General features: G+C 46.0%; 1 protein-coding gene across 1 annotated transcript; it reads right to left on the reverse strand.

The window, feature by feature from the left end:
* Positions 1 to 63,713: 63,713 nt before the first annotated feature.
* Positions 63,714 to 121,637, reverse strand: WNT9A (Wnt family member 9A). Its single transcript, XM_068934074.1, has 4 exons — positions 121,480 to 121,637; positions 84,217 to 84,476; positions 79,971 to 80,233; positions 63,714 to 67,218 (listed from the first exon to the last, which is right to left on the reverse strand). Exons 1-4 carry the CDS (start codon positions 121,572 to 121,574, stop codon positions 66,745 to 66,747), a joined length of 1,092 nt encoding a protein of 363 aa, XP_068790175.1. The 5' UTR covers positions 121,575 to 121,637; the 3' UTR covers positions 63,714 to 66,744.
* Positions 121,638 to 130,860: the final 9,223 nt, after the last annotated feature.

Here is a 130,860-nt window from a genome sequence, read left to right on the forward strand (position 1 = left end):
TGACACTGTAAACTTTTCCCCATAAAAAAATACCATTCTTGTGGCAAAGGAAAAAAAAAAAAAAGTCCATATTCTGGAAACTTTCCTTGGGTATGTGCTACAGCATTTCAACATACTTCACTGAGCGCACAGTGAGAGTGAAGCCATGTCTTCAGGCCTCTGTAAAACTAATGATACCGGACAAAGCAATGGCGTATCTAAAGCCCATGTCAGAACCAAGAAGACAAGGCAGGGCTCCTGAATCTGACTCTGCTGATGCCTGATGCCTGGCTAAAGCACCTCTGGAGCAGACCTCCGGACATCACGGTCACGGTTTGCGAGAGTGCGTGCAAATACGCAAGAGGAACCTACGGCCGCAATGACCTAGTTGCACGTTCAGCTTCTCGATCCGCCCTTTGTGCTGACTGACAAAAAGGATGAGCTGGGCGGTAAGCGGATACCCTCGTTTGATTTCTCTTAAGCCGATAACTTATTCCACTTACGCTCCAGCATCAAGGTTTAAAAAAGAGATGACCCAGCTGACCTCCAGTGACATCCACCCAGCCCCTCTCCCTGTTGGCTCTCGTCAAAGTCCTGCCCATCAAGCGCTTGCAGACTTTCAGCCTCTGCAGTCTCAGTATCACGGGCAGCAGGAGTTTGTATACAAAGCTGTCACCACCCTGGTGAGTGGGTGGATTTTCCAGCTCATCTGTAACCGGAGTGGCACTTCAGTCCTGGAATCTTTCTTCCTAGTGTCAACAGCATGCAGCACGGGGCTATCCCCTTACACATTATCTTCGATCAAGTTGATGGGCAGGAGGGAACAGAGCCAGGAGTAATTGTGACAGGCTGGGTGTTTTTACAGGCACAATGGTTAATGGGCTGGTTAATGTAAAGGATTAGCCCCTTCATCCCCAGGACACATGAGAGGGGAGGAAGGGGGTGGTGCTACTCTGTAAGCCCCAGTAGGAAACTCTGCGATCAGCTTGTAATCAGAGAGACCCGAATCAGAAAAATCCTATATAATATCTTGTTGTCGGCAAAGGGCTGGCGTTTCGGGGCCCTGATGTATCCACTGCGGATACATGGCACCTGACACAAAAATCTTAATCTGAGTCATGTTTGGGGGGAGCCAGGAAGGGATGAGAAGGTTAAACAGATGAGCCCTGTCCTCTACCAGGGAAGACGAGGGGGAGGCCGGGGGGAAGGTCTCAGCTGTGCTGCAAGGAAGGCAGGAGTCCTCTCCCAGAAACTCCTCCAGGCAGGCATTGCAGGGCTTCATGTCCCTCTGTCAAGGGGTTCATTAAGCAGTTGCCCAGAGGTATTGCTGCATTCTGGAGCTGTCTGTGCGCACAGTGGACATTTGCCACATTGCCTGAGACAGCAAAGCCCGCAGAGCTGACCCTGAGGCTCCAGTCCCTCCCTGCTGCATCCACCTTGCATTACAGCAGCATTATGCAGAGGAGTCTGTCAAGTGCTATTGTATCACCACTAAGTGCCTGAGCTTATAGGATTTATGGCCATATGCTCACATGGCTTATGCACCGAAAAGTTTAGAAACCCTTCCTCCAAATTCTTCATGCAGGCTAAAACCTCCGGCCTGACTGCTAGATCAGCTTACAGCACAGATAGTCCTACCAAGACCCAGAAAAGCTACTAAGCACCAGAAGAGAAAGGACCATGGTCAGCAGGAACCTGGGAGGAGTTAGAGCTGGCTCAGTACCATCCCAATGAGGAAGGTAAATCACAAGGAGGCAGAAGTCTGGGATGGTAGATGAGACTATTTTCCCCTGTGTCATTAACTCAGGGAGATATAAATTTGTCTATGGCCACATAGTTTCCAGGTCTGCTTTAGCTTATAAACATTTGGGTTTTGCCTCAGGCTACTGGGATTTTGGCCATGTCCACAAGCCAAATCTCTATCCTCTGCATAGCAAAGTGATATTTAGCATCCTCCTCACCGCAGTAACCTTGAGCTGTACCACAAGGTCGCAACTACTCCCAAAAAGATTTAATCTGAGTTGATGAAAAATCTTAGGAAAAATTCTCCCCTTTGTTCCCATCACCCCAAAATGACATCCTGACATCAGCAGCAACAACCATTGGAAGCAAAAATATAGTTTCTGTTTAGTTGCTTTTCTTTCCGTGTCCTGATCCGTTTTATTTAACACTGTCGTTCTTTGTATGAGTATTTGCAGTTAGGATTAAGGTATATCCTAAGACACGCAAAGATTTGCAGAGCACGGTGTCACAGAGGAGGACTACAAGAACGCTGGACTTCTCTTACTAACAGACATGGAAAGAGTTTGGCTACTATAGCAGACTCAAAAGAGAGGAGGTACAACTGCTTTCTGTAAATATATCAGGGGAATAAACAGCAGGAAGGTTAAAAAAGCTACTTATTCCAAAGGATAGCACTGGCACACAAGAAAAAATGTGCTAAATTTGCTAGGAATAAACACCAGCTGAATATTAGAAGGTTTCTAACCATCAGAGGGTGAGGTTCAGGGATAGCCTCCTCCCAGGAGCAGCAAAGGTGAGAAATGCAAGGGGTCTGGAGACAAGATCTGGAGACAGAGCTTAGACAAGGGTATGAAGGGTTATATTTGCCACAGTCGCCCATAGTAGCAGACCCTTCTAGGGCTTTGTGCTCACGAGTTTCACCCAGATATCATACATTTTCTTAGTGACCAAGGACATGGCAGCCAACAGCCTCAGGGCTCAGTGACTGGTTTGGAAGGATTGATGGGAAGGGAATCAATAAAGGGAAAGTGAAAGAATAGATAAGGGAGATAGGGCAAGGAAAGGTGTTTGGGTGCAGAGTGAAGCTGAGTGCAGAGGCCATGAGAAGTGGGAACAGAGGCCACCAGCATGGGGTGGAAAAAGCTTAAGACAAACTGGTTTTCCTCACAGTGGAAGGACGTTTCTGGCAGGATCAGCAGCAGATCTGGACGATTGCTACTGCAGGCTGATTCCTCTTCTGAGGTGACCAGGGAAAAGAGGGCAACTGCTCTTGCATTGCACTGAGCTGTTCCCACTGTCCTCGCTGAACATGGAAGGCACCACACAGCTCACAAGACATCAGGTCCTCTCCAAGCCACCCACCCTCTTCATCGCTGGCTGCACAAAGCCATCAGCACTGTCATGCCATTGAGAAAATATGGCTGCCCATGCGTCACATAGTTGTTCTCCACCTACCTCCTCCTCCACTGACACTTCTCTCCTGTTTTAGTATGTTTTTCCAGCAGCCTGGCTCGTGTGAAAATCACTTATGTGGTCTCACATGCTGCTCCGACAAGTGAAAGACAGATGGTCCTGAAACAAGGCACCTCATCTGAATGTCCTCAGGATTTGATGGCAGCAGGGAACTGGACCCGGACAACGTAGCTGAAGTCTGGAGCATGATTTGGCTGCTCTTAAAGGAGGTTTCTAAAATAAGCTGTCCTTGAAGGGCTTATTTCTGTTCCTTGAGTCTACAGGGGCTGAGAGAGAATAGCTCAGCCACAACAGTCCACTCTATAGATCTGCGAAGTGAGGAGAGGTTAATCCCACCCTGTTAGTCTAATTTCCAAAAGAGAGGAGTGTAGAACCCTTTTTTTATTTTGTTTCGTTTATTATGTTCACTATTATTTTGTCGTACTGACCTGTAGAGTTACAACCCTCCAAGAACCAGGCCTGCAGTTTCTCCTTTGGGCATCCCTTCTTCCTCTTTCCCAAACACACAAGTATATTCTGTAAAAAAGTCAAGCGTGGTTTCTGCTTCTGGTTCATGTGCACAAAAAGATCCAAGTTAACAGGCTTAAATTTTCTACCAGGGATTGCTCTTGCTTTGGAAACTTCCCATATGTCCACACATGCAAAAAGGTTGAAAGCCACTACTTTGCTTCTGTGAAATATGAGTGCCATAGAAAAGCCAAGAAGGAAGGTGATTGTTCTGTTTTCAGATCAAGACTTGAACAGCTTTCAGAAAATTAGCCTGGGGCAACAACCCAAACTGTGTCAATAAAATAGACTATTGAATAGCCATTTTCTGAGAGGGACCCATTTACTTTTGGACACTGAATGAGACAAGAGTTGTTTTGGCCTTACCTAACAGGCAAGTGCATGGTTTGGCAATGTCAGTTCTAGTTTAGACATAAGTTGTGGTTCGAGCAAATAATCAATGTTATAGTAACGCCACCAAAAAACAAGATCCTCACTCAGCAAGGTCCTCCCAACAGTGATGGAGCTGGAAACCACCCTGCCTCAAAGAGCTTCCTATTGACCTAGACCAAGGAGACAAGGCAAGTTTTATTATTGTCATCACAGATCAAGGCACCAAGAGATAAAAGGCTTGATTCTTATGTACACAAATGTCTCTTTGCACTATTTTGGCATTGTAAAGGGGCTCTAAAGCAACACTCCGTTACAGATAGTTATTATGCACTACATACTAGATCTGTTACGTAGACTATCCAGTGCCAAGAGATGAGCATTTTTTAAATTTTCGCCCATTCACTAATAAGGCAGTGAGGTTACATAACTTGCCCAAATCACAGAGGAAATTTGTGGCAAAATCATTAATGAAGCCCAAACAACCACGTTCTGATGGAAGGCCTTCCTCATGAAACTGCTTTTCGGGGGGAGGGGGTCTTAATTATTTTTTCTGTAGAAGTCACTTAAACAAATATATATTTTATCCAAGAGCAGAGCTGTTTCAGCTGGAGGTGGATTTTTTAAATGGCCTTTCTACAGGGAAAATAATGGCCCAGCTCTCAGCATAAGTGGGGAAAAGAAAAAAAATATCTTCAGGAAATAGTTACAGCAAACTCTCCAGTGATAAAGCAGTCAGTAGTTCAGCTTAGAGATACCTCATTTATAGATCTGTGTTGATTTCACCAGCAAAGGCAAGAAACAAAAGAGGAAAACAAAAATCACACTGAGATCACACACTGCTTTCAGCAACCTTTGCAATACCTTGCTTTGCCAAGCAAAACCCACTTCAGGTCTGTGTCAGACCAAAAGCAAAGCCATACTGCATTAATCAAAATAATGTTTTCATTTATCAGAGCAGGAGGGGGAAGAAGGAACAAAAAAGAAGAAGGAGAACAGTTAAGACATACAGTTAATTAGTGTAAGAATTTGACCGGATCAATCCGCACGTTCGTTTCAAGCCATTAAGCTTCGGGCTTCTGCACCTGGAACATTCAGGTTGCCTTCCACGCTAACAAAACAGTAAACCGGGTTCAACATAAACAGTGTTCCATACCACAGACAAATGACGTCAATTTAGGATTTATTTATACAAGGCAGGCTTAGATTAGAAGTTGCAGATGAGAAAAAGAAAGATAAAGGATGAGGGGGAAGGAAAAAAAAAAAAGAGGTCAAAGCCTTCATTCAGCAAAGAACCTGAAAGTGTGCTTAGTTTTAAGCATGTTCTTAAGTCCTTTTGAAAAATATGTGTTAGATTCCAGTGTGATCCCTAATCACAGATAAGAAAATTTTGTGTTGATTGGAAAAGAACTGAAATGATGGTTGCTCTTCATTAAGAAAACAATTAGACTTCTTTTCTTGTCATTTTAAATCAACTTCCACCTAGTCCAGAGGTGTTTAAACATCCAGGGAAAATGATGTACACTTGTGTGGTGTTAACACGTGATGCATCAGAAAAAAGAAATAGGAACATAACTAAGGACCACCCATTCCTGCTCAGTTTAAATTCCTATTTCCCCTACCACCCTGCCTCCTACAGTGGCCTATGGCTATAAAGCTTGAGCACAGGGCAAGCATAGAACGATAAGTCTCAAAAACACTCTCCTGCTATCCAGTGGTCGGCATCTCCAAGGCTTCGGGAGCTCTGAGATTCTCTGCAAGGACGCCTGAACTAATGGCAATTTCCACTGAGAAAGCAGAAGACCTGATCAGTTCCACAGAGATACCAGCCTGAACCTCTTACAGAGCTGCAGGATACTGGTGTTCTCCTCTGCTCTCACCTTGCAACCACATTATTGCTGTAGCTTTTGGTCTTCACTATTAGGTCTTATGCATACTACTGCACAGTGGGAGGTGTCTTCCAGCTAGGCAGTGTAAAGGCAGTCTGAAGGGACCAGGCTAGTTGAAGGCGTTTTACACAGCTAAGATTAGGAGACACAAATCCAAACCAAGGTCATTAAACAGTCAGTTTCAGACCTTAGTCAGTACTTCCCAAGCATGGCGTAAGATTTGGTTTCTACCCAGATATGTTACTAACCCCTCATTAAATCAACAATGAGTATCAAATAGATTCTCCAGTGCACTCCATCGCACACTTCCAATAAGCTCAGATTCATGCCAACGAGACAACAATCTCTTGTTGGCTAAGCAGGACAAACCTCATGTCCTGAATTTCCCCCTTCCTCCATGTATGGAAAGTGGTGATATCACCGTGTTGATGGGAGCTCTGCATGAGTCAAGACAGCAGAATGCCAGACCAAGTACTGTATTTATATATACCACCTTTCATGCCAAGGGATTCCAGCGTCCCTTATGAAGTCATTTAAGGAGGATGTGAAGACAGCATGCAAATACCACCAAGGGGAAACTGAATTTAAGATGAGATGAATCCAGAGCACTAGCATTAATATAATGCATTAAAAAAGCGCGTCTTACAGCCTGCGTCTACATCAGCCAGTAAATAGAGCAATAGGAGCTGTTTCCTGGAGCCACGCAGGTGTTTAGCGGTGAGAGGTTAGCTGCCTGTCAATAAACGATAAGGGAATACTACCAAATGTGTAACGAGCATGTAGGCTGACTGGGACATCTTCTGTAATCCTATCTCAAGGGATGGGTGAATTTATGGGTCAGAAGGAAGAAAACATCTTTCAAATGAACCCTTCTAGTTCAAAAGCATATGGGTGTTTATTCACAGGCCCAGAAAGATATAGGAGTGGAAGAAAGTTCAGAGGGTCATGTCATCCACCTCCAGCCACAGCTCCAAGACTACTTATTGAACACATCCTTATCAGTTCCAGGAACTTCTTCTTAGGACTTTTACCTTCTTTTATTTCTAAAGTCTTTTAGCAATCTTCTCACATTTTTCTCTGTTCACCTAACGATGTGTAATGGGGCCAGATCACAAAGCAGGCAAATTCAACACAATAACATATAGGAACATAGAAATTACCTTATACAGGTAAAAGCAGCAGACCATGTAGTGTCTTCCTCTCTAGCAGTATGTTCCAGGGCAAAGCATGGGTACGCATGCGCATATTTGTATGCAGATATCCAGATATAGCCATATATTCACACATCTTACAAAGACATATGTCACAGCTGAGAAGGTGTGAGGTAGAAGGACCAATATCCAAGCAGCATGGAATTAGGTGTCGCCCACCTCTTCAACACCTGTGGTTAATAAAGATATCTTTGTACCTCTCTGCACAGGAAAGTGGCTGTGGGTTCTCTGGCCTGGTGCTAAGCCCACCGCTGCCAGCAGTTTCCTTCCCAGCAAAACTCGTAACTAGACAGATGAGATCGTTGTGAAACGCTTTCTCTTTGAAAGCTCAAATGGAGTGAGGTCCTACCAGGTACCGCTCTGATCTGCATCTTGTGGTGGAGAATCAGGGTGTGTCCTGAAGGCGATGCTGTGTATTTATGAAATAACTCTTTGACTCCTTGGAATAAAATGAAATTCCATGGTTAAATATTCTAAAAGAAAACAAAATAAAGGAAAGGCTATTAGGTGGTTAATTCCCAGTCTTTTGCCAAGAATCACCTGCAAACCCACTTCTTTCTGGCTATCCCACATGGTTGTCTAGACAACCAACACCTGCTCTTAATTAATGACTAATATCCTAAACCGGAAACAGTGCTCCCTTATAACACAGACGTGACCTCTGATTATCTCCTTCTACCAGCAAATGTTCAAAACAGCTGAAGACGGCCAAGCCCAGTTAACATTGCCCACCTGCTGCTGCAGCTACTGGCGCCTGGACTGCTCTGCTGTGCTGAGTTCCTTAGGGGTTTTGTTTTGTTTTTTCTGCTGTGCTGTGTGCAGTGACCTGAATTGGCACAAATCCGGCGTGCACACGCACTCACAGGGTTGGAAGGAAAGAGAAAAAAATATCCAGGGTGTTTGCTGCATGTTTTCTCTCTGGGGAAAGGCATGTCTCCTGCATTGCAGTAGCACAGCTGACAGCGAGCTTGTTTTCTAACCCCCTTGGACGGATGGGAGCTCTTAATATGCAATGGTCTACAACGGAGAAATCAAGGTCTCCCTTCCAGGAGCAATCTTCAAGAAACCAGTGCAATGTTTATTTTAAAGTTGACCAGAGTGCACCACCAGCCCAACCACCCAGGGCAATCCTGATAGCTAAGCTCTTGGTGAATCTAGCTATCAGACTGGGAGAGAGATAACCTGCAGCTTTTTGCCGGATGGCTCTGCTAGGCTTCGTTGTCCTATTCTGCTAAACAAAAAAAGCAAGTCACGTTTTGTATGGGACCAATGCACAGAGGGTAGCAAAGGGTGACCTTCCTTCTTCAAAAAATGGGCCAAAAGTAAGAAGCTAATGTGCGAGAGCTCTACTTGATATTTTAAACTGCTAAACTCTCCGCTTTTTTCAGTCTAAATCCTTACATCCAAATCTGTTTAATTAACCCTGAATTTTAACAATCCACAATTTTAACTAAGGCATCTACCATTCAGACAAAGCTTTACCTTTGCTTGCTGGTATCTCAGACTACACCTATCAAAAAAAAAAAAAAGAAAATAAAACAAAAGCAGAAGAGTAAGGACTTTTCTGGATACTCGGAAGCGATTGTCCATGCTGCTGTTCTGTTAACACTGTCCATGGGACAGTATTAGCCCAGACTAACTATAGCGAACTTGCAAGTAAATCTGGGGGGCAGTTTAGGAGTTAGCATGGAAAGGGAACATTTCCAGCAGGTTATTTCTATGTAGCCAAGCAGCTTCAAAGGGTAAGAGCATTTACCAGTATATTCAAAGTTTGTTCCACCACAGCTGGTCTCTATGATAAGAGTACAAACATAGGTGCAACCTGACGGTCATAAAAAGCATATACTGGCTTCATCTAAGACAGACTTTGTTGCATACTGTGATGGATCCAAGTTCAAGAGAGCAATGATTCAGATTTATAGTCCAGCATGTCCAGTCTCCGGCTACTCATGCTGCTCCCCTGGGGCAACTAGTATATGGCTGGAATATTCACTAGCTTCTCTCCTCCAAATTGTTCATCTCCTTTTTGACACTAGTCACCTAGACCTATTCAAAACAGACCACAGTACGCCTCCTCTGGTGATAGGAGGAGGGAAATGACATAGAATTATCTGAATAAATGAGAGCTGGCACATCATCAGCTCATACGGACCTATGTAACTGCTGATTTCACACCAGGTGGGGATCTGGCCCATAATTCAATCTAGTGCCTGTCAACAGCAGCACTCTGTTTCTAATTGGAAAAAATACATAGCTGAAGGAGGAGATCTGGGGTGGAGGTTGAAATACAGAACTAAATGAACTAAAAGCTTGCAGATCTCTCCCATTCCCAGGCAGATTTCCCAGGCTCCCCACCTCTTCTGCAAGAAGATACAAATCTTGTTGTGAAAGCAATGTTTTCATACACGCACACACACACACGAATGCATTTACACACATGTGCGCGCTCACACACCAGCTCGTTTTCAGCTGTGTGCTGTGAACAAGGCTTAAGATTATCAGCCTGGCTAGCTGCCTGGGGAAACGCCATTGTTTTTACCTTTGCTGTTTGGCTCAGATCGGAGGGCGAGGAGGAAGGGCGCAGGGCAGAAGAAGAGACATGAGATGGGAAGGCAAACGAAGAAGAGGAGAGCAGAGGAATTTGCGGGATTTGTCCAAGTTCATCCACATATTAGTAAAGGGCAAATGAGGAGTGACAGGGAGATAACACTGAGCAGGCCTCCACCATTTCGCAAACCATCGCCTATAATTTCAGGGAGTAGGAACTGCAGCTGACAGATTTTTGGATCCGACTGCAGTGCTGTCATGGGGGTGGGGAAAGGAAGAAGAGGGGGGTGACTGGGAGGGGGCAGATCTTGCAGAGAGGAGAGAGAAGTGAGCAACACTGAGGTCACCAGCGAGGTGTCGGTGGCAGCTCATGTTCCACGGTCTCTGAGCCCAGCAGTCAAAGGCACAGCGAACGCCGCTGTTCACTTTGGATGCACTCGGAAAAGGAGCACTTCATAAACTCTGGGCTGAACCACAGCCGAGCTGGGAAAGGCCTGTCGGCTGGTCTCTTCCAGGGTGGCTGCTTACACGGCGTTACCTGGCGTTTTCCCTGACCCCTTTTTACGTTATTCAAGTGCCAGAGGTTGCATTAAGAAGGTGTGAACATCATGAGTCTGGATACGAGCCAAAACCCATGAAGGTCAAGAGAGGATTATTCCCATCACCTTCAGCTGGGCATTTTAATCAGTTCCACTTTCAGCCTGAGACTTTCCCTGCATGTACCCCAGGAAATAAGGTGATGATATACAACAGCATTACATGCCATCAGAGTGAGTGGGACCACACTGGAGTGGGGAGGCTGAGGCCCAGATGCACTTGCTTGGAGCTGCTCTCTCCTGGCAAGTTTGCCAAGCTCATCTGGGAACATTCCTATTAGGAGCACACGGTAAATGGATGTCCTAGCAGGGTTTTGCCAGTATCTCAGGAGTAAAAAGACACCAAGAGAGTCTCGCTGCCAGGAGGAGCATTCAAAGCGTGGAGACAACAGGCAGAACTAGGGCCTGAAAGACGATGCGGTGGTTAGCAAAACCTGGGATCAGCTCCTTGATTTCTCCAGTGTTTTGGGGACACTGCTAACTACTAAAGCCAGACTGCTCAGACAGCAGGGCAACCAAACCTCTCTGAGCTGCTGCTACTTCATGTAAGAATAGAGGACCAGAGAATTTTCCTAACCTCACAAGAGGCACAGCGAGGACAAAGGCATTGAAGAGAGTGAGGCAATTCAATGTCGTGATTGAGAAGGAGTTGCTCCATTCTCTTGGTAGGTCCTCATCTGGTTTAACCGCCTTTGCAGATCTCGCCTAACGTGCTGAAATGCATCGTCAACCCTGCCATCAACTCTCAAATAAATTACCATGGAGAGGTGTTTAGAGACCTCATAGCAAGCAATATGTTTTGAGAAAAGCACTAAAGAATGATGAAGAGTTGGTGAAATTTTACGTTACAAATATTTTTACAGCTTTAGCCCTATTTTTAGTTAACAAATCATCTATGGACCAATTATAATTTCCTTCACACATATTAAGTACACATATGCATTTGCCAAGTACACTGGTGCTAACCCCAAACATTCAAAAAACATGAGTCAGCCCTCTCTCTGCCTCCCCCCCTCCCATTCCAGCTATGTTATCGACTTAAAATTCATCAGACTTTTACAAAAATAAATGCAGGCTCTTTTCATTTGTCTTCCAGAACGGGATTTTTTATTTTTGACCTTTCAAACTTTCTTCTGCATTTCTTAGGATTATTACTTTCTTTTCTCTTTTTCTAAACAAAAATTACATTTCCTCAGAATTACTTGTCTCTAGGAGTGAGGGATACATTAAAAAAAAACTCCAGATAAGATGAAGACTGGGACCAAAGCATATACGGTGCTTGAATTTCCATCTTCTGTTTGTATCCATTTGGCCTCTGCTCTTTTTTATTCATTATTTGAAATATGCAAGCAAGCGTACACTGTGAAACGGTTTCCTCTTCCCAGTTGGGATGGCAGTCAAGTAGAGGGCATGGTCAGACCCTCAGAAACATTGTGATGGAGACATTTGAAAGCTCACAGCCCACTCAAATATTTCCCTCACCCCCTCCAAGCTAGCCATGGTGATTAAGGGCCTCTATTCATTAGCCTAAACATAGGCACCGAATGCCATCTGAGATGCCCAAGGGTATCCTAACGGGTCTCCAGCGCTCCAGAGGAGCATCAGTCTCCTGTAAGGGCTGTCTGGTATCTGCAGCCCAGTGTGGGTGTCTCAGACTCCCAAGAGTTGCAAAAGGCGCTAGACAGCAGGTTTAGGCAAATGAATCAAGCTGTCCCTATGCTCTTTCTCCAGTGCCATAGGGCCCACGTAAACCAGCTCTGAAGATGGTTTGAGCAAATCAGTGCTTTGCATTACAAGCGACTTGCGGTCAAGTTACCACAGTTCAGCCAACAGCATGACAGCTTATTAAACCATTCGTAATCCTCTGCCCACAGTCCCCAGGAAAATGTGGTTGCTGGAGTGGTGTTTTGGCCAAATAATTATCTCTACTTAAATCTGTGAAACTTGTGAGCAAGGAAGGCTGCCACACAACCTTCTCCCCTTCCCCCAGCTAACAAAACAAAGGGGATGTATCTCTTTTATCTGTGAAGACACTTCCAAATCCTTTCCAAGAGATTTGGGAGCTCTCCTCTGCTGTTGCCGATGTAGCTTGTATCAGAAAATGAGTCAAACCATAAGTTTCTTGGCAGAGGGACTACAGCTGCATATGGTCACGTTCTCTTCATTACAGGCCTCAAGCTATGCTGCTTGTTGGTTTCCTCAGCCCCTGGCCCATACAGCCTTTTTTTTCTTCTAGGTTAGAATATTTTCTGGACTGTTCAAACTAATGTCTACCCAGAAGCTATAGTTTGCCAGAGATTTCCCATCCATTAACCATTTTGAAAGCCAGGCTCCATCACCTGGTAAGCTGGACCACCCCTTTTTGATGACAAGAATGTATCCCAACTTTTGTTCCTAGAGATCTTTGGAGTAGATTATACCTTTAGCTCACTGTCAGACTTGTGCAAGAAGACTGCAGATGTATCAGTTAGTCTTAACCCATTTAGTAGGCATGCGTGTATTAAATAGTGCAAAATGTTATTGAAAATCATGAAAGAAAGCAATCTAAGCAGATAGACCTACATGCTTAGATTGGCTTTACTGATGCTAGTACAAAATATTAGATAAAATAATTAAATAAAATAAATTAGATAAAATTTATATTAAATAAATGAAATAGCTGATCAGAAAAGATATCACTGCTGAAAATATGAAGTGAGTGTTGCCCTGGCAGAGACCAGAAAGCCATCTTCTTCAAAGCAGCGTAGAATTATTTTTTGTCTTATATCAAATGAGAGAATTTTACATTAGCAGTAGATACACATGCTTATCTTACACAAATTAGATAGGTTAGTAATAGTATTATCCAAACTTTTTTACTGGTGATAAGATAGTGAGAGAAAGTCACTCTTCCGCCGTAGTGTTCCTATGGCCTTGAATCTGTGCTCCGGCTCAAGTTTCATCTACAGGCTTCCCAAAGGCTTCCTTGTACCTTTCTACTGAACAGAAATTGAGTCAGATTTTGTATCCCTAAAACACTGACCAACTCTTATGTTTCCTTAAAGCAACCTTTAAGTTTGAACATCAACATTTACTTCATTATTCGTGATCAGCTTATTTATAAATATCTAATAGCCACACCTCAGTTCTCATGTTCCTATTTGCTCATCTGCGTTGCCTCAATTCTTACTTTCTCCTTGCCTTTTGAGTGTGGGGTGGATGGTAAAATACTTTTTATCTCTTAAGCTGAGAAAGCGTGGCTTCTCTGAGAGAACGTGGTTTCTCTGAGGTAAAATCCTTGGATTCTCAGAGTTTCCGTTCTTGCTGATGGGGCCAAGAAGGAACCGAAGCTCCAAGACAACCTTGTCCTCTTTGCTTGTCCCTGCTCAGGAGGAGAACAGGTTATAGCTGGCCTGTGCCAGAGGAAGAGTCACAGTCTCAACAGCCAGCACTAAGGGATGTGGAACAAGAGCTTTGCCCATTTCTCACCCACCAGGTTCCCCACTCTCTTTACTGGTATGCTTGAAAGCTTTGACAAAGGAGCCAAGAGCAGGAAAGTGGATAAGTGTTGCTGGATAACGAGCAGCAGGACCGTGCATCCCTGGGTAACTTCCAGGCACATTGCAGGGAGAAAAGAGCCTGGGAGGCAACGGGGAACAGGGTGGGTTTCCTACTACCTCCAAATCAAGCAGGGCTGTCCTTGTCCCACTGACTAACTTCATAAGCGATGTGTACAAGCTTGATGACAACTTTAAGGTCGTAACTTAAAGATATGCATAACAATCAGTATAAAAGCAGTTATGCATACATCTGCAGTCTAGCTTTCCGTACGGCTGATGCTTTACAAAAGCATGTTTGGTGCTCTTTGCACTTTGGGACTTTCTCATCTAATTGAACAGGGCCACAGAACTGCTCAGCACATTTAACAGCATCGGCAAATAGCTTCTTTTTGGACCAGTATTCATTACCATGCGCTGTGGCAGACACTGAAATCCCTCTTGGCTTCTGTGGTTTTGTGTGAATCCAGGAAAAAAAAAAAAAATTAAAAAAGCAAAATGCACCAGATCAGCTTTCTAAGCAGTGACTTTCCTTGCACTTTCCTAGAAACCCTGCTCTGCTTTTCCCATCTCCTGCCAAGCTGTATAGAATTGGATGAGCATAATTTTTCTTTTTCTCCTTCTATGCAAGCTAACACTAGTGGAAGTGAGTTTATTATTGTAACTTAACCCTCTCTTGTAAAGTGCATTTAAAGCACCTGGCTTTACTTTTTGAAAGAAACCGGAACTGACCCTACTTTGCTGAAAACTTAGCTGCTCTTTACTTAACTTATAGAGGTTGCAAGTCAGCTGCAATGGGTTGGAGTTAAGAATTTATCTCCTGAGGAAAATATACAAGAGGAGAGAGCAGTTGGAGGTAAAATGGCCTTACAATATCCTGGAGATGCTCAGAGATAGTACTGTCTGGGAGTCTTCGAATTCTACCTGTCCTGGTGCAAAGGAGGCTTCATTTATGTGGATTTTTCGCTTGTTTGTTTTGTTGCCCCCCCGCCCCTTTTTTTTTTCTTTTTTTTTTTTTTTAGGGGAGTGATAGAGGCATTTGGAGGAAATTGATCCTGGAGGCCAAGGAGTGAATAGGTATCTGGAAGCTCACTTCACTATAAAGGCAGAATTGAGTGACTAGCATAGACTTAAATAATTTTCAGATATCTGATATTAAGATGGGGAAAATCCCACCCCTACATCTACTGGCTGGGAACTACGCCCTGCAGACACTTCTAGTGGCTAGTGTGGCTCCATGCACCCTAACCTTCCAGGAATGCTTCTTGCTCGGATGTTTATTGGTTTTTCTGAATCAAAGCAGAAGCAGAGGGAAGGGAAAAAAAGGGCAGGGGGGCTAGATAAGACGGAAAACAGCTGATAGTCTAGCTTTAGAGAAACCCTTGGAGGAGTCATCTGCAAAGTCATCCTGAAGATATGGCAACTTTGCCGATCTGGTACAGCCATGTCAGGACATCAAGTTGAGTTAAGGAAGTTAGAAAAATCACTGGGCAGGAGTCACTGTGGACACAGGCCACACTAAAGCTCGTATACAGTTTTGTGATCTGAACTGCCCCAGCAAAAAACTTTTAATCAAGAGCAGTGAAAAAAAAAAAAATTGCAGGCGTCCAAGTTTTTCATTGCAAAATGGGACTCTCTCAGAATCTGAAGTGTCCAGGAGTGCATTGTTTCTTTGATGCTGAAATGGCAACTCAGACTAAAATAGGTCCTTCAAATCAGAAGTAATGTATTTAAACAAAATATTTAGCTCACTTTGCCTCAACACTCCTCCACCAAATTTTTAAACCACCAGAATGGTCCTCTCTGACAAAATCTAATAGTGATACACCCCATCCTAAGAGAGGTTTCTGTGAAAAGTCAGATGACTGGCTGTCTAAATACGCATATCTAGCTTCAGCTACTCCGGAAAGAGGAGAAATGACGAATTTAGACAGGACACCTAATCTGAGATTGCTAATGCTGAATAAAATAAATCCTACTGTTCCCCTTTCTATCAACTCCAGTTCCCACTTACAAAATGAAGATCCTGGAACGGTCACCCTTCACGTGGTGTACTGAAAGGGGACAAGGCATAAAAAGTAATGCAGGACAGTGGACACCTTGAAAATACTTTTTATAGTAGCCAGGTTTGAACTGCAATGATAACTCTTTGCTCTTTAACGCTGATTTAGCTCTAGATCTTCCATTCGGCTTCCAGCAGTCAACTTTTTATTTCATTCTCTGTGAATGTAAAATGATACCCAATTCAGGTTAGTCCCTGATATCAGAGAAATAAGGGCTGTTCTTTACAAAGTAGGGTCATTTTGAAACTAGCGGTTTTTCTCATGATCGGAAGAGTCTGCTGGCCGGAAAAGGGATACTGTCAGATCGACATCATCCTTTGTCGTAAAGCTGAGGATGAGGAGTAAAATGTCATCTCCCTTGATTCATGAAAGGCCATCCTTCACATCTTCTGTTAAAGAGGGTTCATTGCCCTTTTAAAAGTATAAAGCTCAAGGCAAGAGCTCATTTCATCCAACCTGTCATTAGCAGTGAGTTGTTCTCATTGCTGACCTTGCTTTGAGCAGGACATTGGACAAGATCATCTGCAGTCCCCTCCAGCCCGAATTTCCCTATGTCCTTATCCTTCCTAAGACCCAGTATGGCTTGGCAGCAAAAGTTTTCTTGGAAGTGAGAAGGAAAAGGAAGAAGGAGGATAGCACATTTTCGCCACCACAGGAGACAAGTCCCACACACGTAGTGGTTTAGCAGGAAGCCTGGCAAACCAGGGAAGCTCCCACAGACAACCGAGCAGAGTTCGGCTTGGTTAGACCGAACGCCAAGGGGACATACCTCGCCCCGATTGCAGTGAGGAACAGCTGTGCAGAGATGAATCACTCCACTCTCTGCACTGGAGTCGTGCTGCTGCGGCCGTCTGATCCTATCGCTAACTGTCACAACCTTAGTCCAGCCTCAGAACTTTCCACTTGTGTCTGCACCACGACTGCTGACCTTTGGCTGGTGTGCCAGATTTTTCTCCTACTCCATCACACCATATCTGATATGCAAACCCCAACCACAGCATGCTCCCCTGCTTAAAATTTATCAAAAAAACATATGGCAGACTCGCTTTTTTTTTTTTTTTAATTTGGCCATCAGCATAACCTCAAAATTATACCACAAGCTAACACGAGACACATTCATTTTCCAAAGACACCTTTCCTGTCTTTATTTATAGAGAACTACATTTCACCAGTGGTTTTTTGCTTTCTTGGTCAGTACTTGAGTAATCATGGCACTTATGACTTCAGGCTCGTAAGACAAGCAGTACCCCACTGGCATTTTCCTGGCTTCGAAACTTTATTTGCACATTGTTAATCAGAGGTGCTTCATCTGTTTACAATGCTGAAGATGCTGTGAAGAGTGTTGGCAAGTCTTAATTATTCACCGACCCTTAAAAACACTAGTCACTTCAGAAAGCTAGAACTGTCCTTTTTTCTCTCTGTTCACTTATCAAGATTTAGAAAAAAAGGAAGAAAGAAGGAGTGGGAGAAGAGGAAAGCATTTGTGACTCTTTTGCTAGGAATAGCTCAGCAGAAGAAAAGGCAAAGTTCATTCTTTTTAGAATTTAAATTTGCCTATTTAAAACAATAAAAATGCAAAGCAGTCCCTATCTAGAAGAGAAATAAGCAGGTTTCTATGACAGTAGACTGAACAAACTCACAAAGATGACCCCATGGCATAATTTATTAAAGTAAACTAGGAAATCTAAAAAACTAGCCCAGCAGCTTCTGACAGAGGGGATAGGTCTTGGTGTGCTGAACTCTGAGAAGGAAAGGGAGATTTAGGTGACCCTGCTTGAACAGGGAGGTTGGACTAGATGATCTCCAGAGGTCCCATCCAACCTAAACGATTCTGTGATTCTGTGATTCTGTGATTTCTGCATCCCAAGGATAACTTGTTTAGAGGAGAGATGGAGAACAGTGGCAGAGAAAGGGTTTAGAAGACACAGACAAAAAGGACCCTGCAGCACAATCCTCGGCCAGGAGACTGCTGCAAAGGAGCAAACATACGGACACCCTCAAAGGCAAAAGGAAGAGACTTTTCCTAGGAGGAGGCGACGTGGAGGTGATTGCAAACTAAAGACCTTCTAGAAATTGTTGGACTGAGAACAAACCAGAGGAGATGACTATCGCTACAAGAACACAGTGGGAAGGAGACCTCTGTATGAACCACTAACAGGAAATGTAGAAAAAAATCTCTTGCAGTAGATCTGAAAGTCTCCATTCCAGAGGCTTATTTTTCCAGTTTAAAGCCTAATAAGCTCCGGAGTTCCAAACGTGCCTAAAGGTTTGTGGGATCCTCACTGCAAGGAAAAGGCAAAGCTTCCGCCGGCCAGCTCTAGGCCCTGCCGTAACTACTCCCTGTCTCTTCTGAGACTCAGTTCTGCTGTTCACCACCTCACAAGGGCCTCAGTAGTGTTCTAGCTCTTTAGAGAGGAGACAGAAGGAAAAAATGCCTTCTTAAAACAGTGCTTCTTACTGAATATTCTCTCTACACTCCTACTTTACTTTGTCCAATCCTATTTTAGTTTACCTCATCCATGAAGGCTTCACTTAAGACAACTATTCTCCTTTGTCCCCACTGTATTCCCTGGCATTTTTGCACCCATTTATCAATGAGATGGGAATGATAGCATTTATTTCATTTTTAAATGTCACCTTATTTTAAAAAAAAAAAAGCCTTAAATAGTCATGCAACTCACCTACAAAATGTGGTGTGGTCCCTGTAGACAGTTTCTCTTCTTTATCATTAAGGAATTGTTCTCTGTGTTCACCATTACGGGTGAGCAGTGACACGGGTGAGCTTGCTACACTTTGTAAGGGTCTAAACCACAGGACGAGTAGACTGACAGACAGACAGATGGCTAGTTAGACAGATGTGTTGTTCAAGAAAGGACCACAGCAATACAAATCTTCGTCCGGAATTCAGTGAGGCCAGCGCGTTTCATGCATTGCTGAGCAAAAACCTACAGAAGGAGAAGTAAAAATGATGACAAATACATCTGGGTTTTAGATTCTAGATGAGTTGGCTCCACCTGTGACTGTTGCCAGTGGTAGTCTGGTGTCTGGAACGGGAGCAGCCAAATCTATAGCGTTCTAGCAGGACATGGGCGCTCTTTCTATGTCTATTCAGCGATATCACGCCTAGTATTTCCTCTTAGCTGTTGAATATAAGGTCTTTCTCCAACCCTTTTAACCCTGTAAGGAGCACCTCACCACGTTCTGGTAGGGAGTGAGAAGATCCACCGATCCTTCCTGCTAGAGCATTATTAAATCTGGCGTCTACAGTGGGTGGGCTAAATTCAGGGAAATACTCTTTGTACAGGCCCCATCAAACATATAAGAAATGATAGCACTGGTCAGACTCAGCTTTGGTCCCTGTTTCCACTGATCTTGAAACAGATGAAGACATAGCAGGTCTTTGGTAAACTCGCTGGATATTTAACATTAGTCCGTCCGTGGTCATGTTCTTTCGTGACGGCTGAGAGTGATACTGCAGTCTTCAGTATGGGGGAAAAGGTTGTACATGCCTGTTACTCAATTTGGGAAATGGGTGTTTTAGTCATGACTAACATTTTTGCCTTCACTGTCTTCCTTCTGCTTCCTGTCTCTTAACCTCAAGATCATCAACCTTTTTATTCACCACTTGCCTGTGAAAAGAGCTGAAAAACCATTTATGCTAGATAACATACTTTGGATTGTTTGAAACTACATTGCTATGTTTCCAATTAGGTTTCCTTGCTTTTATCTTCTTTGTATAATCTATTCAGTCCCTCCCACTAATTAGAACCTTATTTGCCTTTTTTTCCGCTTTTAAAACAGTGTTTATCCTTCACATTGTTCCTTGCATCTCTGCTTAACAAGATTGACTTCTGTTATCTTTGTTTTATAAATATATGTTTAGATTTCATTGGCACAGACACTTGTTAAAGCGATCCAACTATTCATTACAGACCTTATGATTTTCCATAGTAAATTTTCTAGACAATCAACTCCGATCAACATTGTTTTTTGTCTCATTGTACATTCTTTCAGAGAGTTATGTTTTATGAAAAGCCCAAAACTTCAGATTATTACCTTTCATACATAACATTCCCTCAGAATCAGTGGATATCTGATGATATTCTGATGGCTAGACCTCCAGATGTTTTATTTTATTTATCATACTTGGCCTGTTTTCTAGGACCAAGTCCAGAACAGTCTCTAATCTCAAGAGTTGCTCAACAAATTCTGTGAGGGGCTGGGGAAATATATTAAGGGGAAGAAAAATCTATCCACAAAACATAATTCTGCAAATCCTACTGTTGTCTTTACGCAGTTAAAATATGTGTTGATCAATAATGACCTTGTAACAAGATTAATAAGGAATTTTAAAACATACTTTTGGGAAGGTATGGAAACTCTCATGCTTTAAGGCATGAATCGATTTCTGACTAATGGAAGTCAAGAAGAAAGTTTCCAAGGGAAACTTTCCATAATTATTGGTTGTGAGGTTTCTATACTTTTCTCTGGAGCAGATGGCACTTGCCACTACTCCAGATTCAGAATAGCTTCTGAATCAGCAGCTTGAGCCAAGATAGCAGTCTCCGTTACCAGCAAACAAACAGAAAAAACGGACGGGAGGAACTGAATGTGTAGCATGCCGTGGTACCCTCCTGCCCACGTGGTGCCTGATAGGGCTCAGAACTGAAGACCACCTTATGGGAAAGACAGACACTGTCACTTGAGCTAGGGGGAAATGCTTAGAGGAAAAGTAATCAAAGAGTAGAGTAAAATGAAGACTAAGGAGCCCAAAATTAGGCAGAATTGAGCCATTAAGTTTGCAATTAACCATTTCAACTCAGTGGGTAAGTACACTAAGATATTTTACTTATTGGTAGTCAGGAAGCATACTTCCAGAGCAAAATTGTCTCTGAAAAACAGCTATTTTTAGTCCATCCTATTTTTACTGTTGTTCCAGCCTGGTTTTGGTAGCCAGCAGAGATAAGAGCGCTCCGAGGCTAGGATTTAAGCATATGCAGTTAGGTGGAGGGCTGTCATGTCCAGGAACACCAAGCCTTCCTCCACTAGGCAATGCAGCCGTCCCTACTAACGAACAACACCACCCAAAGAACATCATTGTGGTGTCCTGATCCTGAGCAGACGTTGCACCTGGGCTGTCTGGCACCTCTACTGTGGCATGGCAGCGCTAGTTCTGTGTTGCCTCTAGGTTGCACAAGATCTCTGCTTTGCTTCATTTCTTACCCTCATCCCGCCCTTCAGAGCTATTGCTACCTGCACCACAGTATGAACCACCCCCAGCCAATGTCCCTCTTCTCCTGCCCACCACAGTGCCACAAAGGAGTATTTGCAGTCAGTTCAGGGCTAGGAGAGACATCTGTTGTGGAGGGGGGTTGGTGCTGGGTTAGCAGTTATATAGACTCATGTAGGAGGGAAAGAAAAGTAATAATAATTCTCTTAATTCCCAGTGCCATCTCCCACTACTGCCAGCACTACGAGAGGTAAGCTCCTCTCCCAGGAGGAAACTCCAGACGAGATCAGAGTAAAGACGGAGGAGGAAAGAGATTTTTTTGTTCTAATTTCACTCAAGCATCGTGCTAAACTTCAGCTTTTATGAAATCTCTAGGTTAGTGAAGCAAATAGTTTTGCAGCAATAAGCACTAAAGAGCAGAGCAGCAAGAATCCTTGTTTTCTGTTCAATCCTTTTTCATACAAAGTTTTATCAGAAGAAACAAAGTGAGGTTTCACTTTTCCAGCCCCTAATACAGTCTTTACATAGATGCAGCTAATCCACTATTTGTCTTATTTGTATGCTCTTATACTCTGCCTCCTTCAGTAATTAATACTTGATGCTGCGCTGGAAATCACAAATTTAATGTCAAAGGTAAATCTCTTGTCACCTGCATGTACATATCTGCATGCTCCCTTCTTCATTCCTGTAGGTCTTCAGCTGAAGTCCAGGAGCAGGAAGATACGCTGAGCTAAACACATAATTAAACACAGTCCATTCTTGTCAAGTTGTTCTGAAATTCCTCTCATCAAGTTTTGCACCCGTGCTTTTCTGCAGCCAGGAGATCCACATACAGCAGTGCTTTTGGGAGAGGCAGTAATGGGACAAATGAGACAGAACCGACCAGAATATTTTAGATTTCAAGGAAACTTTGAAGCTTTCTCTATTTTAAGGCTTTTCTCCCAAAATTTCATGGAAATTTCTTTCTTTGCTTTCTTTGCTTTCAAATCAGGTTCCAAACTGACAGGCTGAAATTCAGAATAGTAAAAAAAAAAAAAAGAAAAGTAGGAAATTTGAGGATTTTCCCACCCCACCCCACTTTCAACAGTTCCAAACCTTTTTACTACAATGGCCTACAAGGGCTCTTTATTTTTACAGCTGTTGCATACCTAGCTCTCCTTGTTGGAAGACACACACACAGTTCCAGTGATTCTAATCTTTTCATTCCAGGAAAGGAACCAGCTGTAAATCCACTGAAGCGGGATCAGGATACTGCACCCGGCCTGTTGTTCTGGTCTCCTGCTGCTTAAGACTTCTCTTGAACTGCTCTCACACTCAGTCATTCTGTCGCTGATCCAGAAGCCTCTGTTTTAAGAATCCCTTCTCATCCTAAAATCTCCTAATTCTAACCTCAGTAGGCCCCTAAAGGCAGCAATGTTATGAGTTTTCATGATTTGGTGAGCCATCTCTGCAAAGCAAGTGTTGAGGCTGTTTTCTGTGCAGGGGCTCAGTTTCTTTTATCCTCAGAGCACCCAAGAGAGTTGCTGAGTTTGCATCCACTCCCAATTTCAGAAGGAATGGTGGGGAAAAGGGTCTCCCATGCACACACTCTATCCCTGGGTGTTGTTGGAAATTCATTCACACGATGAGGTTGTTGCACTGAATAATACAGATCTTCCCTCTTTTACTCCAAGCAGTGCTGCCACCATTCCTGGTTACATCCTATCTTTGCAATATACGGTAGACCAGAAGAACAAGAAAAATCTCAGTATCATTTAAAAAAATAGATGAATGATTGCAAAGAGTAACAATTTCCCAACACCAATGGAAAACTGCTCATGGAGTCACCTAGCAGTGGTGAGAACATCACATGCAGGATGAGTCTTTCCCAGGTCTTCATGGCAACTTGGTGCAGCGTGTACACAAACACAATGACCCCCTAGCAAGACCTCCTGCCAGTCCAGGCAGTGGCAGCAGCCGAAATTGCACACTCCTCCCTCCAGCTATTCCTACAATGAAAATATGTCATCAAGGAACAGTAAAACCTGTGCTGGGTTGACAGGGATGATGTGGAACAAGACCTCCCGACCCTCTTTCCACAGCACTAACACAAGTCTGATTTTGTTGTCCTGGCCTTGGCAACTCTAATGTGGGCTCCTGCGAGCCCCTTATGTCCACAGTGAAAGGTGGCACGCGGGATAGCTATACATATACACTGTGTGAGGGGATGGGGAGGCAGCAGGAGCTACAAGTAGTTCCTGTAGCCAAAAGGTCAAGAGACTTGCAGCATTTTTCCAGATATGTTATCGCCCGTTATCCTATCTAGACCGGGAGTGGCCCAACAAGTACGAACGTGGCCATTTGGAATGGAAGGACGCTATTGCTCCCAGGGCCACGGAATGAACAGAGGCTGAGATCAAAGGCCATAATACATCCCCCCCCACACACACAATACACACACAGAGCAGCCCTGTGACCTTCTGCAGGACACCCTTCAGTACTGCTTAAGTTATGCCTGGATGGACAGGCATCCCTGAAGGCCAGCCATGACCTAGCTCGGACCGTCTCTTGCTGGGGCACTCAGTCAAGGTTGCTTTTGATGGCGGTTTTGGTGAGGAGTGTGCCTGTGCCACCCAATGAAGAACAGCCTAGAGGAGCCTGAGCTAGCATGGGGTGAGCTAGTACATCCATGCAATACAGTCCTTTTCTATGCAATAGCATTCACTCCAACTGAAAAGTCTATTGGCTGCTTTTCGGTTAGGAAGGATGCTACTAACCTGGGGCAACCCTGTACATTGCTAGGTCTCTCATCCCCGCACCATACTCCACCACAAAAATCTGTGTCTTTTGTGTTATGAAAGGCCGAACAGATGACTTTCATCACGGGAAGAGAGTTTTGGGAGGTGGGCAAGTGTGTCACCAATGACCATGATCTGTGATGTTGTGATAGCCTCCATCTTCCATGAGCTTAGTTTTAAAGAGAACAGCAGGCTACAGATCTCTTCTTTCCCTCACTTTCTTATATGTATTAAAAGGAGTTAAAATCCTTTGGGGTTTGGTATGAAACACTCTTGAGTGGGTGTTAATAGTTCCTAGTCAAACCTCAAAAGCAAGGCACCTCCAGTATCTTAACAAACATAGACAATCTTATGAGTCAGGTTTGGAAAAATCAGATATTTGGGACTTGCAATAAACTTTTAACAACTGCTATTAGGTGGCTCTTCCTACAGACATCCTCCTTTCTATTGCTGTTACATATACTACCGATTTTCTTTCACAGGTAACGTCTCCATCTCCAGAGTGTGACTGCATTGAGCTTGCGAAGAACAGCAGGATCTCAGATGTTCATCTGCTAAAAGGTGGACACTTCTGGTAAAGTCTATAATAGGGTCCCTTTGTGGAACCGGGGGTGATTTCTCTCCTACTAAATGGACACTATAGGGTCAGATTCATTTTGTCCTAAAAGTAACAGTAACTACACAGCGCAGGATGATGAGATTAGCTGCAGACATCTAAATTTACTCGCATCCCCAGCAGCCCTGGGATTAATACCCTGCTCAGCTTTATGTTGATAATTTGTCAGAAAACTATAAACAGGAGACCTGGAATGCACAACATATTTCCTGGTCCTACATCGAACAACTCTTCATCCGTAGTTTGTATTTCCCGCTCCTGTCTGCCACACTGTATTTGTTTCTGTCGTACAAATGTCAGCCGAAGGTGACATCAGCTGGTATACATGCTTCAGAGGCAATTTCTAGGCACATCTCATAAATATCATTATTTTTACATTTGGCTGTGTCTAGGCCCTTCTAGTCATGATACTCTGTCCTGCTCTCGACATATGCAAATATTACAGCTCTCTGAAAGCCATGGCCCTCCCTATGCCTTTGATCCTTTTGTCTGGACTAAAGAAATTCAGTGCTGATATATAAAGCATATGTGATACATCAGCCTGGTAGAAAGCTCCTTCATGTATTAGCCCTCTTCTGGAGGAGTGAGATTTTTGTGGTATGATGCACAGAGCCAAACCTGCCAGCATTCCCTGGAAAGCAGGAATAAGGGGGAAAAAATCTGAGCTCATTACTTGAGATCTGAGTATATTATTATATACATCTTAACTACTAAATAAAACATCCATCCAGCTAATTTCTTAGGTGGCAAGGGGACCCTGGGAACTGGGTACTGGAATCCAGGAATATTGATTCATTTGGGGTGGATTTGCCAGTGCCCTTGAGCAGGAACATCTGGAGGGGAAGGAGGGCTCATTCCAACACAGAGCAACAGCTGGCTGCCCTGCATGTACACCCAGGCCACAGCTGGCACCAGCGCAGCTCCATGACCCCATCGTCACCGGCACCACTTCCACATAGATTGCTCTCAGATCATGACCTCAGCCACTCCACGTGCCACATTTCACTGAGACCACTTCCACGTGGCAGTGGTACCACTCTGCCCTGACCTCTGGCTCTGCACAGCACAAGGAGAGGGGTGTTGGGGGAGCCAGGAGTTGTATGATTTACATCCTGGAGGCATGACTAAGGTCATTTCCAAATACAGCAGCATCTTGCTATCAAGGGCTGCAGGACCATTCATATCAGAAGCGCAGGATTTGTGTGCACCGTCATATGACATTATTAATGTTGTCGGGTTCCCTCCCAAGTGGAATACCACCTCCTTTGAGGCAAAGCCTAGCTGTTATTTAACCACACAAAGGATCCCTATCAACTCTCTCTTGTACAAATGACTCTCCCATCCCCATGCAAGTCACATCAGGCTCCCACTCCTGACACCATTGCAGAAATCCTTTTCCACCACTGCCAGTGGTCAGAGCCAGCCCATAAAACCAGCTCCTCCAGAAAAAGTGCAGATGACTTGCCTCTGGAAGAATCCACATCTCACTGTCATGCCAGGGAGCTGGAGGTCAGCTATCCGCCACGTGAATCAAAAGCCTCCTGCGCTTGCTACTAAGCCACAGGGCTGATTGAAGATCCAGAGATTTTCTTAATTAAAGCTAGAAATCAGATCCTCAAAACAAATATGATTCTGCATTGAATCAAGTCCCAGATTTGATTTTAACCTTCCTCATCCAGCTGTCTCCTTCCCTTCAACTGGAAATCACTGGCAGGAAGCCTTTGGCACCCAGTGCAGGCTTATAATAACACTGTTAAAGAGCAGACCAGTAATTTCTGAAACCTGAAGTGCTGGGACAGGAGTTAGTTAAACTGCTGATATTTTATTCCTCTTACCCAACTTGTTAGATGTCTTTGTCACCGTGAAATGTGGAGCACTGATGTACTGCTGCAGTGCTAAAGCACTCAATGTCCTCTGCCACACCAGGCAAGCTGCTAAGGACAGTAAAGCAAAGGTTTTTCAGCCATGGACAACATTGCAAAACAAGACTGACAGCACACACATTTCTTTTCTTTTGAGATTGAGGAAACTGAGGCAAGAGAACAGGCTTACCAAAAGGGTGTGGTGCCTGTTTGAGAGGCTTAGAAACCCTCCAGTGCACAGCCATAGTCACTAAATCTTTCAGATTCATTTTAAATCAATCAAATGGATGAGAGGAAAGGGGATAGTACGAATATTTCCTTTTTTCTACTTCCACCATCAGAACAGCCGCTGGGAAAGCCTGAGTCAAAGGAAAGATGGTTCCAGCCCCTGCCTTCACAGAGCAGTAGGCTGAGGAATACAGAGCCCTCCAAGATGACTGTAATGCAGACATCACATCTAAGACGTTGAGATCTAAGCCTTGTGGCTGCCCTGATAACCTAAAACAAACACATACACACAAACGCGTGAGCAGCCTGAGCGTATTAGCTGTTAACTGCATCACCTATCCAAATAATCAGGGGTTAAAATCTAATCTCAGCTACCGTGGGTGCAAATCCAGGGCAACTCTCTAAGAGAAGAGAGTAAAAGGTGCCTATGCATAGGCCTAAGGGAGACAGCACTAGATAGTAGACATATGTTTCCATTCTCCCTGTGTTGTCTCTCAAGTCCCTTTAAAGCCTTACAGGACACACACCAAAGGAGCTATGCTCACACAGGGATGCTGGTCATGGCATGGCCCTCTACCTTTGTGGCCTTTCAAGCCACTGGAGAACTGTTTGTTTATTTTGCTGATTTTCACTAAGTTTGAAGTACTGAATGTCCACCAGCATCATGGGTACACCTCATTGGCAGAGCTGAGGACTAGTGGGCAACCAGAGATTCACTTTCTGTTGGTTCTGCAGGAACTTGCTGCAGCAAACAGGTACCGACTACCTTGTCTTGCCGCGATCTTGATTCAGTTTCTTCTTAGAGGGAATTTTTTTCTTTTAAATGATTTTCCTTATGGCTTCTCTTTGCTTTGTTCCATTTTGTTTGGTTTGGTTTGGTTTTCCTAGAGGTTCAGAAATGGAGTTGGCTTTGTCCACAAACCCACACTTAATCAGGGTCACAGCATCTTGCCTCTTCCTGCTTCCCAACCACTGCATCTTCCTTTACAAAGACCATTGATCAGCCCCATACATAGAGTAGGGTTTGGCTTCTCTGCTGAATACCCTGACAATTAGTGCCAATTGTTAAGGATGACGCAGCCCCTATGTCTGCTAAGAAATGGGCTGAGACCACAAATTCATTTCACATCAGTCATCACCAGCACACCACAGCCTTTGACAACTCCAGCCAAAACAGGCCATTCTCAAACCAGCCACCTAGAAGACAGAGAAGAGGGATATTTTACATTACATAGTCCATAAGACAAGTGGATCGAGCTTTTTTGATGGCAGGGATTGGATGCCAATTTTAGGACCCTTCCTCAGAAGCAGAAAGACGGTACAACAACATATCCCGATTTTTACAGTCTGGTCATGTGCAAGCCAGGCAAATTATAGGACTTATCTGGCTGCTCGACTCCATGCGTTACCTTCACAGCTATTTACCTCCAAAGCAAATGCGGCAAGTTAGATGGCATTGTCCTGTAGGCCAGATCCAGCCCATGAATCCTCAGCTGAGTCCAGCATGAGAAATGTAGCAAAGGAGCAAAAGGACAAATCAAAAAGAAAGACTCAGAATAAACTTAGAGATGGTTCTTGAGAGTCAATTCTTCAATTCCATGTTTTACAAGGACCATGGGACCAAACAAGATGAAAGCAGAGGTTTCACCTCACTCTTTCCATTAGATAAAATAACACAGCCAGGCCTGTGGAATTCCATGCACAGTGATTGGCGAGCACCGTAAATTATTGAAATTTCATTTCTTCGTTTTGTGCTCTGCAAGCTGATATATTCACCTGCTTTGGGGAACTGCAGTAACAGCAAAGATATATAAAGTTTGGGGTTGATCTCAAGGACCAGAAGAGACCCTTGACAGGGTCTGTGCCTGCTGAGCAATTTCTGCTCCTATTTTTGACTATTTCATTTTGTCCCTCCTTTCTCTCTACATTCAGGATCTTTCCGTGCCCTTTCTCTTTACCTACAGACTTTCCATGCCTAAAAGCATCCCCTTCAAAGTATATCCGTCATCACCTGGACCTGCTCCACAGTCACCCTGTCCTAAGATGTCCCAGTGCTGGTAACTGCCTAACTTCCTAACACAAGCAATATACCCCCTCATCCCCTGTAAGTTCTTCTGCAATTCCTGTATGCTGCAGTTTTATGGGATGAAGTTCCAGATTCACAAATGTCCCCCCAAAATGCACGAGCATTGTCTGAAAGCTCAAGAAAATCACTGCAAAACCTGTTTCAGAGGAGACAAAACATGATGTCTTCTGTTTTCTTCCCCCTCTCTTTTTTTTTTTAATTACATACAGAAATGCTTCCTCACTCAAAGAACATCATCAGCAGAGAGAAGACCACCTGCCTTATTAGACTCATGCTGAGCACAAGAGCAGGGAAAGGTGAATCAGGGCACGGGACTGTCAATGTTCTACCAAATCTTATTCTGGAAAGCCATCCAAGGGCTTGCCTTGGTCCTTCACAGTCGAAAGTATTTCTATATATCTTGAGTAGCCCGTATCAAATGACCTAGTAAACAACAAAGCTAAAAAAAAAAAAGTAAATAATGCAAAATTGTTATGCAAAAATGTTAATAATGCAAAAATGTTATCCCTGTAGGCTCAAATCCGGAGCCTACAGGGATAACATATATGGGGTAAACTTCTGTTCCCGATAAGTAGCCTCGTTAGTAATCCTGACAGGATTTTACTCATACCCTTGCTAGGGAATTCAAGCGACTAGGCAATGGCAGAAGAAACTAAGAATAATAAAACCTTTTTTTTTTGCTCACAGTTGCTGCTCCCCTGCAGTAAGACTGAAGCACCTGCAGTATGGGAGGATGGAGAAAATTTCTTTTACTGTTGCTATGGTGTATTAGTCCTGTGGCTAATCAGAGGGTTTAAGGTCTCCAGGCCATCAGTCCAGGACTGTAATCTCACGTTATGAATAGCATCAAACTCACAAATGTACAGTGTACACAACATGTATGGAAACAAGTAATTCCCCCAGCCTAGTAACTATTCTATTATTCCTTTGGGTCTTGGCATGCCATGGCCTCAGGCTCAGGTTATTTCATGCTCATTTTGCTTCTTTGTGGCCCTGTGTGAGGTCTTTCTGGAGTTTAAGCTGGAGGACAGCCAGGGTGTCAAAGGGACACCTTTCCTCCGAGCTGTTGAGTGGAATGTCCTAAGTTCATGAACATTGGAGTAATTCTAGGTATATGGCCCTCAGGAGCACCATCAATCATGGATTTTCATTTCAAACTCTCCCTACTTTTTATGGCACTTCCCATAGCTGGGTAAGAGAAATGTTGTCACTCCTACCAGATCACTTCAGCTTACTGAAGTTGCTGAGCTGGGTGCTAAGTTATTTTTAATACCCAGGGGGAAGCCTCTAGCAGATTCCTGATAAGGACTGTGGAAATTTGAGGACGAAAAATCTTTCAAATAATTCAAGTTTAGTCTACAATTAACTGCCCTCATGCCTCATGGGACAGAACTACAGGTAACTGAATGTGACTGTTGACCCATTTGTCAAGGAGTATTTATTTATACACTGCAAAAACTCAGGGCACTGACAACGGGGGGTTCTGGGAGTTTTTTAATGACATCATACTAGTATCTGAGGCAATTATGGGTATATAGATTTGTCTATCGCTTATAAAGCACTATAAACCCATTCTGAAGCTACTAATTATCTCAGGAAACACTGTCCATGTTAGAACAGTGTTACCAAGAAGAGGAACAAGCAAAAAGTCTGAAATATCAGTTAAGGTTTTTTTCAAACATCTACAGCTACTCAGTCTCACACTTTACTGGATATACTCTGATAGATGTGGATCATTTATACCCATCTTTCAGAGAACATTATAGGAATTGCCAAACTGACACAAGGGTTACTTAGTCCAGAGCGGGAGTAAAAACACTTCTCATTTTATGAAGCTACTGATGAAATAACCAGAGCAGATTGAGTTAATATTATGTATTGGAAATATTATTATCATTTTCTCCATTGTAAGGCATTTTCTCCTTAAACAATTTCCCAGCTGACATGGCAGAATCAAAACCTCCCAGTGGACCATGTAAATCCTACTAAAACTCAGTTACAATTAACGAGGCAGGTAGACTAACCTGTAAATGGTTTCTCCTATCCGTAACCGAGGTAGAACTGGTTGGGAACTTGCTGGAGGAACTTATCTTGGTTTCAGAGAGCTTGATTGTTTTTAATGGGAAATGTCATTTCATTGAAGAACAACTCTTCGGTTTCCAGGCAGCTACTGTCTGAGAGTCTCTCAGGTACAGGGCAGAATTTCCCGTCACAGACCAAAGAGCTTCCCAAGGAGGTCACTGTAGGTCGGTGCTTTGGAAAATAGGTTGGATAAGAAAACCAGAGTCTGTGATGACTCTCTGAGATTCTTCATGAAGGAGAATTGCTCTTCTAGAGCCATATCTCTTTCCTAACCTTCTGGGCTGTGCAGCTCTTTGGCTTGCTGCAGGGTTCAGATGACTAGCTCATTAGACAAAGAAATACATAATTTCTCAATTTTATGAGTAGGTCACTAAGCACGCAGAAAGCACGTAATTCACAACTATGGGCTTTGAGGAAAAAGCTGAACTCAAACCTGTATTTCCTATGGTTCAGACAAACATGCTAAGCCCAAATTCAGCCTTATTTCGTTTTAACTTATGGATCAGATAGGTGTGTGAGGGATGCTGCTTTCCAAAACGCACATGCAACTACAGCCCCTAGCCCTGAGAGGGGTGTCTTCACTGAGATACCCCCTCTTCCGTGCTCTGGAGAGCCTGATCCTTCCCAAAACCCCCATGAAGCAAGGAAAAATGAGTCTCACCAGCTTAGACTCACATTTGCATGACAGGACCCAGCCCTGCCTATCCAGAACCCTCCAGCACCAAGTCTCCAAGGTCTTGCAGGCATGTCAGCTGGCTTCAACAGCTTAGCATCTTGGGCTTTCCCAGCCTCTTCTTCTCCCCAAAGACGACCCTCTTTCTCCTCTGCCTTCTGCTTAAGCCTGCCTTGAACTGAGGCCAGTGCCATGCTGGTTGGGTGACATGCAGCGGCTTAGTGTCCCCCAACATGGAGGAGGCCACTGCAGGGCCAAGGAAGGGACAGAAATTTTCCTGAGGCAGAGTCACTTCTCCTTCAACCTTTCCCGGTGCCTGGAGGCCCAGCAGCTTCCACCTCCCAAAGCTACAGCCCACAGAGCCAATGGCTTTGTCAGGCTCCTCTGCTGCCTTGAGGGAGACAAGAAGGGTACTTTCTTCACTTGTCCCTTAATTCAGTCGGCAAACATTCCCCACACAAAAAACCCAGGCTGGGAAGAACTGATCTATGTACCATCTTGCATTTACCAAATGGATTAGCTCATAATTGCTGGATCCCTCAAATGCAAAAGGGCTCCTGACTCCTGGGTATGGCAGGACTGGGCTCGGTTTTCATTTAATGCATTTATCATTATTATTTCCCTCCCCTTTTCTCACCCTCGACAAGTTGACAAGACCCGATCCTGTTTCCTAAATCCTTTTTTTTTTTTTGTGATGGGCTGGGGAGGGGGAGGGTGAAGCAAAGGAGGGGTAAGGGGGTCTTTCATTAGCAAAGCCTGTGAGCCTAAAAGTGACTTTGGGAGCCAGGAGGCTCCTAATGCCTCGTTACAACACCTAATCCTGCATTCCAGGGCGGGCTGAAAAATGAGAAAAGGATGGACAGAGGAGAAAAGATCACCCATTGTGCAAAACATACTCACGCTAAAGGAAATAGGTCATTGCAAGAGAGGTAAAGAGGCAGAGGCCAAAACAAAAGCCAACCAAACAAACAAAAAAACAAGAACAGATTTGGGCAGATTTTTCTGGGGAAGCATACAAATTTCCAAGGAGTGGAAGGGCTCTGAAGTGGTTTATTGAAGTAATAATTTCATCCTCTTGCTTCACAAGGGCTCTCAGCAGCAATCCCCTCGGGACTAAGTGTGGTGTGACCAAAATTATTTCTGCTTATGGTCTGGGTGATGACTGACAATGCTGCAAGCCAGGTAAAGCTCTCCCTCTGTTTGTGTTACCTTGCCAGTAGGCTCTACACACCTCGTCCATCTCAAAGGGTGACGGTGTCCATTGCAGCCCTAGGACAAGCCAACTCTGTCCCCATAAGCTCGCTACTCAAGTATTTCACTCCTTGCAGATTGGTAAGGACATTGGTGTCTGATTTCATGTGACAACACGTCTGAGTCATAAGGTCATCAGACAATACAATCTTACTTGGAGGTCTTGCTGTGCATGGGCACAATGAAGTGGGAAGGGGAGGGATTTTGGCAGGGGAGGGAGAAACGGGGAACCCTGAACAACCAATAAACCTTTTGCAGCTAAGGAAAAAGGGAAGAGGAGAAGGATCAGCACTTGAAAAAAACAGTATTTAAAAGCCAGTGTTAGCTGTGATCTGAAGAGTATGTTAAGGTTTTAGTGTGTAACGAGAAAGGACTTGAGCTTGAGTCAGTGACATCTGCAGCGTTGTCTTTTCTCACTTCCAGTGGTGCAAAATGGGGCACTAGAACATTGTCAGACAATGGTTCGGTTGGTTTCTTTTAGTGCTTGTGACTAGTAACAGTGACCAAGCAAGGAACGGTTCCCAAAGAGAGATAAGATCTAGATAGCAATTTAGTTTCTGAGAAATATTACACTGGAAAAATCCTTTTTTATGAAAATAAGACTGAAATATCATATAAGAATAAAGTGATTTTGATGTCATTTTGCTCTGGAATTAAAAAATAAAAAAGAAATGAATGCTTTAAGACAAAAATTTGCTTCTACAACACATATAGGGTGGAATGATTCATGCCATTTGTGTGATCTGGGGATTGGGAGGGGGAAGGAGATTAGTTGCTTTGGAAAGTTTACCATGTTTGTTAAATTATAGAATTTTCTGCAAAATCAAAGTCTGATCGCATACATTCTGTGTGCCTTCCGGTCTACCTCTCTGCAGACAAGTGCACAGACAACATACCCGTCTATAAATCCAGACATCTAACTAATAATTATATATGTCCTTCATCACAGTAGTCTCAAGAAATCTCCTACCATCTCAGAGTCCTGACTCCCATCACTTCTGAGAGGGAGAAAATGAATGTCCTGACTCCAGTTTTGAGAGCCAGGTACAATCGAATACATGGTGATCATTGCTGACTGCTGTAAAATAGCTGCATGCACAATCGTTGATCGCATTCTTGCTTCTTTGCTCAGATCATTCCACTTTTAATAGGTTTTTTTCTTGATTTATTGTCACGTGAATTAAATGAAGTAAAACAAAGCAAACCTGCCCTTGACTAGCTTTGGGGTTGCTCCCTTCCTGCAAGAGGCAGACCGGGGCTTTGCTTAGTGATCAGCCAAAACTAAAGGACAATTCAACTCCAGGTTCCCTTTCAAACTAAACTCTTCCACCCAGGTTGTGGGTTCCGTTCCAAACCAGACAGCGAATCCCCCACAGGGTAAATAAAAGTGTTTGGCTTCATGGCACTTGGTTGCGCAGCTTCTTAGCTGGCGTAAATCATCGTAACCCTGTGGACTGACCTGATGAACTCCCCGTTCAGGAGCTGAACATGCTGCCTTTTTGCCTAGCTCCGTAGACAGGGGAAATATGTTTGTTATTCCTGAGGATGTTCCCCTCCCCACCCCCTGTATTCACAACAGCTAGCAAGGAGGGAAGGGCTTGGGAGAAGCTCATTGCCTTGCTAATGTGTGGTTTGCAACAAGAGCTGCGGAAAGGCTTATTGAAGGAAAACCAAACTGGTTGGCTTCGGGAATGAGCCAAACCCAAGTGTTTGGGAGGGATCCGTAGGGAGACGATGGAGGGTGGGGAGGGGGAGAGGTAAAGGAGGGTAATAAGAGCTGTGTGTGGTACTTCCACATAGAAGAAAGTCTTGAGGAATGAGTTTGGGATTCCTCCCTTTGGAAACAGTTGAAAAAGGAGCAGAAGCCTGCATTTAGGAAGAGGTTAGAAATATTTTAAATAGGCAAAAAAAAAAAAAAAAGGTCCTTGAGGCTTTCTCTCCCATCAGCACTCCTTTTCAGGAGAGCACGCTGGGTAAGCCTACGTGACCAATGAATGCGTCCTGACCCCAAACGAACCACAGGCATAATAGATCTTCTATCACGCTTTCCTTTGGTAGATCTCAGAACGCTTTGTGGGAAAAGCTGTTTTCCGCAGAAATGTTTTCCAAAAGGAACTGGAATGAGGAAAAAGAACTTTTTAAATTTTTCCATCTGAAAATATAAAATCTAGAGGGAAAAATCATTTAGGAAAAAAAAACCCTATTTTGTCTAAAACCAAAACATTTCACTTCTGAAAGGAAAGCCAAGTCATGAGGAGGTTAAAGTGATTTGTCCATAAACCAACTCTTGACCTGCGCCTAGATCTCCTAAGCCACTAGGCAGGCTGCCTTCAGTTAAACTGTAACGTCAATAGAGATTTCAGGCAAACATTGAAAGAGAGTGTGGTATTAACCATAAAGTCACTGGGTTATAAACCAGCCTCTTTAGAGATCTTCATGCCCACACACGTACTATTCATTGCTAGCATATAACAGCAAAGCAAGGCAGACCGTTCCCAGAGAGACCATTTACCCATGTTATTCCCCTGTAATAACCAAGCCACTAAAAGTGTACATGGCATTCCTTGCACAATCTGCTCATCCACTGTATATAAAATCACACATACTCTGTACATAAGGTCAAGCTGAACAGGCACAATGCATTCCCAAGGCTCTAAAAATCCCTCTGTGCTCCACTTGGGCAACTTCTGTGAGTGAATTCCTCCGAACGACACTGAATTTCAGGCTGCAAGACCTAAAGATTTTCTCCTAGGTAAATAGCATGTTAATCCTGCATGGAGTTTTTACAAAGCACACGGGTCATGTCACGTATAGAGACTCTCAAGATGTCATCTGCCACTTAAGAGGCACTAAGAGAGCCAAGAATAGCAGAAACCCAGAGCAGTGCATACCCTTGGGTGCTCTACAGCTGTGCTTGAATCTGGAAGACATGTAATTTTCACACCATTTCTCAGCAGCCTACATTCAGGCAACTCCTTTTTCCCAGCTCTGTGGTCTAAACACACACATCTCCAATTTTCACTTTGTCTTCTCATTCAAAAGAGCTGGCAGTGCCCTTATGCATAACACTTTCAATCCACTGTGTTTCTGGGCTATGATTTACATCAGCTATTTAATAACTTATTCCACTAAGCAGACTGAGGGAAAAGAAAACCCTACCTGGATGCACTGATCAACAGATTTATTGATGGCTTTAGTGCAAAAAAGATAGGAGTGAGAGTGCAGTGGGATATTGAGTGCTGGGATGAAAGATATCATGGCATGATGGAGGAGTAAAGAACATCATTCTGGCCTAGCTTTGCCCATCTCTCCAAGCTAACCAAACACACTCCTCTAAATAATAGAGGTAGATAGGCTTTTCTGAGGAGGTCATTCAGGCCATTCACACTAGGAGGAATTGATTATTTGGGAGGTATGTATGTAAACTGGCTTATTTGCAGTCATTAGCCTCCAGTGACAACACCAATTCTGACAGCTAAACTTTGATGACACATATATGGTGACTAGGGTAATGGGCTATTCCCTTAGCTCGAACTAGCAGCATACCATCAATATTTTCTCCATAAATGAGACAAGCCAGATAAATGGGAAGATATTCATAAGCACCTCTTCCTAAAACCAGCTTTGGATGTAGCCAATCTAACCCGCTACCACACCTGATACAAAGGGATACAAAGACGCACCTTGCAAGATGGAATTTTTTCTGACTTTGTGCGAATCGGAATAGAAATACTGGATCTACAATAAGACCTAAACACAAACCCAAGACCTGGTCTCCATGGAGCACATTTTTAGGTTGGGCTGAGGGAGGGCTGCAGAGCCATACCCCTCTGTAGAGCTGTGTGACCCTTCCAACTAGATCTAATCACGAAGGCTTTCAAATCAAACCGGGCTTAAATATTTAGGTTTGAGTTTTTTCTTGGGGCCTAAGCGAGATAGATAGACACTTGACTCTAACTGAATTCCTTTTCTATACATCTGTGGGTCTTCAGAAACCCTAGCTCTCCAACTGCCTAAAGTGCAGCTCCACAGACCGTGTTGAAACATAGCCTAACAACAAGATAGTTAGCACAATTCCTATGTCATGCTTTGAACGTCCAGAAAAAAATAATATTTGGATCCCTGCATGATTTACTGGCAGATGCAATACTCAGAGAAATACCACCTTTTCCCAGTTCCAATAGCCAGCAACTCATCATCAGGTCTAAAAATTTCATTGATCAGATTCCTAGTGGTATTATCTGTTTTTTTTAAAGGATGGAGCTACCATATAAACCTTACAAGAAACTCCATGTGAGCAGGAAACCTGCCAGCAACTGCCAGCAAAGAAATAAACTTCAGATTAGTCCTTGACAATCACTGAGTCTATCAAGCATGCCTTCTCCAAATACCAGATGATCAGGGTCAAGAGAATCTGTCCCCATAGAAGTCTGGCTCACAACGGGAAGGCTCATCCAAATTCTCCTCTGGCTAAAGGCCTCTGTGAGGGCATAAGAGATGAATGCTGATTTCAAGGGCCCAGTATCAGAGGAAGATCATAGTGTTGCTGTAACCCACCCTGGCAGCCAAGATGCTTATTGCTGTTGCAGCCTCTGTGCAGATATGGGGCAGGGATTTGCTGAGGATCTGTTGCATTCTGCCTTTCTCCTCCTACTTCTGGGGCAGAATTGCTGACTGAGAGGGGACTGGACATCATGTCTTGTGCCCAGCTCAGCAAGGGACTTCACAAAAAGGCTCTTGTCTGCCAAGACAAAGATGCCTGCTGAAGTCACTGGGAGAGCATCTGTTGTGTCAATAGATGTTGGATCAAGCCGTGAAAGAAACAGACTTCAGTCTTCAATATCCTGTATCCACCCATAAAGCACTGTTGCAGCTATCAGCTACCAAAAAGATACTTGGGGCAGAACAGCATCTCATGAGAAGATACCAATGATTGGAAGAGAAATTGCATTACTTTATGTTGGTATCAGACTTGTTCCTAGGGTACCAAATAATCAAAGATTAAATCTATTAAGTAGCCTCCCTCAAGATATGTGAGCATATCGGATCCTAGAATAACGTATCAAAGTCGTATGAAACAAAGAAACAACAACATGAATTTATCTGCACACATTGTTTTCCCTAAACTTAAAAAAAAAAAAATCCAGTTTGGCTTGTGTTGAACTAGGTTGAATGTGAAGGCCCAAAGCAGTCACTGATTAATAGTCCTTGGTTTTCTGGTATTTAAGCACCATTAAAAATTAATAAGGGATTTCTCTGGGCAAATAAATATTTAGATGGAAAGCCCCAGTTCGGGCCTTTGTTTTTTTTTTCCCTGTTAATTATAGCCTCTCAGTGAGATTCCTTGAAACTTCTAGCTGGTTACTTCCCAGGAACTTGCAGTGATTTCCCAAAGCCAACATTTAGTATGAGGAATTGTTACAATCTCCCCGGTATCAGCACACAGAGACTGGAGGTAAAATTTAACTATTCATGCTGACTCCTAGCCCTCGTTTTCTCCAGCTATACGTAAGTAGGAAGAACAGGTAACAAATTTCCTAAAGTTGCAAGTATTTTTAGATTCATCTTCATGTAGAATTTCTGGGATATCAAGATTTAGACACCAAAGCCTCAGTTCTTAGCAATGCTAACAACCTATACAGAAGTCAGTAGGTTTTCCCCTTTTCCAAAACTCCACATCTAGGGAACATTCAGGCTGAACGGTGGAGCATAGTGCAGTGTCCTGCACTAATATTAATTTATAGCTGGTTTGCTCATATAGTCCCATACTATGTGGAGGTACAAACCTGGTCCTTGAAGCAACATAGTGCAGGAGTATGGCATTATATATTGTACCTGAGCTAAAAATCGCTGTCTTCCAGCAAGCTTAGCTAGTGCAGGTGTCCTACTCATGTGCTTACACTGAGACAGCTTTTGAAATACACTGACTTTCTGTGATATGCCAAATCTGTACCAGGAGAAGAGGCAGTGCGGGTAGCTACGGTGTAGGTGCCTGTGCTAATTTCTTTGCTCCTTTCATATTCAATGGAGGGAAATAGATAACTTAGGGATTATTCATGTCATTCTGCTCTCCATATGTACAGTCTGGCAGAGGAAACCCCTGATGAAGGATCTGCTTTCCTAGAACGACTAGAAAGCGTGCTCTGGGTCACTAGCTCAGATGGAGTCCTGCCACCTAACTTAAGATATCCAGACGGAAAACTCTTTCTTTGCACAACAAAACTGGAAGATAGCAAAGGTTCCTGGACTTTTCATTCCATTTTTAAGCCCCAGACCTCATCAGTTCCCAGCTTCTACCCAGTTAAACCTGCCTGGAAGGACTGAGACTCCTTGCCCTGGCAGCTGTGTTAATTTAGGGTGTTCAACAGCCAGGAAACAATATGAGCATCTATAATGAGAGCAGGGAGCAGTGCCCGCGTTCAGCACGCAGAGCCGTGAACACAACAGGCGAGGGCTACTCAAAGAGCGAACGGCAGATTTAGAGCGTGAACACATTTCGCTTGGGCCTCACCAAAGTCTCAGATATCTGACACTTCCCACCTTCCTGGTGGAGTTCCCATACTCCTTATCAGTCTCCCAGTCTCTCAAGAGGCAACTCTATTGCACCACCACCATCCCCACCCGTTAAAGCGACATATAGCAACCTGGGTGGCCTGGCAGAACCATTGCTGTTCGCTGAGCAGACCCCATTGAAAAGCAGCAGATCTCAGTGAATAACCCAGTAGACATGAGGAAAAATGAATACAGGAGCTGACTTTTATGCCTTCATGAAAGAGAACAGCACTAACACCACATCCCTGCATAGCAACTGGGAGCCTCCAGTTTAAAATCCTGGGCCAAATCTTCATGTGGAGCAAATCAAGATAGCTTTTGACGTTAATGGAGCTCTTCTAATTGACATCAGCTGAGAATCTGGCCTCCCTTCTCTTTGTTTCTTTCTGTCTTTGCAGTTTTCCTGGAATCGGTGACTTGAGCTTTTCCCCTTAATGAATTCACTTCCTGCAAGAGCACAGCATCAGAGAAGGAGTCCTGTTTGGGCATTTCTAGGCAGCAAAGTCTTCTCCGAGGCCTGTGGAAAGCTGCAGGTGTTTGGCTTTGGATGAAAGGAGGAACTAACAATGCTGTTTTATTCCTGACATTAGTCCTGATATTTTGCTGAAGCGTTTCAGTGATGTCAGAGCCAAACCTTAGGAAAAAAATATATATGTAGTACACAGTGTTGGGACCAGTGGATGAATTAAAAGGACATGATTATTTTGATTACCTTGATTTAGAGTGCCAGCGGTGCTGAATCATGTTCAGCCAAAGAAACATCACGGATAGAAAATTTACTTCTCCATACACAGAAAGGCAGGAGAGGAGGAAGGCAGGGGGAGGAAGGAAAGAAAAATTGCTCTGAATCAAAAGATCAAAATATATACCCACACAAATTTTTATTCTTTTAATGGTTCTCTTTCTTAAGAAAGCAACCACGAAACACAGAGATGTTTAATCCATTAAAGTGCAGTCTCCCAGGCAGAAAAATCTGAATTTAGTCAACCCACCAGCCTGCTTCTCACTGGGTGGGCTCTGACTGAGGAGGGGGTAGGCTTTCATTTGATTCCCTCAGAATAGGTCAATGTGCCACAGCTTTATGGATGGTATCTAATAACCTTTACTGGCAGATTGTCAACAGGAGCACTATGGGAAAATAGATTTTCATCTGAGAGTAGCACAGATCTGAATGTCATCTGGTAGCAGGGTGGCAAGGGGTGGCTTTTGGTGAGAGCATACACTAGGGGGAAGAACGAAATCCTGGTTCTCTAAGGATGGTTTCCTCTGTGAACCTCAGTCTGTCACTCAGCTCTTCCCATTTTCCTCAGAGGTTGGAAAGAAAGAAAGATCTTCCCTTTTGTCAGAGGCACTGCTGGCTTGAGAGAGCCTTTGCAAGTCTGGCTTGAGCCAGAGTAAGGTAAAGCGTCTCGTGAGCATGAATGAGGACATGCCAAGGTGCGTGATGGGCCGTTCTTTGGCACAGGGAAGCCTGCTCTGATGCAGCACTCCAGGAATGAGCGTGAGCATCTTCTTTTAGTTACAATAGGAGGACCTGGGAGGCTCTGAGATGAACTTGGATATCAGGAGCCACACCTCTTCTTAGACATGGAAGGTCTGAATTCATACATCTTTCATAAGTCTTAAAATATCAGGTCTTTGGCTATTCTGGCATTTGTTTCCATGCCTCTTATTTTATGACAAATGAACACACAGCTCAGTTTTTTCTTGATGGAGAGTGAGAACATTTGTGAAAGCTCAAAAAACAGCAGCATATCTGAAAGGTATCTTGAAGGAAAAATGGTTTCTTGCTCATACTATTCATAAGCGCTCTATCTTCATTTATACACAGGCTTGCACATACATGCAGGCCAGCTCTTGATGGTACATAGCTGAAAGCAAGCCTACAGTGCTGCTTCTGCTGAGCCTTCTGTGCACGGAAGCAGAACTCAGTCCGTATCAGGTTATTTTTACATCAGAAGGCTGAGCTACTGTAATATCAGTGAAGGAGCACAAGCACGCCTAGCTGTGATGAAATGATACGCACAAGTGTCCTCCTTTTCAAACTTTTATCTACTCGTTTTAATGAACAGAAAAAGGGATATGGAGGCTTTGGACAAATATACACATTCTCTTTTTTATTCTTCCAACTCAAAAATTGTTGGGACTACATTTTCACAAAAGCAAAATAATGTTTTGTCCTTCTGTCCTCTGGCAATAAAAGAAAATGCACTTTTTATCTTTTCAATTTTTATGTTTTCAGTTTCAGTCAAAGATGGTTTCCCTATCACAAAATATTCCATTCTGGTCAAAAGGATAATTTATATTAAAAAATAAAAATAAAAAGGAAAACAGTAACAGCAGTCCTTATACCCAACAAGCTCCCGCTGCAGCAGGTAGCTGAGGAGCCGGCTAGCAATAAAGCAGTGTGCCCACCGCTCCCAAAGAGGTCTCCAGACCAGACCCTCTCCTGGCACCTCAGTGTCTCTGGAGCGATGGGACACCTTGCAAACCCTTCCCCGTGGCATGCTGTCTCTGGCAGGGCTGCTACATTAGAGGAAAGTGAAAGGATAGCCCAACAGGGACCGAAGGCTGCGATTCACCTCAAGGATACTCAAGGAACATCCATAGCTCAAGGCTCTCCCTGGTATCTGGTTCTGGGTCCTTCCTTGCCAAAGCCACCCTCACCCGATGTCTTCCATTTTCCAGGCTTGTTCTACCCTGGAGCAAATTCAGAAACACAGCCAGCTCCTCCCATTTTCAAGGGGCGTTTGAGGTCCGGCATTGTCTCTAACCTGAGCTGCAACATTGCTCCAAATGACTGGATACCTTACTGGACTCAGTAAGCCACTACTGGTGGGTAAAATACACGTAGGCTTAGGAAAACCATTTATAGACCCAAACTTTTTTGGCTAGTCCCAAAGCCAGAGCTGAACGTAAGGCTCTTTGGGGACAGAGCATAGCTGGTAGCGCCCATTAAGTACCAAGCGAAAGAACTCATCTCCACTGAGGATGTTCCTGGAGAGCTTACCACTGCCCTAAAGGCCCCATGAGTTACCTGACGCTAAACCAAGGTAACAGAGACTTAACTGCTCGTTTCCCAGAACCCGCAGGCAGTTTGTCACAGGCTAATAAAAAGAATAACTGAGTACGGGGGGGAAATCATGATTAGGCTTACAAAATATATCCTAGGCTTCTTGCTTTGTTTAAAATGTCAGTCCCACCAAAGGAGGAGTATTTTGTGGTTCTACAATTTCCTGAATAAAATTGAGAGGAAATCATAAAATGCAAAAAACACCCACAAACGAAAAGTCCTTATCTTGACATGAAAATATTATTCAGAATCTCTACAGATTGTTTTGCTAATTTCCAAAATGGATGATCAAATACTGAGCGATCCTTCTTTGACTGCCAATATTTTTAATAGGCATCTTAGTCAATGTTAGTACAGCTGTCCTTTCAAATCAACTCTTCTGATGACTCACACTTGGATTCAGAGATTTCCCGAGGTTTTTATCTGCTCTCCTAATACTCTTGGTGGACTCGTCCTTGAATCCTGTCACATGAGAGAGCAGAAGGTGGCGCTTCATCCAAAACACACAACCCACTCGGCAATGAAAAGGACACACACAATTGAAAGAGGCAGGAAAGGAGAAAAAATAATAATAAAAAAAAAAAGACAAGCAGAGACATTTCATGCTCCGGGAGATCTGCATTTATATATAAAGCTCTTGGAACGCTGTCCCTCTGCAGCCACCCTCCAGCCTTACTCATGGCGAGCTCACATCACCTGTTTCCCCACTGAGTCGACATTTCCAAGGACTTTGGCTTCCTGACATGCAGTTGGAAAATTAAAAGGCAAGAAAGTCTTCATATTCTGAAGAAAACAGGGCTGCCTGCAAAGCCCCAGGGAAACATCAATAGCCGACGGAAACGGAGAAGAGGAAGCCATGAGACGCTATGCCTACTGTAGACAACAACTAACGAATTAATATTCATTTGAGGAATTTTATTTCTCCCTTATTAATTGTTACCCCTATCAAACTGACCAAAGATTGGTGGGAATTCAATAATGGGATTGTGCAGAAGGGAAAACATTCCCCTATAAAAGATCATTCTTCAGGTGGAAAAGTGTTTTGGGGCCCAAAGCCAGAGAATAACAAGAGAAAGGTTTTGTATACATAACTGCAATACTGTTACTGCCTAGATTGCTCTTGGTCCTCTTGATAAAAAAAAAAAATTGAAAAATCTCTGGGCTGAACAGTTTAATTTTGAAGCCTCCAGTAGCTTGAAATATCTCCAAACCTATTAAACCCTGAAACCAAAATAAACATTTTGTCCTCCCTTCATGGAAGCATAAAGAATGTCTTAAGTCAACTAGTCCACTTGCCTGCCAATACCAAATTGCCCTCAAGAACATATTCTCCAGAGCTTTGTCAAATCAGGTTTAAAATTCTTCAGGCAATGTGGGGGTTGCACCATGTTCCTGGAAAGTCTATGCCACAATCTATTCCAGCATCCTTTTTAAAAAGCACCATAAAGTGCATATTACCTGCATACACCATAGCTGGAGAGGAACTGAATTTTCCATTCTGCGGTAAATCCTGTGCTTTCAAATATCTTTCCACTCTGAACCTAAAGGAAAGCAAAATATTTTCCAAATTTCCCACTAAACACAATTCTAAGAGGAAAAAAAACACTTGGGGTTGATCGACATGTTTCATCTCAATAAAGATAAATTTTCAGATTGACTTTGAGGTTTATTGCTTATGTATACTAGATGCCATAGCACCTAAAATAAAAAATAGAAATGAAAAGAAGTTTTGAAACTGAAAACCAAAACCTTTTTTACTTAATGAAAGATCATCAATATTAACATTTCCAAACCATTTCCGATTAATCAAATTGGCCTTTCCAGTAGGAAAGCGTTCCTTCAGAAAAAATTCCCATTGGCTCTCGGAAGGGTCTATGCAATATCAAAGTCAGAAATAGTTCTCTTGGTTTCTGTTCTCCAGGGATCTAAATTGCCTATTTAGCTCTTTCCCAGAAAACGCATTTCACAGAAGACATCTACAGTGCAATTGAAGGATTCCTTCAAATTAATGGAATTTATATATTTTAATCAGCGCATTCCAGACCCGTTTAGGACCTAATGCTGAATGCAAACTTCCTTTAGATAGAGCCAATTCTTTTTATTTTCTCAGCTTTTAAATTGTTGTACCTCTGCTTTCTAAATATGTTTATCCAGCTACAAAGCTAAATGTTTCTTAAATTTAAATGTACACACAGAACTTGAGCTCCTCTGGAACGTAAATCTAGACTTGATTTGAACTGGGGAATGTAGGACAAAAAAAAATCATCAAAAGACGGAAATCTTTCCCCAAAAATACTGGCACGATTGGGATCGGATCCTGAATTAGGTGGGTGCCAATGGAGGGACAGGTGAAGCTTACATCCTTCAGCTCTTGGGAACGCGTAAGGGTGTACCTGACCGATGCATGTTTCCCCTTCTGCCGGAACTCAGCTCATGCAACCTCTTTTTTTGCTCTCACGTTAAAGGCTTATTGCATACCTTCCACCACCTCAGCCCCCCAGCGTTGATCAATATATTGCTTGTACAGGGAAGCTGTTTGCACGCTCAGCTGTTTTGCATTGATTAAGTACTCTGCAAGGAAAGACTGGATGGCTTCAGCTCTGGGAAGTGCCAATGAAAATAAAGCTCATGTTAGTGGTCCTCAGCCTCTTTACTGGGCTAAGATAAAGGCGGTATTGTGGGCCACGAGACTGCTCACTGAGATGTCAATCTTTGCTCATTACCCAGCAACAATAATAAGCATTGGGTAAACAGGTGGGGTGCTCACGAGTGGAACCAAGAGGCAGAATTACAAAGGAGTACAAGAAGAAGAAGGTGGAAAAAGAGGCAGGCATTAGACTTTCCAACAGCCTGAGAGAACAAGGTTTTATCCACGGTCGAGGGAAAAACAGATTTACTAAACACAGTGACCTCACTTGTTTGCACAGCATTCGGTAACATGTATTTTATTACCTATGCTACCTCCATGCTAGCTTGCAAAGCCTTTCCAATGGCCTTGTGAAAGACGCCAAGCACATGGAAAAGAAATAAACCAGCCTGAGGAAGTAACGGCACAGCTGGGTGAAACCAAAAAAAAAAAAGGTCTAGAAGCACCCTAGTTAGGTATAAATAAAATTAAACTGGTAAAGACAGGGGGAGAAAATGTCTCTTCTTGGCCCAGTGTTGGATCCCCAGTGAGAGTCATTCGTACTGGTGATGGGGAGGCGCACATTATGGTGAGAAGAGGCCTCCCACTTCTCCTCCCTTGCAATGCCTATGCCATGGTCAAGCTAGGCAAAGGCAGATGGATGAGACACATTCAATCACACAACAGGAAGGGGCTTGGGTCCAGGCGGCAGGTAGAGAAAGTCCTTTCTGGAGAGGTTCCTCTAAGCACAGCCTCTCTGCTCTCTTTGGACCCCTGGATGTGGCCACAGGGTTTGACCACGATGCATGAATCAGAGGAACACTGGTGGTCTGAAGCCCAGAGACAGGTGACAAAACCTGTGGAGTCCCCACGAGCTGTTTCCCAACTCTATCTCAGACGTCTTTTTTTCCAGGTCTCTGCATTAAAAGCATCTGTGAGCTGAAGGGAAGCAAATGAGACCTGTGAAATGAATCTTAGAGTTCAACAGCACTACAAATATAACAAAAGAAAAGCAAATTCAGCTGGAATAAATATTAAAAAAAAAAAAAGGAGGGGAACTGCCTAATGCGAGGTGAAGGCAAGTGTGCTCAGGGTCGGTCCCACTTAAAAAAAAAAAAAAAAAAATTGAAGAAAGGCACCAAGGGACTTGTCTTATTCCATTTATTACAAGATAATGGGTCCTGTGTGGCAGACACGCATGGCATTTGGGCAGGGTGGGTATCACCCCTATCCTGAGAACAGGGCATCAAACTACCCACGACCTACAGACCCGTGCGATGGTCTGTGCATACCTATTCCACTGGCTGACAATCCTGCCACCGCTTTAGCTACGTGGGAAAGCTCTGCTTAGCACTCCTGAGAAGAGACTCATGATTAAAAAACCTGAGATCTCAGCGTTGTTTTGTACTGCTGTCAAGGCAGGACCATGTGTGAGGCTATATTTGCTGCACGTTTCTGGCTGGTTTGAATCCAGTCTCTTCTGCTACCTGCTATCTTTCATAAAGCATGGAGTGAAATTCAGCCTTCCATGCTGTTTCAAAAGTCTGTTTTGAGCCACTGCAATTACAAAACTAAAGCTTGGCATGCGAAACAAGCAGCAGTCAGTTGGAAAGATCTCCCCTAAACACACGCGCGCGCACACACACACACACACACATACATACAACCACATAGAAGCAAGCATTTCAAGATGAGACCTTCCCAACTTATTAACATACAGCTATGGTAGTAAAAGTTGGCCTGGATCAGGCCTGGACCGGACGATCGAGGTGCGCCACCAACATCAGGATGACGGTCTGCCTTCCCTGGAGTTGAAGGCTTGTTAAGTCTGATCACGAGCCCTACGCAACAGGTATCAGAGATTATCCGAAGAGTCACTCTTCTTTTATCCATCTTCTGCATGAGCTGTGCCCGGCCCAACCTCCATTCCTGATGACCCAGCCTACCTGGCCTTGCTTCAGCCATGCTTCCTTCATTCCCTGGTCCCTACTTCGTATAATGCATTTCCTGACCTTTGGCCTGCCTGGGATCACACACTTTTTCTTTGCCTTTCCCTTCGCTGTCTCCTTCCCTCATTTCCCAGTGCTTAGTCTAACATGTGAGTTGGCTTCCTGCCCCAAACCTCAGATTAGTTTCACCCTTGGCTTTTTCCACTCCTAACCATGAAGGGCCTTGACCGTGACACCATGTTCCTGCCTCCAAGCGCCTCTCCAACCTGGCAGCACTGCTGAGCTGCTTGCCGTCATCTGTCCAATGAAGCCCTCAGCAGCACGTCTGAGCACCAGACCTGCTCTGCAGGTGAATCGCTCCTTTCTGGAGCCCAAGTGGTCAGGTCGCAGCAGATCTGACTCTGGTCTGACCACCCCTGTTCAGAAGTAGTAGATATTAGTGCAGATATGGCATTAGGTCCTCCAGGTTGCATGGCTTTCATCTTGCAGCTCGTTACTGTCTGACCTCCGCAGCGTGTTGCTTACTTCATCTATGGAGGCCAGATTAAAGCAAGTCTCATCAGGGTGAAAGGCACAAAGTGGCAGTTTACAACACTAAATGAGGCAAATAGAGGACAACCACATCTGAATTTACCCATGTAGACTGGCCTTGCATGTGCCAGAGGGACCTCCAACCTACTGGGAGGATACAGCTCCCTGCACTGGTGGGGGACAAAATTTACAGCCTAAAGAAAGGAGAGGCAGGCAGGCGACTTTGTTTAAGTGTCTCCTGTAAGTGGGAAACACTGTCTAAGGGTCTACTGAGTTTAAGAGTCTCTCATAGACAGGAGAACTGCGTCAGACCAGCGTTCACACGCGCTTCGGCTAAGAGCTGAAACAACAGGACCAGTTAGCAAAGCTGCAGCTGTTTCCCAGAGCAGCTACTGAGAGAAGTGGGGACCCACAAAGCGGCTTGCAAAAGCAAGCGGCTCGCTGCACGAGACCGATGTGAGACGAGCCTTGCCCCCCGCAAGCCTCAGTGGGCCACCTCCGACTGCGAGGTGACCCCAGCCCAATCCGACGAGCCAGCCTAGCAGCTGCACATGGAATAAACAGCAACGGCAACGTTGCGTTAGCTGTTCCTCCCAGCCAACAATCACCCACCAAAAGATTTGATTGCAGCAGCCAGATTTACATCTCAGCAGGAGTTCGTTCTTTGAAAACAAAACTGCACCCAATTTCTCCTTCTTTGATTTTTCGGGAGGATAAAAAGGACACAAATTTCCTGGACTGAGAAGCAAAAAAAAAAAAAAATCCAAACAAACAAAAATCTTTTCAGTTAGCCACAGGGATTGTGCAATCATCCCAGGGTGTTGTCAGCTGGTCCTTTCCGAGGAGCTCTCTCCCAGCTCCACCTGGTGGCAAAAAGGACATCCAAATTCATGCTGTGGGCACCAGACTGGGATTTTGGGGAGAGGGGTTCTGATGTTTACTTCTACCATTTTGCATTTGTGCCCCTGACATTAGCTTGCTTCTCCTCACCAGGAGAACAGCCTTTCTCTTGCAGGGTAAGCTCTGTCTCTGCACGTGTTTGTGGCACTGTGGAGAGAACCACAGTTGCAGGAAGGCACCTAACAAGAAAATGAAGAGAGCCTTGGGCTGGCAGCCAGGCCCAGCACAGAGCTATTTGAACTATTCGTTTTGGGGCTGAGACACTACTGACAATCAAAGACCACGAGCCAGTCAAGAGCCTTCTCAGAGGGTGGTCAAAGAAGTTGCATCTAGCTTGGCACTTAGGAGGTCTAAGGTTGAACTCAATTGCCCAGACATAGGCATCTAATGGCCTTTGAGATGACCTAAAGTGTCTGACCTGACCTATTTTTCTTTTCACATGGAGTGTAAGGCGCACTCACTCTTATGAAGATACCTTCAGCTTCAGCAAACAGTTTCTTATGACATGATCATAACAGCAACTGGTGGTAGAAAGAGAGGGTATTGATTTAAAGATCCGCATATAGCAGGATATGAAATCATGACCCTTCAAATCACGGCACTTTGAATGAATCAGACATCAAATCTGGATCAAAATGATACCTTCAAATTTCTGTCAACTTCTCTTCTGAAATACAGTGCTCAGGCCTGTCTGGAAAGCAAGGAAGGAAGGAAGGAAGGAAGGAAACCATAGACAAAAAGAAAGAGCCAAAGAGAGAGCAAAAGAAGGAGAGAGACAGAAAAAAGAAAGAGAAAGAAAAAGAGACAGGAAGGAAAGAAGGAAGGAAGGAAGTGAAAAAGAAAGAATGAAAGAAAGAGAGAGAGAGAGAAAAATTTGAAAATTGCAGTAGCTCCAGAATACCAAATGCAAAGTGTCCCTCCCCTAAAATGCAGGGAGTAATTTCAGCTCTTTTTCAAATATTATAAATCTGTTATTTTAAAATGTGCAAAAAATATATATTTCATGAAAAAGCAGGAACAAACAATTTTGGAAAATATTTCCTTTTTTCATCAACTATCAAAAAGTCCTGGGATCGATTAATAGCTAATAAGTAATTAATATGCAACAAACCCAAGCATGTAACACTTCGATTTTTAACATAAAGCTGCTTACAAATACTATTACTGTTACATACGTCACTGGAAACACTCTTGGGAAGGCTGCTTGTATCTAATGGGGATATTTCCCTAGCTTACAAATAACAGGCCTGGCTTATACGTGCCAGGAGTTGAGGTCACTGGTATGAGAAATATCAGGGTGTGAGGAGCAAATCCTTTGTAGAAAGTTATAGAAGCTATAGAAGGCTAAATCCTGGTTCAGAAACACTCTGATGGAGCTGTAGAGAGAAAATACAGCATAAGGAAAAGGGGGGGGGGGGGGGAGAAGGAGGCCAAGCCACACTGTTGACTGTCTGAAAAAGGCCCACATGGAATCCCACTTAGTCTGTAAACCGCCCAAGTATATATTAAGCTAAAGGCATAGAGAGCTCAGCAGAGCAGATGTTGTCCTAATCTTACCTCCACCCACTGGGAACTCGCTGCAGCGTAGTGTCCTCCGCCCTCCTGGACAGGTCCTCGGGGGCCAACGCAGTGCCCATGGGAGCAGCAGCATGGCTGGAGGAATGTAACGTGAATGCCACATTTGGCCGTCCTGTGGGGCACAGGACAGTGGAGAGGCTGTTTTCAACCACAAAAGCAGTGGTAGACTCATGCCGTCTCCCCTAGCTCCAGAATCAGCCAGTATGCTTGGGAAGAACCAAGTCAGTAGTTGCTCATTAATTCCAAAGCACCATTGACTGTGGTCAGCATAACTCCTAAAAGCTCCAGCTGAATTACAGGTCAGATAGGAACCTGCAATTCAGGGGAACCTCATGAAGTTCAACAAAGGGAAGTGCAGAGTCTTGCACTCAGAGAGGAATAACCCCATGCACCAGGATAGGCTGGGGGCTGACCTGCTGAAAAGTAGATCCGCAGAGAAGGACAACAAGTTAAACGTGAGCCAGCAATGTGCCATTGTGGCCAAGGCCAGTGGTATCCTGGATTGCATTAGGCAGAGCGTTGCCAGCAGGTCGAGGGAGGTGATCTTTCCCCTCTACTCAGCCCTGGTTAGGCCATATCTGGAGTACTGTGACCAGTGTCGGGCTCTCCACTACAAGAGAGACATGGAGCTGCTGGAGCAAGTCCAGCAAAGGGCCACAAAACTGGTGAAGGGATTGGAGCATCTCTCACGAGTAAAAGCTGAGGGAGCTGGGCCTGTTCAGCTTGGAAAAATGAAGACTGAGGGGGTATTCGATCAATGTGTACAAGTATCTGAAGGGAGGGTGTCAAGAGGATGGGGCTAGACTCTTCTCAGTGGTGCCCAGTGACCGGATGAGAGGCAACGGGCAGAAACTGCAACACAGGAAGTTCTGTCTGAACATGAGGAAAAACTTCTTTACTATGAGGGTGACTGAGCACTGGTTGCCCAGAGAGGTTGTGAAGTCTCCTTCACTGGAGATACTCAAAAGCCATCTGGACAGGGTTCTGGGCAATGTGCTCTAAGTGACCCCGCTTGAGCAGGGGGGTTGGACTAGATGATCTCCAGACCTTCCAATCTCAACTATTCTGTGATTCTGTGAAACAGGCTTTATGATAGAGCCAGGGACAACACTTCCAGAAATGAAAAGATAGGAGAGTCTAGGGAGCATTTGACAGAAAATTTGCATTGTTACTGACTCAGCTTTTATGCTTTCTGAGGTGATTAGGACTAACAGTACATCACAGCACCCGCTTCCTTCCCATTAGTTATTCCTGAATCAACTATACCAGACAAACGCTCCTAAACAGTGAACTACCAGGCCTGTAAAAAGAAACAAAGTTCCACAATGTTTATTTGGGAAGAAATGAACAGGAAAAAAATAATGTCATTCATTAAGCCAATGAAGCATCTATCTGAGTAAAAAGAAATAATTCCCAAAATATAGAACATATCATCTTCAGTTATAGATTCTTTAATACTTAACTTATAATGTCTTTCACACAGCTGCTTGTTTTACATTGTAAGTATGAGTAAAACCCGACATAGTGGGACCTGGTTTTCTGTCAAGCATCCACAATAAAGAACATCAAAACAACACTGAAATATGGATTCACAGGTAAATAACCTTCACTTTCTAACAGTGCTCTAGCACATCCCATATGCCGAGTGATGTCAGGGGAGGGGGAGATATAAAATGCGGTGGTATGCGTAAGGCTGACTTTTTGTTGACCTTGGCCGCAGGAGCCAAGAGATGGCATCAGGAACTTCAGTATTATAACGATGATCTTCTCTGAGGATCCTCTTACAGATACTCACGGGTAAAACATTCCCGTAATTATTTGCTTTCCGTGGAGAATTTCAGTCTCAATTCAGTTACATTTTTCACAAAACATGCCCTGATCTCTATGGAAAATATTACTATTTTCATCTAAATTTCCCCCTCACCATCCCTTCCCCTGTAGCTGCATTTTTTTCACATGCTAATGTGTGAGAGTTATAGCTCAAATGTCTCCAGTCACCACCCTGACACAAGACCAAGCTTTCCAGCCAATTCATCCCCTGCGGTGCTCCCATGGGGGACAAGCTGTGCTCCAGGGCAGTGTGGCGCAACCAGGAGGCCTATCTACAGTGGACAAGGGGAGCAGAAGCCATTGAACTACAGTTTCCATGAGGCATCACAGCTATATTTTCTAATAAAAAATTATCCATTACCAGTTTTCCAACAAAAATTTGCTTTTTCCAAAGAAAAAAAGAAAAGAAACAAAACATTATCCAGTCAGCTGTGGTTGCCAGCACCAGAGGCCTGTTTATACTGATGAAATAACCCATTCCAGCTCGTTTTCTGTCACCAAACCTTGCTGAAACTTCAGAAAAAATCAAACACGCCTTTTGCTCCCCTCCTCTGTAGCTTCAAGCCATGACAGAAAGTGGAAACAATCCCTCCACCAGTTGATGCACTACTTGCTTGGTACCACCAGCCTCTCCACAACAAAGTCCTCACACATCACCTCACTCCCACCTGAGGTCATTCAGACACAGGGTAGAAAAAAGTGCGTTTTTATTGAGGTTTCTTGGCCTTGGCTGAGGACAGACATCTGAGAAGAACAGCAGATGTAGGTCATGGAAGATACCACAGCAGACCAGTGTTGAGGCTGGGGCTATTTTGCAATCCTGTGAAATTACCCAAGACATCAAATCAGGTAAAGACCACCCAGTAGAGCCTTGAATGTCTGCTTTATGCTTTTCTTCTGGAAGCTATGTCCAATACTGCAATTTAAGTGCTACCTTTTTAAAAGAAACTAAACTGTTTTTCTTTTTTTTTTTTCATCTTTAAACCTTGCCAAAACCAGCGAAATCTCAGACACTCAGGGTCCTCTGTCCTTCTGGGTGAATCATCAAGCAGGGTTAGCTGATAGGTTTTCCGAGTAGATGCTGGGGAATTCCCTAAGGTTGGAGCTCCTGCAAGTTTACACCTCGGTGCCAAACCACCTCTGTTTTCTTTCTATTCCCTCAGCCCTCCCAGTGGGCTGCCCAGTTCTGCTCCTAGGACATTGCTTACAGAGAGCCTGGTCCTGTTTTAATGAGTATAATCCCTCCAGGGATTCTTCAGTGCAAGCGAGGGGGAGAGATGAGTGATAATTTATGATAAGTGCCTTTGCAATTTACACCTTGGAAAATCACTGCCTGCCTGGGGAAGCCGAGAAGGCTGTAAATGAAAGTGTTGCCAGGACAGACCTGTTATTCTGATGCAAAGTCTAAAGTCTTTCTAAAGTCAGTGGGAGCTGGGGGTGATGGAAGGCAGGATTAGCACAGCCTAGAGGTATGGGCAAGGCCCTAGGTAACCAGAGCACCACAACACTTTCCCCTTAGTTTTATCTGATGTGGTAACAAGCTCTTTAAGGCAGGAACTGTCGGGTAATGTGTATGCATAGTACATTTAGCACACTGGGGCTTTGGGGCTACCATCCGAGGCTTTGCGCTGGGAATTTTTAATCGAAGGAGAGATGAAGAACTGGAGAATGGGCTGAAACGCTGGTTGACTCCAGAAGGTTTTGTATCAGGGTTTGGCATTCTTGCAGTGAACGTTGCCAGACATGAAATGTAGAGGGGATAGCCATATAAATGTACGTGTGTGAGCACAGACACACACACACACAGATATCCCAAGACACGAACGGTTTATTGGGAAATATGCCTGGCACCACTTAACCTCTCTGTTATTCCCTAGGCATGATTCTCTCTCCATTAACTACAGATGGAGGGTGAAATACCTGCATTCCTTATATAGATATCTCAGTTAAATAATTAAAGGAAACCAGGACAAATTCATACCCAAAACTGTGGCCGTTCGGTCCTTGAGCACATGAAATGGAATGGCAAAAAGCAATGGGGGGGGGGGGGGGGACAAACAAGGATAAGCAACGCAAGTAAATCATTCCCACTTTGATAGTCTTTTGGCATGAGGACTGTTTCAAGCTCTGGTTGTGTCTTCTCTGAGAAGGGACGTGTTTTGCAAGCCCTAGTTATAGTCACTCACTACTACAAAAATCAGTTTGGGGGTACCTGAAGGCTAATGTGCTGCAGCAGCTGCGATGGACTTGTTTCTTGCTTTAGTCCCGGTCAACCAGGAAAGCCAGCTTTCCCAGAGGTTTATTTTCCCCACCAGTACCATGCAAGAATGAGAGAACTGATCAACAAATATTCAAGGCATAGTATTTTTATGCCTCATTTGTAGAGCTTTCAGATTTCTATGTCTATTGAAGAAGATTTAAAGACTGGCAGTAAATATTCCTGTGCACTGGAACTTGGTTGATATATTGTTAAAATATTAGAAAATCCCCGGCGTGCTTTTTGGCTCATGAAAAAGCGCACTCCCGAGCAATTCCTGGGCCTGGTTCAAGTGTTAGCATGGGCCAAGGGCCATTCCCTCGAGGCAGTTTGTGTAGAGCCACCTTGTTCTGGTGGGCAAAGGAATGGAATAGGTTAGATATGGGCTGTTTTATGCCAGCTGGTGTCAGTAATAGAGCTATGTTTAATTAACTAGTAGAAATTTAACCATAAAGTTCAGCCCAGCACATATTCTGACGCTATCTGTCTGTTAGATCTAGGAGCACGGATGGGCAAGGATACAGAAAATGAAGTGGCTCCTCCTCTTTTCCAGGCAACTGGCGGCATGTCCTCTCACCAATTCTATAGCACAAGTCCTGAGGGAAACAGTACATTTTGCATTTGATAGCTATACCCTTTACTAGCCTGGCTGCAGCACATCAGTACCGCAGCCAACCGCGCACAAGGGAGTCATATGTTTAGCATCGTCTCCAGCCAGCTGCAGTTTTCCCCCTGCAAGACTGGCAATTGCAGAAGTGGAGGAGACAGCTTCCAGCGTAAGCCTGCCCGGCCAGGCTTGAAGTGAATCCACAGGGAAACACATGACCCATGCTGCCGTCCCTTACCTGCTTCCCACTACGGAAAGACAGAATATAAACACTAAATTGTGGCCTGATTAGTGTACTTGTCCTGGACATTGGTGAGGCCAATCCTCTACAGGCCTCTTCTGACTTTCTGACTCTGTGTCTGTCGTCCTGTTTGGACTGACACGGTGTCTGTCTCCGAATTCAGTCGGACCTCTACAATGAGATATCCAAAAGCACTTGCAGTTATATTAATAACGATGATGGGTTAATATCTGGGATCTGACTTTGCCATCTCACAGCGCATCCTCTGACAACTTGTTTTTGTTTTTTTCCAATGAATAGTTAGATTTTCAGCTTTCATGCCAGTTAAGAGGAAGCAGAGCTCTTTATAACAAATGGTTATAACAAATGGAGATGGCCCTCTCATTATTTGTTTATTTTCACACTCTATTTGTTTTTGCTCTATATCTGTCTGTGCTTGGTACATCCCTTAGTTTCCTGCTAGCATCACACAGACACACACTTACACTTCTCTGTGCACCATCCCTCAGATGTGCACATAGAAACCTGTAAGAGATTCAGGCCAGGTCCTTATTTCTTTCTAAGCAAAAGGCACCTCTATTATATATTGGATTTTGCTTAGTTCCCATGCTCCCCTGCTACTCAGCACATCCACCAATGCATGCAGGCTTAAATCATCTTCTTGCAGAGACCTAGAAGCAGCCTTAAGAAGAGCAACGGGAGAGAAAGGGGAAGAAACAAGATTTTATTTTTCTAGAGGTAGTCTCTCATTCGATACTTTTTTTTTTTTTAATCTCAAATTTTTACAATACGTGTTCTAGCTTCTCCCACTTCCTCTGTGGGAACAGCTGTCAAAATGCTGTTACATCCTAGGCTACTGCGGCTTTACGACTCACATTAGCAGCTCTTTAAGGGTCTGGCGGAGGCTGGCTGTGAGGTTTCAAGCCTGCGATTTCTCATTACCCCACTGGCAGGAAGTGTAATGCAAGGTCAGATGGGAAGCAGAAGAAGGTAGGGAGGCATGTTGCAGGGTTCGGTGGGAGGTGGACCAGAGGTAGCTCCATAGCTCCCCCATCTCCAGTCCCATCTCCTCCAATAATCCACACTTCTTGCTCAAAACAACCTCACCCAAACATCATTCAAAATATCTGCCTGGTTCTTCAGCACTCAGTGTTCAACTCGTCACAAGGAGAGTCAGACTTACTGGCTGGGTTTGCTGACCTGTTGAGTTAGTGCTAGCTGAGTGCACCCACTATGCACATTTCCACAAGACCATCAGAAAGCTAATCCTAGAAGCCTTCCTTCTTTCTTTTTTGTCTCTATGACTAAATCATTTGCTTCTTTCCGAGCAAATATATCCCGAGTTGGCTGTCCCCCTTCCCTTACCTCATGTAGCATAACCTTTTGCCTACCTCAGTTGTTTCCTGGTATGCTTGGCCCCTGTCCAGAGCTGTCTCCATACATCTCCTCCTGCTGCGCCTCTGGGCAGAGAGTCTCCTCTGAACTAACAGCTGTGTGACAGCATTGGATGAGAGCTGACCCACACCATTGCAGTTCAGATGACCAATGGAGGTTGCTCACAGGTGCTCACAATATACAATAATAGTCTTCATACAGCTGTCATGAGTACTGCATGAGACCCCTCCATGAAAAAGCAATAACAGCTTGCCTTGTATAAAGAACAAGCAGTGTCTCACCCAGATAAAAGACGTCACTCCAGACACTAGCAGAGATGTGAAGGGAAGAGGGCTGGGAACCACTTAGGGCTGGAGAAAACCCTTCATTCAGTAATATGAAGCACCACAAGAATGGGTTTCTAGCATGTTTTATATAAGCAATCATCCGGGGGGGGGGGGGGGGGGTCCCAGTGGGTGAGCATGGGTGTTGACAATGGGAATGGCTTCACCTGAACTCTCCACCGGTGAGGCAGAGCCAATGAGGATCAAAGCAAGACTATCAATGGCTTCTAAGACAAGAGGAAATGTGCTCCCATCTCCACTGACTGTTTTCACTGATTTGCCATTGAAAGCAATTGGTCCATATATATCCAGCTGTACTGTCAATATCTGCATTAGGCAGGCATATCTTTAATTCACTATCACGCATCACAGGTCTAGAATAAAAAGCGTAACTCAGAGTTCATACACTCCATTCCCCATAACATCACAGAACACGTGAAATGCTTTAGGATGTGGGTGATTAAGCAATAACGCAAAAACATCAGGATATCATAGCCTCATGTGCTCAAAAAGGGGGGCATCACACTTCCTACGGGCCTTGGTTATTATGAACTCTGCTGTGCTGAAGGCTTTCAAAAGAGACTTAAAAAAAAGGCAGAACAAAACATGAAAGACCCTTTGGTATGCACAGTTCTAACTAATTTAATAAACCAGTTTTTGGGGGTGGATGTAGATAATAAGCTGTGACAAGGAGTGTGACAGTGTGCATAGGAAACTAACATTAGAATGATACAGGGTAAAGGCATCATGATATTGGTTTGAGGATGGACAAAGGTGATTAGGTGGGAGGTACTGAGGAGCCATCTCTTGGAAGGCTTTTTTTATAGACCTGGATGTGATTGGTGCACCACAGTGGAAAATAAAACTGGGAAGTAAAATAAATACAAGAATTAGTGCACGCACAGAAAGAGGGGAGGAACCGGATAACCAGCTCTAATTTTGTGAAGTACCTCAGGAGAAACATGCTAGAGTTTTCAAGGTCCTCCAGTACAGAAGGCCACAGCAGATCTTTTTTAATAATCTCATCCTTTTTTTAATGGTCTTACCCAGGACAGAAGTCTATCAAGGGTACACTGAAAGGACAGCTAGACCGAGAGCTGGCTAAAGCTCTTTCCAAGCTTAGTATTCCTTTCCCATGCTCAGAAAGCCTGCCAAGCCCCTTGGGTTAGTGAGTTTGCTTGTTTGAATTATCCAGACCACACTTTGCTGCCTCACCAGGGTGCTAAGCCTTTGAGAACGAGAGGGCATGGGCACATGCATGAAAGGCAGTAAGCTCTTGCAGCGTAGGAAGATACCACTGGTCACCTGAACTGCCGTAGCTGGTTACGTGCTTTTTCTCACCCCGCCTCATGAAGGTGCTTTATACTAACACGGTTAATTGGCCACTGCAGGAAATGACAAGGGTGCCTGTGCCAAGGTGAGGCAGTGGCCTCAACAGGCAGTAGCCTAGTAGGCTACAGGAACTCAGCTGCATCCTCTTATCAAGGCAGTGTGGTGATACATGACTTTTACATCACATCTTTTCCTCAATTAAATTCCCTGCCAGGTGCAACCCCTCTGGTCTCACCGCCCCTTTTTTTGATGGTTACCAGGAAGGACAGAGAAGAGCCCTGATAGTTGCCACCATCGTGGCAACATTTGGTGGCATGATTCCATTTCTTGAACAACACTGGCTTTGTGCTCCATCTATTTTCATACCTAATGGAAAAGTCTCACGCTGGAGTCTGGCTTCTCCCTGACATACCAGAGCTCTCACAGTAGAGGCAGGCACACGAGGCCAGCAGCCACAGTGTCGTATATGGTAATACAATCCTCTTCTCAATGAATGTCTACAGAGCAGACCCTTTTGTGTAGACAGTGACATCAGAGATTCAGACTCAGGATTTTCAGCAGCTGACCAAAGGCAAGCTGAGCAAAGCCATCTTGCACGGCTAGGGTCACAACTGTTGGGCCTATATCCCAAAGGGTTTTTCTGAATTGGCTTCTCTCTCAGGACCATATCCCCAACTCCAGGGGATTAAAATACCTGGCCCTAGGAGTGATGCAGACTTCCAATTATAGCAGTGCATTATATTCAGGAAGACAGCAGTTGGAGCTAGGGAGAATCCCCAAGCTCCAGATGACGCTTGGTTGCTCAGAACTGAGCCCCTCCAACTGCTCCCCCCACCCCCGCCACACACACAAAAGCTCTTTTGGTTGACAGTGGTATTACTGAATAGTCTAATAAATCATCCAGCAGGTACCAGGAAAACTCTTTAGTAAGGCATGTAGCCCTCCACCTGCTGACCCAATCACTATCTTCTCTACCATAAGTTCTATCTGCTGCAGGGCTTGGTGGGTTTTTTGTTTTTCTTTTTTTTTAATGTCTTGACCAATGGGACCTCAGTTGGCTGCTGGTTGATTTCTCAGCTTTCCTCGTCACCCACATGGAAAAGCAGCAGCTATGAACCATCGCTCGCCTGGGGCCCCGGAAGGCAACATCTCATTGCATACATGCGGGTATGTGGAGGGATTTTTTTCTCAGAGGCTTCTGCCAACCTAAATCACCCATGTTCAAGTCATTAGTAGGTTACCAGATGAACAGCAACAGGCCCTAGATATTTAAAGCTCAGCTGAAATGAATTTTAAGATACCAAATAGCTCCAGGAGGCCTTTGTGAGGAGAAAGACATTTGAGCAGGCAAGACAATATGTGGCCTAGGATAATGGCAATGGTTATCATTCAGCCAGTCTAAATTTGGCCTCGTCCTCCCTATTCTGAGCTCCTGCCAAATACTCTATCAGAGTAACTTTGCAATCGCATTATGACAGTGACATTTTGCCAAGGTATCATGACTTTTCCAGCTCAACATGATGACTAATACAATCCCATAAAAAGCTGACAGAGTCCTTCAACCTCCTGAGCTTGTTTAACCTTCTACTGCTCTAAACACTGCGGCCTGTAGCAGTCCTGGATCAGATCATACTGTTGAGTTATTTCACCGGAAGAGTAAAAGACTTTGGCAGGAGGAGGCTTAGAAAGGTGGGGGTTTTGGCCCTGCTGTGCCACACATGCCTTGCTTGGCTGGAGGAAGGTGACCCTGCAGTTGTGCCTCAGCCAGAAAATTCAGATAGAGGCATTCCTTTAGCCCGCAGTGATATTACAAAGCCAGCCACATTTTAACTTGGGAGGCACTGAGTTATTGTGATCAGAGGGCCAGCTCAAGGACCAAAGATGAACAGGATGAGATTTACCTCAGGGTTCACTTGGTAAGGGTTAATTGTCCCCAGAGTTGGGCTTTTTAAGAGCTGTTTCTTGAGCTGCTCACTCTGCTTTCTGTAGGGCCTAATTACTGCAGAGAAAAAGGGAGACTAGCACTTGCCTATGTCTCTTCCGAGGGCTGTCAGCATTCCTTCCCCCTGAAACCCTGGGGGCTTTCAAGAGGGGCAGCCTGCAAGGCGCCCAGATGGATGAGGAACTCCACCACCCAGCAAATCAACATGGATGATGATCTGAGGTCTCCAAAGCATACTGGGGCCTCAAGCTGGAAATACATCATCTTACTCATCTATGGGAACAGTACACCCACTTGCTACCCTACTAGACTTTACAGCCTTTAAAGGCTTATGTTAACCACGGGTACAGAGTGGTCCATGCCCAGAGGTTGGGGCAGTGCTGCGGGAGGCGGAGAGCTCCTGTAACCACTGAAATTAGAGCTTTTTCAACAGAAGCGAAGAAAGAGGAACACGCTTCAAGTATAATTTAAAATACATTTATTGTTTCATTTGTTCTGGCTTTTTTGTTATACAAAGATGTTAAATAACTTAAATACATTCTCAACAGTCACTCAGAATCAGATTTATACCTACAAGCTGTACATATGAGGTAGAGAAAAATAACTTAGGCTCCCATAAGACATTGGAAAAAAAAACAAACAAACAAAAGAAAAATACTAATCCTTCATGTTAGTATTCAGTCCCCACCTCCCTTTAAAAGGAAATGCCATCACAAGTGTGCAAAACAAATCCTGGACTTTACATTCGGGCCTCAAAGGGCATCGTTAAGAGATTGGAGTGGGGTAGAAAAAGGGGAAAATTCTCTTGCTGTGTTGGCAACCCCGTTTCAGATGGGTTCATAGCCAAGGAAAGCTGGCAGAGCTGCCAGATATCCATGTATAACCTTGCTTAGTCCTGAATTCATCCCCACCTCTCTCCGCTGGTGGGGCAGGGGGAGAGATCTATGTCTTAATCCCCTTCTAGAGACGCCTACACTGACTGCAGATGGAGATGGGGCAAGTGAGGTTTAACACGGGCTCCACAGCTACTGCAGATGCCTCCTGGCCCACTGCAAATGCCCCTCTGCACCAAGCGAGTCAATATATCTGCTCTGCACAGCCCAATTTTCCCAAGCAACCGTGCAACAAAAGTAAGGACTGAGTGGGGAAGGGGAATCTCCTGTCTCTTTGAGGCACCTTGCCAAACCTTGCATAGAAGGGTTTTGTCCATTTCTGAGAACATTCAGCAACAACTGAGAAAAATGTCATGTTCAGAGGTGTCCCCTGATAGCATGCTGAATTTTCACGCATCCAAATCATTTATGGTCTTCACTTACTCTCCCCACTTCCTGTCCCTGAAGAAATGTAGTTATAGGTAGCCTATGACAATGTTAAAGAGCTACCAGAGTTAAAATGTGCTAGCAAAATCCATTTTCTTTTCCTCATCACCCACAAATACTAGAGATTCCTCATTTTGTTCAGAAATACTATTTCCTGGAACCAGTAAATAGTTTGGTCAAATCCAACCCTCATCAGTGGCAACTGGATTTAAAAAGCTATTCAGTTCTCATATCTATGGACCTAAGCTTCACTACTTCAGCACAGACCAGATCTCTGCAGGCTTGATCACGTGTCATATTGGGCATCCTTCAAGTTACATGGACAGCAATGGTCATAAAAGGCACTATTTATCTTGTGGGAAAAGGTTGCTTTCAAAAAGTCATCACCTAGTTAATGAAAGCCAGGGTGTGCTAACCGTGGAAGCCAGGCTCATCCCAACAGATGCGAACATAGCACTGAAAAGGCAGGGAACGCATCTTTGTTGCACCCTTTCAGTGAGCACAGAATAGACCTAACTTTACTGCAACATCAGCTGAGGATTTTTTCATAGGCATTATAATTCACAAGAAAATTACCTTAATTACACCATCTATTCCATAAAAGCAAGCATGAGGAATTTGTCCCTTCATTTTGATTCTCATTCAAACCTACTGCAACCAGCCCAACCCAATCTCTCCTCATACACCAGCCAAAACAGGGCAGCTGAAAAACAACTAACAAAGAAATTCAAGGGCTGGGCCAAAGGAAGGTAGACAAATAAAGGCTGGCTGACCATGACAATTCCCCAGAAATTGTTTAACCCTTATCCAGGCCTACAAATCAGCAACCCCAAAAGCTCTCCTGAAAAGAGATGGCCCACAACTCATCCTGTACTTCCAAAGGGGAGTGAGAGGCTGCTCGAACTCCAGCGGACCAAGTTCCAGTGCCACAACTTTACACTACCCCATTCAAGTCGATAAAAATAGCTTGTGCTAGATCAAGCCTGGAATTCGGTTCTCTTCATTTCAACTTCCCATGCATTCAGATTTTTTTTCTTCTTCTTCTCCAACATCCTTCACAAGAGCCACTCTTCCCACCCCAACGGAGATCAAGGGCAAAAATCTAGTTTTTGAAAATCGTTTTGGGTTTTCCTGCCTCCAGAGTCATCCCAAGACCAGGAAGCAAAATTAAGAGGAGTAAGCTTGAGGTTTCCGGGTAGGATTTTGTATTTCAATTACAAGTTACTGATTCTGTCACTCTTTGTAATAAATTTTTAGTGTTAGCAATCAGAAAAAGCCCTATGGACTAAACACTGCTTGTTTCACCAACTGAAGTCTTTCAAGAGCTGGAAGACAATGAGAATGTAATGCTTAGGACTTGTTTTGCACGTCTCTACATCCATTATATATGAGTCAGTCACACAGAATAGAAGCTTGTTAAAAAACAGATGATGGGTGCAACAATTATTTGTGTGGGTTTTTATTTCTTTTAATAGAAAATTCTAATATAAAACAGCAAACATTTTCAGTTTGCCTTGTTTACAAAAATATTATATATACTTTTTTTTATATTTCTGACATAACTAAATGCACTATTCAATAAAAATATTCTTCCATCAGCTAACTTCTCTTTTACAAAAATTAATAAAAAAGTTATATAAATAATGGTTGCACCCCCCCCAACCCAATACTGATCTTGCAAGTCTTGCTGGATCAGCTTAGGAGAACCCACGCTTTGACATTTTTGGGGGGAAAAAAAGGTGAAAGGGGATCAGAAATCAGAGACCTCCCCTACACCCATCCATCCTTCTCCAGTTATATCTGCTGCAAAAATTTTGTTTCTATAGGGGAGAAGAAAAAGGGAAAAAGTTGCTTTGCACTTTCATTATGAAATGACATCATGAAAAATTCAGGGCCAAATCCACTCTTGTAGTAGTTTTATAAGAATGAGCGACTCCATTGGATTGCACGGGAGATCATAGGATGGTGACAGTAGAATTGGCCTCCCTGGAAAAATCCAATTTCATACAGCTGGAACCAAAATGATTGTACAGGACATTACTCAATTTTTTGCAGAGGACTTCAAGGCCTTCTTACCTAGGATTTTCTAAACTTGCACATGGAGGACCACAAGCAGAAGCTCCTGCTCAGTCCCACAGTTTAATTCAACCCCAACACACAACCCTCCCCAGCAGAAAACCCTGCTCAAGCATTTGAGTTTTGACTGGGTCTAACAACATTTCTACCAGCTGTTACTTGTTTCATCCTATTCAAACTCCATTGGATTTTTCCACAATGAGGCTTTCCCCCCATTTTTTCCTCAAAGATAAGGCAAACATCAGAAAACCCTGGAATTTAGCACAACCTCCCCCAAAACACACACAAAAAAGATTGGGGGGCAGGGGAGAAGAAGAATAACCCACATATGTTTTACCACCCTAGGTCAAAAGGCCAAGAAGACAAGTTCTCCTGATTTCAGAGTGTTAGTATATTTTATACACTGCCTATACATTTAACACATGTGCCTCGCTACTATTTAGTTATTTATAATTTTTTTTTAACCACAGGAGAATAAACCTTGCTATTTACAAATATATAACAGGCAAGTAATATATCCACATTAACATAAATACAATTTTTGTTTTTTGTTTTTTTTTGAGTTTTTTTTTTTTTTTAAATACTTACAGAAAGCATCCAGGCTTCAGTGCGTGAATTATAATACACAGAAGAGCTCTTTCACTCAGTAGTTCATTCACTCTTTGCCTCTTATTTCTACTTCTGACAGTCTGCCTTATTTGCCCACCCATCTCTCTCTCCCCCTACGGCCAAACACACCAAGCTATCTATCCTATCCCATCTGTCGCAGGCATTTTCTATAACGATATCAATGCCAACACGGCCCTCTTCTGCATCTAGGGACTCATTCTCCTCTCACACCAGTGCAATATGGAGTTACTCCAGCGAGGTCAACGGAGACAGAGACACCAGTGAAAAGAAGGAAAATGAGGCCCACGGTTTAAATATAAACAATAATAATAATAATTAATAATAATAATGCACATAAATTGTGGCCCATTCTTTAATTAAGAGCAAATATTTAAAAAAAGAATGGCTCCAGAACTAGTAATTCAGACCCCCAAACCCTCACGTTTTGAGCAGGTTTGGATCCAGCCTTACTGTAGAGGGGCAAGAGCTATTCTAACACACACACAAAAATGTAACAGTGAGTTTGCACATATGTGTGAGAGAGAGAGAGAGAGAGAGACAGCGGGAGAAAGAGAATTTAACATAATACCACATTGAAACCATAAGAAGGTCCTTCTGAAGGGCTTTACAATAAATAAATGTTCATTCAATATTTATATATATATATTTACGTGTCTGCATGGGCGTATATCTATACACGCATGCATACACTGAATAATAGGTTTCTATTCAGTTTTTTTTTTTTTTTAAACCATTAGATAAACTGCTCGTGTGTGACTTTCAAAACGGTGCATCCCACGGAAGCCGCGAGACCCTCCTGCAAACGCTCTACGTCGAATGCTCCACCGTGCACTTGCTGTGGTGCATGGAACAAACAGTGCGTGTGGATTCCTCCTTCTGCAGCACTACCCCGATCTCCAAAATTGTACAGCAAAAAAACAAACACCAAAAAAAAAAAACCCAAACAAAAGAGCCAGTATGTTTTGCTTTGCAGGATCATAGCGCTATTAACGGTAACGTCCTGTCCCTCCCCAGCCCACCACCTCAACATTTGATGCCAACAAGCCAGACTGGGCTGCAGTTATTCGTTAGAAAGAAAAAAAAAAAAAATCTCCTCCCAGTAGATGCACATGAACAGCTTAAATATTAGTGGCTACTATTTGGGGAAAGAAGAAAATAAAAATAAAAAACAAAAAAAACCTCAACACCTTGAAAAATAATGGTCCATCTTGGAAAACTGTGCTCTTTTTGCTTGGAAAACTCTACTACTTCTTGAAAAAAATCCAGTCAGCTTTCCTCTTTTGAAAATCAGACCAAAGCTTTATAAAGCTATTTGAAATTGCTACTACTGGGCAATCAAAAATTGCTACCAAAAATAAACCAAAATGCCCTCTGCTCTCCAGTGTTTCCTTAGAAAGCTTTGCCGAGGCATTTACCGGTTGCTTCCAGTCCAGAAGCATGTTTATAACTGAAGGATATTGCTGCATCAAGTCATGGATTTTAACTATCCTCTTCAAAGGAAAAAAGAAATGCTGAAGGTTGTCATCTATTTCACAGCGTCAGAGGTATCTACCACTGCAGTCAATTTCTGGCTTCTCTGGCCACTCAACAGTTTGTCTTGGTGTTGATTAGCTGTCTAGAATCCAATAGTGGGTTACCATTTAGCAGTTGTATTTTGAAAATACAGTTCTCAATCTAGTGGTTAAAAAAAATCTTAAGGTCATAGGGTTTACATACAGCTTGTGTCATGTACCACTGCCATGGTTTAGAGTAAATGGAATGATGACCTAGTAAAAGTCAACTCCTCCAAAGGTCTGATCCAGTCCAAAACGGCCGCTATGCAATGCAAGACAGCACTGTGTTCCAAGATGCATGGGAATTTCTCTTGTCCTACTCCGAAACGCACATCCAAATTCAGCTGACATAAGACAAAAAAGTTCCAGTTTGGATTTCCGAAGCAGTCTCCACAGGGTGAATTCAATCAGCAAGAGGTGGGAAGAAGAGAGAAACACACATCATGTACAAAGTGAAAAATAAAACAAAAGTAGTGGTTTCTTTAAAAAATAAAAATTAAGACAGTGATAGTGCTAAAGAAACTGCATTTGAAGAAAATGTTTAAAAAAAAAAAAAGTGATTAGACTGAAGGGGACAGGCACGTCTGGTTTTGTACTGTCTTCCCAATCTTGTTCTTGGATAAATTTCTATCTGCAACATGGTGGACCCAACATTCTTCAGGCTACATTCGGTGATCAGAGCACGTGGATACGGAGCTGTCGTTAAAAAGCTTACCCTCCAAGTGGGTCTCTTTGTCAGAGCCTTGTTTGCCGGATGTGCAGAAATTCCACTAGAGGAACAATCAGAGCTGATTCTGCTTACCCCACACACGTATCTCCAGTTTCAGAAGGAAAAAATGGCCGCTTCCTCTACCACCACATTCAAAGCAGAAAGGTCTTTCATATCTGCTCAGCTCTCCAGGCAGTCAGGAAAGCTTCAGTAATAAAGTAGTATAGGCCACACGGTTGTTTATCCCGAAGAGAATATATGAGCCAAGGAGTCCATGGAGGATTGGTGAACCGATCAAGATGTTACATGGATAAATGATCCGTCAAACTGCATGGATGACTAAGGTGAAGGTCAACTGTTGTCTAACCCCAGCGTGACAGGCACTTACTTCCACATGGTTGGACCTCATTACAATTCAGTCTACAGAAAAACAAAAACAAAAAAACAGCAACACAGCTGGGTCACCTGTACCCTACAAAGTGCTTATGTCTCAACATAGCTTTCAGATCCCAGAAGGTCAGTCAAACCCTGTTTGTCTCCATACGCAGTTCTCATAGATCGCAATCGCCCATCACTGAGGGTAGCCATCAGACAGAAGACGCGTTAGTCTTTGCAGGTATAAACCTCTTCTCTCTGGGTGCATTGCTTGCATTCCACATAGCAGCACCAGCGAACCTGGCACTGGCATGGACGGGTGACCACCCGGCTCTGCGTATTGTGCCCTCGCCCGCAGCAGATGCTGTCACAGTTCTTGTCTTTGTAACATTTCCTTCCTGAAGTCCCAGGCGAGTATCTGCTCATCAGACAGAAGCTCGGGGAATCGTCAATGTAGACGAGATCCGTAGTCCTTGGGATTTGATCACTGTGACCAGGGATGGACTTCTTGGGTGGGGAGATGTCTCCTTCCCCCGTGGCCTCATTGGTAGTGCTGCCCACTTTGAGGGATGTCTCGTATTTCTGCTTCAGCTGCTTCCCTATTTCATGGAATGGAGAGAGCTGCCTCCAGCATGTTCGGACAGTGCAGGATCCAGATACACCGTGGCATTTACAGGTTGTCTCCACTCCAGCTTTGATGACCTGAGAACACACACAGCCCCGAAAGAAAATCAGTTGTGGGAGAAGAAATTAAGGCACAGAGCAAAAACCCCATTTGCTAGAAGATACTCCTGGAACCCAGAGTCGATGAGAACATAAATCTATCTGTTGGAAGAGGGCAGCAAGCACGCACTAGAGAAAGAGTTTGTTTTAGAAGGGCCTCAGTTTCCAGAAATATGACACTTACCTGCCAGAATATTGCATTACTTGGCCAGTTATTGATACCAGTACAGCGTTCAAAGGCTATCTGGTACTGGCCTGCAACATCAACACTCATCTACTTAGAGTTTTGAAGCTGCGATACAGCTAAGAGACTACATAATATAAATTTTAATACCTATACTTATTTTAATAAGAGCAAGGAGATAAGATATAACAAAAGTGGAAGGAATTCGGGCCTTCCTCACTTACCTACATCACCAGTATTAGTGCGCTTTAAACTTCCACCTTAGAGAGGAAGAGGCATTTAAGCCTTCAGCAGGGCAGGTGAAATGCGATCTTTTGGTACAGGATTTCAGTTTGTACCTCCAGCTGGTACACAGCTAAAGTTCTTGGACAATTAAGTTTCCTTTTCCTAATGCCTTTTCCCATATACCACCAGCAGCCTGCAAAACACTCACTCATCTCCTTGGGTGGGTTAGCCAGGGTCCAGCAGCTCTGCTGCTTTACAAACTGTTCTCTGTGTGTTGGTGGCATATTTAAAACTCTGCCGACCCCTAATGCACCACACAGGTGATGAAAATGCAACTGCTATGTCCTGAAACACTTTTTTAATGGAGAGAAGAGTGAGAGTGCTACTGCAACACACACAAACACACCGGTGGTGATATATCCTTCAGAACATGAACGCGGACCACAGGAACGCTTTCCACACCACAACACACAGGAGCCTACCTTAATGCACATAGCTCTCGATTACCAGTACAGGGCTTAATGGAAATATGGTTAAACTGTGCTGCTTCCACGCATCGAGATTAGGCATAGGCATCCCATCCCGTTCACTTTGTGACAGAGGAGAAACCTCTATGTAGCTGAAACGTATAGACTTCTCAAGAGCAACAGCACACGCCTGAATCGTCACCACCAAAATCAACATCTCCAAAAGCATTCAGGTAGCTTCCACATACCCAAAACCTTGCTCAGGATCCTCCTCTGGAGTGTGGCAGCATGTCCAAAAGGAGCTGCGAATTTTTTTCTGAGAGTAATGAAGAAGCCCGCATATGCTCTTAAAAACAAAGAGCGCCATTGCTGACTGGCCAAAAGCAAGTTTAATGAAGCACATTTTCATGCACTCTGAAACCCAAAGCTGTCTCAGTCTCCTCTATGCCCTCCCTTTCTCTGAAAAATTAAGACATGAAGAAATGGAAAAGAGACCCCTGTGTGAAAGGTTTCAGTAATTCCAGGTGCTTTAATGCAGCCCTCAGGATTTACTCAGCTTGTGGCACCAGCTGTAGGCAGCTTGGATGGGAATCTGGCTTCTCACACAGACAGTTTCAAGTAAAAAAACTCAAAAACGAGGCTGGTATTACAGTGAGGAAAATCCATCCACTGGGATTCAGGCCTTGCAGCCTGTCAGACAGAGGCCCCTGGGGACCACAAAAGGGCTAGTGGGTGTGTGGGGAGGACCAAGGGAAGCAGTCTGCTGTCTTCCCCCAGAGACAGGATATGGGGCAGCCACCCAGCAGAAAAATAAAGGGGAATTAAAATTCCCAGTTCTGGCCCTGCAAACAGACCCACTGTGCTGAAGTAGATCTGTCCCAACATCTACCCCATCGTGAGCAAACAGGAGATGCTCCATGCTGGGATGAAGAACCTCAACTTCTGCCTTGATGCTTCAGCAGCACCTCAAGGTGAGCTGGTCTTGCCTATCTAAAGGCAAGATTTGACCAGGCATGACAGTAAGCAAGGTCACAAGACGTTTACAGAGAGCAGGACTCAGCAGGTGGATGAGCCACTTATATAAATGCTGGGCAGGGCTTCTGCGGAAAGGAGGAAGGGGAACGGCATCACATAGGCATTCAGGGGGTTGCTGCATCAAAACGTTATCTACATAAGCCACCATCCACAGAGGAACAGGCTGCAAGGTTCGAGTCCCATTCTAGCACAACTTTTATATTTGCAGAACCTTCTACAGGATATTTTCAACTAGGATAGAAATATTCGCTTGATCCTCTCCTCTTCCTCTGCTCCACAAAAAAAGATGGCTGCTTATGACCAAGCTCTTCAAACTCAGGATAGGGAACAAAGCGAAGATGTTTAAACCCTTGGAAAGTGGAGTGAATTCTGACCCCTCCAAGTCAGGACTCATGTTAAACGTTATCCCTGCTTGTCTGTTCTCCTAAACTATCAAGAGCAAGGCTTAGTTTAAAATCCTTTTATAATTCTTTTTCAATTTTAAATTTGAAACACTCTTGCAGTGGGTGCTGTTACTAGAAATAAAGCCTGTATCACTGATCCCCAAAGGAGCGAAGTAGCTTGTTTACAATATCAGAAAGAAAACGTGTGTTTGATTTATTTCCAAAGCATAAGCTCCCATATAGGGAGGCTTCCAGACCTTGGTGTCCCTTCCATGGTGGTAGCTCCCTCCTGACCAGGCAGCAAGATAAAGTGCAAATACAGAAGGAAGAGCACAGCAAGTGGAACCACTTATTCATCTCAAAGACAAAGATGGTACCAGCTCCCCATATGCCAAAAAGGACCCCACGTTCATGAACTGACTGCTGCTAGTAAAGGATCCGTCCTTTTCAAACAAGGCTGCAATAATGACGTTTCACGACACAAAAGCATGTCCTTCTCTTTATAAAAGGCACCTGAACGTTCTCCCCGACCTTCTCCAGAGATAGGATTCCTCCTGGGACTCCTCCGTGGGCAACATGAGAGCAGACAAGTTGTTTGGACAGTCACAGATAACCTGCGTTTTGCCCACAGACTATAAACAGATAGTTCTAGTTCTTCCTCCACCCCTTCCCCCACAATAGTTTACATTTTTACTTTAAACGGGTAAGCTATAACCAGCCCTTAAAATAGCAAGTCAGAACAGAGTCTGTTTTATAGAGTTGCCTCCTGTCAAGGTACCAGGAAAGAGTACCCCTTTCTGTGGGCATCTACAATTTCTAAAACAGAAAAAAATCTCCCCCTCTCTGCCCATTATGGCATCTGCCTATGTTATGGCTTCATGACAGCAGAGGACTGGCTCCAGTCCATTTCCTGACCATCCAGTTCATTATTTGGTGGCATGAGTCCTGCTGAGCACCATGTGCAAATGTGCAATAGGTCACGGACTCGGAATTGGGGTCTGGCCCAAACCTGACATTACAGAGACATTTTTAGAAAGACACTATGCATAACACAGCCTTCAGCAAAGCCCGGCCAATGGTCACACTTCATTCCTGTGACAGCCAAGACCTTTTCAAATGCAAACCAATAATACACAGTAGCATTCAAACAAGTGATGGGTTACAGACAGAGATGTGTTACTGCTTATAATATTCAGCTGGGCTGGCTTGGTTAGGGGCTGTCACGCTTTGCATGCCAAAGCGTCTAGCCAACTCTGCAAGAAATCCCACAATGTTAGACAAGAGCGTATAGAACACATTTCAACACCAAGGGTGCGGGGGGGGGGGGGGGAGGAAAAAACTTGTCCATACTCTCCCTCATGTAAAGTGACATTATGCTGGTTCGAGAGCTAGGTTTATGTGAAATAAAGCTCCTATACCTGATTTCACGCCCGGACCATCAGCAAACTGGGCAAAATTGTTGAGATACTTACAGAAGGGCAACACACTGCAGTCATTCATCAGTTCAGGCTTTTCTCAACCCTTCCACCTCCCCCAACCCATTTGCATCTGCTCCACCCGGAAGAGACAACAATTGTACAGGAGATGGGAAAGCAAATAACCAACAAGAATGGACTCAGCTGGTACACATGCTCCGGTGCACAGGCTTGACTGGATTTAGAGCCAGCTGAACAAGGCACAGCCATGAAATGGGGAAAGCGAACCTGAACTCATAGCTGTTCCTTGTTGGGAGCCACCTCTCTGCAGCTCAGGTCTAGCATATCCCAGACATACTGTGTCTCATGGACCAGCCCCATGTGGAAGTGTTGGAAACCTAGGTCCTTATAGATTAGCTGTTTGTAGGTGGCAGGAGACCTTCAAGCAGCAACAAGCATGTAGGTTTAGGCACCTGAATCACACCCTCCAGCCAGGGTTGAGGTCACAGAATCAGAGATCTGAATGTAAGTGCCTACATTTGAGAAACAGCTCTAAACTCCCATTTGACTCAGCAGAACCAAGAGTGTCAGGGGAACCTGGAGAGATTCAGCTCACATTGAAGCAGACACCTGCACGCACTCAGCTAAGCAGCTCTCCAGGCTCCACCAACTTGCTGAACTCTGCTTGCACAGGCTAACAGGAGCTTAGAGACCCTGCTCACATGGAGGCACCTAAGTTTACGTATCTTAACATGCGGGCTGAATCCCATCTTCAGGGCAGGATCCACTTTTCTAAATATCAGCATCTAGCATTACTTTTACGCGCTGTAAGATATCGCACTATGCCACTAGTTGCCTCTCCAGGAGCAGAAAGGTCTCTCCTACACACTGTGTCCTAAACTGCCAGGGCATCTCAAGTGGTACTAGGTGCCTATATTAAGGTAAATAAATATCACTCTCCTTGTCTGGGCTTAAATGGCAATGAATAAAGCCCCTAATGAATCCCAATCTGTTTTTAACCTATCCTGCCTCTGCCTCCACATTAACCACTGGCTAAAAGAGCTCAAACATCACACAGTGGTGGGCTATGGCATAGAGTTTCCATTGTCCCAGTTTTCATGAACACACCTATTCATGACATGAAGAATGTGGATTTTCACATGGCCTCTATCTGAGTATGATGCATCCCAATTGCCCCATAAACCTTCTCCTTGAAGGGCCGGGATAGATTCAAGGACGTTACACAGCAGCTCTAGCAAAAATCCCAAACATCTCCCCCCAACAGCCTTCCCTTGCGGCTTTTGTCACAAGGCAGCTGCTCAACGAAATGCATGATGGAGAACTGCTGCCTACTGGCCCCTAAGCGTCCAGGAGCCAAAACAAACCCTTTCAAAGTCCTTCTGTTTCCCTGGCTTTCCCCACCCTCCATGAAGACCTTCCTCCTCTTGTTACAAGGTCCTGTCAGAGACTCTTTATCCATCTTCTTCAGAAAGCTCAGCAAGAGTTAGCCCAGTGAAAGCGCAGCAGGTTGTTTGGAGCAGCGTTGCAGAAACCTCTTCTGGCCAGGCCCCAGGTCAAATGGGTAAACATCTAGGTCATGCTTCCAAGGCTGGAAGGACTTCCAGGCTAGAATAGCTTAGCCCTTATTGCCAAAAAAACTCTAGCATGTACAGGGCAGGATAGGACTTTAACACAAGTGTATCATTTCAAGCACCATAGGTAACTCATGTTTTCTTTTTGAGGCACGTCACAGCTCAGAGCCTGATCCATCTGAATCCTACACGGACTTCAATCTCTTGCACATACACAGCATCACTGCTTACCAGTAAGCATATTTCACCTATGCCATGGGAAGTGATCACATGCACATTTTTATCTTGTTACAGACATGAAGGAAGATGTATTAGCTTAAATCCGAAGCACAGCACGTTTGCTGCTGTGGCCTAAACACCAGCAGTGCGGTTGCAGCTACCGTGACTCGGTTGATGTGCGGCAACTCAGAAAGGAGCAATAACACAACTGTGCTTTTGAATCCTTCTTGTGTTATTTGCCACAGAGAGCTTTACGACGAAGCTAAAGTCAAACAAAGCCAGCCAGTGGGGGATGCATAGGATCACACATTGAAATTTTGCCTCCCCACTCTCACCTGAGCATCCTAACTAGTCTAGCCCTCTTATACAGAGGAGAGTAGTTTGGGAGGAGAATAAAACTATGAACAAATTAGTTCTTTTGACTTATGAACAAAAATCCCCATTGATCTTGTCCTGAGAATACCGTATCCTGACAAAAACACAATGAGGAAAACAATTATGACACAGTAACACTGAACCATCTTTATTGGTGCCGGCTGCTAAGAGGAAATTAGATAGTACTACAGGACCGCCTGCCCGAATGGCTTTATACGAGCCATAGGGAAAAGGGATCATAGCAGAGCATTGCTATGCAACATGTAATCCTTCCTCACAACAATGGTTTGCTACGAAGCTCAGGCTAAGTGCCCCTGCAATGATCAGTCTCAGACATGCTGCAACACAATTTCTCAGTGTTTTAGCTGAAACACTGCGGACAGATTGCCATTCATTCCCAGCTGGGTCACGGGGCTCTGGCGGTGGTTCTCAGACAACTCTTGTCTGGGCGGCAGCAGTCTGAAGCGGCCACGCAGCCGTGGGAATTCCTCGGTTATCGTTTCGCTGTCGTCATGGCTGGTCTGCGGCTCCAAAGCTTCAAACCATTCGCCATGGTTTGGGGGGAGAACAGGGAGCAGATGAACTTCTTAAGAGTTAGCTCATCTAGGAAAAAGCATGCCCTCGCCTAGTGTTACTTCAGGCAGGCCTTTGAGATGCTTCTTTTTAAATCAAAACTATACACATTTAAACTCCTTTAAATACACTTGGCTATTCTCTCAGCTCAAATATTAATGTTTGGACAAGAGCCACAGTCCCAATTTCCTTTAAGTATCCAAAGCACTACAAGGCCAGACTTGTCCCTTAACAAGGGGCCATTAACGCTCGCCATTGCCATTGGTTTAAGTATGAGACTTTCACAGGTTGTTAGGTTTTTTTTTTAAAGCCTTTCTTTTGAGCTTGTTCTCAAACTTATATTTCAGAAGAGCTTCTCCTTTCCTTTTCCCTTCCTTCTTTTACAACGTTTTAGTGAAAACTAGAAGTTAAAATATGAGCGCTTAAGCACGGAATAACATAACCCTACTTTAACTCAGGAGTTTTGAACATAATGCATTTTCCCTTAAGTATTTCTAATAAGCTTCACATACTGAAAAAGCACTAAATAATTAAGTCCAATTCATTATCGGACATGCCGAACACCTTTTTTAGAGTTTTGATTTCCAGGCCTTAGACTTCGGCTGAGCCAATCTCAAACAGAAAGAAGTAGGGTCGGGGGGATTTCCAGAGAGCACGCTTGTGCATTGCTGCCTGTCCTAACCTGGAGGAATTTATCCTAGCAGTCACCCTATCAGTTGACCTCTATATGCAAAGTCAGGAGCTAGCCTCAGAGGCCGATATTTGCTGGGTTTGATGTGTATCTCGGTAAAAGTATGATGCTAGATTTCATACTACAAATGCACTCCTAAGGAGTGCACATACATACAGACTGCAGTGTCACCTTTTTTTTTCCCCCCATGCACCAATTATATTAGGTTAACATGGATTTGTCTTATGAAAAAGAGCGATTACGCTCTTTTTGAAGGTGCTAAAAACAGGGAGACTGGCACTTTCTGTGCCTGTTCGACAAGCTCTAGAGACTGCAGTCATGTTTGCTAGCGGGAATGGTAGGAGACAGGATGGGCAGCGCTTGGATACACTGTCTCTGCAAGAGGAGTCTAGGGTGCAAGTCTCTGCTTTGCTAGACTTGTGTGTGACCTTTAGCAAGTCACTTAATCTTTCTAGGTCTCAATTTTCCATTTGTAAAATGGAGATACAGCAATAAAGAGGGTGCTATGCTCTGATAACATGTTATGTGATACCTCGTGAAGTTCCTCAGACAGATGATAGCTGGACAAACATCTACCTGATACGGAGAGTCCGCCTCCAGAGCTGGAAGCATGAGCAGCCCTCAATATCCCTGCCAGCACTGCCTAAGGGAAAGAGCCATTCCTTGTGTGGACATCCAAAACAAGCAAACTAACAGTAGAGAAAAAGGCTGTTCACCTCCTGCTAATCTCTTCAGAGCATCCCCTGTGGTTTCAGAGATGCAGGTACAAAGTTTCAGGACAGGTCTGGACTTAAATCCTAAAAGCAACAAGTGTAAGAAGACTCCTTCAGAAGCGTGCATATAGTTCGCATAGACCAAAACGCATGGGTTGATATTATGTGAAAATAATTCAGAAAGCCCCATAAAGGGAAAAAGTTTCAAAGGGGGGATATTGCCTAAAGAGCGACTCTTCAGTGGAAATTCTCTGGTTCTCTATTTCTGTCCTCCCATAGTTTTCCACCATACTCCATTGGTTCTCAAAGAGACCGCGGTTTAACAACCTTAACTTCAGGGTCCTGAAAGCAAAGTTTTGCTTGTGTCCCTCCACCTGGAAGGATAAGGGAAAAGGGGGAATGAGAACATGACTTTTTCTTCCTTGGGTAATAGCAGCCCCCTTTAATAGTGCCCCTTGGATCTGTAAGACATGCTTGACCAGACATACCTCTGGAAGAGGTCAGCACTCCTGGGATTAAGAAACTTAGCAACGCTCCAGAGAAGGAGTTGGAAAGTCATGTTTAATGATACTTTGCTGAGAAACTGGGCAAATTTAATTAAAACATCACTTACTCAAGCCCAGTGGAACTAATTGAGTGCTCTAATATTCTGACTTTTCATTAATGGGTTACAAAAGAGGGCTGCACTTGTGTGTACATGGGCGGGGGGGGGGGGAAGAAGGGGGAGGATGTAGAGAGGAGAGCCTTAGCAAGGCTGCCTGTGCTTCATTTAATATAACCAAGAAACTTCATTGCTGGCAACTGAGCTTTAATACAGTTGACTTACCACCACCACCCCCCCCAATCCCCTTGACACATACACACAACTCCCCCCAATGCACACTCTCCACCCAAACCCCCTCTGAAAGAATAGCTGAATGAGCTGGAGTAGATTTGGCAAAGGAAGGGAAATTGCTTTTTTAATAAGTGGCCTATTCAGAGCTCCTACTTTTCAATAAAGAGAAGGCCAGAGAAGTCCTGGTCTAATTACCTCATCCTCACACTAGACAAGCTCGCCCTTTCATTAGCGATTGAGGTCATATCATATAACTTTGTGAGCCATCACAGGCACAACATGTTCGGTGATTATTTCATTGGTTGCAGCAAAATTACAGCCAACCCATCAAGGTTGTAAAAAAAATAGAAGTAAAATAATTAAATGAGAACATCTACCAAGGCATACTAAAACTAGGTGGGATAGGATAATGTCACTCTCCCAGAAATACACAGATTGTTGGCTAGTGTGACACCATGGAGAAATTGCTGTGTTGACCAGAAGGGAATAGCTTGTTGCCAAATCAGTCAATTAAGCACAGGTCCTTTTTTTGCTGGATCTCAAGGGCCTCTTTATACATTTTGCTACGGCTAGGAGTAATCAGTCAGGAAAGATTATATGTTGCTAAGAATCAGAGAGAGACCACCAAGCTCACGTTATATCTTTAATAGGTATTCCACTACCCCCCAAACATATATACATCCATGCATACCCAGCACCTACATCAACGCAGGCAGACACCACAACAAGCTCCTGTAGCAAAGTACTGGAAAAGAAAGTCTCCTTGCCCTTTCCTAGCCCAACTCAAAGCAGTCTCTAGTGCAGCAGAGATTTGGGGACCTGCCTGTAGGGCTTAGCTAATGATTCAAATCTGTGCTTTGGTTAGAGACAAAAGACAGCACGTTCTTCTAAGTTCTAAGCAGGAACTTAGAAGAGCTGGCTTCTGTCTCCTGCTCCATCATAGGCTTGCTGCATAACCTTGAGAAAGTCTATTTGCATCTCATGGTAGTAAGCATCCTTTGGTAGTTCACAGGAACATTTAACACCTTAATGGCCATAAGAACATTGTAGCTCGTTAATGAGCGTTCCATTTCAAAACTGCATGAATCAAGGTTACCCTATGCTCCTTCTGTATCCATTTTGATTTCCATTAAATCCAGGACAAACCAGTTATAAACAAACAGGGTTAGTCCAAAGTGGTTTTAGACCATCATAACCACTAGGTTTGTGTCTCCTGATGCTCAACGGTTGGAAAGCCTAAGTCAACAGTTAGTTGATGGACAGTTTTTTTGAAGAATGATGACACGTCAAGAGTTTCATATTTAACTCACTGCCTTCATCAAGGAACATACCAGTAGGCTCAGCTAGGGAATCTAAATATTGCCTGTCAGACAGCTCTCACCCTCCACCAACACTGCACTGGAAGTGTTTAGAGAAGGGGGCAGGAAGGAAGCAAACAGTTTAAACTTGACCTTGATCTACACCCAAGCATAAGCAACATGAGAGACAATGCATCAATGACACTTAAGGAACTTAATGGCTCAAGCTTTAAATCAGGCTCAATATTTTGATATCTGAAGCAAGTGTTGCACGTTTTGATCTTGCCATCACAAAGCCAGCCAGGGTATAATAGCAAGGGCTCTAATCCTCATCTCTGACCCCGAGATCTCTGATGATCACCTCTACGGCACCATATTGCAGCAACAGTTTAGGTCCACATATCTTGACTACACGGACTTATGTTCTCACGATTACTACCCACCATCCTCCTAAAAGCTTTGTTCTTAAGATGCAATTTTCTTGTTCTCTGCCTGATTTCACAGCACTGCTGTGAATCTGGTAAGCTGCTTGCCTTTCCCCGTTAGACCACACTAAAGAGCACTTATTTTACAAGCACAGGCAGAGAAATCATTTCAACCACTGCTGCAAAGGGGCAAGGAAAAGCTGTCAGACAGCAATATAAACTCAACAGACACAGCGTGGGTGGACAAAAATAGGAACACCAGATCACTGACCTGTAGCAACGGCCTTTGACTTGGATTGCCACGAGGGCCTCGGTGTCTGGACGACCGTCACAACTGTTACTCAGCTGTTTAGCTGCAGATATTACACTAGTGCTTAGAAATCACTGCCAACGGCCAGGGACTGACCATGCCAATTAAAGTGGAAGCAGAAGATGCAAAAGTCCCTGACGTTCTTCCCTTCCCCTAACAACTCACAGCTGGATCAGGACAGGCAGAAGCTGCATTCCCTCCAACTCCTCCTTGGAGTTCATTTAGCTCAAAGTCACATTGATGGTGCAGAACAGGACTGACAAATGAGCATATAAAACCAAAATTCAAGATTGATTTCAGCAATATGGCCACCCTGCCTGCAACTAGTGGGGTAGAGAGTGCTGGGAGTTAGGCCAAATTCCTTGGGTACATTTTTTGAGCCCTAAAACTGCTAGAGGTGAGATTATTGATAAGAGTCACAAGAACATGCCAACGGCAACCAAAGCAACAACCTTGTGGCCTTGTGGGTTTTGACAAGACTATATTATTTGACTCTGGAAAGGGCTGAGGACATGTCGCAGCTCTCTGCAGCACGTAGCCATAGCCTCCACAGGCAACCTTCCCCATTTTTAGTTCCACTGTGACACAACCAACTCCAAACAGCTAGGATGGGCCCTCAGGAACAACCAGCCACAAAGACAAAGGAAATGTTTCATCACCCCACAGAGCCCGTTTCAAACAGTTCACAGGCACTGAGCTTTTTAATCCAGAGGCAGGAAAGCTGTCAGCCAAAGTCAGACACCAGCTAAATCCAGGATTTCTAATCCTGATCTCAGTGCTGTCTAGGAGCATCTGGTGGTGGGGAGAGGGGGAGACTTTTTGCTGGCCAGCACTCGCTGGTGGCATTCTCCGATGCCCAAGCTCTACTGCAAGGAATGACATTTTATGCATACGCACACGAACAACTGAGCTGGGGTGACGATTCCTAGAATGCACAACTGGCTGGGCAGCATTCGCCTCGGAAACTGGAGACCCAGGTCCCCATCCTAGCCCCAACCCTCTATCCAATCACACGGACAATAACAAGGCTTAAGAGCTATTTATAGCCTTACAGTATGTCCCCCTTCGACAGTGGTGCAATGAAATACTGATCCTAGGCACCTGTGCTGGCCAATCTGAGGGATTTTCGTGTTTGAGCAACTCTAGACTAGGTACAGCCAAGAAAATTACGGGAGAAGGTGGAAAGCCCCTGCCATTCCTCCACCTCCCCTTCTCTTGCTGGGATGGCCCAGCAATTGCATACACTATGCCCTTTGCATCACTCCTGCAAAAAGGCCCCCCAGGCAGGAGAGTAAAGTCTCATGGGGAGGAACATGGGGTAAAGAGCAGAAAGCACTCAAGTAAAGTACATAGGGATGGGAAGGAAAGGGGAAAAAAAGAAAATATCATACCCCAGCATTGTCAACTGGGAACCCAGCTCTAGAGAGGTGGAAGGCAGAGTCACAGCATAATAGAAATAGGTTGAAGGGACTTCAGGGCCTGAGAGAAATAGCTCTGTCCAAGCTCCCCACCAGATGTCTGTCCAGCCAGTTTTAAAGAAATCCAGCTATGGATGCTCTACGTTCCCTGCCTCTACTGAACTTCGGCTAGAAACTCATCCCTTAACCTCATCCCTTCCCCCTTGTCCTACCTCATCCAGGTCTGAAGAGCCCATCTTTCCTTCCCTTTGTGCTGCAAGGAAGTTCTGTTGTTCTCCTCTCCATGGAAAGCCAGCAATCTTCCCTCCCAGGTCACGTTTTCTAGACTTGGGCACATTCTTATGTCTCTCCCTCCACTCTTTCCCATGGCTTTGCCTATTTCTTGAAGCATATTGACCAAAACAGGGCAGTTGCCTAGCTGAGACTTTACCTGAGCACCAGAAGGATCACTCCATGCATTTTGCATCCGACACTCCCATTTCCATACCCAAGTCAAGGACAAAACCCACATCAGCAGGAAGTCCCCCGAACAGACCCAGGGCTCCCCTCTCCACAGACAAGCCTATGACTCACCTTCATGCCCACGAGGTTATTGTGAAAGTCCACCCTGGCTCGCAGGTCCTTGTTGGGCTTCCTCCCCAGAAATTCCTTGACGAACTTGTTGCTGTATTTCAGGTTGTCACCACACCCGCCCCACTGCCAGGCCTCCCGGTTCTCCAGGTCAGGGGCCTCATCACAAGTGCAGCGCTCCATGCGCCCTGCGCTGCATGCCTTGGCCATGGCATGAGTCAGCCCTGCCGAGGAAATGGCATACAGGAAGGCCGTCTCCTTAAAACCTGGGGGAGAGAGAAGAAGATAGCTTTATTTGTGGCCAGAGCAAGAGTTAAAAAAAAAAAAAAGTGCAGAAATTGAGGTAAATCCCATACCAAGAAGGCTTGAGCAAACTTCAAAACATGCCAAGCCCTACACACACCATTACTGATGGCAGAAAGGACAGTGGAGAGCACACCAGGAAAGTCCTTCCTCGGCAGAGAGGGCAGGAAAGAGGTGGCACAAACCAGAATTCAAAAATACGAGTCAAACCAGGCCAGCCCTATGGCTGTTGCCCTATAGAGTCTCTGCCTGAAAGCATAGGTGAGCAAGAGCTGGACAGGTAACAGAGGTACCATCATTGTGATATAGCCATACTCGTACTAAGGAGGAGAGTAGTAATAGTAAGATAACAGCACAGACTTCCAGGCAAAGGGTCAGGGTAGAAACCATGAGGCTTCTTGTTCCTCCTCCTCCCCAGGAAAATCACCAGGTCTTGCTCCAGTTCAACAAAATTAACAAAAGGCATCTGAGGGCTTGGAAGCACACAGCGGCCAGCCTGTCACCCAGTGCAGCACTTCAGCCAAATGCCTCCAATCTTTTATGCATGAAAGATTTGATGTATAACCCTTTTATTACACCTCCATGCTCACCTGCAGGGTTACGATGGCATCTGCCTCCCTCTGGTAGGTAAACTGAGGCCCAGAGATACCCATGATTTCAGCCCAAATTATAAGAGCCCGAAATAAAAAGCAAACATGCCAGCGTTTATAACGCCTCATTCTCCAGCTATGGAAGCTGTAAACGATTGCATATTTGAGATGGAATTCCAGAACAGCTTTGGATCCAGCTCAAGAAATCCCCCACTCCAAAATAACACAAGTGGATGGTGACAGTAGTGGATATATCTGCAAGCTGGTGTGTCAAACAAGGACATGCAGAGACACTGCCAGGTCATTTTTGGAACTGTTCCTTGGGAGGTTCGTGGTAGTCTAAGCAAGCTCATGGGGCGCTACCCTGGCTTTTTCCCAGGGCATGCCTTCCCAAAGCACTCCCAGATGCACGATGGTGTGCTTCAGCGGAAGGAGGACAAACATCCAGACCGGTAGACTGAGGCTTGGTCCTCCCAACGGAGCTGACTCAAACCAGGTCATGGTAGGAATTGTCCAACCACTCTACTGCTCATCTGGAAAGGAATAGCGAGAACCTTTCCCTCTCTGGAAGGAAAGCTAAAATAAAATAGGGTCCACTCCACACTCACAAGGTACACAGTAGAAAGTCATTAGGGTTGAGAAACCAGATTTGTTTTTGTTTTCTGTTAGTTTTCTCCCTGAAGTTAGACCACATGCTCTGACGCTTCAGAAACATCCTCAGTGTCGCAAGCTCTCTCAGTGGGTGGTGGGGAATTCTTTAATTCACGCAACAAAACCCCATGGATATGAGAACCAAAGATCTCTGTGTAGAAAACCCTTTCAACAGCTTTCGCCTTTTGTAGGCTGATTTAATTCGTCTAGGTTGTGTCCTGGGTCAGATTGCCCACATGCCTGTCAGGGGGATGCCTTTGCTAGAGAAAGATGCTCCCGTATCCCTTGCGTTCCCGGGTTGGAGAGCTGGTCTCTCTTCACTGCTACTACTTGTGCCACTAAACAGAGAGGTACCAGCGTGCCAAGAGAAAGCCCTCGATGCAATAGGGTGTGCAAACTTTCCTCCAGTTTGAGACACTGCAATTAGCGGCAAACAGCCAGGCCTCAGTCGTCTTTAGTAGGTATCACAGACCCTACAGCCTGCTTGGAAATCTCCTCTGTGAAGCCCCAAATGCGCAGAGGCTGAGAAATCTCAGAAGGAAGCCAGCGTCCAGCAGCCACAACACATGCCTGGCTCAACACAAAGCCAGGAGGAAGAGTTCATTTGCCAGACTCTCCTCTCTCAATCCTCCCATCAGCTTTGGATATATTCTTCCCATTCCCCATAGTTTAAAGCTTCACAAATTCTCAGCGCCCATCAGCACAGGTATCATCTCACCCTCAGGCAGCTCAGGCAGCTTCCAAGCAAGTCCATGTGACATTTGGCTCTGGCCAGATTTAAAGCCATCTCCGCAGTGCACTATTTGATTGCACCAAGATATTTTGTAACAAGATAACGAGCTTTAAATCAATGCAGGCATTCTAACCTCCAGCGCATCGACAGCCTGCCATCCGCAGCTATCCAGTTTCAGCCATTTCCAAAATTGTTCACGAGTATCCAAAGAGGATAACAAGTCCCTTAAACAATCCCCTGTTATTTTAAGAAATGGGCCACATCAGCCCAAGTTATGAACCAGCAGCCAGGCCATTCGGGTGACCAAGTACAACAACGGAAGGAGAAACTTTTCAAAAAAAAAAATTCTTTGCTCTCCTTAAAACAATGCAAAAGCCCGGGAGGAGAGAAAGCAAGCCCATGCTGACATATTTGAATAGCTGTGTGTTAGTAGGTTATGCATGTATGCCTTTGCCCTAGGGTATCACTTGCTGCAATGCTGAACCAGGAACCAGCAGCTCCTGGAGTGAAGGAGAAAGATTTACAGGGCCGTGTGTTATGCTGCACAAACAACATCTGAAGGATTTACAGCATCAGCAGAGAGGAGAGATGTTGCAGGGGCATAAAACATTGAAGAATGAGACAGACAGAGTCTTGCAACCCTCAGAGCTACCATTTATTACATGGGGTCTTGACAAGGGGGGCTTCTCACTGCTGTTTTAAGGCAGCTTAACTTCAGGCTGCTTTAAAAAAAAAAAAACCTGTCACTTGCTGAAGGCTGCCCACGGGGGGCAGGCATGTCTGAAGGAACAAGCTGTGGCCTCCAGGTGTCAGCATGAGAAAGTGCTTGGGTTTCCCAAGGCACCACTAATCCAGGGACTCCTCTGGCATGCGGAGATATTTTTAAACATCTTGCAGCTCAGGCTGGACCCTCTTGGGTTTCATAAGGACTTTCCTTGTTTCCACGGCAGGCAGTGACAGTGCATTAGTTAAGCCCCAGCACTTCTGAATGACTCATTCTCACTTATTAGCAAGGGAGGAAGCACTGCAAACCTCCACGCTTATCTCTGAGCAAGTCAGACCCTTGGTTTCCAGGCCCAGCTCCATCACTGACCACGGGACATTCTGAAAATCCCCGAAGCCCTCAAGGCCCAGGCAACCCATGCGTGAAACGGGCCTCCTGCATCATTATCTGCAGGCCACAAATAGGAACAGATTTTGTCGGGAAGATGCAGGAAGCAACTATACAAGCTTGTGCATAGGAAGGAGACAAAAACACTGCCTATTCCTTAAAACATGCCCTGTCAGCTTCTGGTTATCTCTATTCAAGCTGCCAGGAAGGGGTGTGGGAACCGCCCACAACAAACATCCATGGGGCTTCTCCCCACGTCAAGCAATAACAGATCACAAGGGAACATCTGCAGTTTTTACTCTATTATGGGAAGACTCCCCTTGACACCATCAACAGACCAGCATGGAAGAGTTCATTTCGTCTCAGCTCCCTTAACAAAGGATCCTTCCTATTTCTTTCCTGACAGATTGGCACACCCTACCCATAGACCTTTTAATAAAGGGAGAAGTCCACTCCTTCTCCTCCAACAATGGCTCAAGTCCCAGCAGAAGTGAGGCACAACTGTAGCTACCAGCTGTAGATACACATGCAACCACCTCCAGGTCCATGGCCACCAATGGGAGAGCAGTTGCCTCGCCAGTACAAGTGCATACATTACAGCCGCATAGAGCCTCCATGGACACAGCAGCAGCCACTTTCCACAGTGGCAGATGAGGTGACCCTGCCTTCATCTTCATCTCCCCACCACCCTCTACAAACTTTTGAATCTCTGGGGAGATGACCCACCACTGGCAAAGTATGAATCAGGACAACCACTCTATCTGTAAAGCCGCAGAGAAGCCCACGCGTGCCGGAGGCACCAGTGACCCCCAAGAAAGGCTCCAGGGAGCCGCAGCAGGCGCAGCCCCCCACCCTGCTCACCTCTCTTCAACAGGCTGGCCCTGTAGCGGCCCTCCAGGGTGCAATTCCAGCGCTCAAAGCGAAACTGGTACTGGCACTCCAGCGCGCTCATGCTGATGGCCTCCATGAGGGTTTCGGCCACGCCGGGGTCCCGCCGGCACATCCTGCGCTGCTTCTTCTCCAGCTTCAGGCGGTCACAGACTTTGTAGTGAGCTTTGACAGCGGCTTCCTCCATTTCTGAGGTCAGAGGGAGGATGGTCAGGGGTTCGTTCCCAGTCAGCCTGCAAGAGGAACAGAAGAGCACAGACATGAGAAGAGAGAAACGCGGGCAGAAACGGGACCTGTGGTGGGAACAGGTCTCCCCTGGCTGAGCTATGTGGATTTACTGATTTCTGGGGGGAGGACGGAGGTTACAGAGAGGTTCTCTCTGCAGTGTGGGAGGAAGAGGAAAAGGGTGAGAAGCAGTATCCGGGTTTATTTTCTCTACCAGCTCCTCACAGAGCCTGTTCAGACACAAAACCTTCACAATTTCCACTTCTCTCTTGAATTTGGGTGCTACCAGGTCCCATTTAAACCTGAAATACAGAAGAACTAATAGAAGGTACCCAAATTGTATTAACTCAGGAAACTAGCAAAAAGACAACAGCACTACAGCTGCTCTTTTGTGCACAGAAAAAAACAGTTTAGCACAGCAAGCAGAGCCAGAACAGGCTTGGAAAAGGAGAGAGGGTGATCCATCCCACTGGAAAACACGTACAGCCACTCTGCCCTCAGCAGAGGAGCAGGAGGCTCTTACATAAAACCTAGCAAGCCTCAGCGTCAGGCTTGTGAGCAGCCTACGCTTTGAGAAGCGATACTGCCAAAAGCTTTTAACGTGGAGCAACGAGCTTGAAAACGAAAAACGCCTTGAAGAAATACGTGTCCTGCTGCCTTCTCCCCTCCCCTGCCTCCTCCGAGCACAAGGTCCTTGACTCGTACAATGTGCAACAAAAGAAGCCAGCGTACTGTTCCCGGTGTCAAGTGACGAGCTGCTGGAAGGGGACCAGGCTGGCATCGGCCCCGGGGAGCAGAGACGCTGAAGGAACATCTGCTGGACTCATGAGCAGTTTGTTGGCCGAGCTGCCCGCGCCCCGCTCTCCTGGCTCTGCCCTCTTCCGGCCAGGTGCCAGTCCACGCAGTCAATGGGAATCACTATGTAGGATTTCGAGGGACCTGAAGACACGTTTCCCCAGCCAAAAAGGAAGAATTGCTGAAGCCAGAATTCAAAACATGCTGGAACATCGCAGTCCTGCAGAGATGGACACACAGAGCGAGCGCGGGACAGCTCAGCCTTCGCCTCCGTCGCGGGAGGAGATGCAGGGCAGTGGGCACAGGAGGGGAGCACACGCTCGTGCCCCTGGCCGAGTGTGGGACGATCCTGGAAAGCCTTAAAAATTCCACCTGCCCTGCAGGAACAGTGGGTTGTTGTTTCTGTCTTCAATAAGGATTTCTCTCTAAATCAACGGGATGCATCCTGCCAGGCGCACAATCCCCCAGGCAAGCAGCTAGCATGGTTTAACTCCCAAATCTCTTTGCACAATAGATACCAAATCCTGACCTGAGCTACAGCCAGCAACATCCAGTACACGACAATTGTTAGTAATGATTTAATGAGGTAATTTAACATTAGATGTCTAAAAGGGGGGGGGGGGGGGGTGAAAAATTGCTAGTTTCTTGGTTTGTTTTAGAAGAATAGGGAGACAGGCAGGGAAATGTTTCTTTCAGAACTATTAGGATCTCAAGAAAATGCTGCAATGGGAAAAAAATGAAGAGTCAAAAAAGCGATTTGTGGGAAACGTGAAAAACAAAACTAGTGTAACTAGTTTGTAACTAGTGTAAATCTACCCCCCCCCAAAAAAAAAAAAATTCAGAAAATTCTGCTTCCAAAAAAGATAAAACCACCCAAAAAGTCAACGAGCAAGCTCTGTCTGAAGCAGTGATGAAATTTAACCCTTACACACTTTCACTTGGTTTGGATTGGAATAGGAGTGTAAACACAAGCTCAACTATTCCCCAAGGAGACAGGACATCACCTGGCCCTTGGTGGCCAGGTTAAGTGGAGCTCTGAGTAGCCTTGTTTATGAGAAAGATGTCCCGGTCCAAGCTTCACAGTAGTAAAGACCTGTTACAAAATCTCCAGGATAGTCATTCTTGGCCTTCATCAATACATTTGCCCTGAAGGTTCACTCCTGCGAGCTTTCGTAGTTGGTGCAAGAGATATCCTCAGTTGGCAAAGGAGAGAGACGGAGGCATAAAAGCATTTTCTACAGCTCCCACTCTCCCAATTTACCTTTCTGACCAAGCTTATACTGCTCAGCTTAATGTCTGAGAAAACACAAACTCCAAGTATCACGTAGCAGGAGGCTATTAGAGCGAGGAGGGATACAGAACTTGATCCTACAGCCAAGACTTTTGCAGAGCAATCTGCAATTTTAAATCCCTTCTCCCCACCCTCCCACCTTAGATGCTTGGCTTTGAGACACCTCAAAGAAACAGCTTCCCACACCATAGCCTTGCAAAACTTGCTGAGAGTACAGCCCAATGCCATGCATTCCCAAAATGGATCCCAAGGAGAGTCACTTCTTAAAAAGTAGAAGCAAAATAAAGAGCTTTATGTATGCAGAACATAGGAAGTAGGATTCACAGTGCTCCACTAAGCCAGAGGACACAGGCCTTCAGTAGTTGCTTAGGATTAGCAGCTGGAAAATCCCGAGAAACAACAGAAAATTGAAGCATCAAAAAGAGTAATTGTCAGCAATATTCACTTTAACTGCTCTGTGCAAAAGCTTGACAGAGCTGACAACAGGGACATATAGGTAACAGCCAAGGTGAACTGACTGCCGGCCAACGCAACTCTCACTTACCCTTTCCCAAGAAAGGGGTGCAAAGACACCAACACAATGTATTGGAGGGGACACCAAAAAAACAGCCTTTTCCATCTCCTCTCAGCCTGTTTCCTAGCTCAGCTCTACACTAAGATGCACGCTCTCCCCACTCCTCACCCATCCCAGAAGGCGAAATGAAAATCCAAGCCGGTGAGAAACAAGCCATGCAACACATGCGATGAACGGACTTGTCGATCGCTGCCTGGCTTATTGTTCAGACTGATTTCACCAGCCTCCAAGCTGGTCTGAATCAGACTGGAGCAAATTAATTACAAAAGCATCTCCAGAACAGGACAGACAAGAGGGAATAAAATTAGCAGAGGGTGTAAAGGGGCTTTTCCCAGACGCCGAGCGAACGAAGCTCTTGCAGGCAAAGAGCCCCACCTGTGCAAAGCGCAGCATGTATGCATGCATACGCACTTTCTCTCCCCCCTGTGATGGATCTGTGCCCATTTCAGTGGGGGGAAGCCATGCAGCAGTCCCAGGCCTTGCACACACATTCCAGCAGCCCCGGCAAACGGGGCAAGCGGGCACTTTTCAAAGCGGTCCACCAGCGATAAACAAGCGCAGGCAGAGCCAGCGAGCGCCTGTGCCCCCACCTGAAACGCTGCCGCGGAGCTGCCACTGCATGGCACCTTTATAATCCCATAAAACCCTTTTATGCAACCTTTGCCGAGCAAGGTCCCGTAAGGCAACGGTGTCAGAGTCGGATGCTTTCTCAGCTCCTCACAAAGAGCAAGCTGTTCCTCCCAAGGAATCTGGAAATCTTTTGGGACAGGGGGAAAGAAGGGGGGGGGGGGTGATTTTTTTTTTTTTTTTAATTATATTCACCCAATTCATGACTATTATGATTAAACTGCCAATCAGCATCCTGTGTAATTGTATTTTGGCCTGAGAGGGCTGAGCATAGCACGAAGGTGTGTTTGTTCACTAGGAACCGGGAGAGAAACCAAACAGCTCATTCCACACAACCAAGGAAGCTTTAACTCTCTGGAAACTAATTACAGCTTCTGTGAGAACAATCTGAGGGGTACAAAGTCAAGAGGCTGGTTTTTGCTCTTGTTTTCTACTTCAAATTGTACCCTAATCTTCCTCTGTCCACCCCACCTGCACTGTCCAGATTTCAGGAAGGACTTGGTTGCTCAACGCCTTATCACCTAGCTCAGAGGAAACCTTGCATGGATTGGGATCTCCAAGCTTTAGTTAGCATCAACAATAATCATCAGCAGCAGCCACACCGGCTGCATTTAATCTTAAGCAGCTGTTCCCCAAGCCCCTCTTCCTTTGGAAGAGGTTATTGCCATGGGAGAGAGGTTTCCAACATCAATTGCATTCTTCTCTGTCCGAATTTCCTTCCAGTTCAGTCTCTTACTAGTTTGAAGCCAGGGAACCAAGTTTATCATCACCAGCTGTAAATAGTGAGACCTATCTGGTTTGCCCGAGCACTACTGGTGGCATTCAGCTGCCTTGGTTGTGAACTTCTCGTCCTACCTTGCAAATCGCTCTGCTCTCCTGAGGTTCAGACTTCAGCCAGGCTTAGGAAAGATCCCAGACACAGCCCCTGCCACTGCACAACACACACTGATAGCTCTGAAGCCAAGTTGGACCTGTAGCGACATGAATTTATTACCCTTCCAGAGAGCTAATTCCAGACGGGCCCCGCTTTCAGCTAATCTGGGAAGTCAAGAGTTTTTATTGCCTCATCAGCTCATTCTTTCATGTCCATCTCCACATTTTCCTCTTATGTAAGTGGAGATTTTCCTGATGAGAATTTGAGGGGGGCGAGACAGAAGTAAGGTGCCTGCACAGACCTGCAAGTGCGTTCTCATTTTTTGAAATGCCCAGGAGTTTCCTTTGCAAGTGCCTCCAGAGACACAAGCCAGGGTGAGCTGCTTTCCTGCGAGGAAACAGCTCTGCTATACCCACCTGGAGTGACAGGCCTACTGAAATATTGCATTCCTATCCCAGTGCTTCCTTCTTTGCTAGGACTTTTATCTTTGATACATCTGTACAAAGCCCCAGTTGATTCTCTTTCCACTTTTTACATGAATGTGTCCTCTGCAGTCTTGCTACCTCTTCCAAACCTTTTTCTTCTCTTTCCACCACTTCCTTTTCTTCAAATAAAGGCAGAGATCTTTTTTTAAAAAAACTTGAGAACTCACAGAATTCTCTTCACTGCCATGCCTAAACTGACGACTCCCCAGCTCAAGGAGCCAGACTGATTTATCCTGCATGCAAGGCCTATATTTGTATTTCTTCTATCCAAACTTCAATTCTTCTCTCTCACTCTCGCACTCACAGCACAAAGGAGCTTTCCTGACTTGATTCAACATACTCCTCCCATCCACAACAGCAATTGCTTCTTGAAGTAAAACAAACCAAAAGTCCTGAAAAACTCCTAGAATTTCATGGTGAGCAACTAGGACTCAGCATTTGGAGCAAGAGTTGGCCATTGAAGAATCAACTGTCCCATTGGATTTTTTTTTTTTTTTGTTTGCAGGTACAGATGCTGCTGACATGTCCCTCACAGTAACCTAAAGTCCTTTGGAGAAAACTATTTTAAGAGCACCCACCAACTTTTATTCTGCTCTTCCCACAGCACTGTTGCACCTCAAAACATTTTAAGTGAGGAGAGGCTTTTCCCCCTCTGCCACTAAAAGCTTAGTTCTCTAGTTGTCTTTCTATGCCTCAAAGTCAGAACTAAGCTTTTCTGCTCCAATACACAGTGCTCACCCCAGCATTCAGGTATTCACATTTGTTGCCACCTTGCTTAGACCACAAAATCCAAAGCCACACATGCTAGTTGCAAAATCCCCTGCCATTCTGAGCTATGAAATGGGAAATCTTTGGTTTTGACTAACATACAAATGTGCCAAAAATAAATAAAACCCCTCGAATCCTTACCAAAAAATATTCAATATACTCTCCGCACCTCAGCCAAGATTTCTGAGCTTCTACAATATCCTGACATCTCAGCAAGAATTTAACTCCCTTCATGAAGATCACTCTCGTGACAAGTATTCCCTTCTAGCTCAACCCTTCCTCAGTATAATTCTTCCACTGATCTTCCCTGGCATTGCACTGCTACATATGATGGGAAGTCAAAGATGGTGACAGGAGGAAAAGTTTCCCCTCAGGCTGAGAAAACCTAGATGATCCAGTGGTTTATAGGACTGAGCTAAATGGCCTACACTCCATTTGGAAATTGGAAAGGAATGTGGCATGGAGTACTCGTGCCCGTTGCTCTCACACGACACATTTAACCAGCTTCGAGTTGAGCTGGCTGAGTTTCAGGGCTCCTCCATTCTCCTATGACACCCTGGTTTTGCCCCTCCACTCACTCCCAAAGTTACTCCTGTAACACCTCTGCTCTGACAGCCTGTCCCAAGCTGCACACCCTTTCCTTCTCAGCTGACTCGGGCCAACCTTTCATAGGACTATCTCTGCCACTTCCACTTCTGGACTCTCTCCTCCATCTCCAACCTCTAGCTGTGGTTGACTGACCAGTCACTGGCAGCTTTGCTAAAACTAAGTCCACCCTGGCAGTTTGCAAGGTTTCTTCCCCTTGCCATCAGCCCCAGATCACAGCCCTTTCTGCACGTGCTGGTCTGTTTCTTTCAAGGCATTCCCCCCAACTTGCTGCTTTACGCTCACCTCTCCACTTCCCCATGTCGTTCTCTGCAAACAATGGTGCCTCACTGCTGCAGACCATTAAACAAAGCAAACAAACATTCAGAAACTCAAGGTATGAATACAGCTATTCTCATGACAACAAGTATTTCCCAATTGCTATTTTGATCCTTATCTTCCTCTCAACAGCACAGTACACACGCCTGGAGCTTTTCTCTAGATGTCAACCTATCCAAGAATGGGCCACGGTTGTATTGTGTAGTGTCAAAGTCTCAGTTTTGGCCTCTACTTACAAAGGAGCAAATAACTGCCCCCCCACCACGGAGCCTGTTACAACATCACATGCTGCCAGCCACAAAAGCCATGGGCAACAGGACCTTACAACCTCACTCTATACCGATGGAAAACAGCCAGTCTACATCCTACACAGGATCCTTGCAAACACAGCACAAATCAGAGCACATGTTTCGCAGAGGCAAACGTGAGTCCTCAGTTCTGCTCCCAAAAGCTATCTTTGTTCTTTCTGGTCTAAGAATTAGGAGAACGGAGAGAAGCAAAACCACAGTGTGGAGGAACTTCTGACCCAATAGATCCCACTTCCTAGGGAAGAAAGTTTCAGTTTAATAGACTCCCAATGGAGCACATATAAATGTTTTTTTCTTTTTTTAAGAGACAAAAAGGTGGAGATGCTGGTAAGTTCCCAGTCACTCAAACCTGTCTTGAACCACTCCTTCTCTAACTGGGCATATCTACATAGCGGTTCCCTCTGAACTCTCTTCTTTGAGCATCTTCTCTTGGACAAGGGGATGGAGAAATGGGCATATGGCAAGCCTGCTATACATACCTGCCATACTCTCAGGCCCTACGAAGACTCTCTTGTAGCATCCAGGGGAAACAGAAATAACTGCTTCTGGGAGCAGAAATCCACTGCTGCAATCTCTAGCTCTTCCTGAACGCTTCTAAAATTCACATTCGCCACTGCCCACTCTCTGATCCCAAATCATTAAGCTCTTTTCACACCCAGGTGTTATCACAGAGACAATTTATCCCCAATTTTCCCATTTTAGCCTTAGCTGAAGCTGACACAAGCCAGAGGACTGCCAAATGCAGCCCCAGTAAGTGAAATCCCACCAGGCCAGCTGTCATATTTGAAAAGAGAGGTGGATCTCAATAGCCTTGTAAAGGAATCATGTCGCATCAGTTCAGAAGGAATTTCTCTGTGAATGGGGAAATATATGGCCTCTCAAATACAGAATGGCTGCCCCATGTATAAGTGAGCTTTCATGCAATTAAACCGCAAAGACCAAATCATGCCCTCAGCTTCTTCTGCACAAATCACAAAAAAAGTCAATGGTTTGGCACATAGTAAAGGAGGATCAAATTTAGCTACTGAAGGAAAAATACTTCAATGAACGAGCAGGGAATACGTGACTCGGTTCATATGTGGAGGGCTGGAGATGTTCTCATTACGGTGCATTCCTGTGCAGGACCTATGGGACCAAGGTGCCATGAGGAACAGCTATTTTTGCATCGTGGCAACCAGAAGCACCACAAGCAAATACTTGAAGCTGCTGTAGCGTTTCCCACCCATGTAAGGCAGCAGAGCTTTTTAGGCTATGAATTATAGCTAATAGCGCTGCCTTGAAGTAAAGGAAGCATTGCCTTCCCGTCCACCTCCCTTCCCCTGGTAATGAAGGCACAAGCACTCACAGAAAAACCCAACAGTAGAAGAAGGAATCAAACTTAGGTCTTTCAGCCCTTCGTGGTGTGTCTGAACCACGAGGCTAAACTGCCTCTCCGCTTTCTCTCCCTCCTTACAACAAACCTTACTCAGGAAGTTTCCAGCCCACCATAGCAGGAGGCATTTTTAGTTTAGGCAAGTATCTCAGAGCAGCAGAGTTAAGGCTCACCAGCACAGAGACAATACAAGGAGAGCCCAGGCACCAGCTCCAGCTCCACAGGGCCTTTGGAATATTCCCTTGCAATCAGTGCAGCTCACACGAGGGGGGCTGAACAGTACTCATCTCCACATCACATCTGGAAACACCACTGGATTTTTGAGGAGGGGCACGTTGTTTTTAATTCAACAACTACTAGCTGCCTTCGGTTGGGAGCTTCCCAGTGGCTTGGGAAAAAAAAAAAAAAAAAAAAAAAAAAAAAAAACCTGCCAGCAACTAATTCCACTGGAACAGCCCATTTTGTTTGCAAGTGAGCAGAGAAGAGAGGGGGGAGGAGGGCAAGGCTGTTTCCTCTCCCCTTCATCCTCTCAAGAATGAAGCAGCAATCAGCTAGATTTACGAAGGATTTCTAACTCAACTTAACGCTGGCCGGTGAACCGCGGTGCCAGGGGAATGCACGGGCCAGGCAGCAACAGGAGCTTTCGCTCACGATTTAAGACGGCATTAATTTCACCCTTCACTGCGGGTGCCAGGACTTATCCCCCCGGCCCGCATCCCGCCCCGGCCCCCAGCTGGACAGCTCCGCAGCTCCCACCCCACGCTCCTTCACAGCCCCATCCTGCTCCTTATGCCAATAGTGGCTTTTTTTTTTCCTTTGGCTTAACGTCATTTCTTTTGGCACAGGTCCCACTAGACCGTAGGCAACGTGTTAGTTGTGAGTTTTGGTACAGGGAAGCTTAAGTGTGTGTGTGGGGGGGGGGGGCAATGCAATGGAAGAGGAGGAAGAAACAAGCCTAGAGAAGAAAAGACTTGTTTTAACCCCTTTAGTACCACATGAGCAAGTAGAGGGCAGGGAGAGAGATTCCAGAATAAAAGGTCATTATTTTCCGTGAAAGGACGAAATGGTGAGAAATGCACGCACAAACTACAACCTGAATACCTACGGCTTATAGCAACATCAAAATCCCCCTCCTTGCAGCAAGGAGATAAGATAAACATACCACCATAATTTTTTTACCCTAGTAGAAAATCCTCCCCTCCCAGGATCTCAGATCCCTGCTGCAGTAAAAACAACTCAGCTCCATCCATGACAGTAGGGCTAGAGTAGTTTATTTTAATCTAGAATTGGGCCAAATGGCTCTCCATGACACAGAAAATAAGGGACATGTCTAGATGATGTTTACGGAAACTATACACAGCCATTTTCCCTCCCTTGCTTTTGAACAGTTTCTGGCAGAGTATAAGGCCAGAAGAAGACTACATACATGATGGATCACTCAAGGGTAAGTTAACTGTAAAAAAAACAGGCTCACCTAGAAAAGATAGCAAAAGAATTTATAACGGATTTTAAAGACAGAAGACCACAGGGAAGAAGCCAGGTGCTCAATGGCACGATTTTTTTTGCAACACAGTTGAGCTACGAGCAAACCCTGTTACACGTCCTCCTGTCATGGATCCCCAATTCCTAAAAGCAACACAGACACCTATGCTATAAACCTGTATGTAAAGGCACTGATAGAGAGCCAAAAAAAAAAAAAAATCAATGAAAATCAGGCCCTTCCTTTTGGATCTCTACAGCTCAAGCTGCCCGAGTGAGACCTAATGAGATCCTGCAGCCCTGTCTACGGCTGGGGGCTCTGCAGGGAGCCCTTTGCACAGGGCCACGCAGTGACCTGATCGGCTGAGAAAGTCCCAGCACAGGTTGGGCATGTGAGTCTAAATAGCCTCTTCCAGGCTCCTGCAGCAGCAGGATGAAAAATAAATAGCAAATGCAAGACGTTCAGAGAGAATGAAGCTTCCCCCCACACACACCCCTGCAAAGCAGCACAAACTGCAAGGCTCATTGCCACCGGATGTTGTGAAGGCCTGAAAATATAAATAGATTCAAAAAGGGATTAGACAAATTCAGGAAAGGGAGGCACACCAAGGTAGATGATTAAACATGCGGGTTCGACTGCAGCCGCTGGCTCAGGAAGTCTCCAAACCACTGACTGCCAGAAGCTGGCAGGATGCGCCAGGAGACACATCACTGCGCTTGTCCCATTTCTCACTGGCTTCCCTAGACGTCCACAGTCAGTAAAATACTCAGGGCAGAGAAACTTCCGGTTCGACCCAGTGTGGTGGCAGTAGGTTCTCAGCACTGAGACAGGAGTCTTGGGCTTTTAGCCGGTTACAGATGCACTGCAGGACCTTGCCTCGGCTGCAGCATTTAACCCTTCCGCACTCCCAAACCTTCCAGATGCGAGCAAGAATCGACCCAGTATTGTCAAGCACACACCATTCTCCAACGCTTGACAACGCTAGGTCCGTTCATACAGCCAGAGCACGCAGCTCTTCTCCTGGACATGCCACCACTGCCACACTCACGTACGGGAACCCCACCTATACGGTCCCAGCACCGTGGCAAGCTCGGTGCTGTTACAACAGCAGCTCTGCTACATCTCCAGCAAGCCTCTCCAAACCACGGCAGCCCTCGGTGCTTTGGGACATGGGCATGCCTCACACAGCTCCAGCGATGCACGGTGCGCCATGTGTTAGTGTCAGTCTCTCTCCTATCCACCCCTGCCAGGGAACGCATCTGACTTTGTAATGAATCACCCGTTTGTCTCCCTAACACCTCAGCCAGCCCTTTGTTCAGCCTTGTCTCCCAAATTTAACAGCTCCGCAATACACATCACGCACCAGGACTGGCCTCTTCCTTTCCCCCCTCCCTGGCCCATCTGTCATATAAATCTTGCTGTCCCTCCCGAACACTGCCCGATCTGTTCTCGGCAGATGCCACAGTTATATAGCTGCCCTCGCTCAGACCGCAGAGATTGGCAGCGAGGGGAGAAACTCCTGGTAGCCAAAGCAGTAGCTTCCCTCACTGCCTGGAGATATCCCTACAGGCGCACACGCTCAAGTAGCACAACAGTTAAAGAGAAAAGAAAAGCTACTTCCCAGACAACACAAATCTCAGAAGCTGGGGGAAGGCAGAAAGCTGAAATTGAGCCTTTGAGGGAAGCACAGTGAAGGCAAAGAGCTCCTTGAGGCAGTTGGGCCAGAAAAAACAACTGTAGAAGGAACTTTCTCCTCCTTTCCCAGCTCCAGCTTCTATATTCAGGACCCAGAGGTCCCAGCCAGAAGCAGAGTTTGGCTCAACAGTTTCTTTATCAACTTATGGACAAATGACAACTTCTAGAAACAAGCATGTGTATTCAGGTGGAAGGGGGTTTAACCTCCCCCTCCCCCAAAACATTTCATCCAGACCCTATTTTATATCCCATGGAGGTCAGCTCATGGAGTATTTAGATGGCTGGGCGGTTTGACACATCATCTGATCTATTCTGGGAGCAGTTTACAGCTCTGCAATTCCTCCCCTGCACAGCAGCGATAGCTTTTCCACTCTAATGTCATATTATCCTCATAGCAGGTTTAAAAACTAAACAGGTGAAAAAACAAACTTTCTGGGCATTGGAGAGAACAGGATGCATGAGACACAGATTACGCCAGTGGGATGGTACAAGTTTATCCTCATTCTGAGCCCCAAAAGAGACTGCAGGAATGGACTGTGAACACAGGTTGGTTCCTTCAACTCAAGAGGATACACAAAGCTCTTGTATAAAGATCATTCCTAACAAAAGGTTTCTCAACGTCTTTCTGAAGGAGCTTTGCAGCCCTGAGGTTTTACGGGCTACAAATGAAACTTCAAGGGTCAGATCTCCAGCTAAACAAACTAGGTATGGCCAATGTTTTAAGTCATTTATTAAGGATAAATCACAAGTGCAGGAGACTGTTCTCACTGAAGTATCCCAGACTGCAGAAGAGGTTCCCATAAAGCCAACCAGCATCACAAACCCCATTGCCTTCTGCTCCAGATGCAAGGACATTTCACAAGCCTTCCCTCATTGCCAGCTGTTGAACACCATTGCTTTCTTTTTCCCTTGATCTTTCCCAGCACCCCAAAACGCCATTCCTCGTGCATCGATTTATCCCAGTGAAAGGGATAGGGAAAGAACTAACACCATGAACATCTGCCATCAATCTGCTGACGTCCATTTCCACCACCACAAAAAGGCCCAGGCCTCACAGCATTATAAGAATTGCTTAATCCTTCCTCAAATCACTGAACCCATGCAATTTTGTGGAAGACAAGCAGATGGTTTAAGAGTGGTTAAACACAGGAGTGATGCATAAGATATTGATAACTAAGGTGTCTTTAATAGGCCTCTGTCTTCAGACTGAGTCTTGAACACTGTCTTGAACACTCATATCAAAGTGGTCTGTTCCTGCAATATTGCTCTATTACTCTGGACATGGGCAGCACCTGCAGCTCAGCAGCCCCTCACAAGCAAATATTTACCATAAATAAGAAAAGGAAGTTTCTCCTTTGATCAGTGGCGTGATTGGCAAGGCAGTTTAAAGTGATGAGCTCTTACCTGGGCAGACTGCAGAATCCTCACCTTCCTTTCTGAAGTAATGGGACTACAGATCATCTTCACGGACCCCAGCCAGACCTACCGTTAACATCCCTCCATACAAACAGATTCAGAATGCTTCACGACTTGAGCTTTTACAATTTTGTATCATAGAGTTCATACAAACAGTCGTATTAACCAAATTCCACAGCCCAAGGACTCCCAGAGGTTTATTCAGTGAGTGCTACTTAACTGATGGGACTTCAGGTTAAGGGCTGCACATCGTCCGTCTTCAGAGCAATGCATTTGTTCTCAGTAATTAAAAAAATCCTTTATGTATTGTATTAAGGCATGTGGGCCACCGTTAACCAACCAGTATTAAGTGTTTCCTTCCTGTATTGATCGTGCATCAGACTAAGTTGCATTAAAAAGGCAGCAGGGGAGGAAAACAAGCTAAGTGTTATACATAGCAAATTCTGATTAGATTATGAAACTAAGATCTTAACAAGTGGACAATGTGCATTTTACATAATTAGCTTGTTACTTATAAATGCCTTCCATAGTGCCAATGGCAGATTTTCACTACCTAAAATAGCCCAAAGCCGTTGGATTCAAGAACTGCTGCCATCCTAATTTAGATCAACCCAAATACAGAAACCACAAGGTGGTTTCATTACACCAAGATTAAGAATTGAATCAGCTCTGTATGCCTGGATGTTGGAAAGGGTAAGAGATTACGGTGGGCAAAGACTTATTATATCACACTGCACGCTCACCACCCAAATCCTTACCAAACGCATAAACCGTTCTTCATAGCATTTTGAGAGACTTCAAGCTATTTAGGGGGAGGGGGAGATAGAGACTTTAAGACTGGACATGAAGATGCAGCATTGTGGGATGCCACAGCTGTATCCATATTCATTTAGCTCATTTTGCAGAGAACTGTTTCTCAGCTCCATAAAATACACGCTTCATGAAGCTGAGATCATTTCACTTCATTTCAAGAAGGTCAGAGTAAGCCTCTAGTTACAACCACTGCCTGTAAAGCATGACCTCCAGGTAACAAACCAGGTGAGGAAACACGAGTCTCAACAGAAGCAGAGCTACACAGAGTTGTTTCTATGCTACCATTCCCCATACATACAGATTTCTAAAGGGAGAAACATTTTCAAACCTAACAAAAATCACAAGAAAAGCATGCTGGAAAGCATCTCAAGGAAAAAAACCTCTCGTGGAAAGAGAGCCCACACGCTTGGAGCGAGCTTCAGAGCGTCACAACCGGCGAGCAAGTCCCAGGAACCTCAATGGGGCTGGACAGCCTGGTGCATCACATTCTCAGCACAAGTCAAAACATCCTCCTTTCCACAAAGAGCTCTGATGTTTTTAGATAAGATGATATTCCTGACCATGCTGAATGAAGAGATTAGACTATGGGCCTGCAGATCTATGAACGTAAACTTCTACCATTTGAGCAAACGCTCTAAAGAGTGGTGACAAGGAGCACGGGAAAGAGTTGCTGTACATCAGACAGGAGAGGGGACACGAAAGTTACTGGTGATGTTTTAGCTTGATGATATTCTAGCATGCAAACATCATCCAAGACACCTTCAATCAACCTGAACAAGCTTTCACTTTTTAAACCACCCACCAACAGCTAGCAAAACAAGCAGAAAGGCATCTCTTACATCAGCCATTATCTACAAATGCCTTGGAGGTAAGGTACGAGCTCCATGGGTGCATACTACTGCGATCCCCTATTTTCACCTACCAAATAGCATTAAAACATAAAAATTCCATGGTATAGCTTTTAATATACAGTTCCAATAGGTCATATAACACCAGCCTCCAAGGACTGAAGGGGAAGATGATGACTATCTAATATAATCTTAAAGAGCTTGAGGAAAAAGAGAATTATGTTCCCTTTCCTTTTGTCTTCATATTTTTACTACTCAAACCTGAAAAACTTTTGTGCATCCACTTTCTTCAATAAATCTATACCGCAGGATATGAATCTTTTCCTTTAGAAAGATTATCAAGTTCTAGCCAAACGAACAGCATGAAATTTAAGCTGTGAAAAACTACAGTGAGGCCAGGAGCTCTTACTGAAAGATGTCCCACGAATCTATACATTTGGGAGCTGACCAACCAAGAACAAAATCCAACCAGCGCAGTTTGTGCATTCAACTCTACTACAGTGACCTAGTTTGATACTCTGCCTTACAGAACAAATTGTTTTGTAGTCTGCAAAGAGATGATCCATCTCCAGCGCAAGACTAGATGATCAGTTTTTCCAGGATTTACAAAGGCATTTAGCCGACATCTCACGTGAAATAGCAATGATACGTATTCCTAAACTCCTTTTGAATTCAGAATGCATTAGTCCATCTGTGAAAAAGAGATGAAGCAGAAGTTTGGGAAGCGTCATATCTAAATCATTCCTTATGAGCTCTTTTCAGAGCCAAAACTGAAAGATGGGAAAATAACAAAGTTGTTATACGCAAACTACTCGCAATTCAATCACTCAAGGGTCAGGAAACATCAGCATAACCAAGTACGCATTAGGAAGCCAATTTTGTCCACCAAGGGTAAGCAAACATGTTCTACAAAGTAGCACTGCTTCATTCCATACATGACAGATACTCCGTTAGATTCCCATCTTGTCTTCATTTCCCAAGGAAGACTAGATGGAAAGGAAGCAGGAGACCCTGGGAAGAGCAGACTGGGGTCTTACGAGTGTTACATTGGAGAATTAGAATCCATTCCAGCAATACAAGGTGATACAAGGGAAAGACGGTCAAACAGCTTTCACAGCCGTTCACAAGTCATTAGCACATCCCATTTTCCAGGTACTAAGCCTTCAGCTTTCCCTAATGACAACAACTAAACATCGGATGGCCTATAACAATTCTAAGTGCCCAGAACTAACGAAAAAAATTGATTTTCAGCATGGATACTCTAGATTAGAAGATTTTTGATCACTCTCTCCTTAAGCACAGTCTCAGACAGCATCTTTAAAACACCCATGAGAAAACAAGTGTTTTCAGTCATGTACAGAATCTCCATAACGTGGTCTAAATAAGCCTTGAGGCCACACGTGAGTTCATGAGAATGGTAGAGAGAAATATTTAGTAACTGCCCATTCACTGAAAAAGGCACAAATTTTGCAGAACAAAAGCAGCACACCGGCTTGAAACAAAACACTATTGCAGTGTGCATGCACAAAGGAGATCATTTAGATTACTCATAAGACTTATCTCTGAAGTTCCCCCAATTTAACTCTGCAGCCCAACATTAGCAATGATTCTGTATTAAGAACATCTCCAGATGCTTGAAATAGCAGAATTAAATCATACTGCTTCTGGATTCATTTGCAGATACATTTTGGTAGCAGCATTTAGTTGTCACATGCATTGGCCAGAGACAGCCTTCAGCCCCACAAGGAACATGCAAGTTCCAGGGACTCCAGCTTACACCTGGGGGTACACACACCAGGGAGATCCTATGGCAGGTGCAAACAGCCAAATAAAGCTATCTGTGATGATGTTTCAGTGCAGGTGGAGTTTGTCTCTAACACAGAAATACTACAAATAGGCAAAAATAAGTTTAAACACATACTGGGCATACTCCTTAAGCAAGATATTTGTCATAGGTCTTCATGAACAAACTTGGGACTTCTTTGAGTTTCATTCTTCATGTCCTAAGCATTCATAGTAGTGAATATTAAGAACCACTACCTAGATTATTCCATCATGGGGTGCGTGTTAGAGCTATTCACAACTAGAACAGCTCCAGCCCGAAATGGAGTTTCCATCTGTCTTCAAAACACGTGTAAGTTTGTTTTACAGTTCCCACATCCCACTTCTTTCAGTATGTCTGGAAACAGAGTCATCATGTCCAAGATGATACAGGACATAATTACAGAGAATCTGTCTGAGTTAGAGCTGCTGGACTGAAGCAATCAAATTGGTAGAATCCAATCTGGCTTTCAAGTGTTGCGAAGGCACTCAACTATACAGTAAAATCTGGAAAACCAGGGACAGCGATAATGGAGCAGGATTGCACACTGATGTTTCCAAGAAATGAAACAATTTGCCTACGAAGAAGTCTCCTCAGCAGGTTTTCTCATGGTACTGGGGAGGCAGGACCTGAGCTGTCCACTCAGCACCCAAATCCTAGATAACACACAGAAGACAGAAGCTAGGGCAAGAGAAATTCAAAGCCGGCTAAATCACCAACCATACTTTGCTTGCATTTCCATTTACTGCAAATTTTGTTTGTCCTCAAATCCTGTGGCAAAGCTTGTTTGAACGACAGGCATGAATGCAACTTGAAGGGAAATAATTAGGAAGTGCAAGGAAGTTTAAACTTAAAAAGGTAACAAAAACACACATTAAGACAAGATATCTCTGTGGCCTTTTCCTATAAACCTTAAGTCCCAGAACTTTAAGGAAATCTCTGGAAAACAGCAATGCTATTTAATTCCAAGCTGAAATTCTATAGCACCGGGACAAAACTCGGCTACATCCTTCCATGGTAGACGTATCAGATGACTTTCCCTTTCTTCATCTGCACTTGAGACTTTCCAGTTGGCCTGGTGTCAAGAAAACCGTCCCACCCCCAGCCTTCGTTCCTCCTCCCTGCAATAGCTCATGACTTTTGCCAAGACTTCCATCAACCTCCCTGGCTCCCTCCAACCCTCCTTGAGGTTACTGAGAAATCCAGCATTCCCTGACCTGTTCCCTAAGGGACGCTAACCCACAAGTCTCACACCTCACTTCCTTGAAGCACGGCGAGCACGAGCTATGCTCACGACTCTGCAGGCTGAACCGCAGGAACAAGAGTGGCAGAACCTCACTTGCTTTGCCAGCTTTCCCTCCACCACGATTCCCAGAGCAACGTTTGTTTTCTCAGTGGTGGAGAAAGGAATCCCTCTAGTTTACCCCCCCCCAGCCCCAAAATAGCAGTGGTTGAAAGTGCCCCAACAGTGTATAACTTGCATATGCAGCTGGAGCAACAGGCAATACTGAAGCTAAAGTCAGGGAAAGACACCCTATTTTATAGCAAAGGAACAGCTTACGAGCCATCCACTTTTTTTTTATTATTATAACCTGACCAACAGCTCTCAAGGGAGAGAAGAGGGGAGGAGTAAAGCGGCATAGGCCAAATCTGTTGCTGTTAGTTATTATCAAAAACATTACTAGTGTAAGTATATACCAATCCATCTCCTCCACCTTCTGTCAGAGAGGTAAGTAAGTACTCAAACTAGTTTCCCACATTCATGATTCCCCAGCTTTTCACTGAAGGATATCCGTATTGATAGTCTCGACATTTTGGTAACAAACTTTTTTCTGGAGCTGGTGAGAAGCAAAGTCAACTTCACCAAACAAAGGGCAACTTCAAGGAGGTAAGTCAGACCGAAATAACGTAGAGATAAGAGGACACCTTTTTACCAGAGCTCTGTAACATTTAATTTTGCGTGAATCAAAAGCATACTTCACATAGGAATTTTCCTCTAAGTTAAAGAGCTTGCAAGTAATTATTAAAGGCAACCTAGTTTCCAAAGTATTTCAAGTGATAAAACCAAAGTTACAGCTTGAAAAATAAATCATAACAGTAATGTGCACATACTTGAAAAAAGATATAAACCAACACTGGAAAAATCTTACACTTAGTGCAGCCAAAATGCCAGTTGATACATGTCACATTTGGGCGCTCTAGGCAACATTATCACAATAGCTAATACAGGCAGGCAGAGCTCCAAGATGAACGTCCAAAGCCTAAGAGGATGCACAGATGCTCCCGGTGGCCCTAGAGAAGAGCAATGGCATCTCAGGCCTTTTGCTGAAGCTTTCACACACGTTTAGCATCCTGAAGATCAGAGCAAGGAGAAGCAAGGCTACGACCTTTCAAATGCTGTCACTGGCTGATCCTTCTTGAAGGAGGGACTTGGAAAATTATCTGTGAAACCAAAATGTTTATCTACCTTGCGTTTTGCACATTTATGATTTCAGAGTCTGCTGGCTACAAGTCTGGAGGACCGTGGGCCAAGAAGAAAAAAGTGATTCAGATAAAAGGAAAGGATAGCAATGCTAACGAATACTTCGTATGTTTACTAGAAGCCTGTCATCTATCTGCAAATAGTAGAATAAAAGAAAGTTAGGAGAGATTTTTCCCCAGAGAGAAATACCTCATGCAGCTGTGAGTTGACAAAGCTATTGGGCATAACAAGAGCTAAGAGCATAACATGAGGTACACCCTGCTAACAGCTTCCAGGTGTTTTTATCTGGCTTCAGCCAGGAGTGCCATGAACCATTTGAGATCACCCCAGCCTATCAACAACTCAAAGTCATCTCAGTGTAAATGCCAAGATGGATGCCTCTTGTGGTGGCTGGACATACTGTGCTAGCAGCCACAAGCAGAGAAGAGCATCCTCCCTTCTCCCACCTCAAAAAGGAAGGGAGTCTAGCACCACATTCCCCATGGGAAAGCCTCACAGAGACAATTACATGCCTGGAGGCAAACACTAACCCTCTCCAAAGGGGATAGAGGCCGATGGCTTGTCTAGAACAGCCTTGGCCACGTGTCAGAGAAGCGTGCCAAGACAGGATGCTTTATGTGATCGCAAAGCGGAGAAGAGCTTGAATAATACAGTAGGATAGAGGGGGGACACACAGCAGTAAGACAAGAAGGATCCCCTAAATACATGTGGACATGTGTGTTGTGGGGGAGACAAAGGTTCACGACAAGAAGCCTAACTCAGTAAGCTTGCTGACTTCACCCTAGAATAACCGTCAACATTTTCACAGTGCATGTAACAGCTTGCAAAATCCATGCTTAGGATGCTCACATCAGACATCTTCGATCCCAGATGAGACATCACATTGCCACACCACAGCAGAACCACACAAAGCTCCAGAGTCATGCCTTTGAGCAGGACGCCGTGCAACAGAAGGTATACAGGGGTAGGGCATGAGTTAGCGTTTCTGCGAACCTCCTGGGCTAAATGCCTATTGCAGCTCGATCAGGATTCTGGGCAGCTGGTCTCAGGAAGAGGAAGGACCCCGACAGCTTTATGTTTCTGCACACATTTGGTTGCATCAAACGGGCAAGTGGATCAATGGATGGAGAGAATTTCAGAACAATGGACATCCCATAGGCAAGGATTTACAGCCTCCCCAAAACAGTCTTCATTGGTTTCACACTGCAGGAACTAGAGTTTGAGGCAGGTTTAATTTTAGAGCACACTCATCGGATTTGCTTACATAATTTTCTCGGTTTGGAAAGCTTTTTCTTTTCCTTAGTGAGAAAAGCTGTCCAAATTTATCACATTATGCAGAGGGCTGCTTGCCCATAAGAATCTTAAAATACATTGGCAGCAATTTTCTTTTCAAAATTTGCATATCACAATTAGGGTAATATGGAATTAGAGCTACTTTAAAGAATGAGGTGAGAAAGAAACAATCAAAAAGGGCAAACCCTTCCCACATTATATTGGCATCTAAATGCAATAGCCCACAGGGTGTCCATGGGCTGTTGAAAACAGGGCAGCAAGAGATCAAGAAGTGTTCCAGGCTGAACCCATCAATCAGGATGTATAAAAATCCCACAACAGGAAACAGTAGTTTTCAGTGTTGTGAGTTTTCAGAAGTCCATCTTTCTGTTAAAGGTACATATATAAGCACATGAGAGGATGCTGGTCTCATTCTCTAACTGGACAAAAGCTTAGTCTGCACAGAAATCCATTTTGGGTATCCCATAAACTAGCCCACGGAGCTGCAGAGACAGAACTGGGCAGCAGCCTTGGTGCTACATCAGATTTAGTTCAGTTCAACTCATCTGTACAGTCATCCTCCTTTTACTCCTTGCTTGAGTACAGCAAAAAGTCAACTTTGGAGGTTTGCACTTATAAGTCTGAAACCAAGAAAAGCCATAAACCATTCGCACCAGTAACTCACCTGATCCATTACTCCCAGTCTCGAGACTCTGCATAGTTCATTTGCAAGGACCAATTTTAAAAGTCGCCTCTAGCAGCTCTCACTCCTTCACTATTCCGCCCAATGGTTTTAGCAAGGCATAACAAAAGGAGTCACATCTCAAGCAGAATTATTTAACTCTGGTCCAAAATCTAAGATGAAAGGAATTGTACCATCTGAAGCTGTCTTGGTCAGTCCTCCACACCACATATTAACACAGAGACAGGCACCAAAGCACGTTGCTAATAAGGAGAAGCATAGGACCAAGAACCTGTATTCTGTACTCTGGCACTGACTCAGTTAACCACGGGCAAATCTCTTCACTGCTCCATGCCTCAGTTTCCCAAGCAAAATGGGATCGTGAGGCTGACTATCTTTGTGAAGTGCTTTGAGGACAAGCAAATGAAAGGCGTCATGGAGAGCTTCATGTGACTGTTCTGTCACTAGATTTTAGAGCACTCCACGTTTTAAAGATTAAGAACTGCTCAATAACTTTTCAAAAAGCTATTACAGGAACCAGCTCAGATTCCCCAGGCCTACCAGGCAACACAGGAGACACTAGGAGAAGTCAAAGGTTTTGAGAGTCCAGTTCACCTGAGATGCTAATGCTGCATACCTCAAAGAGCTCTGCTACAGAAAATGGTTTTGACAGAGCGAGGAAGAAAATTTAGGCAATGTGCCCTCCCACACACTCCCAAAATGTCTTTGTCCGTCTCATGCAAGAACAGGCTCTACAGCCTTCCAGACTCCTCACTGACTCACATTGTGCCCTTGCACCCTGGAGCCACTGCAGTTAAGACATACAGATTCTTCTCTCTAGGGATGCAGTGGCCATCTGCCTCACAAGACGACCACACGAGAGAGTGGTCTCTAACCAATTATTGCTCAATTCTCTCTACTAGTGGTCAATCCATTTTTAGGGAGAAAGTTTAAGAAAAATAGTTGAGGAGTTAAGCAGCACAATAGACTAGGAAGCCTCTCCCCCTCATTTTGGTCACTTTGGCTATCTCCAGGAAGAGCAGGCCAACTTCAGCTCCATCAGGCTTAAGCAAAGAGCTACAAAGACTTCCCACATCCTCTCTGCTCAAGCACTGAGCACAGCACGGAGTCTTGAAACTCAGTCCCCCCCATCTCTCCTGTACAGCATGATTACACCAGTGTACGAGTTATCCACATGTGGTGCCACTGCAACTCTGCTATGGTGTGCAGTATGTAGACTCAGGAAGCAAATTAGTCTTTCAGTCTATTCTGCATGGGCATACCCATACTCTACAGCAAGACCCTACTAAAACAAGCTGCAATTCCATATAAAACATCAGGCCACATCTCAAGATTGACTCCACTTCATGCAAACTTAAACATCCACAGCTTGTGACAGGAGACTCGCTGTTTCACAGCCTGCTGCTAAGAGGTGAGACAGCAGCTGAGGACACTCATAGCCCATGCCAGGGTTAGCCAGCAAACAAGGGATGCTGGAACATCCTTGTTCTTACATCTACCAGGCAAGATGAGAGGATTTTGGCAAAACCCAAGGAAGGAATTGCTCTTCAAGACCCCACGCTCCTGGATCAGTTGGCTTTTCATTGGAGAGGAAAGGGTTAGTGGCTTGCGTGTGGCTTAGGTTCATTGTGCCTTTCTTCATTTGTACTACTTAAGCCTACCTGTCAGGAAAGTTATCTCCATATATGAAGACCCTTAGATAAAAGGTCCCCTGCTCACAGGTCTAAGCAGGTCTTACATCTAGGTTTCTAGCACTCCTAGCTACTTACAAAAGTAACCCTGGAGCTCCCTGTCACTAATCTGGGAGGCCCTGAAGGAAGGAAAGCCACAAGATGGATTGAGCTTTGATGTGAGCAACTCCCACCTCACAAAGGCAGGTCATTAACCTACCCCTCTTAATTGATGGTTACAAACTCAATCAAATGCCAGCTGCCTTCAGTCCCTGAAGTCTAAATAAGGCCTTTTGTCTGAAGGCTTTGAATAAGGGTGGCACCTCGAGATAGAGGCAAGAGATTAGTTAGCCAACACAGATCCTCATCTCCAGCTCCTTGCAGAGAGGGATGTCAGCTCATCAGGGAGTTAGCCTCTTTCCTAGCAGGATAAGACCACCTGCAACTGCACTTGTTGCCTCCTGCTGAAAAGCTGCTTCTCACAAGCATGGCCCCAACCAAGAGGCCTTCAAAGGGCAACCCCAGAAGGATGCCCCAGGCTTGTCCAGATGCTCCTAGGATAGGAAGAGGCTTTGCAGATAGCACAGTTTGGTAGGTTTTATTATGCCCCTCTCAAATCAAAGGGAGAGGACAGCATCAGCCCCACACAAAAATTTGCACCAAGGTGAAACATCTCCTCCAAGCAGGGCCTTGGTGTCTTCTCAAGTTACAAGTCCACTGCTCGTGAAAAGTGATGTGTGCCTAGTAGTCATGCTCTTTCCAGTACTGCCCAGAGTAATTGCCTCAGAAGATCCTGAAGATGCTAGAAGCAAGGCTGAGGGTCTCATGTTTTAAAGAAGGTGACCAGGACTGTATTGAGATGGTACAACAGAGCACTCATGTCCAAAATCAGGCCACTATCAACAGCTTGTGCTGCTAAATTCATTAGGGCTTGCCACCAAAACTGATGAGGCAGATTTCTTGGCCCAAGTAATTAAAAACCCAAAACCTAAGAATGCAAGTTGTTCCCCCACTCCAAACTGGCAGAGAATTACTTTGAGTAATTTTTTTTGAGTAAGGAAAGAAAAACACACCTCCCAGAACCTGGCCACATTGCGCTGATTTACATCAGTGCTCAGGAAGTTTAGCCAGAGAAACCAAAGTTGATGAATGACCATGTCAAACAACCATATTAGTATTGCTGCCTATGTCATGACAAAGCTTGAAGATGGTGGAGGGCTGAATAGCAACACAGTGAGTCTTCAACTATACATGTATTGCTGTAGAGAAATGAAAAGGTGAGCTCCTTACAGCTGTGGTGATAGGATAAGATGAAATTGGTTTAGGAGCTAGCCAAAGAAATTTCTATCACCCATCAGAGCAAAATTTTACTGCCAGGGAGCTCCTTCAAGGGAGCTCAGAGCTGCAGCTTTGCATCATGAAGAGCCACCTCACAGCCCTGGTGCAGGGAGCCAGCAACAGCCCTCCCTTACTTATGATGCCTGCTCACTTCTCCACAGCAGGCCAGGGGACTCTTCAGGTAAGCAAAGAAGGTTTGTTTTTCCCTGCACCACAAAAAAAGCTGCCAATTGCTCCTGTGACCACCCAAATAGCTCACCTATTTCCTAAACAACGCTGAATTAGAGGAGCTGAAATATTGAAAGCTGGGGAGAAGCAGGGAGCGGAGAGTGAAGTTACACAGAACTATGGAAAAAAAACAATCTTTGCTCTGGGCAGGCTGCAGAAGCAGCCAAAGCAATGCCAATAGATGTTTGAGTTACAGGGTTTAACCCTTCATCCCTCTGCCACCTTCACCATGAAGGAGCAAAGCTGTGCCAAGTAACCACTCCCTCTCCAGCCCCTCAGTGGCAAATAAATTTAGACCCAGAGCAGCAAGTCAGTGGTCCCAGCTGCAGCCCAAGAATGGAGACTGGTTAAACTGGTTAACAGGTGGCTGCAACAGAGGGTCTGAGCTCACCTTCCACTGGAGAGTGACATGGCTGGAATAAGAGGATGCACATACTATTAGTGAGGTACTCCCTTTGACTCCAGGGGGTTAAAGACAGCAGAGAAAGACTGTGTGACTCACCACCCTACATTTAAGTGAAAACACGAGCAGCTTGGTTTAAAGAATTAAAAAAAGAAAGTTCTGAAAAAGAAAAAATGCTCCACAGTGAAAGAGCTGGACAAAGGAGAGCAAACACCTCCAAAATCATCCAATTGGATAGTTAAGCACTGAATCAGCAGATGAAGGAGCTCTTTGCAGGAGCTGGCTCATAGATCAGCCTAGGTAATCTGTTTGCAGCTTTGTATTTGAGAGGCTATGGTAGCCATCTGTAAGGGAACACTTAAGTAAAACTGGAATGAACTGAGCACAGGAATGCAAAGCAGGTTGGTTAAACCACATCAATTTTGAAGGAGTGCCTCCACACAGGGCTCTAAAGTGCTCTTAGTTCAGTTTAGGCTGATTTGCTCCAAAATCAAATATGTTAAAGTGAATTAGGGCTCTTTAATCCTGAAGGAGAGCATTTCCACCAAGGCTAGTTAAGAGTAATTGAAGTAATGCATTTTAAAAGTCAGTTCAGATTAGTTGTGCTAAGTGGCTGTGCAGATGAGGCCTAGGAGCAGAGATCATCTCTAGCACGCAATAATCACATCAATCTGCCTTGAGGGCTGCTTTAGGAGGACAGGTAGAACAGAACTATTTTGCTATACCATGGCTGGGAGTGGTCCAAGACACTAAAATACAACTATCATAATAGAAAGGTCTACTTGTGCTTGACAGGTAGCATCTGGTTGCAACTGAAGGCATTTTCCAAGTGTTTTCTCTGGACTGTATGCCAGGTACAGCCAAGGGGATGCTGTTCTTACATGTAGCTCCAAGGTAAGGGTTGTCCCAAGTGCTGGTCCAAACACTGGTACCACCTCTCAACCAGGTCATATAGCTCACCACCCCTCACTAAAAAGTCCATAGTAGAAGCTCCCAGGTCTTCACTCCCAAAATAGGCACCAGGGCATATTTTATAGGCTCAGCTGAGGATTGAACAGGCTGTTGCTACCACATACTACCATACTATTTGGTGCTATCACTTCCACCTCAGCAAGTTCCCAGGCTGTGGCACTTAGCTGGTCACTGCTGTTCCCACTACCTCAACTTTTCCACTGGTCCCTCCTGGCAGGAGCAAAACCAGGAATTCCCACAGAAATACTGAAGGGGAGCTAGGAATGGATATAAGAGACACTTAGATGGTTAACACCCCTCAATGCCATCTCACCCTAGTTTTACTGCTGGGACCCTCCCCTTTGGCTTCCCCCCTAGACCCAGGCAGTAGCACAAAGCAGGCTCCACATGGGTTTTGCCTTTCTAGGAAAAGGCTGAGCCCCTCAGCATTTGATCCAAGCTAGTTCTTCCCCAGCTAAGAATAATCTGCCCAGCTGCTGTTTGATTTACACATTACCATGGACGCAGTGTTTTTTATCAGCTAGATATACAGGGGTAGAGGGAGCAAGTCTGCATGTGTTCATTCCAGTTAGTGTTTCCTGTGCGGTTCAGGCTGTTATGCTTACAGGTATGTTTATTTCACTACTTTAGCAAACCAGCAGACTTTTTAATGGAACTGTTGATATTTTTCCTGGCCAATCTTCCTGGATGGGCAAGGCAGTGTACAAATGAAGTTCATTCCTAGCCCCAGCCTGAAACTACTATTCTCCTCCTGGGACTGCAGGGAATTGAAGGCTTCCATTGCACTGGTCAGATTTCTTCCTTTGCCAGCCTTCAAGTCTTAGTTAGATACATGAACAGAGGATCTGAGGCAGCTGACAGTAGCAAGAGCAATGATTACCTGGTGCTTTATGTAGAAAAAGCAACCATGCACCTCCCAGCAAGGCCCTGGAGAAGAATTAGTGTGTGCAACACTGCATCCCTGAAATGCAGCCTCACCTAAGGCATGCTTTGCAGCCAAGTCTTGCAGGTTAAGGTTGGCAGAAGAGCAGGCTTCCCGCTTTGCTAGCGGGAATTTTCAGAGATCACTAAGCAATCAACAGATCACCTCCTGCTTTTCCAGCACCCTGATATTGCTGCAACAGGAATAGTTAACTCCTGTATAATCAGTGTGCTCTGCTCCATCACCCAAAGATGAGACACCACTACTGATCAGTCTGATGGACAGCACTCAGCATCCCTGGGAGCAGCTCACCAACCTCACACCACACTAACACCTCAGCCAGCACCCAGGCAGATCAAGGGCCACCATCTACCTCCCCACCCCAAGGTGGTCTCCTGTCTACAGTAAAGTTCCCAAGGGAGCCCCTACCAGCTCCTATGGGACACCAGGATTTCACTATCACCACATACAAGGGCCACCAAGCCTGGTAGTCCTAAGCTCAATGAGTCAGAGACGGCCAAGCCTTCAAGCTCTGGCTTGCATGCTTTTCATGAACCTCACTGCAGCTCCAGCAAGTGCCTCAGCAGGATGCAGCAGTGAGGGAGGACACTCTTCCCTTACCCTGGTGCAACCTCAAGGCAGCATCTGTGACAGTCCACAGGGGACCCACTCCATGCCCTGGGGAGGCCTAGGGACTGTGAGCTCCCCAAAGACAAAAATGTAGTTACTTTTGAAGGTATCTCCACCATATCAAGTGGGATTTGTTCCTGCTCAACTGGAGATTCTTCTTGAGCTCAGGAGACAGATGCAAGATGAGGGCCCCACTCCCCTCCAAACACCAGCTCTTTGGCCCAGTCTGTCCTGCACCAGACAGGTCTCTGCATAAAATCATTTTCATCAGCTATTACTATAAACCCAGCATGAATATTCTAGCTTCAAAGAGACAAATGAAACAGTCACGTAACAGTGACAGCAGGGACTGCTCAAAGCCTTGTTAGTCCCATTTCCACTCTCAAGAACAGCTCTTCAGCTTCTGTCCTCTCTTCAAACTCATGCTAAGCCTCTGGATTTCCAGAGTCAACATGGGACAAGCCAAAAGATAGAAGCAGTCACCAGAGACGCAACACAGTTGAGCTAATGAGCCAAAAGCAGCACTGAATCTTTGGTTAGACCCTGTAATTCAGCTCAAGTGGCTACTTCACCTCTGGCCCATCAGATCAGCTTGCTAACCACAAACTGGGAAATAGCTCCCTGCTAGCTCCCAGCAGGAGATTTATCTTTGGCAGAGGCTTAAAACATCCCTGCCCCCCCCAACCTTTGATTACAGAGAGGCCCAGGGATGTAGAAAGAGCTGCGCTATTAGCTTGCCAGGTATTTGGAGCTCTCACCTTTCACTGGAAGAGGATTAGTGTTAGGAAAGAATTTTGTCAAGATTACACAAAACAAGTCAGGTCTTTTAAATAAAGTATCAGTTCTGGTGGACTGTCCCCAGAGGGGTTCTGGGCTCTGGGATAGGGTTTCTTGTCAGAGATGAGCAGCCCAGGAAAACTGTGGCACAGCAACACTTGCAGAGCAGTGAGCTAACTCCCCAGGTCACATCATTTGGCTGGGCAAGGCTGCACCCCATACGGGGCTCAGCTGAACCTGCTGATTGCTCTGGAAGGGGTCCCCTCAGCCAAATCAAAAGAAGCCATTCCAGGATTCGGTTCCCCAACCTAAACCCAGTCACACCTGCTGGTTTTCCATGCACCCAATCCTATTAGCTGCCTTACCTCTGAGGTGAATGCTCCATTCAGTGGAAGGTGACTTCCAGACAGTCAGCTACATACTCATTTCATAGCTCACACCTGAGCCAGACCAAAGCTGGTCCCACAAACAGGAAGCCTAGCTCTGCAGGCAGCACTGCTGCAAGAGGCAGAGGACATGCAGTGCTGTGACATACTACACATCAGTGGTGAAGATGCTCTCATACCTGAGGAAGTACACCAGCTTAATCACCTTCAAGATGACTTGGAGGTATCCAGGTCTCCCCCTTCTAGCTGGGTTGGAATACTTTTACTTGAGGCTAGATAGCAATAGGCTATAAGGAAGTTGAGGAAACACCAGGATACATTGGCCCTCAATTCAAATACAATCTAGGCTAAACACTCAGGTGAGTGGAGGCACATCTTTGCTCACCAAGTATCTTGCAACGCTTTCTGATCCATCTCCTCCCAAGTTCCCCAGCACTGAAAGGCACTGCCTCAGAAAGGCTAGCAGCCAGAGAGCCAGCTGATACTTCCCACTTTGACATGTGGGGCTTTCTAACCCTATCTTCTAGGATTGCTGTCCACAAACACCTTGTTATCTGAAGTTGCCAAGGTGAGATAACTTCATTATAATCTTTTATCTGTTGAGATAGTGCTCCTCAGCTATGCCTGAAGCTGAACTTAGACTGTATTTTATCCTGGTGATCAACACAGGTGCTTCATTTTGTATCAGTGTTAAAACCTCCAGCAGCTTACTGGGGGCAAGGCATGTTTTGGAGGCCTGCTCTGCTGGCCTGCAGGAAGTTTGCCAGATCACTTCCCAAATAGCTTTCAGAACTATTCCTGCTTAATTTAGATATCCAAAGGACAAGGCTATTTGACTTTTTAAAATTAAGCTCAGCTATTTGTATGCACATCTCAGTACTTCATCCTAGGTGATCACATGTTGCTTCACAACAGAAGAAACTACATTCTGCTGGGCATATTAAGTGACCAGTTAGGCAACTTCAGTCTCCAGAGCAGTCAAAGTACTTTCCCTAAAACAAGCAGACTATAGCTACAAATGTGACACTTGTCCATTCAGTGCAAGGCAGATAGAGAAGAGACAGGGCAAGCTAGGGTTCCCCCTCCACCCCTCCCTAAGCATGAGGCTCTAACCACTATTTCTAGTGACCTAGGCCAACCAGCATGAATTTTATGAGCAGATCCCAGTCAGTGCTTGACATCCCATTGACACGAACTGCATGCACCATGCTGCCCTTCGAAGTGATCACAGACTCAAAGCATTAATGTCAGATCCCATAAGCTTGCAAGTTCTACAGGAGATGTATAGGAGATGTGTTCTTATGTTGCTTGCAATGGGGGAGTTCAGGATTAACCTGCTATTTCCCCTTCCTCCAGAAGAAATTCCCCCTGCAACTGAATCTGCAAAAGAAAGTCCCCCATTTCCCAGAAGAATGATTTAATATCACAAGCAGACATGAAGACCACATAATACATACATGAACTGTTTGGTCCGCTTCAGATAGTTCTTCACAACAGCTAAAGGCAGAAAAGAATCAGAATAGGTTTTTCTATCAGCTAAAGGAAATCCCTGAAGTTTAACTGCTGTGTTTATCCATGCAGTCACAAAATACTCCCTGTTCCACTTAGCACAGTGCAAACATGCATTACAATAAAATGTAAAGCTTACCAAGTTGATAAACTTCATAAGTGTATTTTATGACAGTATCTTGAGAGATAAGACTCATTAGCACTTACAGCCACAGTCTGAAGAAACCTTGAAAAGCAGAGCTAAACAGGGAAAAAGGAAAAATTTGAGACTAGACCTCAGAGAACAGCTTCTAAGGGTTATCTCTTTTCATCTAGCATCACAACAATTTCCTGCTACTCTACTTGATGTGAGCTGGGTCCAGTAAGTCAAAAGAACGTATCATACCGAGGGTGCTTGTGTTGGTCCATGATCCGCAGCACTAGTCTCCCCACAGCTACATCCTGCACAAGGGACAGTAGCCCTCCATCCATGTTTTCACAGTACAAGCAAGACAGCTGGTCCCTTTGCTCATTAGGGCTGCTCAGACTGAGAAACCAATTGCATTAACATGCTACAAGCCACTAGAGAGTTCATCTGGCTGTACAGAGAGGCTGCTTCATTATGGAGAGAAGCCAGAGGCTCAGCATGGCTGTCACAGGAGAGCCAGGCACACAAGACTTCTTGGGTTGCTTCAAATCACATATCACCTAAAGGAAGCACTGGGAACTTAGCATGCTACCACTCAGATAGTCAGAAAACTCAGGGTAAAGGAACATGTATCTTGTACACTTTACTATGCGCTAAATGCCATGCCACCCAAAAGCATCGCCTCCAGAAGCCAGCTGTACGCTCCATGGTTAGGTACAAAATGGCCAAGGAAGCCTTCATATCTAGCAGGTCAGGATAGTTCTACTGCACTGAGCTCCCTCCCCTCTAGTTCCTCAAACATCAGGATAGGACTTGTCCCATTTGTATTCTACAGACCTCAATGATCAGAGATTTTAACCCAGTTCTTGAAGGTGCCATGCTGTAGCTCACAGCTTTCTCCACAGGGATATTCCCATCTAGAGTATTTTCAGCTGTCTCTAGAAAGCTTTAAAACCTCCATCCAGCTGAAGTTTCCCTGCTTAATTAACAGCTAAGCACAGGGATGCAAGTAGGAGACTGGGGAAGTAAGTCTGGCTTTCACCTCTGAGCTAAGCTTCCCACCACCTCTGCACAGCAGATAGTGGCTGCTTGGCCAGATTAGCACTGGACTTGCTGGTGATGCTCATTAGGTCACTATCTCCTCCTTTAAATATCAGCACTTCACCAGGGAAGTGGAAGTTTCATTCTATCTTCTCCAAGAGGCAACTGCACCACCAAGTCTACCAGCACAGTGGATTAAGCAGACAGAGAAAGCCAAGACTGACAAAACCCACATGTCTAGTTGGAAAGAGTCAAACTAAGGAGCATCAGGTTGGCTTGCTTGGTTTTTCCAGACCTTTTACTCAGCCCTCTCCCCTACCAGTCCTACAGTCTAATTCAATTACCTACCACTGAATAAGCCTTAAGGCAATTCTCATTACCCTGTGATAAAGTACAAGGCCTTTAATTATTAAACACTCATGGGCTTTCTGCATTAGGGTTGTGGGACAGGACTCCCTTTTATTGTTGTTCACAGCTTCCAGAAAGCAAGTTAATCATTGACCAGGCCTTTCACCAGGAGACCAGAGTCCTATAGATTTCTGGCCTCTAGTTCTGCATCACCAGTTGCACTACAGAAAGTTATCTGCTTCCTCCTGCTTTTTCGGATATGCAATTAATATTCTTATAACTAGTTATCTTCTCCAGGAATCACCTGTACTAGAGGTGCCCCCACTAGAAAAAAAATCAAGCAACATTTTGATGCAGAGGGCTGCACAATGCACATCATTGACAAGTTCCACATTTGGAGAGCTTGATAACATGGCCATTTCCAGATAAGGGAAACTGAGGCACGCAGCAGTTGTGACAAGCCAGGACATAAATTCAACCACACTAATCGCTGCCTGAATAAAGTTTGACACTGTTCCCTGAGCACACTGCAGGCAGAGGGAGCTTTCAGGTACCGCCCAGGTCAATTTGGGACACTTCCAGGTCCCCAGGGCTGATGACGCAGCTCTGTTAGACCTACGCTGCGTGTGCAAAGTTAGCTATTTTTCCAAGTGCTCCTGGGGTTCTTCACCACCTTCATGGCACTTCATCCATCACTTCCAGCCCTGCCTCCAAACAGCTACAAAGCAAACACTTCTTCTGTACACAGGGGGTTCCTTTACGAAGGAATGGAAGTTTTAAAACCTGCTTTGAACTCATCCACAGGCCAACAGTGGGAGAGAAGCCAGGCGGGACTCATTGATTGGTCTATGTGACAATTCACCCAGCTGAGAAGGGAAAAACAGCCTGGCCCATCCTTTCTATTCCAAGAAAAAGAAAACCAATTCAGCACCTTAAACCAGTGTCGCGCTCTGGAGAAGCGAACAAGCATTACGCACCAGGGTAGGATGTCAGAGCTGCCTTTCCAGCCCTGGGAGCTGCCTTCTGCCTCCGCTCCAGCTGTGCTCGCCTGCATGCAGCATTCTTCCCTCACCCAGGCCCAGGTTTTGTTTTTTGGTCATGCCGAGAACCAGCTGCTACATCTCAAGGCACACCAGGGGCAGCCAGTGTGTTTGGAAAGCTAACGCGCTGTGGCCTGGCGTGGCAACAGCTCCCGAGAAGTTCACACACAGCAAGGCTGAAGCTTGAGTGTGTGGCCCCACACTACCATCAAGTGACAGGTAGAGAAATGCTTGGTCGGCAACAGCCACGCTCACATCTAGCATATCCACAGGCTGCTACAACTGGAAAACAAGATGTGCCAGCACCAGCAGGCTTGCTTTTACTGGGGACAGTGTTCAAGCCAATGCTATGTGCTTGCAGCAGTTTGGGACCTCTTGTTCTCAAGCCCCCTTAAGGGGTTGTGACCATCAGGGTGACTGCTCAACCCCAACCCTTGAATATCCACCAGAACCCAGTATTCACAGGTCTTTTCAGAGTAATTTTAGCAGAAACCAGCCCTGAACTAGCACGCATGCAGCATTTCTGCCCTAACAGCACTTAAAGCACAGCTCGGTTGCCCATTCTGCACCTGCTACTGGGAATAAAAACATATTACACTTCCCACACCAGCAAACCCACTGTGCAGTAGCAGCCCTGCTCTCAGTAGCTGTGTTGGTAAATTAGGGCAAGCTATGCTTCCCCTCCCTCCCTCTCCCCCACACAAGCATTTAAGGGCTCCCACTGCCTGCGTGCAGGGTGCAGATCAGTTACATTTATGAAGAACATTGCAATCTGTCAATATAAACACTATGTAAGCATGAGCCACTGGTAACATTACTACTGGGGCTTGAGAGGTGTTTGGAGAGGGCAGATCTGCTCGAGCTCCTCCTGCTACAGGAGGAAAGGAGAATAAAATGCAAGCTACAGGAACTCACTTTTTTCCAACCAAGAAAGGGGAGGGGAGTGCATCAAAACAAAGTCAGTCAGTAAATCAGAACACCCATAGAGAAACAGGGTGGTGGCAGGGCTTGATCTGTGGGCTCGGACAGGTTGCAACCTTCAAGGCAGACCAGGAAAGCAGCAAGCTCCTACAGGCCAGCTCTCCTTCCCACTCACGCTAGGGCATGCACAGCAGGACTGAAGTTAATCAGCCTGTCACCCCAGCACATCTAATCTTGTCATCTGCCACCTCCAAAGCCCAGCAGTAAAGGCCCAACACAATTCCCAGCATTTGCACCACCCAGCCAGCTGCATTTGTAAGAGGAAAGGTAGGGAAGCAGGCAGGGGAACCCACACCCAAAGCTTGCAAGTCACCAAAGCAGCAGAAAGGGGAGCAAAGCGAAAAGCAACACTTTCCTCCAGGATCCCAGCAGGCTGTTGTAATGTGGTGCAAATTAGTTTTAAGACAGCCCAGCTGCAGAGGAGATACCTGAACATAAGAGCAGATTGACTCTTGGAACAGCAAGTGCATCTCAGCTAGCCAGGCTCAGCTGACACATATCTCAAGGCAATGCTTCCCCCTCTGGTATTGACTCAACCAGCACCAGTGTCACAAATACTCCTACCCTAAAAACATGTACTCACCCCTCAGGCATCTTCAGGGAAGCTGCTGGGTGAGCTGGACCCTGCCACAGCCCATTAAGTCCTGCTCTAGTTTTGCCAGCTTGCTATCTCCTCTGTAACATCAAGTAGCCTCATATCAGGCAAGGCTTAGGAGATGCTACATCACAATATGCCCCAAGCCAGCCTCTTCCAGCTGCTTTGCTTTAACTAGATGAGCAATCCCCTTCTAAGCAGCTGCCTAAGGACTCAGCTCTGCTCTCCACTTGTCTGCATAAGCATCACTTCAGGTGCTGCCTTTGGTATGCACCAGCCCTAGGTCATGCCAGCAAGCACCCGCTTCTCTAGAGGAGCGGGAAAGGTGAGCAACATCCAGGGACCAGCACTAAGCCTGCAGGGGGTTGCTAGCCCAAACCCAGGCAAGGACCAAGCCTGTCCCTCCATCTACCCCAGGACGGCAGAGCGTCACCTTCGGTGCACATCCCAAACCAGGCAGTCCACAGGGCACTTATTTGTTATTCTTTGGCTGCTTGCCAATCCCTCCGAGCCACTATCAGAGCAAACACCCCCCCCCACCTGGAGCCCTCCCACTCCAGCACCCACCCAGCCCCACTGCAGCCTTCCCCTCCTGCTCACCCATTGCCCTGCAGGGCAGCCCCAGACATAACTACATGCTGACACAATCTCGTTATCATGTAACCATGCCCAGTTTCTGTCCCTGTGCACTAATTCCCAGGCAGGCCACACATTTGGAAACACCAAATTCTTTCCCCAAAATAAGACATGGGGGAGAGGAGGGGGAAGGGACAGCCCACAGCTGTCCCTATCCCCCAGTGGCCAACAGAGCAGGGCAACTAAGCAGGAGCTGCAGCATGACATCTGTTTAACACAGCCACCCACTGCTCCCTGCTCCCCCTCAACTCCAACAGGAGCATGAGCTGACAGGCACTGAGGGGTGTCACAACACTGGTACCTCAGACCAGCAAGGAGCATCCCTTCTCCCTGCAGTGTCCCTGGTATGCATCAGCCAAAGCAGCTTCAGCACTCCAGCTCAGTCCAAGCCAAGGGTGATGCATACAGGCTTTTCTCCCCTCTGCTATGGCTGAGCCAAGGTCCCCAAGTCCCCTTCAAGATTAGGGATGATGGTTATATTAGAATAAACTAAGGCCCTTCCTCACCTGGAAGAAAACCCTCATGCATGCAGCTACATCCATATGGGAAGCAGTGTAATGAGGGGGCTAACAGGGCAGTTGCAGAGGCATTAAGAGCCCTGCAGGAGCACAGATTTGCAGAAGAGCCTGCCACTTTCCTTGTTAGTGATGCAGAAGACTGCCAACAAGGAGCAGCTCACCTCTTCCACACACAGTGGATCACATCTCACCAGGGATTAGCAAGGACACCAGACCTCAGTCCAGAATATTCTCCAATGTCCCCAGCAGCTCAGCAAGTGCAGTCACTGGTTTAGGCCTCTTAAAAGGGCACGCAGAGATTAACACAGATGCTGAGCCTTTGCTTATGTTAAGCATCTTTCTGTTTGAGTTGAGCCCAAGCAAACTTCACTGTGCACCACAGAGTTGGGATGCACGTCTGGCAGGATCTCCTCTCCCCCAAGAGAGGGGGAGCCTCAAATCAGCATGAGAAGAGCAGCAGCTGCCTCAAGAGTGTCTTGAGATAGGGAATAACCCACAATGGTCAGGACATCAGTCCTGATAGCACCTTTTCCTTGACTCAAAATGTTCACTCTGAAGCTGTGAAAATTTAGACCAGCCGCACAAGGGCAGAACATATCCCAAAAGCAGGCAACTAGAATGAGATACCTGCTGCATTAGAGCGGCTATCAGCAACACTTGGAGAGTTAAAGCCAACTCCTCACTAGTCCCATCAGTCCCAAGTACAAGCACCCAGTGCCTGTGGTCTCCTGCAGGCAAGCAGCTCAGCACTACTCAGTGAGCTGCAGTGTGAGACAAGTGGCTTTCCTAAAAGCCTCTGAGCACTTGGCAGACACTGTTTCCTTACAGAAAAAATCAGGCTTGGGAGCAGGAAGCTAAACAGTTCTTGAGCTGGAAACAGAAGATGCAAGTAGCATTGTCTGGAAGGCTTTGGCAGACCACAGGCAAACAGACAAGCCTCAATACCAGGATTTGTTTTACTGGAAAGAGGGCAGGGGGATCTCAAGTCTGGTAAAGCCTTCCCTGGGGTTGGTCCAGTGGCTCCTACCAGCGGCCACAACATAACATCCTAAATAGGACAAAGAGTTATGACTAGTCCAGCAAACCTGCTGAGAAACTTGACAATCAGGTGCTCCCCACCTCACCCCTTAATCCAATCCCATCCTAGGCAGGTCTTTTACAGAGACGAAAGAGCTAAAGCATCCCTTGTGGGCACCCCAGAGACTCCAAATCACACTGCACAGGCAACACACAGGTTGAGCCGCCCCAGCATCGCAGGCTGAACTCCTACTGAGCCGCTCTCCTTAGCGTGGGAAAGGAGGGCTTCAGCCCGGGCTGGCTCAGGGAAAAGAGGAAAAAACGCATGGAGAGAAAGAGGATGCGTGCGGGAGAACCGGCTCAGGATGGAAGAAGCGATTTTCCCCCAATGAAAAGTAAATTGAGGGAGGGGGAAGATAAGAAGAGGCAGAGGGAAGGTGGGGAGCGGAGCCGGGCGCAGGCAGCCCGGACACCTGCGCGGCAGCGGCGGCGGCTCGGGCTGGCGGCGCCCCCTGCCGGCCGCGCCACGACACCGCGACCGCCCCGCGCAGGTGAGCGCCGCCACGACGGGACGGGGATGGCCCGGCCACCCCACCCGTCCCGCATGGAGGCTGCCGGGAGCTACCTCGCCCCGAGCTGAGAGCAGCTTTCCCTGAGAGACTGTAGGAAAGGAGGGGGCCACCGCACAAGCAAAGTCTTCCCACTCCTATTAAAAACTCACATTCGGGAGCGCTTGCAAGCACCTGGTTTGGAAAGGCGGGACAGCGTGAGGTTGGCAGGCAGCTAAATCATCAGGAGGAGGAGACGACAGTTTTTTCCCTCTCCCCATGCTGGTTGGGGGTTTCCAGCCCAAGCACACCTGGAGCACTCCCCAGCCACCACGGGAGAAGGGCACTTGGAGGGGGCAGGCAGCAAAACTCTTCCCCAATCAGGGCAATTTCTGCTTTCGGCTCCCGTGCAGGCAGCGACCTGCAGCCCGCAAGCAGCCGGCGAGCGGTGACAGCCCGGCAGCGCGGTGCTTGGCAGGGGCAGGCAGCGCTCCCGGGGGACGGATTTGAGTTGCGCGACGGCGGGCAGCAGCAGCGAGCCGCGGCTGCCCGCTCCGCGCACCGCTGCCGGCTGCAATCGCGCCGGCTGGTCCAGCCTCCACGGGGCACCGGACAGCAGCCCCAAACCCGCGCCGCATCCCTCCGCCGGGGCGGAGCAGCATCTCCCCCTGGGCGCGGGGAGGAAAAAAAGGGGAAAGCCCGTGCGCACGCAACATAAAATAAAATCAAACAGCAGCGGGGCTGGCTGAAGGGAGCCGGGGGAGTGGGAAACCTACCCGAAGTAGGCGGCGGAGGGCCGCGGGGCGCAGGCGAGCAGCCCTAGCAGCGCGCAGGAGGAGAGCCATCCCAGCAGGACGTGTCCATCCAGCATCTTGCAGCGGCGCCGGCGCTGCTCATCTCGTTCCCCCGCCGCGCCCGCTGCGGCCCCGCCGCCCGCGCCGCCTCTTATAGCGCGGCCGGCGGCGAGCGCCCGGCCGGCGGGGGCGGGGCCGAGCCCGGAGGGGCGGGGCCGAGTTCGGGGAGGCGGGGCCGAGCCCCGAGGAGGGCGGGGGGGCTGGCGGCGGGGGCGGGGCCGGCGGCGGGGCGGGGCCGGCGGAGTTCGGGGCGGTGAGGCCACGCCCCCTGCCGGGGAGGAGGGAGCGCGGTGCCGGGAGGGGAGCGGAGCGGAGCCGGCGCGGGCGGGGGAGGAGCGGCGCTGGGCCGGCGTGCAAGGGCTGGGCGTGCAAGGCCGGGGGGGGCGGGGACGGGCGTGCAAGGCACGGGCAGCCGGGCAAGGGCTGGGCAGTTGTGCAAAGGCCGGGCAGCCGTGCAATGGATGGGCAGTTGTGCAAGGGCTGGGCAGTTGTGCAAAGGCCGGGCAGCCGTGCAATGGATGGGCAGTTGTGCAAGGGCTGGGCAGTTGTGCAAAGGCCGGGCGGCCGTGCAAAAGCTGGGCACCTGTGCAACAGGTGGGCAGCTGCGCAAGGGGTGGGCAGTTGTGCAAAGGCTAGGCAGCCGTGCAAAAGAAGGGCAGTTGTGCAAGGGGTGGGCAGTCGTGCAAAGGCTGGGCAGCTGTGCAAGGGCCAGGGAGCAGTGCAAGGGCTGGGCAGCTGTGTAACGGGTGGGCAGCCATGCAAGGGCTGGGCAGTTGTGCAAGGGCTGGGCAGCTGTGCAAGGGCTGGGCAGCCGTGCAAGGGGTGGGCAGTTGTGCACAGGCCAGGTGGCTGTGCAAGGGACAGGCAGCCGTGCAAGGGCTGGACAGTTGTGCAAGGGCTGGGCATGCTAGGGGAGATGGCTGTGCAAGAGCCAGACATCTGTGCAAGGGCCAGGCAGCTGTGCAAGGAGTGGATGTGCTGAGGGGGACATTCATGCAAGGTCCTGGCGTCCGTGCAGGATCCCAGGCAGTTGTGCAAGGGCTGGATGTGTAAGGGCTGGGCAGCTGTGCAAGGTCTAGGCGGTTGTGCAAAGGCCAGGCAGCTGTGCAAGGGCTGCATGTGCTGGCGTGGACAGTCAGGGGCGGGCTGGACAGCTGTGCAAGGGCCAGGCAGCCATGCAAGGGCTGGAGAGTCGTGCAACTGCTAGGCCAGCGTGCAAGGGCTGAGGAAGGGCAAGTCGTGCCAGGGCCAGACCGCCGTGCAGTCTGTTAGCGTGCAAGGGCTGATCAGGCAGGCGAAGGCTAGGCATTCGTGCAAGGGCTCGATGTGCAAAGGCCGAGCCCTCGAGCAAGGGCCAGGCAGTCGTGCAAAAGCTAGGCTGATCACTCGTGCAAGGGCCGGATGCGCAAAGGCTAGACAGTCACGCGAGGGCAACACGTGCAAGTGCTGGTCTATCCTGCAAGGACTAGAGAGTCGTGCAAAGGCTGGACAGTCGTGCAAAGGTTAGACGTGCACGTGAGGCCCAGGGAAGCCCAGAGACCTTGATGCACGGCCAAGAGGCCGAGTCCCCAGGCTGCGATCCGGCCGTGCAGCGCCCGGAGCGGGAAGAGCCTAAAGAGGGACGAAGAAACCTGCGGGGGGAACGTAGCGCATACTAACCCCAGCGATCGCTGGGATAATCCTGGCAGGTTTTCTCTATATTCCTGTCTCTGATCGGCTGGCAGCAGATTCCTTCAGTACGTCTCATGCATGGGCTTAGCGCAGGAAAAAGATTTTCAGGGCATTTTGTTCTGGAATAGCCTCTTGGGCGGCATGGGGAGATCGGTGAGTTTATTCTCACCACGCGCTCAGGTGTTTCCAGCCCTTCCAACGCCACGCAGGCTGTTTGGGTTCTGCTAATTTTCAGGAGAAGAGGGAAAAGAAAAAAAAGAAAAAAAACGCTACTTTAAGTTCCGGGCTTGTATAAAACATCCCAGCTGAGCGGCAAAACAGCCTCGTGGAAGAGCAGCCCGGTTCCTACCACCCAACGCTGCGTGCGTGAGCTCTGGGCGCTGCGGCTGCAGCTCAGCTCTGCTGAACCTCGGCTCCCCGCAGCTCGCAGGCGTCAAATCCAGCGCGCTTCAACCACAGCGGCGAGATTCGTATCCAAATCGCGTGATTCCCCAGGGGTCTTGGAGTATTTCGGTCCCCTTATCACGCCGCTTGGGGCTAGGCGGACAATTTAAGGGTCATCCTCGTGCGCATCCCTCCCAGAGCCGGCGTGCCCAGCGCGGGAAGGAGGGGAAGGAAACTCCGGTTGGGCCGGGTAACGGCGACCGACGTAGCGAAGGCAGCGGGCTCCTGGAAAGGCAGCGCGGCAGCCCTTGCCTTTAGTCATTTCCCCTCCGCGGCAGCAAGGTGCCGATGGCCAGGCGACGCGCTGCGGCCGGCGCAGTTCTTTCCGACGTGGCGCAGCACGTGCCGCCGACCGAAAATAGAGCCGCCCGCTTCCGCTTTCGGTTGGGCCGGGGCCGGGACGGGGGAAATGAAGCATGAGGGAGACCCTGCCCGGAGCTACGTCACCGCGAACGGAGGGTCCTGGCGAGCGGCGCCGTCCGGCACGGACGCGAGCCGTGGTGCCTCGCTCCTCCGGAGGGTGAGGAGCAGCGTGCACGGCGCTTCCTCCAAGTTGGGAAATCCAGCGTTGTTCCAAAGATGTGGCTCATCCCGGCTAAACGTAGCTGGGTGGCTTGTTGATCCAAGCGGACACGGAGTCCTCTCCGGCTTCGTCCCCCCCGCCCCGGCTGCAGATGCTGTTTTCAGTGCGACAGCACCGTGCACGGGTCCCAGGCGCAGCATCCTCCCGCAGCAGCTTTGCAGCTCTCCAGGGCGTTACTTCATCCCAGCGCTTCCCAGGAGGCCGCAAAACCCGAATTTTTCTACTCGGCCCCGGCGTCCTTGGCCAGCGTCCCCGGGGCCGGACTGCCGACAGCAGAGGGCAGTGCCACATCGACGCAGCGCCCCGCGTCCCCGGGGCGAGCGCGGACCCGCTGCCGCCCGCTTGGCTTTTTAAGCTGACATTTTTCACCCGGGCGTTTTTGTTCCCAGGAGGGCAGGGGACACGCCGTAGCGGCCAAGCAGATTAATGAGTTCGGCGAAGTTGCAAGAAGCGACAGTTTCAAAGGGCCTCGGAGGCTTATCTGAATCAGGAAAGGGCGCTGCTATCAGCGTGATAAGGTCTTCTTGACGGCTGAAACAAGACGCTGGGGCACGAGGCTAATGCTGGACGAGGAGCTCCTTCAGGCAACCCCAGCGCGGTTATCGCTCAGCCCGCCTCACTCCGTGCTGTGGCCTCGGTTAGAGAACCCACCCGTGTCGTTCCTCCAACCCCAACCCTGCCATCTCGCTTGTGCAAGGCGCTCCCGGCTACTGGGCAGACTGGGCATCACCCAGTGAGATGCCAGGAGAGGGTGCTGACCCTCACCAGGCACCTGCTCCTGCAGCGGGACCTCCTCAGGCAGCAAAAGCGGCCGCTGCCGCTCCGTCAGGCTCTTCCTGGGCACGTTAGACCACAGGGAAATCTGGAAGGTGACTTCAAGTTTTCCTTCTCTGTGACTCAGCTCTCGAGCTGCTCCCCGACTCCAGCCCGGCCACCGGAGCCACCAAGGCTTCCCCATCCCAGAGGAGCCCTCGCCTTTCTCGCTAGTGTTTTTTTTGCGGAGCAACTTGGCTGCTTTCCCACGTGGGGCTCGCCTGCCTTTCCTATCGCCCTGCTCCGTGTGCTTTCCTCTGCGGGCAGCCCCCGTTCGAAAGCTGAGTGCCAGCAGCTTCGGCTCGGACAAGCGAGGGCTCACCGAGGTCTTGCGGCATGAACCAAACCTCTCCAGTTCGGTGACTCCAGCTCAGTGGGGCCCTTGAGTCATAGGAGTCCGAGAGGGAAGGAAAATACCCATGAGGTCATCTGGTTCATCCCTGGCTGCCAGTTCGGCATGGGTTCCCCATCGGATATTTGGCACTCGCTCCCAGACCAGGGGAACTCAAGCGAGGAGGCAAGTGGTGGGGACCTCCCAAGGCTTGGGCTGCTTTGGGCAGCTGAGGCTGTGCCCGGGACAGCTGAGAAGCCTTCAGCCGCCTTTCCTCCGGGCAGATCGCCTCGGAGACAAGCCACTCACATTTCCCTTCCTCCGTTTCCTTAATTAGAAGTGGGCACGGCGTTTCTCTGCCCTCCGGATACAGCCTGAAATAACAGGCAAGGCGTGGGAGCACTGCCCGCCCACCCGTGGATAGTCGTTTATTCCACCGGCTCAGGGATCACACCATTCAAGTTCCCCCTGCCTCCACTGCCTGCATTTCCATTTGCTCTTTTTTCACTGTCATGTGGACTCCCAGGGTGTTTCCTCCCTCCTAGTAATCATACGCGGGCGCAAAGCCAGCTCCTCACTTCTTTTCCATCGGGCCTGGATGCAGCTAGAGCCACCCCGGGAACAGCTCTGAACTTCAGTCAGCTTCCCCAATCCGGGGCTCGGGATGGTGCAAACGACGGCGAATGAGGAGCAGCATGTCCCTGACCGCTCCTGTCCCCGCTCCTGCCCTGGGTCTCTGTGACCTCTGTTCCCCTCCTTGCAAAAAGGCTGCCCCTCCCCACCAGTTACAGAAGATGGGGGGCCACCAGCTTTGTCTCCCGAGGTCTGTCTGCCATGGGGTCCATGCCAGACTGACAGGGTTGAGTTTTTACGTGTTCTTCTATGATTTTATCCCCAAAATGAGCCATTCTCGTAGAATCAGGCCAGTGACAAAGCTGACATGGGAAAGACCCCGAGCAGGGCCTCTCACACCAAACCTCAATAAGCAAGAGGTTTCCCTAACCCTCGTTCCCATCAGAGATCCCTTCTCTTAACTGATTACAGGACCCACATTAAAATACCTTGAAAGAGACTTAACCAACAGGTCCCAGTAGGCATCTGTTACACGGCAGCTAAATCTCATTAAGCATTAGCAAGCACCTTACTCCTGGGCTATGGTAACAGGCTCACGCAGATCCTTTCTGAGCATTGCCAGCTCTCGGTATAATCAGGCAGTCTCATAAAATATGTTTACAAGGGGCCCCAGGAGGTCACCTAGTCCAGCCCCCACTCCACGGCAGGAGCTGCTCCTTTATATTTATTTAATTTCTTCGGAGCAATTGTTAGGCATCCTGCTCTCCTGTTGTGCCACAAAGAGAAAGGGGATAGGAAACTTTTCAGCTGTCCTGACGCCCATCTAGAATTGCATGTCCCTTTCATGCAAGAAGAGCAAGAGGTGAACTTTAAGAGCATGCACCTCTCATTTCTGCTCCACATTCCCCATATTCCACCAGCCCGTAATTTAAGAAGATACCACTTGGGAGTTAAGTTGAAGAAAGCTCATGACTTTTTGGTTTTAAGTAAGCTCAGGGTGGCTGCACACACTTCCCCCAAGAGGCATGCGAGCATCACGTGCAGGCACAAAGACACGTGCAGCTGGTTAATGCCAGTGCATCCTTTTGCACTGGCCACCTGCAGGCCACAAGCCCACAGGCCACCTGCAGGGTGCTCCCAGGCTCCTGCCTGCCAACCCACTGGCAAGTAGGTTGGCCAACCCACCTACACCTCAACCCACCTACACCCCAAGGCAATCTTTACAAACCTTGACTCGTAGGGTCTACCAACGCCCTGACACTTTTGCTCTTGGTCTCTGGAGAGATGTGCAATGGCATTGATCAACCCAGCAGCTATGAAGGCTCCCAGGAAAATCCACATTAGGGCTATCCAACCAAAAGGAGCTCAGCAGGCTCCCGTTTGCCTCGTCCAAATCTCTGCTCCTCACAAATATCTCCTTCCTGGAGACATTTTGGCCTTTATAGGGGCCAGCTGCCTGTCAGCCCGTCTCCATTCTGCCCCACAAGCAGCGTGGGCCCAACATTCTCCCGACGAGACTGATTTCCAGAGCAGGGTGAGCCTGACTCCAGGCCACTTGGCTCTTAAAGAGCTGGACCAGTCTGTTACACCCCTGTGTCAAGACTTCTCAAACGTGTCTTCCCACGACCTCATGTGACAGAGGGGCATACCCATAGCACGCTGGGTATGAGCGTGGGATCATAATAGATAGGCTCAATCATGCTACGCACTGATAGTATGTGTGTGTGTGTGTGTGAAACGAAGTGTTTTCAAATGTTTTACTTTTTAATTGCTCTCCATCATTAAGAAAACAGAACCCTAAATTATCTCACAGTCTTTGAAAGCCCATTAAAATGCTTCTCTTAAGATCCAGCCGTTCCTCTCCAGTAGCAAGGGGGATCTCTCTTTGCTGATGTTCCCAAGAGCAGGGGAAGTGATTTAAAAAACACTGAAGAATGGGAATTTTGCCTCCCACTTCTGTGCATGTCTTTACTGGGCTGTGCTCTGCTCTGGCAAAGGTTTTTCTTCTTATGTCTAAGCACATGGCTACTATCAAAATTGCCCTTCTGAGGAAATCCAAACAAATTGTCCTTAACGTGGGCACCTTTCTCCTGGTGATTTTATGGGGAATCAGGAACTTTATAATTTGGGCCAGAGTGATTTTTAATGCAATTAGTCCTACCGCAAAATAAGGTCCTTATTGTCTTTATGACAATCAGGCATGTTAGGAATGAGTATATTTTTGTTATATGGAGCTGCAGGAGGTACCTTGTAGGTCTGAAGGAATAGTCCCGAGCAAGCAGGCGTGCTTTTCACATTCTGCCTTAGCCCATGCTGTAAATCACAGCAGTTTACCTGCCACTGTTGAAGCTGTTTAGTGATAGTTTGGTTCCTTAGGAAAATCAGCAACCAGAAAGAAGAGGGAGACCTACGTTCATGCAGTGTTGAGGGAGGGCTCCCCGGGGGAGCTTAGAAGCTCTTTTTAGCACCATTTTCATGGTGCCAGCCCTGAACCAGGCCTTAGCCTTGCTGCTTTCAAACTGGGGGTGATAGGGGGAGCAATCAGAGGAGGGTAAATTGGGAAATTGAGGTAGTGCATGCGTGGGAGGCCTTAGGGGACCTGACAGTGAAGCGAGGGTTACTGCGGTGGGCAGATGTCAGGACGCTGGCTGCAGATCCACAGGAGGAAACCAGGCCTCATTAGCTCTGCTCTCATAGGATGTCTTGTTTACCTCATCCTTAGGGTGACAGGTGCCCGGAGCAACCTATTCCTCTATCTCTAAGGTCACCCACCTTGCCTGTATATCTTAGGGACTGACAGCAATGACCAGGGGATATGACCAAGTCAAGGGTCTTTGACCTTGAACATATATTAAACCAGTTAACCGAAGGACGTGCGAGGTACCCTGAGAGGGAAAAGAGGAGATATGATTGTGTGGGAAAGAAAGGTAAAGGAGAAAAAAAAGAAAGAGAGGAGGGACAGGATCTCAGAGGTTGCATTCCTGCAGCCCAGCTGGCCCCTGTTACTGTATCCCGGAGTGGAGTCACTGCTGTTGCCTCGGAGAGGAGTTCAGAGACCCCGTAATGGAGCAAGCTGCCCCAAAAGGAAATCCCTTCAAATCCCTGAAAATTAATTTTCAGTTAATGTCTTGTAGCACGCACTGAATACCTTTTCTAGCTGTCTTAGTCTGTCTGTGGATATTTCAATCCACAGCATCCATGTTAAATTCTTCTGAGCTCTTTGCTGCAAGTATTTTATTGTGATGAAAGGTTTCACTGATTGATCATCTCTCTCTCTCTCTCTCTCTCTCTCTCCCCCCCTATATATATATGTATATATATACATATAACCAGCTCCTAGCTTCTTGTCTCCATTTCATCTGGGGTCTCTCCTTGCTGGTAAAGGACAGGTCATAGCATCTGCTGTTCCTAGACTGCCTGTGCGCATATGGGTTGCAGCATGGGGCCAGACGTGGCTGACGCTGGCTGGCGCGTATTGAATGTCAGTGCTTGTACGTGGGAAGTGACGAGGGAGCTTACTGTTGGACAGGGGTGTGGATCCTGGCCTTAGGTCCAGTTCCCTCCACTGGCCCTATTGAGAAGGGATGGAGATTCAGGAGGGACAGATGGTATTCACAAATTTATGTTGAAATTGTTTGGGCATTTCCTTGCAGCATCCTCAATGCAGGTCTAAAATGCTGACAGATTTCCTTGGACGTTTCCAAATCTGACCTTTTTGTTTGAAAGTGACATACTATGTTTAAAACAAAACGTCCCTATATGGAAAGCAAAAGCGGTGAAGGAAGGAGTGGAATACCCTCAGAAGGGAACAACACCCCTAACTGTACTCAAATGGACTTTTATGAGCTGAGCCAAAAGGACATTTTCTGTTCTCCGATTTCATTTTTGCTAAAAGCCTGAAAAAAAAGCCTTTAGTCTTTCCAGTCTACCTGGATTTACTTCTATCATGACTTTCCAGCCCCTGTTTTTAGATTCAGCTTCCCTCTGGCTGTCACTCGGGAGAGCCACCTCCCTTCACCCCATGCTGAGACCATTCTGATTTGCATGGAGAGACCAAAAGTGTTCCCAAAACCACTCAACGCCAGCCCTCAGATGGCAGACAGCTCCCCAGAGACCTGTCCTCTTATGCTCCTCCGTCTTGGAGACACATGCAACAAAGGGGAACACTGCTGCTCCTTGGTCCCACTATGCCCTGTTGGAAACCCTGAAGCAGGAAGAAGCAGCCGGTGGTTGTTTTTTAAGCAGCTCTGGGCAGTTTCTCTGAAATGGTTGACAGTTGCGGTGGTTCAGAACGGTGGAATATTTCTAGGAGAATTACTGGAGTGCCATTTCCCGAGTCCTGCACCGCCGCCGTCTATTCAAGTTGTATGCACTAGCTAACAGGCCCATCCTATTGAACGCTGAAGTAGAAAGGATCCAGCCAAGAGATCTGGCAACCTGTCAGCTGCAAAACAGCCAGAAACAAACTGAGCAAAAATATTTTTGTAGTCACAATATCAAGCCCACCCATCGAACGTGTGTCGGGTATTTTCCAGGACTGCTGAAAACTCTCTCTTTGCTTTTATTTTTAGATGAAGGGTGATTTCGGTCATGTTATTTTTCTTTTTGGCCATTTCATGCTAATAAAAGGGTTTTATTTCACAGTGTTTAGCTTTCTTTTACAGCAGGGGAAACAGACTTATGATTTATTGCTGTAACTGAAATGCCATTGTCTTGAAGGTTGCCATCTGTCTGGTCCTAGACTGCCAGAGAGTCTAGGAACGGGGTATGTTTACCTGTGTTAGTGTATGCATAGGCATGAGATTTTGGCTCATGAACCCACTGCTGAAGGGAGTTTTCCATGAGTCCCCGCTCCCATGACCAAACTAAGCATTTTGAAAGAAACTTT

This window comes from Struthio camelus, chromosome 2, assembly GCF_040807025.1.
Source record: "Struthio camelus isolate bStrCam1 chromosome 2, bStrCam1.hap1, whole genome shotgun sequence".
Classification (NCBI taxonomy): Eukaryota; Metazoa; Chordata; class Aves; order Struthioniformes; family Struthionidae; genus Struthio; species Struthio camelus.

Coding starts and splice junctions, on each gene's coding strand:
- WNT9A (XM_068934074.1), bottom strand. CDS start 121,574: ATGCTGGATGGACACGTCCTGCTGGGATGGCTCTCCTCCTGCGCGCTG. Junction 80,234..84,216: donor GGCCAGCCTGTTGAAGAGAG/GTGAGCAGGGTG, acceptor TCTCTCCCCCAG/GTTTTAAGGAGACGGCCTTC. Junction 67,219..79,970: donor ATAACCTCGTGGGCATGAAG/GTGAGTCATAGG, acceptor GTGTGTTCTCAG/GTCATCAAAGCTGGAGTGGA.